Source organism: Oryx dammah, unplaced genomic scaffold (assembly GCF_014754425.2).
Source record: "Oryx dammah isolate SB20612 unplaced genomic scaffold, SCBI_Odam_1.1 HiC_scaffold_18, whole genome shotgun sequence".
In the NCBI taxonomy this organism is placed as follows: domain Eukaryota; kingdom Metazoa; phylum Chordata; class Mammalia; order Artiodactyla; family Bovidae; genus Oryx; species Oryx dammah.
This window is the reverse complement of record NW_024070202.1, coordinates 34,535,545-34,679,723: the sequence shown is the minus strand read 5'-3', so window position 1 is coordinate 34,679,723 and position 144,179 is coordinate 34,535,545.

Here is a 144,179-nt window from a genome sequence, read left to right as displayed (position 1 = left end):
TGGCAAGAATACACAGAAGAACCGTACAAAAAAGTCTTAATGACCCAGATAACCACGATGGTGTGGTCGCTCACCTAGAGCCAGACATCCTGAAGTGTGAAGTCAAGTGGGCTTAGAAACCATTACTAAGAACAAAGCTAATGGATGTGACAGAATTCAAGCTGAGCTAATTAAAATCCTAAACGATGATGCTGTGAAAGTGCTATACTCAGTATGTCAGCAAATTTGGAAAACTCAGCAGTGGCCACAGGACTGGAAAATGTCAGTTTTCGTTCCAATCTCAAAGAACGGCAGTGCCAAAGAATGTTCAAACTATGTACATTTGAACTGATTTCACTGTCTAGCAAGAGTATGCTCTAAATCCTTTAAGCTAGACTTCAGCTGCACGTGAACTGAGCTATAAGATGTGCAAGCTGGGTTTCAAGGAGGCCGAGGGACCAGATATCAAATTACCAACATCCACTGGCTCACAGAAAAGGCAAAGGAATTCCAGAAAAACATCATCTTCTGCTTCATTGACTATGCTAAATCCTTTGACTGTGTGGATCACAACAAACTATGGAAAATTCTTAAAGAGATGGGAATAAAAGACCACCTTACCTGACTCCTGAGAAATCTGTATGCAGGTCAAAAAGCAACACTTAGAACCAGACATGGAACAATGGACTGGTCAAAATTGGGAAAGGAGTTCATCAAGGCTGTATATTGTCACTCTGCTTATTTAACTTATATGCAGAGTACATCATGTGAAATGCTGGGCTGGATGAATCACAAGGTGGAATCAAGACTGCCAGGTGAAATATCAACAACCTCAGATATGCAGATAACACCCTAATGGCAGAAAGCAAAGAGGAACAAAAGAATCTCTTGATGAAGAATGAAAGAGGGGAATGAAAAAACCTGGCTTAAAACTCAACATTCAAAAAACAAAGATCATGGCATCTGGTCCCATCACTTGATGGCAAATATAAGGGGAAAAAGTGGAATCAGTGATACAGTTTCTTTACTTGGGTTCTAAAATCACTGTGGACAGTGACTGCAGTCATGAAATTGGTGCCTTGCTTTTTGGAAGGAAAATTATGACAAATCTAGACAGCATATTGAAAAGCAGACATCACTTTGCTGAGAAAGATCCATATAGTCAAAGCTGTGGTTTTTCCAGTAGTCTTGGATGTGAGAGTTGTGAGATGATGTTAGTTGTAAAATGTGAGAGTTGGAATATAAAGAAGGCTGAGCAGTGAATAATTGATGTTTCAAACTGTGGTGCTGGAGAAGATTGTTGAGAGTCCCTTGGATAGCAAGGAGATCAAACCAGTCAATCTGTGAATTCTCTAGAAGGTTTGTTGCTAAAGCTGAAATTCCAATACTTTGGCCACCTGACGGGAAGAACAGACTTACTTGAAAAGACCTTGTTGCTAGGAAAGATTAAAAGCAAAAGGAAAAGGGACTGACAGAGGATGAAATGGTTAGATACCATCACTCACTCAATGGATATGAATTTGAGCAAACTCTGGGAAATAGTAGAGGACAGAGGAGACTTTTGTGCTATAATGAGGTCACAAAAGGTTGGACATGACTTAGAGACTGACCTGCAACAATATGGTTGCTAAAAATTAGTTAGCAGAAAGAGCAAATGGACAATATATCCAGAAAGTAGAAATGAGTAACAGATGGAAAATATAAGGTAAAAGATGATAAAGGAAACAGAAAATTAGTGTAAGGTATCCAAAATATTTTTAATAGGAGTGGGTTGCCATTTCCTTCTCCAGGGAATAGGGGCTCTAGAAAGGGCAAAATGAAGAAATGTGTTTTCATTTAGATGGAGCATCCCAAAGCCCAGGAAAACTAATTGAAATGTAAATCTTCATTTTGTGTTAAACAACTGTGAAATTGAAATTTTAAAATTTAGATTTTTTTTTTCATTGTCAAGAGGAATTGGAGTGAGGGGGTATAAGAGGTTGGGAAAATAGTTACCTTGCAAAGGAGTAAAACTTGAATAAGCATTGATGTCATAATCAATAGTAGGTAGTAGGTAACAATGGAAATTCTGAGAGGCTATTTTCAACCAGGTGTTCCATACACAATTAAGAGGAAGGGGAAGCTTTCCTGGAAATAGTAATTATAGAACACTTTCTGAGTTAGCAGAGAAAACAATTTACATAGTGATATCAAGGTTAGCATTGTGTCCTGATTTAACTAAATAAGACATAATTGAAATTGGAAGGTGAATGAGAAAATTGAGAATGTTTTGAGAAATAAATCTACCATAGTAGAGAAAATCAATGAACCAAAATTAATAATATAAGCATTCAGTTTTTAAATATAGAATTAAAGCTGTCATGGAACAGGAATTTTGCTTGTTATTAAAAGTCCTACTGCTTTTTTTAAGCACTTAAGCTTTTTTTGGATAATTTTCAAACCAGTTTTTCTCATAAAGTGATCATCAATATAACCAACTTCAATTTTCTCATTCCATAACAACTTTGTTGATAGTCCTAACTACAGTGTCAAAAACAGTGGCAAATATGCATAATTATATTAACAATAAGTAAAACATATGGAATGACTCCTGGACTGCATCTTCCTTTATTCTTTTTAAAACCCAAATGACGTTGTTTTGCTAGATAAAAGTCTTCTTTTCCTGCCTGGTTGTTTGATATATAAATGCCAGCTGTTGTAATGTTTTGATTTGGTTTTTAAAGAAGCCATTATATAACATTTTCTTTCTTTCATCATTCCAACTCCAAGCTAGAAGGCACTAACAGGCCTCAAGGTACAGAGCCATAGAATTTCCTTCTGGAACTTTCAGATTTTCCTTGAAAAAGAAGGCAGTTGTTTGCCTAAAATTTTTTCAAGAAATAATGCAACAAAAAACAGTGATATCTCATTTGCATTAGCCTCACAGACTTTCTAGCATCATCGTAGAGTATGTTAATCAAACTCAGGCATCTGCTGTTATTCCGAGACCAAATTTATAAACTAAATTCTCAAAATTATAGACTGAAGTCAGTCTGAATTAGCTTCAAAGTCCACTCATAACTTAAAATATCTTGAGCAAGTACTTATTCTGTCCATTTCTGGTTTCCTTGTATGGTTAACATACAGAAGTAAGTAAGTAAGTAAGTGTTAGTCACTCAGTGCCCTACTCTTTGTGACCCCATGGACTGCAGCCCACCAGGCTCCTCTGTCCATGAGATTTTCCAGGCAAGGATACTGGAATGGGTTGCCATTTCCTTCTCCCCAGGGGATCTTCCCAACCCAGGGATCGAACCTGGGTCTCCTGTACTACAGGCAGATTCTTTACTGAATGAGCTACAAGGTTAAGAGTATTAAGCTTTTCTATCTTCTGTTGTGAAGTTATATGTAAATGGCCTTGTACTATTCCTGGCATAGTTTCAGTCTGTAAATAGTGTCAGGGCAGTGCTGTGGTTGCTGCCCCGATGGTTCTAATAAACTTTATCATCATTGCAAACCCCAGTTTTTTCAACAGAGCTTTTTGTTTTTTCGGAGTGTTAGTTGACAAATAGGATATCACTAATTCTCCCTTCAAGCTAAAAATATGCATGGCTGCAGAAATGTCAACAGTAGACAGATAGTTATGCTGAAAGAGATGACATTATGAGAAATTCAAGGTATGGCCGCAGAGGAATATAACTACATTCCTATGGCACTTATGAAATGAATTTATAGCTAATTCCAAATGAGCTGCTACTGTGAAGAGATGTCAGCACTTGAGAGCAGGTGTCAGGTAGCTGATGACTTAGACAGACAATATATATTTGATAAGTTTCAATATATCTTAGAAAATATTTATTTGTACTCATTTTACTGATACCATAGGACAAAGATATGAATTGAAGAAAAATCTATAGTTATAAAAGAAACACAAATTTACTCAAACTGCTCCTTATACATACATAAGAAATTTAGCATTTTGGTTTTCGGTAAAGATCCAGATTTACTCACAGCTTTATACCTTTATGGACTTGAAACAGAGAAATAAAATATAGCTTTATGTGATGCCACAGTCTCTACAAACATAAAAGCCTGTATTAAAGATATAGTCACTTTTCTATTAATGTTCAGCCTCTCAAATGCCGTCATTCTGTTCTGAAATTCATGACATACCAATTAACAACCTCATGACATGTCCATTTCTTCAGTGTTCTCATAGTGACAGGAGTAAGAAGGCCTTGATTCTTCCTGGGTTTTTCAGTTCCCCTTCCATCTATGCTGTGGTGTAGCTGGCTTAGGTACTTGGTTACACTGAGATGTCACATCCCAGCTGGTCTTTGGAGGGCAATAGTCTAGATGCCATGATACAACTGAGTGTCCCTAGTCATCAAATCCTTCTTTTGATCTGTGTCAGCCCATGTACAGTTCTTTTAAGCTCTCCGTTTCCGTAGTGAAATTGCTGGATCTTTCTGTGTTCTACACACAGTTTTACAGGAATTCAGGACAGAGACCCTAGGCTCACTGTGAAGCTCCACTGGCATTGCTGCACTTTTGTTTTGCTACATGTTGGATATTCAACCCAAGAAACTGTATTTCCTACAACTTAATTGAATTAAATTCCCTAGGGGAGGGTACCATGTTTATCAATCTCTATTTCTGTCTTAAATTCCTCAAATCCTAATAATCAAGTACAGTATTGATTAGCAACAATTAATAATAATTAACTGAATAAAACACCCATAAGTCAATGTGGTGGGCAAGCTAATTAACTGAGGAATGGAAAGAGAGATAATATGGGAAATCACAGTAAAGGTAAAGACTAGATTCAATAAATACATGATTTTGTTGGGTGCCAAACGTGAACTCATTGAGGTGAATCATTTCCAAATATGATGAAAGGCATAGTCAAGCTCTAGTAGAAGGCACATTAAATGATATAAAAGTGACCTTGATTCAAATGTATTCTTTTTAATGGCTGAGTAATACTCCATTGTGTATATGTACCACAGCTTTCTTATCCATTCATCTGCTGATGGACATCTAGGTTGTTTCCATGTCTTGGCTATTATAAACAGTGCTGCGATGAACATTGGGGTACATGTGTTTCTTTCAATTCTGGTTTCCTCTGTGTGTATGCCCAACAGTGGGATTGCTGGGTCATAAGGCATTTCTATTTGCAATTTTTTAAGGAATCTCCACACTGTTCTCCATAGTGGCTGTACTAGTTTGCATTCCCACCAACAGTGTAGGAGTGTTCCCTTCTCTCCACACCCTCTCCAGCATTTATTGCTTGCAGATTTTTGGAATACATTTGAATCAGTTCTGATGAGATGGATGAAACTGGAGCCGATTATACAGAGTGAAGTGAGCCAGAAAGAAAAACACCAATACAGTATACTAACACATATATATGGAATTTAGGAAGATGGCAATGATGACCCTGTATGCAGGACAGCAAAAAAGACACAGATGTGTATAGCGGACTTTTGGACTCAGAGGGAGAGGGAGAGGGTGTGATGATTTGGGAGAATGGCATTGAAACATGTATAATAACATGTAAGAATCGAAATGCCAGTCTATGTCTGATGCAGGATATGGCACGCTTGGGGCTGACGCGCGGGGATGACCCAGAGAGATGTTGTGGGGAGGGGGGTGGGAGGGGGGTTCATGTTTGGGAACGCATGTACACCTGTGGTGGATTCATGTCAATCTATGCCAAAACCAATACAGATTTGTAAAGTAAAAATTAAAAATAAATAAATTAATTAAAAAAAATTTTTTTTAAAAAAAGAAAAAAAAAAAAGTGACCTTGAAATATGTAGAAGTGATTGAGCAAGTCTGGTCTCAGGTACCAGAAGGGTCATTGCTGCTGATATTGAAGTTGTAAAAAATTTTAGTGAAGCGGCTATGGGAACTTTCAGCTTGCTGATGAAGGCATCAAGGAGAGGGGTTAAATTTTGAGTGTCCTGTCACAGACACCACTTGTGAAGCTAAAATTAAGGTTTACTGAAGATTTTCAAAAAGTGATTGCTGGTTGGTGGTGGCAGAAGTGTGATCTACAATTAGCATGGGAGTCTACCGAGTATCCTTAATGTCTGGGGAAATTAGAAAACACCACATTCTCCAGTGAAGAAAGCTGAAAGTAAAATTTCAGTGAAAACAACAAAGTTGAATTATTGTTTACAGAAATATTTAACAATACTAGAAAATATATTTTAATAGTATACTGTTATCTTGATGCTCATTGGAAAAGCCCAGTAACATCTAGGCAGATGGAAGGAGGAAGATGAGCAGTTTAATGGTATAGTGGTATAAGTAGTCCATCAAGTGGTAGGGAGATAGTTTCCTATGGTAAATAAGATGAAGGAAGCAAAAGTACAGGAAGAAATTCATAGTGGCATGAAATTGATAGTGGCTTGGAGAGGTGTACACAAAATAAATAGGAGTTGAACTGGTGAGAATATTGGAAGGTTAACAAGACCCTGAAGGCTTCAGTTTTTGTGTGACAGAATTGCTTGTAAATCTTGTGAAAAGCAGCTATCTCAAATAAGCCATGGAAAAATGTCATATATTAAAGTTTGTTTAGGAATGGTTGTGTATATTGTGATTAGTGCTTTCATGTTCATTAATGTGCTTTTGTAAATGAAGGGCTAATGCACTCAATGGAGGCAGCTGTCTATTTTTCTTAAATGTGCACTTTATTTCTTAGGCCCAAAACATAGGCTAGTATTCATTGAACAGTTTTATTTATTGCTCTTTAACTAAACCATGAACATCTGTAATAAATACAAGGAAATTCAACAAATACAAGTCAATTCAAAACTGAGTCACATGGTGACTTTTGCAACTCTTAAGAATTTAAATACTGATAAAATGGCAATACAGAGTACCTTCAAAGTCATGAAATAGAGGATGGATACCAAAGATTGTCTGGCAGATCCATTATTCTAATAATTTTTCTTTACTCTGAGACACTAAAATGAAATGTTGGTTTCCAAAAGTTTTACAACCCATTTTCCTTAAAAGTTAATTTTTAAGATTTTATAGAAAAACATTTTTTCCATCTCTTTTCTCTTAGTCTAGATGGGGCAAATTTTCTCTGCCCTGTCCTTCATTTGAGTTCTCCTAATACCTTTCAAATTTATTATCTGTATATACTTTCTATTTAGAAATTCTCTAAGAAATCCCTTTATGAGTTCCACAGGTTCCTTGGGCACTGAGTGAGAATGTCACTTCCTACCCCACCCATCTTACCCCCATTTTATAAAAGAAAAGAGCATTGTATGGTAAGTTTACATGGTGTGTTCATGTAGATTAATGGAGCCAAAGTAAGAAACTAAGCTTTCTAATCCAATTTGATACTATGTATAAAATTTTTATTACTCTCTATTTTCCTCCCTTTTATATCCAAAATCTGGCATCACCTTCAAACTGCAATTTCTTTGTACCTCAGATGTAAAAATCCCTTTTTTCTCATGCCAACTTGTCACTGATTTTCTCAGTGTGGCTTTAATTGACATCCTTTTTTCTATCTGTTCATTGTCTGTATGTAAAATAAAATTATTTCCCAGCCTTAATTGTATGCCACATCCTATAATCAGCTCATCCTAGAATTATGGAATCATATGCAAATTATAGATTATGCTCAGAAACTAAAGATTTTCCCAATTCAAGGAGTAACCATGAGCTTGCTTTGCATACTCTCCTACAATAGAATAAAATACCATCACTTAACACACAATCCCTATATAGAGTAGAATATAAAACAATTCCTCAAAGAGACTTCATTATTATTTCCTCATTTTTTTAATTTCTGCTAAATTGTATTCAATTTTTTCAGTACTTCATTGGCAAAGAGAGAATTTAAATACATCAGAATCAGTTGTTTATCTTTCTCTACAAGACAACTGAGAGAAGCCAACATGGAATACTAACTTGACTAAGTCAAGATTTACATATTTGAATTCCGATTTGGCATCAACTTCCTTGAAACCTTGTGAGATCATATGAGCCTCAGTTTCGACAACAGTGAAAGAGTGTGGTCTTCACTGCACCACCTGTCTTTGCAGGGTTAAAGTTAGTAGTGATAGATCTCTGAAAAATATAGACTTCAGAGATGCAATGTATCCACAAAATGGCAACATCTCTTCTCTTTCTATTTCACCTCTGACTATTCTACAGGAAAAAAAGAACAAACAATAAATTCTATGAAACTCCAAACAATTAATTTCAAATCTTTAAATTCTCTGCTAGTCTCTGGGCTATCTGATATGTCATGATCTTTAATCAAGAGACTTTTCCATTCAGTCTTTATGTCACCATCAGTGAAACATAACTTTCTGGAAGTCTTCCTGCCTGTCCACATTCACCCATCTCAAGTTCACGTAGTTCCCATTCTTCTATCCTCTGAAGTGTCCTCTGTATTTCTACATTCAGAGCATTTAAAACTGTGTTATGTAATTAACTTCTCTGGTGGCTGAGACGGTAAAGTGTCTTGCTTACAATGCGGGAGACCTGGGTTCAATTCCTGGGTCAGGAAGATCCTCTGGAGAAGGAAATGGCACCCCACTCCAGTACTCTTTCCTGGAAAATCTCATGGACAGAGGAGCATGGTAGGCTACAGTCCATGGTGTCACAAAGAGTCAGACATGACTGAGTGACTTCACTTCACTTATGTAATTATATATTCACTTTTCTTTATTCCTCAATATATTGAGAGTTCTGAGAGTTGGAAAAATTATGTTTTATTCTATGTCTATTAATAATCTATAATGGAAAATTATGAAAAATATGTATGTATATATAATTGAATCACTGCTGTACACAAGAAACTAAGGCAATATTATAAATCAACAATAATAATAGTAATAAAGACTATCATCCCTTTGGCATAAGTTCAGTTGGAGGTAGAATTAGTACCTTATGTGAAACATACTGATCTTTAAAACCACTTTTTCACTTTTTCTATTTTCTGAGCCACTATGGTGTTTGTCCTTGGAGAAGGAAATGGTAACCCACTCCAGTGTTCTTGCCTGGAGAATCCCAGGGACGAGGGAGCCTGGTGGGCTGCCGTCTGTGGGGTCGCACAGATTCGGACATGACTGAAGCAACTTAGCAGCAGCAGCAGCATGGTGTTTGTCCTGCTGGGTGTGATCATTTTTAATCATCTTTTGGTTGTGTTGTTTTCTTGCTGTCCTCTAAATCATCATATGTATACAACCCCTTGCTGCCTTATTCCCTTGAGTTTATTTGGGAGTACAGTCTCCTGGCCTCAGTTATTTTTTTTACTTTGTGCCAAGTGCTTCACCATCTAGACATCCTACTCTGTTATCTGCCAGTCACACCAAGGTCCCAAATTCAGCTTCTGTCCTCAGACTTGTGACGTCAAGGCACAGCATTATCATGCATTTTCCTAATTCATGTTTGTTGAAATTATAGATCATCTTCTTTTCTTGGATATTGAATTGTTCTTTCTTTACTGATGTTTTTTATAAAGGATTTGGAGTTATATATGGTATCAAGGCAGGAATAAGATTTGCCACATAATACAGCACTGCTCACTCTCTGTGTACTAGCTGTCTTCCCTCCCTAACACTTACACGTGTTATTTGGCAAGTGCATGCAAGTGAAAGACACTCATTGTTTATGTGTGTGAGTGAAGTCACTCAGTCATGTGAGACTCTTTGTGACCCCATGGACTGTAGCCCACCAGGCTCCTCTGTCCATGGGATTTTCCAGGCAAGAGTAGTGGAATGGATTGCCATTTCCTTCACCAGGGGATCTTCCCAACCCAGGTATTGAACCTGGGTCTCCCACATTGCAGGCAAATGCTTTACCGTCTGAGCCACCAGGAAAGCCTTTATGTGTATGAATCCCCATTTTTGTCAAGTTTACTTCTACACTTTTAGCCACTCACTTAGCTTTCATGATTTGATAGGCAATCAGGTGTCTTTTTCTTCTATCTTTAAAAAAATTAAGTAATAGTGATATTTTAAAATATCAAGGTAATTTGAGAATCCCAAAATGTAAAATCTCTACATAGATAAGCAAATCAGTTTTCATATACCATACATTTTTGAATGAAAATGATTGAGAAATCAAATATGTTTTCCTACTTCTTTCCAGTTTCTTCCCTGTATAATACACACACACACACACACACACACACACACACACTCACACACACACACAGTTTCTCTTTACTGCTTTTATTCAGCATCGATTGACTACATACTCCTGCTGTTTCAAATCTTTGTCTCTGCACTGAGACTGATAGCATCACTTATCCCCAAAGTGTTCAGTGAAAAATACATGGGCACAACTTTGGGTAGGAATAGATTTCAGTGCTCAGTGATATTAGGTAATCTCCTCACAAATGCTACATGTGAGGCCAAAGTATCCTGTCATCAAACTTTACATTTAGCACATGAAATTAATCAGTGTAGTTATCCATTGGCTATCATTTTTATTTTAAAAGGCAGCCCTAGGTTACACAACATGGCTTGTCTGGGATTGCTATCACTTAGCCTTTAGGAAGACCTACCTAAGGCTTCAGTGTCTCAGGTTTCCCTTGGTCCACTATACTCCACTGTGGCGAGGCAGACCTATTTTTCTGCAACATCAACAATACTTTCTATGCTATCATCACATGGAGGAGAAAAAAAAAAAAGTAAGCATGCCTATTTCTTCCTCTTACTTAATATAGGCCCTATCTCCACAAAGTCATGAAACATTAAGGTGTAAAAGGATGCCTAAGGATTAGGAAATCTCTATTCCTTACACCCATCTTATACTGGCATCTGCTTTGATAGTTTTAGCTTATTGGCCAGTTGATTCATCAATGATTTCAGCAAAGCAGGATTTAGGAAATTCATTCATTTATTTATTCATTCATTGAATATTTATTTCATCCTGTGTTCTGAAGATGTAACAGAAGTAAAAAGCGAAAATTTCAACGCTTATAAATTTTACATTCTACTGACAGGAGAAAGACACAAAACAAAAATGATTAAGTGAGAAGATATGTTGTTAGATATCAGTAAGTGTCAGAGATGAGAACAAAGCAAGAAATAAGGAAAGAAATTACCAAGAGAAAGATGAGGCTCAACTTTAAATAAGACGATTAGGAAATGTCTGATCAGAGGAAGCTTCTGGGGAATGAAGACTAAGAAGGTAAGTGCAGGCATTATTGATGGAAGAGCTTTCTAGGCAAAACCCATGAAAGCTAAACACCTACAGATATAAAAGCTCTTAGGTGCACATTGCCCAGTGTGTTTGAAGAGGAAGATCCAGGGGCACTAAAACAGGCGAATAGGGAATGATAACAATGGGACATGAAGTCAGAGAGAGAATTGGGTTGGAGGAGAAAAGCATAGATATTTTGTAAGACATTGTAGGATGCTGCAGTAATTTTTGTTTTCTCTCTGAGTGATATGGGAAGCCAGGTTTTGAAGCATAGAAGTGGCATTGTACGATTGATATTTTAAAAGATATATGTCCTCTCCCTCTAGAACCTGCACATATGTATACCTATGGCTTATTCACACTGATGTTTGGCAGAAACCAAAACCATTTTGTAAAGCAGTTATCCTTCAATTAAAAAATAAATTAATTTTTAAAAAGATAATGTGTACACCCATGGCAGATTCATGTTGACGTATGGCAAAACCAATACAATATTGTAAAGTAATTAGCCTCCAATTAAAATAAATAAAGTTAAATTTAAAAAATAAGTAAATTAAAACTGAAACTGGAAAAAATAAAAAAATAATGTCTATTGGATATGACAATATCCAATATCCATATGTCAATATGGATACAGATATGGCTAATTTCCCTTCAGAAGCTCGATGAGGAATATACACTGGGTCAAGGGGAAAAAATTAAGAGGCCATTGCAACTATCCAGACTAGAAATAATGTTGGCTTGGATCATGTCACTCTGTGGATATAGTAACCTATTAGTTGAATTTTAGATATATTTTTAAAGTAGATTTTCCAGGATTTGCTGCCAAATTTAATGTCGGTCATAAAAGAAAAATCATGAACGACAAGAGTTTTAGCCTAAACATCTGAAGAGTGGTGGTGTTGTGATCAAGATGGTGGAGATTTCAAGAGAAGCAGACTTTGAGGAAGGTGATAAATCTGTTAAGTTTGAGATGCATTTTGAACACTTAGATAGAGATACTGAGTATGTGATAGTCTGGAATTTGGAGATTTAAGAGAGAAGTCCAGGCTAAAAAATATCTATTGATATTTAGATAATATTTAAAGCCATAAATGTCAAGGAGTGGATTTAAATAAGGGAAAAATCCAAGTTATGTCCAGAAGTTCTACAATACTGAGATACTGGAAAGCTAAAACGAGTAGTCATTGATCTAAAAGGGGAACCATCATGAGAGGGAAGTGTCCTGGAATGCAATAGAAGAAGTTTTAGTAAGTGGCTACACCTGAGACTAATATACTATATGTCAGTTATACCTCAATAAAAAATAAAGTGGGAGTGATTAATGTGTAAGATATTGGTGGTAAGTAAAGGATGATAAAAAGTGAGAATTCTCATTAAATTTAGCAATGTAGAGACTGGAAATGATTTTGGTAAGAGTAGTTATGGGATGAAAGTCTCCTTGGAATATCTTCAATGAGATAACTGAAGAAGCACTGCAGATAATAAGCATACACCATTACCCTGAGATTTTCTGTTACATGGAGCAGAAAAAGAGCAATAACTAGGGAGAAACAGGGCCAGTGTGTTTGCGTGTATGTTTCTAGATAAAAAATATCACAGATGGGTCGTATTCTATGGGAAGGACACCTTATCAAAATCATCTGAAGACATCTTTGACCTGTTTTGACCTTTACATTGTACGTTAATCATATACTAGCCTTTCTAACTTCCAAACATATTATAGTCTTCTTGAATCAGGGGTCTTAATTCTGTGGTCTTTCTACCCATAGTACCAAACCATCAATGAAATCCTGGGTTCCAAACCAACTTCCATTGGAGTGTGGTGGAATCTTAATATAAATACAAATGTCTTTCTAAATAGGAAAAGAACAGAAATATAAACTTCATTTCCCTACATCCCCAAAATAAACACCAAAATTAAGACAGGATTATGTCTTTCTTTTAATTAATAATTTTGCTTCCACTGCTATTTTTTGCATATAGGTAGAAGTGTTTCAATGGAGGAAACTGCTGTTGAAATTATGAATCCATAATTATTTTAAGTAAGTAATTTATACTTTTCCTTTTAATATACCACAAAAGAAATGTTTTGAGATAATGGCTCCTCAATAAATATATTTAAATGAACTTCTAGGGGTACATTAGAGACTATATTTAAAGATTAAAATGCATCAATAGTTTTATAGAAATTTGGAAGGGACTTGGGAATGTGTACCGTATTTGTTGACAACTATCACAGACAGTGCTGCCTAACAAGCTGCATCCTAATGTATGTCACCAACATTGATGAGGTGGAGAAATAAAGTACACTGGTACTAGTCAAGGTCTGAAAAGTCACGTGGCAGACAAAAATAAGGAGGTGTGAAAAACTGTGAAAAATACTTTTCTTTCTTCTTTCTTTCAGCCTACTTTCTTTCTACTCCACTTTTGCTATTTGCTATGTTTTTCTGATTGATAGCAGTGAACATTTCAGAATATATCCTAACTAACTGACATTAAGAATTCAATAATGGTCCAAGAAGTAAACTAATATGATTTTATTAAACAGAGAACAACATTGTGATTGAGGCCAGAGTTTTAAAAAAGAGGCAGAAATGAGTTCATATGTCAAATCCTTTACTCAATTAGCCTTTTGTCCTTGAACCAATGTATTTTCTCTCTTTTGTCACTGAATTCATGGCGGCTTGGATTTTATATTTTTTTATACATTTTTTTTTGGTTTGCTACTCCTGGTAAACTAAAATCTCTGCAAAGACATAGATGATATCAGTTTTGATCATCAGTGTATAACTAGCCTTTAGCACATAATCGGAACTCAGTAAGAACAAGTTTAACATAAAAAAAGAAGGGAGGAAATAATGAATAAACAGCAGCTATACGTAAGGAAAGAGAGAAGGAGAACTCCAGGCAGAGAAAGAAACAGATAATTAGGCTCTGAGGTGAGAAGGAGTATGATAAAAAGATCTGAAATCAGACTGTCCATCCATTGGGATTGGCTGAAAGAAAAATAGCAGAAAACATGGTTTAGAAATAATCACTGTTCCAAGGGTATGAGGACAAAAACCATTTTTAATAGTTTTAAGAGATTGAGATTCTTTTGATTTATTTTAAGAACGGAGGTTATATAATCAATTTTCCCTCTAACAAATAGTCTTCTGGTTTCCACCAAAAAGGTTCTGGGATGATGGATGTGGCATTGAGCATATATGTACTTATCCAACTGCCCACATATCCCTCCATCTCCTCTCCTGAGTCAAGCAGCTCAGATAGCAGGGAAGACCTGGAGCTCTGTACACGTTTGGTTCTTCCCGGTGGTTCTCTGGAAGATGAGGTAGAGCCAGTTGCTCAGCGTGAGTCCTACTTCTTTTGCTGGGCCTGGGGGAGCCCTAGGAACTGGTTGAGTGGAGACCTTCCTCCGACCACCTCCACTGAACAGCCAGCCCTCAGGGGCAAAGTCTTTGTCTTTCTTGTGGAAAGTGATGCACACGACATCACACTAACATACATTCTGGAACTGAAAATGTTGTTTTCCAGACTAACAAGTACAAATTCATAAATAGGAAGTCAATGCTTTTTGGGCCAAAAAATCAAGTAGAGATAATATTTCAAGCAAAAATGAAATAATATAAAAAGCATGAAGAAAAATATAAGACTTAGAAAGAAGATTCAGAGTATCTAATATGATCATGGTGCTGCTGCGGCTAAGTCGCTTCAGTCGTGTCCGACTCTGTGCGACTCCATAGACGCCAGCCCACCAGGCTCCCCCGTTCCTGGGATTCTCCAGGCAAGAACACTGGAGTGGGTTGCCATTTCCTTCTCCAATGCATGAAAGTGAAAAGTGAAAGTGAAGTCGCTTAGTCGTGTCCGATCCTCATGTTAGGATTTTCCAAAAGAGAAAAGAACTGGATATGCACAATCAATCATTAGACAAAAGATAATTTCTTTGAGCTAAAGAAAACTGAATATGCAGATTGACAAGATGTAAATCTCAAGAGAAATTAGCCTGTCTCCACTAAATGCCCAGGGCAAGGAAAGTACCTGACACACAGTAGGTACTAAATGGATTTTTGATGAGTGAATTAATAGACAAAATTTGCTTCTGGCTTTTAAGGTGCTTTTAAGGTGCAGTGATAAAATGACATATAATTTACTCAAGGGAAATTAGATCAAGATGGAGAAAAAATTGCAATTGTAGTCAAATAAGAAAGAAAAATGAAACCTTGGGGCTTTCTTCAATATGCCTCAATATTTTAATTTTACTACAAAAGGTGATTAAAATTTTATTGATCACTCATATGGACCATCTATATCAACCAGTCATGGTGATGCCATAATAAATTACCAATGGCCAAAAGTATTCAAATGTATATTTAGGGTAAATAGGAATAAAGTTTAAATGGAAAGCCTTTGTAACACTGAAATACTTGGCATATAATTATATGAATAGAAGTGTATTATTTTTCAGCAAAAAAGACAATATTTAATATAGTAATATTAAAATATTTTTTGTAGTCTACAAATACTGGTTAATAAGTAATGGGCTTTACATCATCACATAGCCATTAGACACTATAAGAACAGAGAGGTTATCATGAAAAAAAAGATATGTCTCTGGGGTTTTGCCTTTAGTGGATTATCAGATGTCCCTGCTGAGTGAATAAAACAGCATGGTATAAAGAGTAGAATGTTGAATTTTATGATCTCTGAATTACTTTCTGTTTCAAAAATTTTATGATTTTCTATTGATTACTGCTATATATAAGGATAGTTGCTATTTATTAGATTCTTAGAAAATTTTACAGTGCAGTTTCTCCCTGAAAGCTACTAATTTCATTGTTTGGAATTTTTTAAATGTCCAAACTGGTCAAAATACTGTAGATCAATTTTTACATCTCCCTAAAATGAACTATCTTTAGAAAATAAATTCTCAGATACATATTGAAAATCTATAGAGAAATATTTCATTCCCCTTCTCTGTATTTGTTTGCCAATAATCCCAAATAATTTCATATGACTCTCATTCTTCTTTGGTATATAGGAAAGTATAAAAAAGAAATAACAGCAAACTTCAAAGGTCTCCCAGGCCTGTAAACATCTCCTTTATGGCTTTTATGGGATAGACTCTCTCATGTCATATTTTTAACATGGTTCTAATAGTAAATGTTTATTGACTTGTTTACTCCAGCCAATTTTCTCTATATCACCCCTCAGGCTGTTTGATGTTAATTCATTACAAATGATGAAATATCCCAGTGGAAGTATGAGTGTGCAGGACTACCAAACTCAGAAAGGCAAAAAACAAGCATTTTTACTGGTACCAAGTACACATCTGTTGGAAGATTGCTAAATTGGTCTGTAAAAAAAAAACTTGAAGACAGGTAATTTATCAGATTACTTGAAACATAGATTGATCTGTGAGGTTTCCTTTGTAAAAATACACAATGCAGTATCACTAAACAGAACGATTATATGGAGAACAAAATGAATTTTCCTTGTTTCTGATTCTTTGGAATCATATTCTGCTGTGACTAAATAGGAAGAGAAGAATTATACCTCTGAAAAAAGTGAAAATGGTTAACACAAGTACAGAAGAAACAAGCAATTAAGAGAAGATACCATGCATGTCTTTGCAAAATGCTTTTGCAGCTTATTTTCTGATTTAAATACTAATTTTCTTTTAGTAGAAAATGTTTATTTTATTGAGCAATGTGGGCTTCCCACGTGGCACTAGTGGTAAGGAACCTGGCTGCCAATGCATGAGATGTACGAGACACAGCTTTGATTCCCTGGGTTGGAAAGATTCCCTGGAGGAGGGTACGGCAACCCACCCCAATATTCTTGCCTGGAGAATCCCATGGACAGAGGTGCCTGAAGGACTACACTCTGTAGGGTAGCAAAGAGTGGGACACAACTGAAGTGACTTAGCACGTATTATTTTAACTGGCAAAATAATGTTGAGTGTTTTTCCCCTACTAAGAAATTTAACATTTCCATCTAGTTTAATTTTCTAGTTAAATGATAAAGAACTCCCCAGATATCTCCTTTTGGCACCTAACGCTCTTACAGTCTGACCTCCCGCAGAGTTGTTTAATCAAAGCAAGGTGAATGTTTAAGCCATGTAGTTACATGTGGGAAGAGCTTTTATTTACTTTTATTTATGTCCCTTTTGAAGAAACACTATACCAGTAAAAAAAGAATCCTAAGGGTTTCTGATTTTAATTCAAACCAATGAATCCTTTCCAAAAGTCAATCCCTGGACTACTTTTCTCCAAAGGTTTCTAGGGAATTTAGTTATTGCCGCTCCTTTCATATTTTCTTTTTAATTTTCCACTTCAGGTCCCTGGACAAGTGCTAGAGGCCTGGAGAAATTGAAATTACACATTAATTGTGTTTATGTCTCTTTCTTCTCTTTTCTTACAAAATTATTTTTTTAAGATAGATAAATGTGAAGATTTCTGCACTTCTCTGTCCCACCACTACCAGCCTTGACTGGATGCCCTTGTCAACATCCTTTGTGGGCAGGAGAAAAACTACTGATCACTCCATGTATATATATGTGTATGTATTTCAGTTCAAATAAGACTACTCTCTGATTACTCTAAATCAGGAAATAAGTGTTTGCATTTGAGATAAAGTGGAGTGACTAAGGTACCTCTCTGTGCCTTTCTAAAAAGGGATATTCACTTTAATAATAATCTTCTCTTATAATATAAACTTGGATAGGACTGATTGGAGCAGATATTTAGATGCAGACAGGACCTTCTGCCATAATTTAAGTTACTGTATGGATACATCCACCATCTTTGTCTCATGATGAGGGAATTTCTGAATTTTTGGTCTGCTATTCAAAAGGCTAATGAAAAGACAAGTCAATAAGAGCAGAAGAAAGTTTGGGAAGATGAAGAGTGTCGCCATCTGAGCCTTATTAAGACAGACTCTTATCTGAAACTCTAAAGGATAGTTTCTAGGGCCATAGTAAAGATCTACGATGACACTGGGTACTGCTTTTCTCAGATCACGATGTTCTCATGAATTTTTGACTAACAAGTTGTTCTCCAACCCAGAATAGTTCAGAAATATTGAAATTCATTATGGCAAAAACTCACAATGTTATCAGTGAAAGAGGGGATTTATTCAATCATGCCAAATGTTCGAGGTTCTATTTATCGATGAGTAAGACAGTAAGTCTTCTGTAAATATATATATATATATATATATATACACGCCCATGATTTAGGATGCAGACATTTTTAATAATGTGCAGTATTCCATTACTGAACACATTGTATTAATAAATATAACTTGTAATAAAATAGGTTTTATTTCTGAAATTTATTTTAGTCACATAAAAGTAATGTGTGCATCTAGTGAAACAAAAATTTTGTGTTGGAAGATTAATGAAAAAAGAGCCACCTCTCACTCTGCCCCTCCTGGTCCTCAGACACTAGCTACAAAGTCAACTTATAACTAACTTTTTGTTGTTGTTGTTGTGCTGGCCTTCGTTGCTGTGCATGCTTTTCTCTTGTTGCAGTGAGCAGGGGCTACTCTCTATCTGTGGTGTGTGGCTTCTTATTGCAGTGGCTTCTCTTGTTGTAGAGCACAGGCTCCAGGGGGCATGGATTTCAGTAGCTGTGGCTCCTGGGCTCTAGAGCACAGATTCAATAGTTATGACACACAGATTTAGCTGTTCCACGGCATGTGGGATCTTCCCAGATCAGGGGTCCAACCCATGTCTCCTACATTGGCAGGCACGTTCTCTACCACTGAGCCCTAGGGAAGCCCAATAATTAACTCTTTTCGATTAGATCACATGGTTCATTTTTTTTCTTTTCCCCCTTGGCAGTCACCATCATGTCTCAAAATAACATGCTTACTCTACTAATCTCTTTTTTATAAATAAAATGTGTATTTTTATTAAAATATTGAGGAAATGTTAATTGTATTCAGTATTTTTCCTAACAAAAGAACAACAGCAACAACAGAAAAGCAACATTAAACCCCCCCTTCTCCTATACCTGTCCTTTCAGGAACTGCCTTTTACCTTTCCTTATCAGACAGTCTAGCTTTAGGGAATATTGGTGTGCACATCAGGGTTTGTTTTTTTTTTTAATCAATTCCAAATTACTTTTTGATTCAACTAAATATAGTTACAAAATTAAGTAAACAGTTTTTAAAATCTTCAACTTAATAGAACTTTCTACTTCACGTGATATGACTTAAATCCCTTGGTATCTCTTGCTCCTTTTGAGAAGGCAGGCAGCTACCTAAGATTTTTTTTTTTTTTTTAACTTTTATTTGCTGTTGTAGTATAGCCAGTTAACAGTGTTGTGATGGCTTCAGGTGGACAGCAAAGGAACTCAGCCATACATCTATGTGTATCCTACACTACTAATTTATGACTTAATAATTGGAATTTCTCTTCTTGTTTTTTAGGTTAGGTCGACCATTTCCTAAAACCTGTGTCTTTTAGATGCCATGCCTTATTACTTCTTTTTAATTTGCTAGAGCACAGCTTCAAGCAACATCCTAAGAAACAGCTAAAAAACAGATACATTTGCAGAATCGTTTTTTGTTTGTTTGAAAGTATTTTTATTCTGCTACCTAAATGGTTAACGGATTTGACAGCATATGGAAATATATGTCAAATCATTTTTAACAGAGTTCTAAAGTAATTGATATTATTCGTTAAGAGTACTTTTATATACAAACAATCTGTACTTTTTTTTGTTTGTGTTTTTTGTCTTTTTTTACATTCTGTTTTTACATTCTTTGATTTATTCTAATACTTCTATGTGATTCTTTTTATATATACTATGTTGGATTCTCAATAAAATCCTTTAATTTCTGTTCTCAATTTTTTATGTTGACATCCTACAATATTTTTAGTTAATTTTTTAAGCCTTCTACTTGATTTAAATTTTAATTTTTTAAATAATTTTGTTAAGTTATGTTTCTAGATCCAGTGTGTTCATAAAAAAAATCTACTATAGACCTTTATTTTTGAAATTCAGAGGCAAAAACTTTTTATAGGGGACATGGAGTGTTACCCATGACCAAGATTAAAAAGTAATAGTGGTAATAATCATCATTAACATCATTATCACCCCAGTGTTACTGATTATAGAACACTGTTGGATATATTAATAGAAACTTTCTGAAGGGCATTTGTTTAGTAAATACCAAAAGCTTTTAAATATAAAAATCACCTAACCACAAATCATATATGCTTACTTCCAGAAGTTAGGAAATTACAAGAATAACATTAAAATACCAGCAAAAGCATATTTAAGAATAGGATAATTGAAGGTAAATATTGGGGAAATAGATTAATAAGTTATACTTAGGTGCAAGTAATGGATGATTCACTGCAAAGTTCCTGAATTAATAGAATGACTTAATATTTCAAGTTAAATATATTACAATAGGCTCAATAATTTTATTAAGAATTCAGATTTAATTCGGAGAAGGCAATGGCAACCCACTCCAGTACTCTTGTCTAGGAAATCCCATGGACGGAGGAGCCTAGTAGGCTACAGTCCATGGGGTCGCGAAGAGTCGGACATGACTGAGCGACTTCACTTTCACTTTTCACTTTCATGCACTGGAGAAGGACATGCCAACCCACCCCAGTGTTCTTGCCTGGAGAATCCCAGGGACGGGAGCCTGGTGGGCTGCCATCTATGGGGTCTCACAGAGTCGGACACGACTGACGTGACTTAGTGGGAGCAGCCTCAGATTTAATTCTCATTCTTGGACTATTGGCTTTTGTCTGCAAGTAATCTATTAGAAATAATTATGGTGTTTCAGTGATTGGTTAGACTAATTAAGATTTGTTTAAATCTCTGAAAATGTGGTCAATATATATTTTTATTGTCTCAGATATACAGTATCATAATTTGATATCTATACACTCTAAAAAGTGATCATCACCACAAGGATAGTTATCATCTATCACCATACAGTTGATTCCCTTCATCCATTTTGCCCACCCACCAACCCCATTTCTTTTAGGTAACCACTTATAATCACTAATCTATTCTCTGTATCTAGGAGTGTGTTTTTGTTGTATTTGTTTGCTCATTTGTTTTTATATCCACCTATGAGTGAAATCATATGATATTTGTCCTTCTCAGACTTATTTCACTTAGCACAATACCTTCAAGGTCCAGCCATATTATCACAAACGGTAGGGTTTGAGAAGTATTCCACTGTGTATGTGTGTGTGTGTCTATCTTCTTTATCCATTCATCCTATGATAGATACTTAGGTTGCTTCCATTGCTTGACTGTTGTAAACAATGCTGCAGTGAATATATGGGTGCATATATCTTTTCAAATCAGTATTTTTGTATTCTTGAGGTAAATACCTAAAAGTAGAATAGCTGAATAATATAATAGTTCTATTCTTTTTTTTTTGAGAAATCTGCAATAATTTCAAATGGAATTTCCATACTGTTTTCCACAGTGCACCAATTTATATTCCTACCAACGTGTATGAAGGTTCCCTTTTCTTTACATGCTCTCCAATATTTGTTATTTCTTGCCTTCTCATTAATGGCCATTCTAACAAATATGAGGTGGTATCTTATTGTGGTTTTAAATTGCATTTCCCTGATAATCAGTAGTGTTGAATATCTTTTCATGTTCCTGTTGATTATCTGCATGTCATCTTTGGATTAATGATCTGTTCAAATCCTCTGCCCATTTTTTAAAAGTTGTATATATTCTTTACATATTTTGAATATTTTAACAGTTTATCATATATATTGTAAATATCTTCTCCCATCCAGTAGGCTGCTTTTTGATGATGATTTTCTTCACTATGCAGAAGCTTTTTAATTTGATGTAGTCCCAATTCTCAATTTTTGCTTTCCTTTCCCTTGCCTCTGGAGTCAGATCTACAAAAATTTCACTAAGACTGATGTCAATGAGTTTTTATATCTATGTTTACTTCTAGGAATTTTATAGTTCCCAGTCTTACATTTAGGTCTTTAACCCAGTCTGAGTTTATTTTTGTGTGGGGTATTAGAGAATGTTCTAAATTTCATTCTTTGAAATGTAGCTTTCCAGTTTTCCCAGCACCAAATATTGAAGAGACTCTTTTCTCCCTTGTATATTCTTACCTCCTTTGTTATAGATTAACTGACCATAAATGTGATGGGTTCATTTCTGGGGTCTCTATTGTATCCATTGATCTATGTTTCTGTTTTTGTGCTAGTACCATTCTGTCTCAATGACTTAGCTTTGTGGTATAGTCTGCAGTCAGGGATCATGCTTCTGCCATCTGTTCTTCTTTGTCAAGATTTCTTTGGCTATTCAGGGTCTTTTATGGTTTCATTCAAACTGTAAAATTATTTGTTCTAATTCTATGAATTATGCCATTGGAAGTTTGGAGATTTCATTAAACCTTTCGATTGCTTTGGGTAGTATTAACATAATAACAGTACTTATTCCTTCAGTCAACGAATGTGGAATTCTTTTCTTTCACATCCTTGGTTACATTTACTTCTAGGTATTTTATTCTTTTTGATGCTATTGTAAGTAGGATTGATTTCTTAATTTCTCTGTTAGTTATTATAGAGTTTGTTCTTTATGGCCTTTATTATGTTGAGATATATTCTGTGTACACCCACTTCTTTGAGAGATTTTATCATAACTGAATGTTAAGTTTTTTCTTTTCCTTTATAGGTTATTACAAAATACTGAGTATGGGTCCTTGTGCTATATAGTAGGTCCTTGTTGGTTACCTATTTTATATATTGTAGTGTGTATACGTTAATCTCAAACTCCAAATTTATCCCCCTACATTTACCTTGGGAAACCATAAATTTGTTTTCTGTTTGAGTCTGTTTCTGTTTGTTAAAAAATTCATATGTATTTTTTTAAGTTTCCACATATAAGCAATATTGTGTATTTGTTTTTGTCTGATTTGTTTCACTTAGTATGATAATCGCAAGGCCCATCCATGTTGCTGCAGATGGCATTTCATTATTTATTTATGGCTGAGTAATATGGCTGGTAGATATATGGTAGATGCATTACCCATTGATCTGTTGATGGACATTTAGGTTGCTTCCTTGTCTTGGCTATTGTAAATAGTGCTTCAGTGAATATTGGGGTTGCATGTATCTTTTCAGATTATAGTTTTCTCTGGACATATGCTCAGCAGTGGGAGTGCAGAACCATAAGGTAACTATTTTTATGTTTTTAATAAACCCCCCATATTGTTCTCCACAGTGGATTCACCAATGTACCTCCTCACCAGTAGCATAGAAGGGTTCCTTTTTCTCTAAAATGTCTCCAACATTTATTATTTGTAGACTTTTTATGATGGCCATTCTGACCAGTGTGACATGATACCTTATTGCAGTTTTGATTTACATTTCTCTAATAATTATATATGTTAGTCAGATTTCCTGCCCATTTTTTGACTGGGTTGTTTGTTTTTTCAATACAGAACTGCCAAAGCTGCTTGTACATTTTGGAACTCAGTCTCTTGTTGGTTTGCAAATATTTGGTCCCATTCTGTGGGCCGAATCCTCATTTTGTTTCCTTTGCTGTGTAAAAGCTCTTAAGTTTAATTAGGTCTAATTTTTTTAATTTTTATTTTTATTTCCATTATCCTAGAAGGCAAATACAAAAAAGATACTGCTGAGGTTTTGGTTAAAGAGTGTTCTGCCTGTGTTTTCCTCTAGGAGTTTTATAATATCCAATCTTATATTTGGGTTTTTAGTACATTTTGAGTTTATTTTTACATGTGATGTTAGAGAATATTCTAATTTTATTTTTTGAAATGCAACTATCTGGTTTTCCCAACACAACTTATTCAAAAGATTGTTTTTTCCCTATTGTGTAGTCTTCCTCTTTATCATAGATTAATTTATCATAAGTGAATGGATTTATTTCTGAGATCTCTATTCTGTTCCACTGATACATGTTTCTCTTTGTGCTTGTACCATGCTCTCTTAATGACTTAGCTTCCTAGAATAGTCTGAAGTCAGAGAGTATGATTCTGACAGCTCTGTTCTTCTTTCTCGAGATCATTTTGGTTATTCAAGGTCTTCTGTGTTTCCATATAAATTTTAAAATTGTCCTAGTTTTGTGAAAAAGGTTATTGGTAATTTAATAGTGATTTCATTGAATCCTTAGATTGCTTTGGATAATACAGTTATTTTAACACTATTGATTTTTCCAATTCAAGAACCTGGTGTAACTCTCCATCTTTTTACGTCATCTTGAATTTCTTTCATCAATGTCTTACAGTTTTTAGAGTACAGGTCTTTTGCCTCTTTAGGTAGTTTTATTCCTGGGTATTTTATTCTTTTTGATGCCATAGTAAATGGGACTGTTTCCTTAATTTCTTTTTTGGGTCTTTTGTTGTTAACATATAGAAATGCAGCAGATTTGTGTGTATTAATATTGTATCCTGCAACTTTACCATTGTTGAGCTCTAGTAGTTTTCTGGTAGCACCTTTAAGATTTTCTATGTATTGTGTGTCACCTCCAAACATAATAGTTTTGCTTCTCCTCTAATTTGAATTTCTTTTATTTCTTTCTTTTTATCTAAAAAATGTATTTATATTGTAATATAGTTGGTTAATGATGTGTTAGTTTCAGTTTTACAGCAAGGTGATTCAGTTATGTGTATACATGTATCTTTCCTTTTTCAAATTATTTTCCCATTTAGGTCATTACATAATATTGAGCAAAGTTTCCTGTGCTATACAGTAGGTCCTTGTTGGTTATCCATTGTAAATACAGCAGTATGTCATGTCAGTCCCAAACTCCCTAATATCCTTCCCCCAACCCTTCCCTCCTCATAACCATAAGTTCATTCCTAAGTCAGTGAATCTGTTTCTGTTTTGTAAGTAAATTCATTTGTACTTCTTTTTAAAAAAATATTTTGCATATAAGTGATCTCATACAGTATTTCTCTTTCTCTGTCTGACTTAATTCAGTATGAATGCTTCTTTTGCTTTTACCTCTCTGATTGCTGTGGCTGCTGCTGCTACTGCTGCTGCTAAGTCGTGTCAGTTGTGTCCAACTCTGTGCGACCCTATAGACAGCAGCCAATCAGGCTCCACAGTCCCTGGGATTCTCCAGGCAAGAACACTGGAGCGGGTTGCCATTTCCTTCTCCAGTGCAGGAAAGTGAAAAGTGAAAGTGAATTTGCTCAGTTGTGTCCAACTCTTAGCAACGCCATGGACTGCAGCCTACCAGACTCCTCCATCCATGGGATTTTCCAGGCAAGAGTACTGGAGTAGGGTGTCATTGCCTTCTCCATAGCTAGGACTTCCAAAACTATTTTGAATAAAACTTGTAAGAAAGGGCATCCTTTTCTTATTCCTGATCTTAGAGGAAATTCTTTCAGCTTTTTATTGTTGACTATGATATTAGTCATGGGTTAATCATCAATGGCCTTTATTATGTGTGGTAGTTTCCCTCTAGGCTCACTTTCTGGAGAATTTTTTAAATGATTATAAATGGATATTGAATTATATCAAAAGCATTTTCTGCATCTATTGATATAATGACATGTTCTTTATTCTTCAGTTTGTTAATATGGTATATCAGACTAATTGATATGTGGATATAGAAAAATCCTTGCATCCCTGAAATAAATCCCACTTGACCATGATATGTGCCTCATTGCTCAGTCACATCTGACACTTTGCGACCCCATGGACTGTAGCCCACTAATTTCCTCTGTCCATGGGAATTCTCTAGGCAAGAATACTGGAGTGGGTTGCCATGCCCTCCTCCAGAGGATCTTTCCAACCCAGTGATCAAACCTAGGTCTCCCACATTGCAGATGGTTTCTTTACCATTTGAGCCACCAGGGAAGCCCATGAATACTGCAGTGGGTATTCATCCCTTCTCTAGGGGCTCTTCCTGACCCAGGAATCTCCTGCATTGCAGGTGGATTCTTCACTAGCTGAGCTACCAGGGAAAGTATATGATCCTTTTAATGCATTGTTGGATTTGGGTCACTAGTATTTTGTTAGGACTTTTGCATCTATATTCATTACTATATTGGACTGTAGTTTTCTCTTCTTGTGGTTTATTTGTCTGTTTTGGGTATCAGGGTGATGGTGGCCTTACAGAATGAGTTCAGTAGTGTTCCCTCCTCTAGCTTTAGAGGGATAAGTATTAACTCTTCTCTAAACATTTGGTAAAATTTGCCTGTGAAGTCATCCAGTCCTGGAATTTTGCTTATTTGCAGTTTTTAAGTCACAGATGCAACTTCAGTACTTGTAACTGGTCTCTTCATATTTTCTATTTATTACTGGTTCAGTCCGGGAAGATTGAGCCTTTTAAAGCACTTCAACATTTCTTCTGGGTTGTCCATTTTATTGGCATATAATTGCTTGCAGTAGTTTCTTGTGGTCCTTTGTATTTCTGTGGTGTCAGTTGTAACTTCTCCTATTTCATTTTTAATTTTATTGGTTTGGACCCTCTCCCTTTTTTTTTCTTGATGAATATGGCTAAAGCTTAATCAGTTTTATCTTTTTAAAGAGCCAGCTTATAATTTCACTGATCTTTTCTATGGTTTTTGGTCTTCATTTTTATTTATTTCTGTTCTAATATTTATTATTTCTTTACTTCTACTAACTTTGGATTTTGTTTATTCTCCTTTCTCTAGTTGCTCTAGGGATGATGAATTTTCTCAAATGTTTTTTCTTCATGTACTGAGATGATCATATGATTTTTATCTTTCACTTTGTTAATATGAATATAATGTATTACATGATTTATATGCAAATGCTGAATCATTTGTGTCCCTGAAATAAATTCCACTTGATCGTGGTGTATGGTCCTTTTAATGTATTGTTAGATTTGAAAAGTAATCAATACCATGTTGGCAGTTAGCATGACACTCAGGCCTATGACTGGAATTGATTAATTATTATTTTGACATTTCAAACGACAGTACAAAAATGAACCTAAGAAAGGTCTAGAGCTGGGACCCACTGAGCAGTACTTTTAGATAATTGCCTTTCACTTGTTTTGTCTCAAAGGGAATATTTCAGTATTGTTTTTGTTTGGCTTATACACAGCACCTAGTAAAACAGACAGACACATAATCCAGATCTCTAGAGTAGTTAAGACGGAGTCAGGAATTACTGAGGAATATTAAAGGCAAGTGTCTAACATTTGGCCAAGTTTTCTTCAGGTATAAGTGTAATCACTTATCTTTCACATACAAGTTACACCTCATATACCTGAAGTGAGATATTTTGGGGAACTAGAAGTTGATTTCTAGAAAAATTCGTGTTTTATATACTGGTCTAAGTAAGTTTCCATATTCCTGTGTACTTCAGCATCTTTCTGTCAATGTTTTAGTCACCCTTCTTGGTAATCAGGCAGGCAGTGCACCATGCAATGCTAGCAGTTGTTGTAAGAAAACTGGAAAATACTTAGAATAAGCTTTTTAGGATAGAGATTTCTGTCTTTATTAAGGGATTTTTTTTAAATAAAATGACGAGTGCTATCTTCTAAATTAATTGGGAAGAGATGTGAAAGTAAGAATAGTACTGTTACTTTTGTTTGCATAAAAATTACAGCATTTTAAACTCTAGAGATGGCTAATGGAAAACTTTCTGTCAGGATGGTTCTTTAAATTTAACTTAATTTGTGGTGTGCTAAAATCAGACTATTTATCTGGCTTAGAACTTCTGAAGAATAGCAATCAGTGAGTAAATCAGAGCCACGCATGTTTAGGTCAATGTAGCTTCAGTTGGTGTCTCGGAAATGTATGTGATTTTGAGAAGCTCTTTGGAAAATTCTACAGAATAAAAGAGAAATACTATAGAGGCAGTATCATACTGAACAAAGTTAATTTGAAATTTGTATTTTTATATAAGGATGTTATAAAAAGTAATAACAGTAAACATTAACATGTACTACTTAACCTTATTCATTGAGGAATAGACCCTTTGCTGTTAAAAGAATAAGCTCATGAGGGCTTTAAGATTCATTTTTTTAAATGCAAGAGACAGAAGTGGTACTGAGACAGCAGACTGAGTTAAGAAGAAAATAAATTGCAAAGGTTATATAACTCAGGATTAATAGGTAAATCACAATCAGAATCAAGGACTAACCATGGATAACTTCAAATAGTCTTATTTTAGCACACCACAAATTAAGTTAAATTTAAAGAATTTTCATGATAGAAATTTCTCCATAGCCATCTCTGGAGTTTAAAATGCTATGATTTTTAAGCAAACAAAAAGACATATGTTTGATCCACCTGCCAATATCTAACATTATAGCATTTTTCTTCTTTCTTTTTACTTTGTCTCCAAACCCAATAACTTTATCAGGTTATGTAAGATACTTAAATTGCTTGGAACATAGGATATACTCAGACTCAGCTGTAAGGTATAGGTCATATAATTGCAGTCCTTTCTCTTTTTTGAAAAAAAAAACAATCTGTAAGCTGTCCAAATATCCTGTTTCTTGAAGCTATTACTATATAGATTAATGGCTAAATGCAAAATCAAGAGAGGCCATTGACTTGGATTTGAATCCTAGTTAAAATGTTTACTAAGTATTTGGTTCTGGTCATGTCATTGAAAATGGCTATACCTCAGTTGTTTTCTCTATTAACTTATATTTATTAAATCATTGTAGGAATATATTAAATATGATATATAAAAGGTTACATAAAGTTTTCTGACCAACTGAACACATGGTTCTAATATAGATCACTCTCCATAGCAGAAATTCATAAGAACTCTGCATAAAATATGACCAAAAATCCATTATATATCTAACTTTTTTAAATGGCCAAGGATAGCTCTGTCTCAAATTAAAGAAAAAAAAATTGGATCTCAGATTAGAGAGCTCAAATTGATGCTGGTGACCTTTGTTAAGCAACAGACAGAGATACTAATCAAACTCAGAGGTTGGTTTTTGTCTGGAATAAACAGAAAAGTGATCAGGCCTTGAGTACAGGCAAGCTGGAAGGTATATATATGGCTGCTCATAAAGCCAGGGTGCTTGACATGATGTATAGTCTTTGAAAAGGAAGGAGAAAAACTATACAGTGAAATTTTTCTTTATACTATGGATGAGGAAAATAAAAAGATCTGTGAAAACTTTAAACCTGAGTCTTTGACCAAAAATGAGAAGAAATTCTGTAAGAGAGAAAAAAAAAAAAAGTTGTAAAACTTTATTTAAAGAACAAAATGGATATCTAGAAATAAAAAGTATAGACAGTGATTTTAAATAAATATTATGAGAAGATTAAAAACAACTGAAGAAAAATAGAGAATAGTTGACATAAGGATATATGCATTAATAAGTCATAAAAAGATAAACATACAGAAAATAGGAAGGAGAAAGACACACAAAGAATTACAACACATCTATAATGATATTTTTCAGATGGGAGAATAGACAGAGTATGGAACAGATAATAGCAAAAAAGAATGAACTAGAACTTTATTGACTTGACGAACCAAAATAAAGACCCAAATGCACAACTGAAGAATCATAAGACATAAGCAGATAAAACATCAAGAAATATAATGATGAAAACCCAAAGGAACAAAACTTAAATGCAGTAGAGCAATAAATCAAAGCTCAAGAGTCTATGTAAATAAATCTTTGATTTTCTTAGAGTAAAAAAGTTATCAATCTTGTTGTCTGTATTTAGCTCAGAAACACATTAAGCACAAGAGCAAAATGAAAGCTTTTTTCAGTACTAAGAGAAAATATTACTTGAAATCTGACATCAACAAAATGAATAATGGCTTTGATGAAAAAAAATACAAGAGGTATCAATAAGAAACAAAATAAAATCATAAATAAAGAAATCCTGCTCTGGCTGAGATGGGTTAAGAGGAATAAGATTTAAGCTCCCAACTGAAACTATTTAAAAAAAAAGATTTTAGGACAGTGGACATTGCAAAATAAAGGGAAAGCATCCCTTAGGAATAAAAAAAAAAAAAAATGATGTGCCCTAAGACGACCCAAGCTTCTCGCACTAATACAGTTTTCAGGCTGGGGCATAAGGAGGACAAACCCAGGTACAGTCCTGCACATCCCTACACTAGTAACACAAGTGGAGACTCTCCAGGATGAAAGCAGTGTGAGTGCACAGCACAGAGGAAAGAGTTCCACGGAGAGACCATTCTGGAGAGGTAGAAGTTTCCCTAGAATATTCAGCTGCGTACTTACCAATTTGTGTATGAGGAAACTGATCAAGGCCAGAAGAATGCTAAAAACACCTGAAGGAATAGAAGGAATAGTGGTTGATGTTTATACAGAGCTGGGAATAGTGTCACTTTTCGTCAGCAATACTAGAAAACCTCAGGATTCCTAGAAGGTCGGGTACAGTGTTTTTGAGTACATATTCTGAAGTTATAATTAGCAGCTTAATGTCCTCTCTGATAACTTATGTCTCCATTCGTTAGAGGTCATTTTTGATTGATATATCCCCTCACCAAAGCTTACATTTCCGGCTTCCTTTCATGCTTGGTTCTCAGTACATTCTATGAGGCTAGTATTGCGTGCATGCGTGTGTGCTCTTTGTAACCCCATGGACTGCATCATGCCAGGCTCCTCTGCCCACGGGATATTTCAGAATACTAGAGTGGATTGCCATTTCCTCCTGCAGAGGATCTTCCCAACCCGGGGATCGAACTCGGGTCTCCTGCATCTCCTGTGTCGGCAGGCGCATTCTTTTACCACTGATCACCTACCTTTGTATACAAGATACACTGTCTTAAATATAGCATAAAATTATTTTACAGCCTGCTTGTGGCATATTATAGATGGAAGTATTTATTCAGTTAGCCCTTCCTACACTTGGAAAAACCATTAGGATACATTAATGGCATTCATCTAAATTCTGATAAGCAGAATAAATCTGTAGTTTTCTTTGACTACTAATCTGTAGCCAAAGGAATTATCTCGGTTTGTCTCTAATGAGTTTGCTTTGTTTACTGTGCTGCACAGATGCATTGCTAACAGCAGTCTTTTAAAACACTTCAACAGTTCTATTGATTTTGAAGGGTCAAAACACTTTGCCTAGATATGTATGGAAGGAGGGTTCCTGGACATTTACATGCAGTAATACATACACACACAAAAATAGGCTGTTAGCAATTTTGACCTACCCAAAGGATATATTAGAGTTTGAGGATGCATTCCTGTTTTTCTCACTACACAGTTTTGGTTGTTTTTTTTTCTTTAATCATAAATAGCTCTCAATGTTAAATGACAAGATCAAAAAGTAAACTCTATTTCAGAGAAAATACTCTTTTTAATACTGAAAGAATGCTGATTAGCATACATAGTAGTTTGAAGACTGAAATTATTTCCTCATTCGAGGAAATTCAGAGAAAGAAAAATTGTTATGTAGGCTCTGTCAATAACAGTTTCATATATTTATGCACTAAAAACAACAAAACCATAACTTGATAACCTGAGGTGCTGGGTATACCCAGGCAGCATCTCCATTTTGAACCAAATTACACTTAGACTGTGCACAGAAATAATGGATAAAGTTTCTCCCTTCTCTCTTGACTCTCATTTTTGCAAAGTGAAAGTTATTCATTAGATTTTCTTATGAGATCCCTTACCTTGATAGAGTGGAAGTACTTGTATGGAACGACTTGGTGAAAGCTATGGAGCAGCAGGGGATAGGAAGCTTTGGAGGCCACTGGGGTGGCTAAGAACAGAAGCAGAAGTTACAGTACCATGCTCATGCCTGCTCCACAAAGCAGCCTCGAGATGCATTCCTATGTCTAAGATGAAGCCTTGCACCAAAGCATACATTTTCAAACCCACAGATGTTTGGGGCATTAGTGGAAATACCTCTAATGATGTGATTCAGAGTGAGGAGCACAATGGGGGAAAGATGAGAGCGGTGGGATCCCTATTTTAATAGAACAGCTTTGCTTTCAGCTGTTTTCTATTTGGACTTTAATATAATGGAGAGTTTTTAGAGTGTGCGCCCCTGACACCAGCTGGTAAAAATCCGCCTGTAATGCAGGGGACCCCCATTCGATTCCTTGATCAGGAAGATCCTCTGGAGAAGGGATAGGCTAACCACTGCAGTATTCTTGGGCTTCCCTGGTGGCTCAGATGGTAAAGAATCTGCCTGCAATGCAGGAGACCTGGGTTCAATCCCTGGACTGGAAAGATGCCCTGGATAAAGTAATGGTTACCCACTCCAGTATTCTGGCCTGGAGAATTCCATGGACAGAAGAGCCTGGCAGGCTACAGTTCATGGGGTCACAAAGAGCTGGACTCAACTGAGTGACTTTCACTTTCAAAGTTTCTAGAAAGGTTTTAAGAACTACTAATCCAAGAGATGGCCAAGGTCTTTTATATCTATAGTGTCGTAAGGTTGTATTCCATTTCTGCCTAAGTAAATAGTCAAACTAGAAGAATTAGATGCTTTTTTTTTCTTACTAAACTCTTTGACACCAATTCTAATATTTTTGCCACATCATACACGCAACTCACCTAATCACAGGTTTCTGACAAAGTATAAATATTTTTCTAGCCTTGAAAAAAATCATTTAATTCTGGATTTTTATGATCCTCTGTGCCCTTATAAGCATTGCATCAGTATATTTTCTCTATTGAAGATGTGGAGTATTACCAATTGACCTTTTCAGAAACTTTGTAGTATTGGAACGATTCAGGCTACAGCAGTATCATTTACTGTCATCCTATTCTTTACTCAAGGAAATAAAACACAATTAAGATTTAGTTGAGTTTTATCCTAGTTCTCTCCTCCTGACTCTTGTGATTCATCTTCAAACAAATAGCAATTTATTAATAATTGATCTGGAACATGTATCTCATCTTCCGCCAACACACGAGTCGGCATAGCTGTTCTCCACTTAAGATTGCTACCCGGCTTGTCATATGGAAAAGGTTACTCTCCTCCCTAGGTCGCTAGCGTAGGACTAAGATTAGATGGTGGTCTTTAACAGGATTCCCTCAAAGGTTGATAGGTGAGGAGAACTGTTCTTTCTGGCCACACAGCCTGTTCTGCCTAACTCAGTATCTGACAGAACATCTACCAAATCTGGCTCTTTCACTTGTGCAGAATTTTGTGAAACAGATCAGTCTAGTCTAAGGTATAATTTGAAGAATTTTATGCAAATAAATTCAAAAACCTAGATGAAATACATAATGACTAATTTTTAAATTTTTTCTCAGTAAGTTAACACATATATAGTATTTCCCCCTGCCCCCCCAAAATAGTCCTCATCAAAATCCATCCCAATAGAGGCAGAAAGTTCCAACAAAACAATGCTAAAGAAAAACCAAGAGAAAAAGATAAAAGAGAATTCCACAGAAGACACCATAGGGTTTCACAGGGAACTAAGCCAATTCTTTAAGAAATGGATCATCCCAAACTATATGAATTATGATAGAGCATAAAAAAGGTTTTGAAATTTATTTGACATCAATGCAGCATAGATACCACAACCTGACCCCAAAAATTGCACCCAAAACTGCAAACCACACCACTTACTTATGAGTAGTCATAAAAAAATAATTGGAATATATTGAAAGAATATCCTATCATGACCAAGTTAATTATTTCCAAGAGATCAAGGTAGTTTAATACCGTTGCTGTCATTTAGTCCTAAGGTGTGTCCAACTGTTTGCAACCTGATGCAGAATAGCCTGCCAGGCTCCTCTGTCCATGAAATTTCCCAGGCAAGAACACTGGAGTGGGTTGCCATTTCCTTCTTCAGGGAATCTTCCTGACTCAGGAATCGAACCAGACCCAGGGATCTACTGTATTGGCAGGTGGATTCTTTACCACTGAACCACCTGGGAAGCCCAGTTTGGTATTAGGGAATCAATTATTAAAATCCTGCATACAGGTTTATTCAAACAAATTGATCATATGAACATCTGCATTGAGAATAAATGGCATTTGAAAGAAAATAACTATTCACGATTACACCCTAAACTTGAGGGGTTGTTGAATATTTCATTAACATGATTAAAATTCAGCTTAAATAATTTTATATCAGGAAAACAGAAAAGTATCAATGGGAAAAGTAATACAAATGTTAAGAGAACTTAGTAAAATGGCAGAAAATAAAACACTTTAAAAATCTAAAACTTTCCTAAGAACAAACAAACATCAGGCAAAAAATACATAATGGATGAGAACATATATTTATCTCAGCAATAAAAGATGAAACTTCATACTAGTGAAATTAGCAGGAAACATCCAACTCTTAAATGAGGAAAACTCTAGAGTCCTGAAAGATTTAGAAGTAGATTTGGAAAAAAATGAAAATCATATCATGGTCTTAAATAGGAAGTCTAAACATCCTAAAGATGTTATATATTAGTTCTTAAAATGTAATGCAATCCCAGTACAAATACTTTTCCAGAGCTAGTCAAATTGATTATAAAATTTATTTGTGAGAACAAAAATCAAAATACTCCATAATCTCTGATAAAGAAGTATGTGTGTGTTGGGCAGAAATGAGTAGCTGATGGTATTCTAGCATACAGATATTAAAACAAACTATAAGTTTATCATTAAATTGTTTGATTCTGGCAAGTTAAATGGCACACAGAAAAATGGAATGAATAATAAAACTTGAAGGCCAACAAATAGCAAATAAAAGTTTACCATATGACAGTGTTCAATTTGAAATTATTGGAAGAAATGGATATTTGTAACAAGTATTGTAGGAGATCTGAAATTATTTTTTAAAAAAGATAAAATGGATTTATTTTCCATACTTCATGAGGGTATCTGAGATTCTAGATAGAAGGCCTGGGCAGAAGTGAAGAAACTTGCAAAACTGCTGGCAATTCCATTCTTTGTCCCTGACCCAATTCAGTGTGTTCATTTACTCACTAAAATCAATGTATAAGGTGTTTATTGCTGCACTAATATAGAGAAAATGGAGATAAGCCAAATGTTCATTAATTATAAAATGGATAATTCTATTCTGATATGTTTATACAAAGGCATTATATAATGATATAATAAAGGTACTACGTGCAATAGAATGAGTACATTTTACAAACATAATGTTTAGAAAATGAAGGACAGTGATTATGTTTAAAGTTGAAAAACAAGCATAAATAGAAGTTACCATCATGGTCACTTTTTGGGAGACATTTGACACTTTCTAGTATATTGGCAAGGTTCTGTTTCTGAATCTAGAAGCTCATAAATGGAATGTTCACTTTGTAAAACTTGATTGTATTGCTGGTGATTGGTTCACTTATCTGTATCTCTGCTATCTGTTAGTAATTTTAAAAAGCTGACTGATTTTCAACCTGCATTAATAAAAATTTTTGGATTTCTTAATGAAAAATCCTATATGTTTACAACTGTAATAAATTAGTAACATTAAATATTCCATAGGTAAAATTATTGCAGGAAATATGGGAAGGCCCCACATTTTTCCTTCCTCCCTAGGGACAAAGAAATAGAATGATTCATAAAATACCTCACATTAAGTTTGAGATATACAGAATCTGGACATCTATCTACCACATATTTAGTGGTAGTGTTTGATTTCAGGGAAACTATCTAAAAGGAAAATGTCTCTTGAGTGCAGAATTAGCATATAAGTTTATATATATCAATAAATATTGCAAAATGTGTTCTAAGAATTAAAAGTAGAATAATGGCTCACATATGAGTAGTTAAATTAGTTTCATCATTGTGAAAAATACCTATCATTCTATTTAGATGAGATTTTGGAATCCATTGATGTTGTAATACATTGAGACTTTTAGAGATGTTGCAATTGGGTGAACATATTTTGCATAAGAGATGGATATGAATCTTTGAGCACCAGAAGTAGATTGAAGTAGCCTGAACAGTGGCTTCCAAAGTTTTTCTAGTCTCAATCCCCAGATTATGTGAATATATACCTTATATGGCAGAAGGGATTTTGCAGCTATGAATAAGTTAAGAATTAAAAAAAAAACCTATCATTCAAATGTTGTAATTATATAAGAGATCTTTGATATACAATAGTTTTATAAGAAGGTACCTAGATCCTTAGGCCTTTAGTGTTTGCTTCTTTTAACTCACAAAAAGCTTCAGTTCTAGTATTACCTATTTTCCAATACTATAAATACTAAAAAAAAAAAAAATTTAAAGAAATCTGCTGAGTGTTTTGCTTGAGCATTGGCAACATATTCAATCCTAGGAAATTTAACCTCTGTCTGCCTCTATTCACTATATGCCTGTAAAAGTGACTTGGAGGTATTTGGCTCAGTTTCATAGTATTTTATTGACACAAATTTCATCTTAACAGTCATACATCTTCACCAAATAAGGCTATGCTAAAACTCAAGCCTTCAAGATAAATAGATTTGTATAGGGGAAAATATAGCAAGAGGTTGAAAAAGTTCAAGGAATCAAATGAATAGAGCATGACACTTGGTCAGCATCTAAAATGGGAACATCAAATATGATATCAGTTATGCAGGAATAACATGGATTTCTAGGGCAAATATGATTTATTCATTGCACGCTGAAATATTGTGTGAAAGGAAACATCCATCACTGTAAGAAAGTGCTATTTGCAAGCTACCTAATAGCCATGAAATCATATTCTCAGCCCAATCAAAGAGCAGATAAAGACTTTAAAAACTGACAGCTTACCTTTTATCCCTATTTAATAAATAAAACTTCTAAATTTATATGTTGTAGCTAGGACCACAGTCCAGTCCTCTGCTTTCTCAGAACTCTGAAAGAAAAACCAGCACCACAATCAAAAGGTTTTCTTTCCCTATGGCTTGTTAACTCATTTGCAGTATTTTTAAGAGTGTGGTGTCTTTGAAAACATTTCTTTTTGGCTAAAGGGAAAAAAAAAAAATCTAAACTGATTTTTAGCCCCAAGCAAAATAAGATTATCCCAATTTGCATTCTTATTCAAAATTGAATATTCAAATCAAACAGCTACTGGCAATGACAGTGATGATCAAAGGCAATGATTATGAAAACCAAGGATTTATTTAAGAGTAAAAAGGAAATTACTTTGCCTTGTCATAAAAATGAAAATGATACCAACATATCAATCTCCATATGGACTAATCGATGTGGCAGAGACCAAATGCTCTGGCTGGCAAATGCTTAGCAGATATCAGAGAACACTGTACAAGGAGATAAGTAAAGGACAGTGAATATAAGTAAGATGCTCTGTTGGAAAATGTACTCTTCTTTCTATTCATATGTAAATCCTATTGACAAAATTTGTATATGGGGTTGCAACTGGGATTAAGTTGTGCATACTTCCAGTTGTAAAATACGTAAGTTATGTAATAATAAATAAGCACAACATTGAGAATATAATCAACAATATTGCAATAACTTTATAAGGTGACGGATGGCTACTAGATTTATGGTAGTCAATTCTCCACAGTAAAAAAAACCATCAACAAAGTGAAAACAAAACCTACAGAATGGGAGCAAAATATTTGCAAACCAAATATCTGATAAACAGTTAACAATTATAATATAGAAGAATTCATATATTGGGAGGGAAGTTCAAGACGGAGGGGACATATGTATACTTACAGCTGAGCCATGTTGGTATATGGCAGAAACCAACACAATATCATAATTACCCTTCAATTAAAAATAAATAAATTAAGAAAAAAAGAACCCAATAAAAAAAATGAGTAAAGGACTTCAATAGACATTTTTCCAAAGAAGATATAGGAAAGGCTAACGGATACATGAAGAGATGGTCAACATCACTAGTCAATAGGGAATTGCAAATTAAAACCATAATGAGATACCATCTCATGCTTGTAGAATGGCCATCATCAAAGACAAAAGGTAACAAATGCTGGTGTGGATGTGGAAAAAAGGGAACTCTTGTGCACTTATAAATTGGTGCAACCACTATGGAAAATAGTGAGGAGATTCCTCAAACAATTAAAATTAAAACTGACATATGATCTAGCAGTTTAACTTCTGGGAATATCCAAAGGAAATGAAAACACTAATTCAAAAAGATATATGCACCCCCATGCTCATAGCAGCATTATTGATAGTAGCCAAGACATGAAAACAGCCTGAATATTTGTTGATGGGTGAGTGGATAAAGAAGTTGTGATACACACACACACATCCAATGAATATAATTAGTTATAAAAAATAAACATATCCTATCATTTGCAGCAAGCTGGGTGGACCTTGATGGCACTGCACCAAGTAAAATAAGTCAGAGAAAGAGAAAGACAAATACTGTATGAACTCACTTATATGTGGAACCTGGAGGGGGAAAAAAAGACTCATAGAAAAAAGGTCAGACTTGTGGGTACCAAAGACAAAAGATAGCAGGAAGGGGAATTAGAGAAAGATGGTCTACAAACTCCCAGGTATAAGATAAATAAGTACTAGCAATATACCATGCAACATGATGAGTATAGCTAACACTGCTATATGGTAGAGAGATATGATGTTATGTAATAGTTATCTATATATGATATATGTATATATGATAGATATCTATCATATAACACTGCTATCTAAAGTCTCCTCACAAGGAGTTCCCCCCACCCCACCCCAACTTTTCTTCTTCTCTTTTTTTAATTGAGTATATATAAGAGGATGGTTTATCAGCTGAATCTATTGTGGTAATCTTTTCACTATACATGTCATCATGCTGTAAGCCTCAAACTTATGAGTGATATATGATGTCAATTATTTTTAAATATACCTGGAAAATAAAATTTTCATAACATCTTCGACATCATTTATCTTTAAGATAGACATAGGAACAAGAATTAGTTTGGAAAGTATGTAAGTGAGGGCTGGGAAAAATAGCTTTAAGATTTAGTACATATGTTATTTATCTAGTTACTGTTAATTTATAATACGAAAAACATTGTTCTAGTTCCTGGGGAAAAACAGGAAGAGGAGCAAAAAAAAAAAAAAAAAAAGAACCTGCCTATATGGAGCTTACAGTCTAAAAAAAAAGTTTTAAAAGGAATAAATTATAAACTCATGACCTGTCAATGGTTTTAAATGCCACAAAAACAGTAATACTGATTTTAAAAGGACAAGTAGTATGTATTCATTATAGATGGGTTTGTTTCATAAAAAGTGGTCAGGAAGGCTTGACTTATTGATTAGGTGATGTTTAATCAAAGACATAAATAAAATAAGGAAATCCATTGAATTTTTGTTTTACTACAAGCATGAATTTTATTGAAAATTTTTATGTAAATTTTTACTATAAACTTTACTGTAAGTACAGTAAAAATAAAAGATAATAGAATAAGTGAGGATTGGGTCAAAAGTATGCTGGACAGCTTGAACAACAGGTGCTAGTTAGCCCAAATGTAGTATACCTGGATAGGACTGAGTAAGGGAAAGTTAGTAGAGATGAAGATAAAAAAGTCATAGGGAGTTAGATCATGCAAAGTCATCTAAGCAATTGGAGGACTTTTGACTTTAGAGCTGCCTAGAAAGACATGAAAAGTTTGAACAAAGGGATTATATTATTTGACTTCTGTTTTAAAGGATTCATACTAGTTACTAAGTTGTGGGTAGACCAAAGAGAAGAACAATATCAGAAGATAATTGGGTAACTAATTAGATTAGATAAATAATTGAACCGCAGTGATGATGTTTTGGACCTAACATTGATACTGGAAATAGCAAGAAAGGTTGGTTATGGATATACATTAAAGGTGGAGTTGACAGGATTATCTGGGGTGGGGTGGTGGACATGGGGTAAGTGAGAATGAGGAGAATCAAAGTTGATTTCGAAGTTTTTCACTTAAGCAACTTGAAGGATAAGATTGTTTTTGCCTATAATTTGGAATGAAGAGGTACAGTAAGTTTGAGGAGAAAGATGAGGCTTTTTACAGTTTTGAATGTATTTATTCAAATCATCTATTGAACCGTTAAGAGATGCTAAGTCCAAGTCAAATAGGCAAATCTATGAATCAGTTCAGACCAAAAAGAGGTAACATGATGTAGCTTCTTGGCGGTAATGGCACTGTTTCTTTATTGTAATGGTTATATGGATCTGTACCTGTGATACAATCTTAACGGCATTATGCAACCCCCCCAAAATGATTGCATATAAAAACTGACAAAACCCAAGTAAGATCTATGGTTAAGTTAATGGCTTTGTTCTAATGGGATTCCAGACTTTGATCATTGTACTGTTTAGATAGATACTATTATGAAGGAATCCGGTTAAAAAGTACTGGAGAACTCCCTCTGCTATTTTTGTAACTTTTACCTGAGTGTACAGTAATTTCAAAACAGAAAGTCTAAAAATGTAAAATCCCTATATGCAAGACAGCAGAAGAGACACAGATGTATAGAACAGTCTTTTGGACTCTGTGGGAGAGGGAGGAGGTGGGATGATTTGGGAGAATGGCATTGAAACATGTGTAATATCATATAAGAAATGAATCACCAGTCCAGGTTTGATGCAGGATACAGGATGCTTGAGGCTGGTGCACTGGGATGACCCACAGGGATGGTACAGGGAGGGAGTTGGGGGGAGGGGTTCAGAATGGGGAAGAAGTGTATACCTGTGGCAGATTCGTGTTGATGTATGGCAAAACCAATACAATATAAAGTAAAGTAAAGTAAAGTAAAGTAAATAGCCTCCAATTAAAATAAAATTAAAATAAATAAATTTAAATTTAAAAAAAAAGTATTAGTTTTAGCCTCATTGCACATGTACAAGTGCTCTTTTGAAGGAAAGGCTGGCTTGAACCACTTTAAGTGAAACTTTGAAGAGGGAGATTGGAGACAAATAAGTATACTGAGGAAATTTCAGGGATTTTGCAGAGAAATTGAATGTTAGCTGGATAAGAATTAAGGATTAAGAGAATATTTTTTAGGTTGGAAAAATTTTACAACTTTAAATTCTCACTGGAAAGATCCAGTAGAGGGTTTAGGAGGTTAAACTTGGATTTAGGACAGAGAGCACAATTACTGGAACTGCATTTTTAAGGAGGAGAGAAGAGATGGAATCTGATGCATAGGCACTGGCTTAGGCTTCAGATCCAGTCACAGGCAGACATATCCATTTCTACTTGTCTGCCTATCTATCTATCTTTTTCTAGGCAAGTGAGAGACTTTAAAAAGTTGACAATATGTTGTAATATTGAAAGAGATTATTAAATTCCCACTTAACTAGTGGGAACCTGAAGAAGGAAATGGCAACCCATTCCAGTATTCTTGCCTGGAGAATCCCACGGACGGAGGAGCCTGGTAGGCTGCAGTCCACAGGGTCGCAAAGAGTCGGACATGACTGAGCAACTTCATTTTTTTAACCAGTGGGAAACTGGTGATCCTGAGTTTTATATAGTGTATGTTGTCATAGCTGAGACTTCCTTTAGTCACATTTAGTGGTGAGGATTTATTACAGCTGAAATTTTGCTCCAATATCTAAGAAAGTAGGAAGAGTGATCAGGTAGTTTGAGATATTTTCCAGAAAATGAATCAAAGAATAATTGCTGGAGTCTAAGCTAAATAAGAAGTGAATTAAAGACTTCTGCATGATTTTGCACAGTACAGCTTTGTCTCACTCAGTTCTGTTCAGTTCAGTCACTTAATCATGTCTGACTCTTTGCGACCCCATGGACTGCAGGACACCAGATCTCCCTGTCCATCACCAACTCCCAGAGTTTACTCAAACTCATGCCCATTGAGTCGGTGATGCCATGCAATCATCTCATCCTCTGTCGTCCCCTCCTCCTCCCGCCTTCAGTCTTTCCCAGCATCATGCTCTTTTCAAATGAGTCAGCTCTTCACATCAGGTGGCCAAAGTATTGGACTTTCAGCTTCAGCATCAGTCCTTCCAATGAATATTCAGGACTAATTTCCTTTAGTATGGACTGATTGGATCTCCTTGCAGTCCAAGGGACTCTCAAGAGTCTGATCCAACACCACAGTTCAAAAGCATCAATTCTTCTGCACTCAGCTTTCTTTATAGTCCAACTCTCACATCTATACATGACTACTGAAAAAACCATGTCCTTGACTAGATGGACCTTTGTTGGCAAGGTAATGTCTCTGCTTTTCAATATGCTGTCTAGGTTGGTCATAATTTTCCTTCCAAGGAGTAAGCATCTTTTAGTTTCATGGCTGCAGTCACCATGTGCAATAATTTTGGAGCCCAAACAAATAAAGTCTGAAACTGTTTCCTCTGTTTCCCCATCTATTTGCCATGAAGTGATGGGACCGGATGTCATGATCTTCATTATCTGAATGTTGAGCTTTAACCCAGCTACTCCAGTTTCCTCTTTCACTTTCATTAAGAGGCTCTTTAGTTCCTCTTCACTTTCTGCTGTAAGGGTGGTGTCATCTGCATATCTGAGGTTACTGATATTTCTCCCGGCAATCTTGATTTCAGCTTGTGCTTCTTCCAGCCCAGCATTTCTCATGATGTACTCTGCATATAAGTTAAATAAGCAGGGTGACAATATACAGCCTTGATGTACTCCTTTCCCGATTTGGACCAGTGTGTTGTTCCATGTCCAGTTCTAACTGTTGCTTCCTGACCTGCATATAGGTTTGCCAAGAGGCAGGTCAGGTGGTCTGGTATTCCCATCTCTTTCAGAATTCTACACAGTTTATTGTGGTCCACAGAGTCAGAGGCTTTGGCCTAGTCAATAAAGCAGAAATAGATGTTTTTCTGGAACTCTCTTGCCTTTTCGATGATCCAGCGATGTTCACAATTTGATGTCTGGTTCCTCTTCCTCTTCTAAAACTAGCTTGAACATCTGGAAGTTCACAGTTCACATGTTGTTGAAGCCTGGCTTGGAGAATTTGAGCATTTATCACACTGTTTGCACTTAAATTATCGCTGATACTGTTTAGTATATTCTTTGTAAATCCATTGGGAATCAGATTAGGATCCAGCCTATAAAATCCACATGGTTTTCATTTGTTATACATGTCATTTTGCCTCTGAAGCCAAGTAATTGTAAAGCACCATTCATAAGAGAGAAATTCATAGACAAAAATTTTAAATTCCCCAATGTGTAATATCCAGAGAAGGGTAAAATGGTACATTTACTACTAAAAGATAATTGTCACTTGCATTCAGATCTTCTTTGAAAAATATAAAATACTTTATATGTATGCATACAGACTTTTAAATGACACCTTTTCTTTACTAATAATATAAGAATAAAATTGCACATTGGGGGGATTTCCTGGTGGTCCTGGGGTTAGGGCTTAGCACTTTCACTGTGGTGGTGTGGGTTTAGTTCCTACATTGAAGAACTAAGATCCTGCAGGCCAAGTGTTGTGGCCAAAACACAAAATTAAAATTGCACTTTGGTATCAATGTATATCTTGCCAAAAGGAAGAAAAACACTAATTTTTAAACTCATATGAGCAATATTAAATATATATATATTTTTTTTTACTACTTTCTATAAATATTTTTTCTTAATGGAAGTATGTTGTCAGCCTTTTTTTTTTTTACTAAATCATAAGTTTTTATTTCATACATTTTAAGCAATTAAAAAGAAACTTAAAAATCAGTCAATGGAATTATTGTGGCTACTATGTGGTCCAACACCCTGTTTATCAACTAAAAAGAAAGAAGAGTTAATTGCAGATAGCAGTTATTTATTGAACAGTTACAAGTTCAATAGTATACTTTTAATCTACCATTGGAAAAGACTCTGATGCTGGGAGGGATTGAGGGCAGGAAGAGACGGGGACGACAGAGGATGAGATGGCTGGATGGCATCACCGACTCGATGGACATGGGTTTGAGTAGACTCCGGGAGTTGGTGATGTACAGGGAGGCCTGGCGTGCTGCGATTCATGGGGTCCCAAAGGGACACCACTGAGCAACTGAACTGAACTGACTGAATCTACCATTGAAGAAAATAATTAGATCACGTACATAATGTCTTATTTTTTAGTTAGAGTTTATTTTATAGGGCTAAAGATATTTATCTCCCTATTGACCAACTAATGGAACAGGGTAAAAAAAATCATGTTTGCAGTTTCTTTGTGCGGTGGGTCTGTGTTGTATCTTTACTTGCCACTGGATAAATGCTGCCTTAGAATTTGCTACTTGGTTATAAAGAATCTAAATCCAGGCATAAAATTGTGCAAGTATGTATATTCTCATCCTTGCAAATTCCATATGTAAGCTGTTTAATTTTGGATATGATGTGGTCATTGCTACCTCATCAAAGACTAAAGAGAAACCCTTATCTGAAAAGTACAGTAAACCATATTTTGATATAAGTAGCTCTTAGTACAGCAGGTCTCTAATTTCTGCCAGCCAGTATGCCTACCTGCAGAGAAAACTTTTATCTAGGTCAGTTTGAATTATTATTAGTAGGAGATTAAAACTCCAGCTCAACAACTACCACCATAGAACAGCAACAACAAACAGAAAAGAAACCAAAAATAAAAAGAAGAAATAAGAAAAACAGCTTATATCTCCAAATTAAAGCTTAGAGGAACTCAGATTTTTTTTTTTAAGAAAATCTCCCTAACTTGGGTGCACCAAGAAATGCAGAACAATTAAAAATATGTGCTTTGACTAATTGCTTTCAGTAAAAAAGATTCATGCAAATAGATGTTGCTCTTGTAAACGGTGTTTAACATTAAGTTGTGTGTGACTCTTGTGCAACCCCATGGACTGTAGCCTACCAGGCTCCTCTGTCCATGAAATTTATCCTGAATTCAAAACCAAGCACTTTATATTGTGCTACATTCCTGGGAAAACTGACCATGAATTCTGAAAATGCTGAAAAAATAATTCAGCATCTGCACAAAAAATATCTCCTGTTTCTTCACATCACTTCCAAATGATCAGGCCCAAGGCTGAGACTCAGACTTGCTCCTCATAGAGAGCTATGTGATCTTGGCTGGTCACTTTATTTTCTCTGAACCTGATTTTATCAAGTTACAGGGCATAGTAATAAATAATGAAATGTGCTAATTAACTCCTTCAGAAGATTACAGAGTTGGATCAGTGAACAGTATCCATAATCATAATAGCTTGTTCACTCTAGTATTCTTGCCTGGAGAATCCCAGGGATGGGGGAGCCTGGTGGGCTGCCGTCTATGGGGTCGCACAGAGTCAGACACGACTGAAGCAACTTAGCAGCAGCAGCAACATACTGCTTCTGATGTGTTAACTTATTTAATCCTCACAACAACCTTAAGAAGCAGGTCATGTTATGAGGGTCTGTTTTCAGATGAGAAAACTGAGTTCTGGAAAGGTAAAGTAACTTGCCTAAGATATTCAAATATTAAGTAGTAGAGTTGAGTTTAGACCTATGGTCATCTGGCTTCAGACTTGTAGAAATCTATAAATCATGAAGATCTATACAATGTCCGATTATTTTCTTATTGAATAAGGTCATAGCAAGTGTGATGTTGATCAGAATGGTATCAACCACCAAAAACTCATTCCTTCCATTATTAAAAATTCACTAGAGATGTATGAGAGGATTACAGTAGATACAGCAGCTGTCCTTCAGTAGTCTAACGGCACAATCAAATGACAGGAAAAAGAAAAATCTGTGTTCCAGGTCATCTGATGCCTCCAATGATTTGCAAACACTGAAATTTTGACAAACTCAAATTGCCCCAGAAATTTTTATCCATTTATTCTTTTAAGTATCTGTATTTCTAGGGAGCTAAAGTCTCCACTTGTCTAATTCACCTTGTCAGAATGTTTCTAAGGGCTATGTGCTGTTGTAGAATATTTATGATGTTTCTTTGAGAAAATAAAAGTGTGTCGACTATAAGAAATAAACCTAAATGAGTTGCTTTATGTGCCCTTTTACAGATAGTCTGTATGTTTGCAACTTGATCTCACATATCAAATTAGTTACATTAGTTTTATTCCTTAGACATTTACTAAGTAATAATTATGCTATTAACAATGATCATTATTTATTAAATGTTAATCATGTGCTGGGACCGATATTAAGAATAACTAATATTCTCAGTTTTCTGGCCTGGATTATTCTCTGGTTTTCAAGCCCTGCAGATGACCTTTACTTGCTTCATTAGCTAAGAATCTTTCAGCTTTATGTGTGAAGGATCTAATGAAAATTGGTGTTAGCTGAATAGAAAGTTTAATGGTTCCTGCAAATGAAAAGGCCAGCAGTATATCAAATCGGGTCAGCTGGCTTGTAGGACCAAGCATTTTTGTGACCTAATCTTACCTTTCTCCCTCTCATCTCTTAGCTCTGCTGTGTTCTGTGTTGTTTTGTTCATTATCTGCATATCTCTCTTTTGATAGCTTCTGGGTTATATTCTCTGAGAAGGCAATGGCAACCCACTCCAGTACTCTTGCCTGGAAAATCCCATGGACAGAGGAGCCTGGTAGGCTGCAGTTCTGGAAAGGTAAAGTAACTTGCCTAAGATATTCAAATATTAAGTAGTAGAGTTGAGTTTAGACCTATGGTCATCTGGCTTCAGACTTGTAGAAATCTATAAATCATGAAGATCTATACAATGTCCGATTATTTTCGGACATTGAGGGGTTGCTGAGTCCGGCATGACTGAGCGACTTCACTTTCACTTTTCACTTTCATACATTAGAGAAGGAAATGGCAACCCACTCCAGTGTTCTTGCCTGGAGAATCCCAGGGACGGGGGAGCCTGGTGGGCTGCCTTCTATGGGGTCACACAGAGTTTGACACGACTGAAGCGACTTAGCAGCAGCAGCAGGGTTACATTCTAACAGATTTTCCACCTTCAGAAGCAAGATTGGTTCTGTTTTAAGTAATTTTAGCAGGGGTCCATAGTTTCTCTTCTTGACCTGGTTGGAGATATCACTTTTTACCTCATTTTGTAACTTGCATGTGAGACTGACCATAGGATGACTCGATCGTGGACAAAAGTAAAGCAACAAAAAACAAGTGCTTCATGTCCCTAGTCATAGTAACTGACTCACTTACAAGATCATCTCCTAAGCTAGGTCAATGAGAAACAATCTGGGTCTTTTCTGAAACTACAGGAATACATACTTACTGGCAGGTTGAAAGTTGTTTGAAAATTGCTTGGTATGCATTAACTACTTGGGCTATACTTAAAAGAAAGTCATTATTTATCTGAAATTCAAATGTAACTGCATGTTTTGTATTTTTATTTGTTAAATATGGCCATTTACTCAGATTATTTGCTAATGTGATAAATTAATACTTTCAGAAAGGGATACACATAAATAAAATGATAATAAACTAATAAGCCAAACAATATGGCAGGAATGGTATTTTCTATGTGCCAGGAATTACCCAAAAATCATGAAAATGCAATAACATGTAATTGTGTAAAAACTCTATAAAGTAAATGATTTTATCCTCCTTATTTTAACACATAAATTTGGGCACAGAGAAGTTAAATATCTTGTTGAAGGTGAAACAGCCAACAAGAATGGAGCTAGTATTCAGCCAAGGTATGTGACTCCAGAGACTTCTTACAGGCAATCCTTTTTTTTTTTCTTTCATTTATTTATTTATTTGTAAATTAATTTATTTATTTTAATTGGAGGCTAATTACTTTATAATATTGTAGTGGTTTTTGCCATACTTTCAGGTGGATCAGCCATGGGTATACATGTGTTCCCCATCCTGAACCCCCCTCCCACCTCCCTCCCCATCCCATCCCTCCGGGTCATCCCAGTGCACCAGCCCCAAGCACCCTGTCTCAGGCATCGAACCTGGACTGGTGATCTATTTCACATACGGTAGTATACATGTTTCAATGCTATTCTCTCAAATCATCCCACCCTCACCTTCTCCCACAGAGTCCTGTTCTTTACATCAGGCAAGCCTTTTGAAAGTATCATCTCTTTTACATCCTGGGGCCATTAACAAAACTCCCCTGGTCAAGACCAGAATTTTAAGTATAGTTGCCTGTGCTATGCAGTAGGTCCTTGTTGGCAATCTTATATATGCTAATGTGTATATGTTAATCCTAAACTCCTGATTTATCCCCCCTGACCCCATGTTTCCACTTTTATAACCATAAATTTGTTTTCTATATCTTTAAGCCTGTTTCTATTTTGTAAATAAGTTCATTTTTTATCATTTAAAAAAATTAGATTCTAATATGCGTGATATCATATGATAAGTGTCTTCTAACGTATTTCACTTAGTATGATGATCTCTAGGTACATCCATGTTGCTGCAGATGGTATTATTTCATTCTTTATTATGGCTGAGTAACATTCCATTCTGCATATGTACCATACCTTCTTTATCCATTCTAATTCTGGGATTTCAGAGGAACATAGTTAACAAAAGCTGCTGCTACAGCTCAATGGTCAACAGAATTACAGTTAGAAGTTTTAAACTTGATTTATTTTAAAATTTTCTAAAGAGAGGTTGACAGTTTTTGACTGCTTAAATACTGTTAAAATATGTCTAACTTCCTGGCTAATTTCCTACAATAAAAGGTAAGTCATTTTATTATTAAAATTATCTGACTAAAATATGTAGAGTTTAGGTGGTGTTTTATGATCAATTTAGATGCCTAAATCCATATATGTATCTATATCAATGTCTACATTTATGTCTATATAAAACCTGTTACATTTTTAATCTGTTATAAAAAAATACAGTACTGCTTACAAAAAGAATTTGAATAAATATTAACTGCAACTTGTCATATATCTTCATTTTCCCAAGTCTCTTCTAAATACCAATGTTACTTCCCAACACAGAGAATCACCATAATTTTACAAAAAATACATTTTTAAATGAAAGTGTTTATGTGGTAAATGGAGGGTATTAATGCTTGCCAAGATAAGTAGAGTGTTCAAATACATTTGCAACCAGCCACTCGTCCTGCCAGACCACAAATGAGACAGACACAGTGCTTGTCTCATTGTCAGTGACTGTCTTCCTTCTTTAACACCTCAGCTGACTCTTAAATAAGGTAGACTTGTCTCCAGATGGAGCAACTTGATTTTTTTCTTTACAACAAAAGCCAGGGTGGGGAGCTGAGTTGATACAGAAATAAGTGGATGAAAAACCTATAAGGACATAGTTTCTTAAAGTGAATCCTAACCTCTGTTAGGTGCACTGTGATATCACCAGTCTTCTTTGTCAGAAAGTTTTCTAAAGAAAGGTTGATGGTTTTTGACTGTTTGACTACTGCTAAAATATGCATAACTTCCAGGCTGATTTCCTACATGTCTACTGAAAGGTAAGTCATTTCATTATGAAAAGTGTTGGATTAAAACATGTATAATCTAGGGAGTCTTTTACTGTCAATTTACATGTCTAGATCCATATCTGTATCAATGTCTACATTTATGTCTGTATAAAACCAGAGTTACCTTTTTTTAATCCATTCTGGAAAAAAATATCAATGCTACTTAGGAAAAGAATTTGAATAAAAAGTAACTTACTACAATGTGTCTTATATCCTCAATTTCCCATCTTTCATCTAAATACCAATGTTACCTTCCCAACACAGAGTCACCATAATTTTATGAAAAATACATTTTTAAACAAACATGTTTACATGGTAAATGGGAGCATTTATACTTGCCAAAATAGGCAGAGTGGTCAAATATATCTGCAACCAGTCACTAGCCATTCGTCCTGCCAGAGGACAAGTGAGACAGACACAGTGCTTGCCTCATTGTCATTAACCATCAGCTGGCTCCTGGGTGAGGTGAGACTTGTCTGAGGATGGAGCAGCTTGGCTTTTTCTTTATAACAGAAGCCAGAGTAGGGAGCTGAATTGATACAGAAATAAATGGGAGAAAAACCTATAACAACATAGATTCTTCTGACTCCTCACCCCTTGCACTGTGATATCGCCAGTCTTCTTTGATAGAAATATTCATCCTTTGGGACCACATTTGATCAGTTTTTCTAGATCTCTCTGAATGGATTAGAGGCACTGATAAACTTTTAAAGCAATCCTCTAAAAATATTTGTGTACCATTATTATGAAACTGATCTAGAGGGTGTTGAAAACCACAGTATAAACTTGGCACCTTATTTTGAAGGATAATGTTTACAAGTATATGTAGTCAGATGGGGTGGGTTCCGATCTTGACCATATGACTGAGAACTGTCCATTACTTAACGTTTTTGAAGATCAGTTCCCTGAATTGAGAGAACTGAATGAGAACACATGTGGAAAGCACTGAACACTGTGCCTGGCACATACTGAGTACTCAATAAATATAAACCATTATTTTATGAAAAATATCAAATGAGAATATTGCTAAGTTTAATTCATAATAAGCATGGATTTTTGTTACAAAATAAGAAATTTTAAAGAAATTGAGCTGGTCTTTTCTTTCTGTGCTTCAGTCTATTCTGCTCATATTCACTGTACCTTAGAAGGTTTAGGAAGGTCTGGTCTGTGGGAATAATGGCTTTTTCTGTTTTTCTTTAAAGCATTGCTATTAACTAGTCCTTTCTTTTTTGAAGTTGTGCTATTATTAGTGCTTGCTATTATTATCTAGTCCTTTCTTTGAAGATGTGCTATTGTAAAGGTCCGGGACTGACCATGGCTTAGAGAATATCTAATGCTAACTAAAACACACTTCAGTCAAAGTTAGATACTGGAATGCCAAATCATTAATTTTTTTATATTTATTTTTTATTGAAGGATAATGGCTTTACAAAATTTTGTTGTTTTCTGTCAAACCTCAACATGAATCAGCTATAGGTATGCATATATCCCGTCCCTTCAAATAATTAATTTTAAACAGAGAAAATAAATGTCAAAAGGATTGTGAATATAATCATATTGACATAATCAGCATATTCTTTCTCTTAGTCAAGTTGTAGAGAATCCAAATATATTAAAGGCAATATTTTTATTTAAAATTATATTCACAATAAATAAATAAAGTACCAGAAGCAAAGTCTGTCCTATAATCAGAATATGTAGGGATCAGGAGGACATTATCCTAAAATGGACATTAACTCAGAATAAAAGGACTTATATAAACCAAATATTAATGGTAATAGGTCATGGTATGATTTTGTTGCAGGTTCTGGAATTCTAAAATTTTCTATAGCCATTTCCACTCGGGATTTAGCTTTGTCATCGACATTCAGTTCAGTTCAGTTCACTCACTCAGTCGTATCCGACTTTTTGCAACCCCCATGAATCGCAGCACGCCAGGCCTCCCAGTCCATCACCAATTCCCAGAGTTTACCCAAACTCATGTCCATCGAGTCGGTGATGCCATCCAGCCATCTCATCCTCTGCCGTCCCCTTCTCCTCCTGCCCCCAATCCCTCCCAGCATCAGAGTCTTTTCCAATGAGTCAACTCTTTGCATGAGGTGGCCAAAGTATTGGAGTTTCAGCTTCAACATCAGTCCCTCCAGTGAACACCCAGGACTAGTCTCCTTTAGAATGGACTGGTTGGATCTCCTTGCAGTCCAAGGGACTCTCAAGAGTCTTCTCCAACACCACAGTTCAAAAGCATCAATTCTTCAGTGCTCAGCTTTCTTCACAGTCCAACTCTCACATCCATACATGACCACTGGAAAAACCATAGCTTTGACTAGACGGACCTTTGTTGGCAAAGTAATATCTCTGCTTTTTAATATGCTATCTAGGTTGGCCATAACTTTCCTTCCAAGGAGTAAGTGTCTTTTAATTTCATGACTGCAGTCACCATCTACAGTGATTTTGGAGCCCCCAAAAATAAAGTCTGACACTGTTTCCACTGTTTCCCCATCTATTTCCCATGAAAGTGATGGCAAGTTTGAAATCCATTAGATAAGATGTTGTTTCCTGTGAACAACAGACACAAGATCAGCTGAAAGGTGTCCTTTATTTGTGTTTTATTTTTCTGTGAAAACTACAATATATATTTTAAATAACTTTAACAAAGTTATTTTCTAGTTAGGTTACTTGATTAAGCTGTGAAGACTGTGTGACCTTTTTATGAGTCTTGCTTTGTCTTTAAAAATGCTGTTTATTTGTCTATCAAGCCAACCTTCCTTCCTAGTTTGGTTCACTAAAAAAAAACTAGAAGTAACAATAACCCAGTAGGAGTAGGCACCTCTGTCCTCAAAACTATGAAGTCTAAAATGTTATAGCCACTAGTTGTCTTAAATTATTGGCTGACTCCAGGACTGTTACAGGAAATGTTCAAGGTGAGTCTGTGGTACTGTATCACAGCAAAAAAAAATAAATGTATAATAATGTTATATCAAAAGGATTTTGGGACTAAAATGAAGGAACTCCAACAAAGGTGGGAAATTTTGACAACAAATGTAAAATCAGGTTTTGTTGATTAATGTATATGAAATATATATTTTAAAACATTGAGTTAATAAGGATACTAAAAAAGATATAGTGTCAATTTAAAAATTAATAAATAACACAAACAAAAACCTTTATTGGTCACCACCTAGGTATGTAGAGCATCACTTCTTTACCTTTAAATTGGTAATTGATGGAAGATTTAATATCTTCTCTACTGATCTCATATTAATAGCATTTTGCTATAACTCAGTAGTCCTAGCTATTGATGAAAACATTTTTATTATAGAAAAATTTAGTTAATAAATGAGGAAGAAATAGCCAAATGAGAACATTTCCACTTTGTAATCTGTAATTAAATAATTGTTTCAGACATAGAAAGTGAAGTAGCTCAGTCGTGTCCGACTCTTTGCGACCCCATGGACTGTAGCCTACCAGGCTCCTCCGTCCATGGGATTTTCCAGGCAAGAGTGCTGGAGTGGATTGCCATTTCCTCCTCCAGGGGATCTTCCCGACCCAGGAATTGAACCCAGGTCTCCCGCATTGCAGGCAGACACTTTACCATCTGAGCCACCAGGGAAGCCTTCAGACATAGGAGTAAACAATTAGATCTAAGATTGATGGGGAGCTTTACAAAGGATGAGCTTTACAAAGGATGCTATTGCCACCAGAATCCTGCTTAGCAGTCCTACTGCTATTAAAATTGAGACAGCCAGGTAGCCAAATACTGTGTACCTCCTAGAAGCATTATTCCCAAAGTTGAACCTGAGTCTTCTAGATAATGCTTCCAATTTATAAGAAAAAAAAATTGTTTCTCCATCAATTTAAATTTGGCACGCTTGGGGCTGGTACGCGGGGATCACCCAGAGAGATGTTGTGGGGAGGGGGGTGGGAAGGGGGTTCATGTTTGGGAACGCATGTACACCCGTAGTGGATTCATGTCAATGTATGCCAAAACCAATATAGAATTGTAAAGTAAAAAAAATAAATTATATAATTTAAAAAAAAAAATGGCATCCAAAGGAACGAGACAGAAAAATCACCAATGCAATCCATAACACTTGACAATTTACTTGGTTTTTGCATTGTATCAAGGTTGCAAAATAAGAATCAGGAGGACTTGGAGAGAGGAGATCACGGTATAGAGTAACAGACCTCAGAAACATACCAACCAAGTCAATGGACTTAATTTGAGTAACAATTTGAACAAACTGATTTTAAGCAGATGTTATAAGACAGTTGAGAAACTATCAATAAGAAATGGTACTATATGTAAAGAAATTATTGCTAAATTTCTTAGATAGGTGTGATAGTATAATTGTGCCAAAGAGAGATATTCATCATTTTATAGTGCCCTCAACATTCCTGATAACATCCCTTCCCCTGAAGTCAGCTTCATCTGAAATTATTACAGATTTTGATTAGTGCTAGCATGATATTTATTTCCTTAAAGAGATCTAAATTTCTGATGTATATAATTTTCCCTTTACCTGAAAAAAAAAACTTTTAATATTTTTCATAAATAAGGACTGGTTGCAATGAATTCCTTCAGATTTAGTTTGTCTGACAATGTTTGTATTCTGCTTAACTTTAGAATGGTAATTGTACTAGATACAGAATTTTAGGTTGGTAGGTTTTTTTCCCCCCAACACTTTAAATGTTCTAATCTGCTGTCTTCTTTTTTGCATAATTTCTGAAAGCATCTGTATCTTAGCTTCTGATCTTTCTTCAGTTTGGGCTAAGGTACTCTGCCTCAACCCTCACCCTCTACCCCCAAGAAAAAGGCTTTTTTCAAACTTTTCTCTTTGTTTTGGGTTTTCTACTGTGTAAGGGTGATAGTATATTGGTCTGCTTGAACTACCCATAACAAAATAGCGTAGACAGAGTTCCTTAAAAATCAGGCTTCTTCTCCTCATAATTCTGGAGGCTAGTGGTCCAAGATTAAGGTGACAGCAAAGTAGGTTTCATTGTAAAACTTCTTCTCTTGGCTTGTAGGCAGCGACCTTCTAGTTGTGTCATCTTAGTGGAGAGGGATGAAGACCAAACTCCTTGCTGTGTCTTCTTACATAGCTGCTAATCCCTCACTTAACCATAACTAGGTCCTAAAGGCTCAAACACCATCACACTGAGGATGAGGGTTTCATCATACAAATTTTGAGGAACACATTCAATCCATAGCAATTTAGTGTGATTAGGTTTTGGTTATTCTTTTTTTGTTATCTGAGCTTCTCATACCTATGAGTTGGTACCTGTCTTTAATTTTAAAAAGTTCTCAGCCATTACTGCTTCAGATATTCATATCCTCCATACTCTTTTTTTCTCATCTGGTATTCCAGCTATATACAATTACAACTTTTACAACTGTCCAACAACTCTTGGATGTTCCAGTCTGCATTTTTTTTCTCCTTTAGTTTCAGTTTTAGTTTTTATTGACATATCTTCAAGCTCATTGTTTATTCTCTTGGAAATTTCCTCTGAGAATTGTCAGATGCATCATTTATTATTTTAAGTTATTCGCTTGAATTCTTCTTTCTTTTTAATATAAATATTTATTGCTATAAATTTTCTCTGACCACTGCTTTACCTGTATCCTATAAATTTGGGAATGATGGATTTTATTTTCCAGTAACCTCAAAGAAATGTGTAATTTAGTTTTTCTTTGTCCTATTGGTTATTTAGGAGTGTGTTACTTAATATGCACATATTGTGAATATTCTAAATTTCCTTTTATTATAGATTTCTAATTTAATTCCTTTATGATTAGAAAACATACTTTGTATACTTTCACTTTAAGTTAGTTTTGAATAGTTTGTGGTCCTTGAGAATGTCTCATACTTATTTAAGAAGAATGCATGTTCTTCTCCAGTTGGATGGTGTATTCTGTAGATGTCTGTTAGATCTAGTTGATTTTCTTAAGTTTTCTGTTTCCTTATTATCTTCTACCTTATTGTTATATATGTCCACTATTGCAAATAAGATATTGAAGTCCCAAATATTATTTTTATCTGTTTTTCCTTTAATTCTGACAGTTTTTATGTATTTAGGAACTGTGATTCTGTGCAGATGCTTGTTTATAATTGTCCTATTTGCCTAGTGGACCAATAATTTAAACATTAAAAATATTTCTATTCATCCTGTGAGTTGAATTTTTGAAGTTCAAAAATCTATTCTCTAGTAATATTTTTTGTCTTAGTCTTTTGATTTATTTTTCCATCCTTTACTTTCATTCTATTTGTGTCTTTGAATCTGAATTGTGTCTTCTGTAGAACACATACAGTAGAATATTGGTTTTTTTGAAATGCAGTCTGAAATCTGTGACTTTGTTGCACTTTAATCTATTTACATTTGTTATGGTTATTAGTATGTTTGCATTTATATCTCTCTGTTTTTTGTTTTCTGTGTGCACGATGGTTTTTGTTTGTTTGTTTCTCCATTGCTCCTCTTTTGTCTTCCTTTGAACTAAGTGGTTATTTTTAGCATAACACTTTTTTTTTTTTTACTTTACAATATTGTATTGGTTCTGCCACACATCAACACTTTAAATCTTCTAATAAATCCTAATTTTATTTTTTGAAGTTCAAAAATCTATGTCACTGGTTCTCATAATGTAAGAGAGGAAAGTAACAGTAACCCTCAATGAAGGTAAATTGCTATCCCTTGGATTTGTAGTATTTCCTTCTGGTGAACAGTGAGTTTCAATCCCTAATGAATGAGCATTATTTTCAAGAAATGTTACTGATGAGAATGTGCTCTGTAACCCAATAAGGGAGAAATGGAGTGGAGAATCATTATTCTGTATTAAGTAGAAGAAGGGGAGGTGAAGGCACTCAGTCGTGTCTGACTCTTTGCGACCCCGTGGACTGTAACCTACTAGGCTCCTCCGTCCATGGGATTCTCCAGGCAAGAATACTGGAGTGGATTGCCATTTCCTTCTCCAGGGGATCTTCCCGACCCAGGGATCGAACCTGGGTCTCCCGCATTGGAGGTAGATGCTTTAACCTCTGAGCCACCAGGGAAGCCCGTATTAAGTAGAAGAAGGTTACACTTTATCAGTCACTAGAAAAAATAAAGAACCACAACATAATGTAGGGCTTCATCTGGATGAAAATGTTACAAAACTGAAAATGGTATCAACAGCAATTCAGCCCAGTGTATAAGGAGTATATGTGTGATGGGCTTCCCTGGTGACTCAGACAGTAAAGAATCAGCCTGCAATGCAGGAGACCCAGGTTTGATCCCTGGGTCAGGAAGATCCCCTGGAGAAGGGAATGGCTACCCACTTCAGTATTCTTTCCTGGAGAATTCCATAGACAGAGGATCCTGGCAGGTTACAGTTCGTGGGGTTGCAAAGAGTCAGACATGACTGAGCAACTAACACTTGGGCTTCCTGCATGGCACTAGTAGTAAAGAACCTGCCTGCCAAAGCAGGAGACATAAGAGATTTGGGTTCAGTCCTTGGGCCAGGAAGATCCCCTGGAGGAGGACATGAAAACCCACTCCAGTATTCTTGCCTGGAGAATCACATGGACAGAAGAGCCTCGTGGGCTACAGCCCATAGGGTCATAAGATTTGGACACAAATGAAGTGATATAGTATGCATGCATACATACATGTGATATAGACATATGTTTATACACATACACATGCATTAGTATATACTGTTTATATTGATATGTACAGGTAATGCTTGAACAACACAAGTTTGAACTGCAAGGGTCCACTTATATGTGCATTTTTAAATATGTATTACAGTACTACATGATCCATGGTTGGTTGAATCCTAGAATGCAGAACCAGGGATGTGCAGGGCCAAGTTATGGGTGGATTTTCAACTCTGTGAGCACCCCTAACCTTCATGTTGTTCAAGGGCCCACTTATATACATATGTACATATATTTATGTATGTATACATGTATGTATACATATAAACATTGATGTAATTATTCTATAATAAGTAATGTTAGAATGCTTAATCCAATTAGTTGCAAAGAACCTTATGGTTTTATCTTTATCAGTATCCACTTAGGTGGATCTTGAATATAGCATGATAAATCCGCTTTTCAGGAAAAGCTACATAGTTTATCTGTCCAACTAGTTGTTACTGAGGACTGGATAAAATGGAGAAGTTCTAACTAAGAATTAACTCTGTTGAAGAAAATATCCAAGGCACCTGATTTGGGATATTTCCATATTTGCTCTGAAATTTTTCCACAGCTTTTTAAATTTTAAAGTTTATTGAGGCACTTGCTTGAGAAACCAAGGTAACTCTTTTTGTGCATCTGACTTCTTTAATGATTACCTGGATCATCTCAGACCACAGTGGGAGTGGATGGTTGTACTCAGGCCAGGAGAATCCCTCTTCCTGACCCCTTGTCCTACTGAACAAATCCACCCTCCCAAGTTCAGATATGTGGAAATTTGATTAAATAACATTCTTTACCAAAGTTATCTTGCATGGTTTTTATTCATTTTGGAGCAGTTTTAAGTCTAGGAACTGATCATGTGTATAGGCAATCCTTGAATTTCTGGTTCTCAGATATTCATACACTTTTTGAAAGCAAAGGCATTATTTCCCATTACCATCAATGGAATACTCCCTTTTAATCTTGCCACAGTGCCTTTCTGAAGGGCAGACTGATTCCCCACTGAATTTTAAGCTTTGAATTCTGTAAACATATAATGCAATTGTCCATTTGCACCCAAAGTATGTTCAAAGTGACTATAAGATTAGACATTTACTTGTGGTATAAACATTTCCCATTTCTAAATTAATAGACATCTGTTATAATGTTAAAATGTTAGTTTTTAATGTTTAAATGGAAATAACACTAAATATTAGAAAGAAATATTTATGTTTTATACAGATAAGTTCATTCTATAAAAAATGTGTTACTAATGGAAATAAACTTATGAACTATGTTTTTAAATAAACAGACTCACTGTTTCTAGGCAGTGTTTTGCTAGAACAGTAAGCTTTTCCATAGGACAAAGAATAAGCTTTATTTAACTCAAAAATTGTCAGGTCATAACCTGAAAATGCCAAAAAACAATTTTGGTGCCATCACTAAGAAAAATAATCTTACTTGGTAACTGGCTTTAGTCAATATGTCTCAAAATATCATAATAACAGATCAAGAGTTTCTTAAGTTTATCGGTTTTAGTACATGTAGCTCAATTGCTGACTTGACAATTTTTTGAAAGGCTCTAGTGAAAAATTTAGATGGAAGAGAAGTTACAGTAAAACATTTTTAAGACAAAGCAGTTAAAGCTGTTTTAACTCTGAATATGTTCTGCTCAGAGTGAAGCATGATACAAAGCAGTGGTAGGTGATAAAGAAATAGCAATATTGTACTCTTTAGTCAGTTGTGTCTGACTCTGTGACCCCATCAACTGTAGCCCACTGGGCTCCTCTGTCTATAGAATTCTCAAGGCAAGTATACTGGAGTGGGCTGCCATTTCCTTCTCCAGGAGATCTTGCTGACCCAGAGATCTAACCTAGGTCTCCTGAATTGCAGGCAGATTCTTTACCATCTGAGCTACCAGGGAAGTCCAGCAAAGATAACCACACAGTGGGGGGGGCGGGGAGCTTATTATCTGAAGATAAAAACAGCTGAGATCAGATTCTTTTCTTTTTAAAATATCTACCATTTAATTCTCACAAAGGGGTCGATTTATAGGACATATATACAAGAATGAACTTTTTTTTTTAGTAATTATCCCTTCTTTATTAGAAGATTTAAAGTGGTATATTCTGTTAAACAAAACAAATTACAAGGTTATCATGTTATAAGGGATAGGAAAGTAAAGTATTACTAATGCAATAAGTTGCAATAAGTTGCAAAGATATATCACAAGGGCATGAATGCACAGAGAGCTAAGTAATTAGGGCTAAATATCATTGTAAGGAATGAAGACTAAAATCATAATTTAAATTTATAAATCTGGTTATGCATATATATATAACATTATTAATAATATTTAACATTATTAATAATAATATAATGTAGTTAGTATAGTGTATTCATTAGTAAATACCTGACATCTCAGTTATGTAGTTTAGTGATTGCTGAAGTTTATTTATGATTTACTAATAAGCTCTTCTAGGGTTAGTGCACTATTCTGCTCATTAAATGAAAGTCTATATATCCTTTCAGCCTTTCCCAGCTAGGGTCACAGGAGCAAATTAAGCCCTAAGGTCTTAAGGCAGCTATTTAGTGTAATAAATTAATATTCTTCATATGTATCTAGAATGGTACTAGGTTAAGTACCATGCTTCAGAAACTTGAGAATAAAATATAATAGATAAAGTTTATTAAAATTATATGCTTCATTTGTTGTATAATTAATTTGATTTTACCAAGTAAATTTTAATAATGAAAACTATTTAGACTTCTAGCTTTTATTGACCATCTAATCATCAAAATAATGAATCAGTATCTTGCTTTATTCATGTTACAAATGGACCTACAGTATACACTGTTTGGGGCTTCCCAGATATCTCAGTGGTGAAGAATTCTCCTGCCAATGCGGGAGACATGAGTTCAGTCCCTGGATCAGGAAGATCCCCTGGAGAAGGCAGTGACAACTGATTCCAGTTGCCTGAGAAACACCATGGACAGAGGAGCCCGGCAAGCTACGGTCCATGGGGTCGCAAGACTTGGATATGACTTAGCCACTAAACAACAACAAATAGACCATTTAATACAGCCAAATATTCCCCAGCTGTCATGAGCATATGTAAATTCTGCACTGAATCATGAGACTTCTAGAACTGTAAATTCAAACAAGGGGAAAAATAAAATGGATGTTTGGCACTACTCAGTAATGACAGCATTGGTGTCTATTGCATTTTTGCTGTATGAAAAGATTTTGTACATTAAAAGCAAGAATGTATTTGTCTATTTTCATGTAGGCACTTTCTGTTTAAATGTTCTCTGTACCCCAAAGCAACATCTGTCTTCCAGTGCCAGCAGTGACCTCACCCAGAGTTCACAGCCCTTTGGTGTCATCACGTTTCCTGTTAAGGACACCTGCAGAGAGGTTCATTAGTCTTAGAATACCAGATTTAGAAAATTCAGGTTTTGGTTACTCAATCAAATTTAAGTTTCAGATAAATAACATACTTTCATATGGGTATGTGGGTCTTCCCATGTGTCACTAGTGGTAAAGGACCTGCCTACCAGGGCAGGAGATATAAGAGATGAAGGTTTAATCCTTGGATTCAGAGGATCCTCTGGAGAAGAGGGCATGGCAACCCATCTCCAGTATTCTTACCTGGAGATCCCCTGGACACAAAAGCTTGGTGGGCTACAGTTCATAGCGTCAAAAAGAGTCAGACATGACTGAAGCAACTTAGCACGCATGCACGCATATGGGTATGTCCCCAGTATCACAAGGAATGTCATTGTATATATGGAATTCAAACTTATATGTGGGTCCTGTATTTTATTGGCAGTTCTACATTAACCATGAAAGGTAATGTTTAATGTTACGGGTTAAAAACTGTGTACCTATTGATCCTAAAATCCTATTGAACAATTCACCAGTCGGTTTTTTTGTTGGTGCTTATGTTTTTTAACAAGTGTTTTCAGTTGGTCTGTGATGATTCAGTTCCTCAGAGTTGCCAGATTCCAGGGCCCAAAGCAATGCACTTCTGCTCTGGTCAAATGCTAGTGCTTTGCCTGAGTACTGTTTTTCTACTCTGCCATTTTTGAACTTTTGGCTAGTTCCTTTTTCATTATTTAACCCATCACTAACTAGAGACAGAAAAGGACCATTTTTAATCAATGCTCATTTTTCTTTAAAAGCAAAGACACATTGCTTTTTGAAGAATCCCTCTTGCATTTCATTGGCCTGGAACTGGGATGCTTTCCTATGCCAAAACCAGTCATTAACAAGAGGAATCAATGTATGGCAAAACCAATACAGAATTGTAAAGTAAAATAAAAAATAAATTTAAAAAAAAAGAAATATCCAAAAAAAAAAACCCCACAAGAGGAATCTAAAGGAGTGAACAGGTGAAAACTGGGTGTGCAGTTTGTTACACAATCCTGTCATATACCCCTTGTAAGCCAACTCTTCTGCTCTCCAGGGTAACAGTTTCCTCTCTCTCTCTTTCCATTCATTCCTTCAGCATAGAATTGTGGGGATTTCTATGTGCCAGGTATTCTTGGTCCTTCCGGTATTCCAGCATAGAAGCTCTACTAGCCTTTCATAGCCCTCTCTTCCTTTTCCTGAATCAGCTGATGATGCCACTTGATAACTAACTAAGAAAATTTGCTGTTGTTTAGTCACTAAGTCACGTCCAACTCTTTCGTGACTCTATGGACTATAGCCAATCAGGCTCCTCTGCCCATGGGATTTCCCAGGCAAGAATACTGGAGTGGGTTCCCATGCCCTCCTCCAGGGGATATTCCAAACCTAGGGATCAAAACCGCATCTCTTGCATTGCAGGATTCTGCACCGCTGAGGCACCAAGGAAGCCCAAATAAGAAAACAGATGATCAAAAGGAAAAGATTCACCTTCTCAAAACAGAATCCACCCATGTAGATTTTGCTTAGATTCTGTGGCTTCTCTTCTGTTATGGTAGAGAAAATACTACTTTTTTAAAAGGACAACTTTCCTGCATAGATTTCAGATCCAGGACAATTTCACTCTTGCCTCCTCCGTGTCTTACTCTTTTAGGTCTTCCTTCTTTTCCTGCATTATCAATCTCTCCCTCCCAGTTTGTTCTATCAGTACATTTTATTTCTTAACAGATGCCTAATTTTCCAGAAACCACTCAGTTTCCATATTCCCCTTCTAAGCAAAACCTCTCGGTGATGTATGTACACTCTTCCAGTGCTTCATTTACCATTCACTCTTTTACCTGTTTCACTCAACCTTGTGAAAGTCTATATTCCATTTAAATGTCACTTGTCAATATGACTAAGGACCTTCCTTTGGACAATTCCAGTGGACATTTGTCTGTCTTCGCCTTAGACAACCTCTCAACATGTGCTACACTCGAGCACTGAATTCTTCCTAAAATATCCCCTCCTTTGGTTTCCATGATGCCTCACTTTTCTTGAATTTTTTTCCCCTATTTTATTCTCCATCCTTTCTCAGTCTGTATATGCTATCTCCTTCTCAAAGGGATCCTTTAGGATTTCCTGTTGGCCTCTATTTTCTTCTCTACTATACTCTCTCCTAGTGATCTTAAAAATGTACATGGCTTTATATACCACATGAAAAGTGAAAGTGAAAGTTGCTCAGTTGTGTCCAACTCTTTGTGAAACCATGGGCTATACAGTCCATGGAATTTTCCATGCCAGAATACTGGAGTGGGTAGCCATATCAGTTCAGTTCAGTCTCTCAGTCATGTCCAACTCTTTGTGACCCCAAGAACCACAGCACACCAGGCCTCCCTGTCCATCACCAAATCCCAGAGTCTGCCCAAACTCATGTCCATCGAGTCAGTGATGCCATTCAACCATCTCATCCTCTGTCGTCCCCTTCTCCTCCTGCCTTCAATCTTTCCCAACATCAGGGTCTTTTCACATGAGTTAGCTCTTCGCATCAGGTGGCCAAAATATTGGAGTTTTAGCTTCAACATCAGTCCTTCCAATGAACACCCAGCACTGATCTCCTTTAGGATGTACTGGTTGGGTCTCCTTGAAGTCCAAGGGACTCTCAAGAGTCTTCTCCAACACCACAGTTCAAAAGCATCAATTCTTCGGTGCTCAGCTTTCTTTATAGCCCAACTCTCACATCCATACATGACCACTGGAAAAACCATAGCCTTGACTAGATGGACTTTTGTTGGCAAAGTAATGTCTCTGCTTTTTAATATGCTGTCTAGGTTGGTCAAAACTTTCCTTCCAAGAAGTAAGTGTCTTTTAATTTCATGGCTGTAGTCACCATCTGCAGTGATTTTGGAGCCTCCCCCCCAAAAATAAAGTCAGCCACTGTTTCCACTGTTTCCCCATCTATTTGCCATGAAGTGATGGGACCAGATGCCATGATCTTTGTTTTCTGAATGTTGAGCTTTTAGCCAACTTTTTCACTTTCCTCTTTCACTTTCATCAAGAGGCTCTTTAGTTCTTCTTCACTTTCTGCCATAAGGGTGGTGTCGTCTGCATCTCTGAGGTTATTGATATTTCTCCTGGCAGTCTTGATTCCAGCTTGTGCTTCTTCCAGCCCAAAGTTTCTCATGATGTACTCTGCATAGAAGTTAAATAAGCAGGGTGACAATATGCCGCCTTGACATACTCCTTTTCCTATTTGGAACCAGTCTGTTGTTCCATGTCCAATTCTAACTGTTGCTTCCTGACCTGCATACAGGTTTCTCAAGAGGCAGATCAAGTAGGTACAGGTCAGGTGTGTAGGTACCCATATATGGGATGATAATTCCCAAATATCTCATTGAACATCTTATTATATTTCTAATTGATTACTTGATCATTTCTACCAAAATGTCTCATAAACATGATAAATTTCACAAAACAGTCTTTTGATTCTCCTTCCTCTTTCCTAACAAGTTCATCAGTTAATAAATCTGTTTCTCCACTAATCCTTTTCATCTCAGTAAATTCCTAGACATGCCACCCAGTTATTTTAATCTGAATTTCTCCTGATTACCACCATATTCACATAAACACATATATGTAACTTGTCAGTGCCAAATTCTTCTGCCTTAACTTAAAAATGTATCATAAATTTTTCTCTTTAACTTTACTCTTACCAGTCCAGTTATCATTGTGTTCCATTTAGAATACGGCAGTGACCTCCTAAGAGGTTTCTCTTTTCCCTCTTTTCACCTTCAATTCCCTTTACATTAGCCTCAGTTCAGTTCAGATCAGTCACTCAGTCGTGTCTGACGCTTTGCAATCCTATGAATCGCAGCATGCCAGGCTTCCCTGTCCATCACCAACTCCAGGAGTTCACCCAGACTCATGTGTATCAAGTCGGTGATGCCATCCAGACATCTTATCCTCTGTCATCACCTTCTCTTCCACTTTTCTTTGTTTAGTACATTCCTATATGCAGGACTTCTGACAGATAAAACCCATCACGTCTTAGCTTTACAGATTTTGAAGAAGTATTAAGACCTTGATTTTTATGTGGAGAGCTAATAGTTTGACATATAAAACTAAACTAACTATCCACACATTCAATAAATTTTTAATTAATGTACTGTTTCTTGGCACAGTAAAGGAGCATAGCATTTCTGTCAGTCAAGTTCCTAACCTTTGGAAGTACAACTTGCTATTCACATTAGAATCATGCTGTTAAGTATCAGCTCAGACTCAGATTGACCTCAATTTCAGTGAAGAAATTTGACCTGAAACAGAAGGATTTAACCATCTCACACTCTTGTGCTCAGCCCTATCACTGCTGCTCATTCAAACATGATTCTGTTCCATTTCTGACTATTCAGCTTAAAATTTTACTTTGACAAGTCCTTGGCACAGCACAGGCACTGAAATCTCTCTTTTTTAAGTGATAAGATACAGTTTTAACCTTTCTGGAGCTCTCATTTTCAGACTCCTTATCCCTATTCCTCAGTCCTATGCCTTTTATTCCAAGCCCCCTTCCCTGTCTGTCCACTCCATGCAACCATTCAAACCCCCAGTCTTATCACTGTTCTTCAGCTTTGAATACTATTTCACTCTTCCTTTTCTGGAATCTGGCTGATAAGTAGGTTCCCACGTGTGAGATTCTCTGTTGCTTTTATATTGTAGGTGTTGTCATTCTCTCTCCCAGAAACAAGGGCATTACTCCTAAAAGAGATCATCCAGCTTTTGACTCAGCACCAAAATTGCAATCAGTAACCTGACAAATTGCCTGATTCAGTTTATTAGTTTGGTGCCCTTTATTCCTTCAGCTTTGCCTTTGAACTTCTTCTCTTATCTTTCTGGTATTTTCCAGAGTAGTAAACAAAGGATCGGGGAAGGCATTGGCAACCCACTCCAGTACTCTTGCCTGGCAAATCCCATGGTCGGAGGAGCCTGGTGGGCTGCAGTCCATGGGGTCGCAAAGAGTCGGACATGACTGAGTGAATTTACTTTCACTTTTCACTTTCATGCATTGGAGAGGGAAATGGAAACTCACTCCAGTGTTCTTGCCTGGAGCATCCCAGGGACGGTGGAGCCTGGTGGGCTGCCGTCTATGGGGTCGCATAGAGCAGGACACTACTGAAGCGACTTAGCAGCAGCAGCAGCAGCAGCAGCAAACAAAAGATATCATTCTTTGCAACTCCTTACTTAGTCCAAAATACAACAGAGTAGTGATTATTGGTGGGATGAGTATGTCACTGAATTTAAATCCTGTATACAAAATGTTGTGTCATGAAAAATTCAAGAACAATTGACTAGGTTGGAAAGTGTGCCTATCTTACAAATTAAGGGATCTGTAACCTCTAAGTTTCTGCTAAAGAAACTCTGTGGAAATAACTAGTGTCAATAATTTGCCAAGGCTTGGTTCCATCTTTCAAAATGCTATAAATAATGGAATTTTAGGTGAAGGAGCCAACCGGATCTACCAGTTAAGACAGGGCTTTCCTGATAGCTCAGTGGTTAAAGAATCTGCTTTCAATGCAGGAGACCCCGGTTCAATTCCTGGGTCAGGAAGATTCTCTGGAGAAGGGATATGCTACCCACTCCAGTATTCTTGGGGTTTCCTTATGGCTCAGCTGGTAAGGAATCTGCCTGTAATGCAGGAGACCTGGGTTCAATCCCTGGGTTGGGAAGATACCCTGAAGAAGGGAAAGGCTTCCCACTCCAGTGTTGTGGCCTGGAGAATTCCGTGGATTGTATAGTCAATTTGGGTGACAAATAGTTGGACATGACTAAGCAACTTTCACTTCATTTCACCAGTTAAGACAGTCTCATGAAATTGTAAATTCAAATGAAGAATTTACCCATTTAGTTGCTCTCTATTTGCCATTTTAAAGTCTCTTCTAGAAAACAACATAACAAGGTGCTGTATTAGAAAGGGGGGATAGATTGGTTCTAAACTGCAATTCAACATGTTTATCTTTATGATGGTATTAGTTTCCAATGGCTGTGCTAACAAAGTATCACATTCTTGGTGGCTTAGAACAGCACACAGTCTCTTATAGATCTGAGGTTCAAAATCTGTTTCACTGGGCCAAATCCAAGGGGTTGGCAGGACTGCACTCCTCTGGAGGTTGCAGGGGTTAATCTGTTTCCTTGCAGGGATTAGGACCTAAATCTTAGACAACCCAAAGATTTTTCAGCCTTCCACAATGACCTTGTGTAACCTTTGAATCTCAGTTTCTTGTATAAAATGGGGCTAAACAGTATATTTTTAAGAACTGAAGGAAATGAAAAAAAATAAACTTGGCATCTAAGAGGCAGTTACAGCTCCTGATTTACATTTGTTACTAGCTTTATGGTTTAATGTAAAATCTCTTCTTGACACTTATCTATAAGTTTAATTTTTCAAGAGACAGTACTATTTAAAACAAGGAAATGATTTTCTGATTTTCCATGTTTGTATGTAACTGTACCATATTGCTGTTTAAAGTATGGTACTTTTTCCAGTTTGGTATTTGGAGTTGGTGGTGGTGCTCAGTCATGTCCAACTTTTTGCAGCCCCATAGACAGTAGCCCTCTAGGCTCCTCTGTCCATGGGATTTTCCAGGAAAGAATACTGGAGTGGGTTGCCATTTCCTCCTCCAGGGGATCTTCCCGACCCAGGAATTGAACCCGTGTCTCTTCTGTTTCCTGCATTGGCAGGCAGATTCTTTACCACTGAGCCACCTGAGAAGTTTTAACATCTTACAGAAAAGTAATCAAATCACTGATGCACCAGACATAACACAAACACAAATGCCAGCATATCTCTTAATGTTTCAGAATTTCATCTCGAGTGGACTGGTGAGAATTATCTGGACTTTGTCATTGGAATTGCAGATATCCTTGTTTTATCTTAACCTTATCAGCCACGTCGTCTCTCCCATTTTAGGTAGGTTTAAGAGAAGGCAATGGCAACCCACTCCAGCACTTTTGCCATGGAAAATCCCATGGACAGAGGAGCCTGGTAGTCTGCCGTCCATGGAGTTGCTAAGAGTCGGACACAACTGAGCGACTTCACATTCACTCTTCACTTTCATGCACTGGAGAAGGAAATGGCAACTCACTCCAGTGTTCTTGCCTGGAGAATCCCAGGGACGGGGGAGCCTGGTGGGCTGCCTTCTATGGGGTCGCACAGAGTCGGACACAACTGAAGCAACTTAGCAGCAGCAGCAGCAGCCTTAGTGAAAATAATACTGATAACATAAGTAAGTTAAAGGGGAATTCACTTCTTCTAAATCAGTTTAAATTATATACTTCACGGTCTCTGAAAGTTACTAAGACAGCTAAAGCTCTTTCAGAATATTTGAAGTAGCAAAAGCTGTCAAATTGGTAAAAATATTTGAGAGAAATTCTGTCTTAATAAGAGGGAGACACTGATTGAGACATATTGACTTAGTCTTATCAGAGACCCAGACCAGACTTTGGAACAATAAATTTATATCATAAGTATTGCTGCTGCTGCTGCTAAATTGCTTCAGTTGTGTCTGACTCTATGTGACCCCATAGACGGCAGCCCACCAGGCTCCTCTCTCCCTGGGATTCTCCAGGCAAGAACACTGGAGTGGGTTGCCATTTCCTTCTCCAATGCATGAAAGTGAAAAGTGAAAGTGAAGTCTCTCAGCCGTGTCCAACTCTTCACGACCCCATGGACCGCAGCCCACCAGGCTCCTCTGTCCGTGGGATTTTTCCAGGCAAGAGTACTGGAGTGGGGTGCCATTGCCTTCTCCACAAGTATTGCTAAGGCACTAATAATCTACTTTTGACTGTAAACAGCATCATCTGTCTCATACTGTTGTTAATTTAAGTCACTTTATTATAATACTGTATTTTAAAAGAACATGGAATATTATAATTTGAAGATATTTTAAAGTTTTTAAGTATTCATGTAAACAATGTTGATGCTTGAGACTATATCTTTATATTTCCAAATGCTTGGGCATGATATTTATTTATTGTGAAATATATCCAGGAATATTTAATTTTTAGATTTTACATGGTTGGCTACTATTCATTATTCAAGTCCTGACTCAAGTGTCACATGCTAGGAAAATTACTTCATAAACATCTATTCTAAATTAGTATTTTCTACTAAGTTATTCTCTAAAGCGCCATCCTATTTTACTTCCTGCATAACATCTGAGTTTCCCTAAAATCACCTCTTCACTATTGTCTGTATTCCCATAACATGTAAGCTCCATGAATTACAGACCTCTATACCTCAATTGCAGAGAAGGCAAGGGCACCCCACTCCAGTACTCTTGCCTGGCAAATCCCATGGATGGAGGAGCCTGGTGGGCTGCAGTCCATGGGGTCTCTAAGAGTTGGACAGGACTGAGTGACTTCACTTTCACTTTTCACTTTCATGCATTGGAGAAGGAAATGGCAACCCACTCCAGTGTTCTTGCCTGGAGAATCCAAGGGACAGGGGAGCCTGGTGGGCTGCCGTCGAAGGGGTTGCACAGAGTCGGACACGACTGAAGTGACTTAGCAGCAGCAGCAGCAGCAGCATACCTCAATTGACTAACAGAGAACGAGGTCCTCTAGGCACTTAATAGTTGAAGAGTAAATGAGAGACCCAAAACAATTTGATGAAGGTAATAACAGTTTTGGGATCTGGCATTTTATTATTACATACCGTCTGATGTTTTTTATGTCTCTGATGACTTTCAGTACTCAGAAGAGTCCCTGGATGTTGGCAGATTCAAAGAGCATAGAGATCATTCCTCTCACAGGACCCGGGAATGCACTTCAGATTCGGACTACAAAAGAGAGTCACGGGGTCTGTCTGACAATGCCTTTCAATGAAAACATCAACTTAAAAAAAAAAAAACTTTAAATATATCTCAAGAGCTTAGATGATTCCTAGTGAAGTAAAACCTAAGTGCAAATTTCCTTGTTTCCGGTTGAGTTAAACACAGGGTCCCTCACTCCAACAAAACGTTCAGTTCAGTTCAGTTGCTCAGTCATGTCTGATTCTTTGTGAACCCATGGACTGCAGCAGGCCAGGCCTCCCTGTCCATCACCAAATCCCAGAGTTTACTCAAACTCATGTCCTTTGAGTCAGTGATGCCATCCAACCATCTCATCCTCTGTCGTCCCCTTCTCCTCTTGCCTTCAATTTTTCCTAGCTTCAGGGTCTTTTCAAATGACTCAGCTCTTTGCATCAGGTGCCCAAAGTATTGGAGTTTCAGCTTCAACATCAGTCCTTCTGAAAACATTCATGGCTGATTTCCTTCAGGATGGACTGGTTGATTCTCCCTGCTATCAAAAGGACTCTCAAGAGTCTTCTCCAACACCACAGTTCAAAAGCATCAATTCTTCAGTGCTCAGCTTTCTTTGTAGTCCAACTCTCACATCCATACATGACCACTAGAAAAACCATAGCCTTGACTAGACAGACTTTTGTTGGCAAAGTAATCTCTCTGCTTTTTAATATGCTATCTAGGTCGGTTCTAACTTTTTTTTTTAAGTTTTTTTTTTTTTACTTTACAATATTGTATTGGTCGATGCAGGATACAGGATGCTTGGGGCTGGTGCACTGGGATGACCCAGAGGGATGGTATGGGGAGGGAAGGAGGAGGGGGTTCAGGATTGGTAAGATGTGTACACCCGTGGCGGATTCATGTTGATGTATGGCAAAACCAATACAATATTGTAAAGTAGGTTGGTCATAACTTTTCATCCAAGGAGTAAGCGTCTTTTTTAATTTCATGGCTGCAGTCAACATCTGCAGTGATTTTGGAGCCCCCCAAAATAAGTCAGCCACTGTTTCCATGATTTCTGCATCTATTTGCCATGAAGTGATGGGACCAGATGCCATGATCTTCGTTTTCTGAATGTTGAGCTTTAAGCCAACTTTTTCACTCTCCTCTTTCATCAAGAGGCTCTACAGTTCTTCTTCACTTTCTGCCATAAGGGTGGTGTCATCTGCATATCTGAGTTTATTGATATTTCTCCCAGCAATCTTGATTCCAGCTTGTGCTTCATCCAGCCCAGAGTTTCTCATGATGTACTCTGCATACAAGTTAAATAAGCACAGTGACAATATGCAGCCTTGACATACTCCTTTTCCTATTTGGAACCAGTCTGTTGTTCCATGTCCACTTCTAACTGTTGCTTCCTGACCTGCATATAGGTTTCTCAAGAGGCAGGTCAGGTGATCTGGTATTCCCATCTCTCTCAGAATTTTCCGCAGTTTCTTGTGATCCACACAGTCAAAGGCTTTGGCATCATCAATAAAGCAGAAATAGATGTTTTTCTGGAACTCTCTTGCTTTTTCCATGATCCAGCGGATGTTGGCAATTTGATCTCTGGTTCCTCTGCCTTTTCTAAAACCAGCTTCAACATCTGGAAGTTCACAGTTCACGCATTGCTAAAGCCTGGCTTGGAGAATTTTGAGCATTACTTACTAGCATGTGAGATGAGTACAGTTGTGGAGTAGTTTGAGCATTCTTTGGCATTGCCTCTCTTAGGAATTAGAATGAAAACTGACCTTTTCCAGCCTTGTGGCCACTGCTCAGTTTTCCAAATTTGCTGACATATTGAGTGCAGCACTTTCACAGCATCATCTTTTAGGATTTGAAATAGCTCAACTAGAATTCCTTCACCTCCACTAGCTTTGTTCATAATGATGCTTCCTAAGGCCCACTTGACTTCACATTCCAAGGTGTCTGGCTCTAGGTATGTGATCACACCATTGTGGCTATCTGGGTCGTGAAGATCTTTTTTGTATAATCCTTCTGTGTATTCTTGCCATCTCTTCTTAATATCTTCTGCTTCCTTTAGGTCCATACCATTTCTCTCCTTTATCAAGCCCATCTTTGCATGAAATGTTCCCTTGGTATCTCTAATTTTCTTGAAGAGATCTCTAGTCTTTCCCATTCTGTTGTTTTCCTTTATTTCTTTGCACTGATCACCAAGGAAAGCTTTCCTAACTTTCCTTGCTATTCTTTGGAACTCTGCATTCATATGCTTATATTTTTCCTTTTCTCCTTTGCTTTTTGCTTCTCTTCTTTTCACAGCTATTTGTAAGGCCTTCTCAGCCATTTGCTTTTTTGCATTTCTTTTTCTTGGAGATGATCTTGCTCCTTGTCTCCTGTACAATGTCATGAACCCCCTCCATAATTCATCAGACACTCTGTCTATCAGATCTGTTCCCTAAAATCTATTTCTCACTTCCATTGTATAATCATAAGGGATTTGATTTAGGTCATACCTGAATGGTCTAGTGGTTTTCCCTACTTTCTTCAAAGTCTGAATTTGGCAATAAGATGTTTATGATCTGAGCCACAGTTAGCTCCTAGTCCTCTTTTGGCTGACTGTATAAAGCTTCTCCATCTTTGGCTGCAAAGAATATAATCAGTCTGATTTCAGTGTTGACCATCTGGTGATGTCCATGTGTAGGGTCTTCTCTTGTGTTGTTGAAATAGGGTGTTTGCTGTGACCAATGCGTTCTCCTGGCCAAACTCTGTTAGCCTTTGCCCTGCTTCACTCTGTACTCTGAGGCCAAATTTGCCTGTTACTCCAGGTGTTTCTTGACTTTCTACTTTTGCATTCTAGTACTCTATAATGAAAAGGACATCTTTTTTGGGTGTTAGTTCTAGAAGGTCTTGTATGTCTTCATAGAACCATTCAACTTCAGCTTCTTCAGCCTTAATGGTTGGGGCATAGATTTGGATTACCGTGGTATTGTATAGTTTGCCTTGGAAACAAACAGATCATTTTGTCGTTTTTGAGACTGCATACAAGTACTGCATTTTGGACTCTTTTGTTGATTATGGTGGTTACTCCTTTTCTTCTAAAGGATTCTTGCCCACAGTAGCAGATATCACAAAAAGTTACATATACTTAAAATATCTAAATATGATAAAAATGAATGTATGTATATTAGATGTGCTGTGATTAGTCGTTCAGTCGTGTCTGATCCTTCATGACCCCATGGACTGTAGCCGGTCAGGCTCCTCTGTCCATGGGGATTCTCCAGGAGAGTACACTGGAGTGGATGCCATGCTCTCCTCCAGGGGACCTTCCCAACCCAGAGATCAAACCGAGGTCTCCCACGTGCAGGTGGATTCTTTACCATCTGACTTTCCACCAGGAAAGTCCATGTATTAGCTGGATATAGATGTAAAAGATAGGAGGAAAGGGAAAATAGTGAAAGAAATTAGCCAATTTAAAAAAAAAGCAAACTAAGAATAAGACAAAGCTGTAACAAAAACATAGCTAATAACAGATCTGATATCTTGCACATCTATATTCACAGATTTGTGTTTTATTAAAGTTTTTAAAGGTCATCTGACTGTTTGAAGAGCTATTTAGAAAGTCATGAGATAAGAACCCTCTGTATTGACTTACTAGGCTGAGGCCGATATACTTTGAGGCTAGGAAAGCCACCATGAATGAAGGGAAGGCTTGCTGATCCTTGATGGCAGCCAAGCCCAAACCAGTGGCCTGCACCTCCTGGTCCAGTCACATCTGTCTTCCCTCAATACTGCAAGCTCCTTGCAGCAGCTTCTGGTCACAGGTACCTTCGTAGCCTGAGTATCTCACTCAGTTGACCCAAAGTGGTCAGAATACAACAGTAGCCTGATTTAATGAGTATATGAATGAATGCATGAGTGAATAGATTGTTTACCTCCTACCAAATTTAAAATATTGTCAATTTGAGCTGAATTGTATCCTGAGAGTTTCAGGTCACCAAGATAAGAAATGCCCTTCAGATAGAATTTTGCAAAATTCAGAGTAAACTGCCGAGTTGCATGTTCCATTTCTTTGTAAATATTCACTCTCATCTGGAGCATGCCCATTTCTGATAATTCTGCTGTTTATACATCATCCCAGAAAAAAGATTTGAGCTGCCTATTAAAATAGCTGTATAATCTGACATTTCTGAAATGTGCTAGATAAATAAGTAATGAAAAAAAAAACCTCGCAGTTTCCCAGGAGGAATCAAAACCACCTAATCAAGGTACCAACCAAGTATCTTCAAAAATATTTAAAATATTCATTATCTTCTCATACAACTTAACTGCTGTTTTGTTTCTTTCTTTCCATTTGGAAATTATATAAACTGTGTATTTTCTAAAAGATTATGTATGTTTAGAAGCAAGTTTTTTAGTAAGAAGCTAGTCCTTTTACAACTGTCCTGTGGGAAAGAAAGAAACTTGAAAGAGAGAGTTACTGAAATATATTAAAATGTTATCCCATGATTGTGAATGCTTTAAAGACACAGGAAAAAATCTCTTTGGAATTCTGAAGGCAAGATTAAATTGAGCACAGTAGAACTCAGAATGTCCTTTGAACCCCAAGTTTTTATTCTCAGCATATAGCCAAGGTAGCCTATAAAGGTTTCAAATTTTTTCCTTAAAATGAAAAAGCAAAATCTTTCCACCTGCCTATAAACAATGCAAGACTGTGCTCTGGTGTAGATATAATTCACTTAGACTGTTTAAACAGTTCTCTTAGCCTCGACATTTGTCACATAAAATTTAAGATTAATAGAGCAATATTTCACTATTCTTAATTTTAATAAAAATGTTTATTTGTATAGCTTCTCAGGAAGAGCTTTCTTATACTTTACCTAATTTGAATTTCTAAATAGCTTCTGTGAGAGTCACAATAGTTGCCTTTGCCACTTAGAGGCATATGACTCCTTCACTCTTTCATAGTTTAAGTACAAGATTCCATGAACCTTTCAGAAAAGACTCTGCAACACAAACTACCCTCCAGGTGTGACTATGCTTATCATGAGGAATACCAACTCTTACAGTATCCACTGTCATGAGAACATGGCATTATTTATACCATTCCATAATGAGATACATCTACAGGAACAGTGGTATTGTTCAAACAAAACATGTATACCTTATCAGATATTTCTGAGAGTATTAAAATTTTATTTTATTTAAAAGGCAGACTCTGAGGAGTCTCTGCAGTAGTTTATTTAGGATACATACATAGGCACACAGAAAGGAAGAATTGACTTCAACCTGACTGATTAAGAAAACAAAGTCACTATATCTACCCATCCAGTCACATACTCAACTAGACTCTTGTGCTTAGTATAAACACATCATTAGGGTTTTATATTATTTCAAATTTTGTAAAGCATAACAAAATCTTGCTTAGACCAAAATAAAACATCCTTCATTATTTTTTAAAATTAAGCTAATTGTATTTACTTTTGTTGCTTTTAAATCAAAGAACAATAAACTGCATCTGTGTTAAGTGTACAAAATATTATATTTGGACAGATAAATAAGTATGTGGATACAAAGCTACAATAAAGTTACATAATATTTCCATCATCCTCAATGCTGTTTCCTCATTGTTCAACAATCTGTCCCCTCCCTCTGCTCCCAGATCCAAAGAGCTATTCTGCTTTTCATTACTTATAGACGTAGATTGTATTTTCTAGAATTTAGTATGAATAGAATTATGCAGTAAGATATTCTGTTTGACCTTCTTAAAGACAATGATTCTGAGATGTATCTGTGGTAATACATGTGTTAGTAGTTGATTATGTTTTAATTGCTCAGTAGTGTGTTTTGAATGTGTACCATGTGTTCAGTTGTGTCTGACTCTATGCCACCTCATGGACTGTAGTCTGCCAGGCTTCTCTGGCCATGGAATTTTCCAGCCAAGAATACTGGAATGAGTTGACTTTTCCTCCTCTGGGGGATCTTCCCGACCCAGGGATCAAACCCACGTCTCCTATATCTTCTGCTTTGCAAGTGGATTCTTTACCTGCTGATATATCTTAATTTCCTAGCTCATTTTCCTGTTGACGAAAATCTAGTTTATTTCTAGTTTGCGTCTACTATCCATAACACTTCTATAAACATTCACAAACAAATATTTTTGTGCATGAATGTGTTTATTTCTCCTCAGTGAATATAGTGGAATTGCTGAGGTATATGGTTGGTGTATATTTGACTTTATAAGAAGCTACCAAACCTGTCAATATACAGTAAATCTTAAAATCAAATTTTGTAGGTGCTCTAGCATTCCTCCGCTTTTTAGTAAGTGTTTTAGTTTTATAGATTTTCAAAAAATAGCATGGTTTTCATAGGAGCATACTAGGATATTTTTTGGTATTCTATTGAATCTATAGATCAAATTGGTGAGAACTGACTGCTTAAAATAATAATTGTTGCAATCCATGAGCATGATATTTTCAACACTATCTTATTTTCTTCAATATTCATCAGAAATAACTAGCTTTACTATAAAGATTTTAAATGTTTCATAAATTCACTCCCCAAATCGTATGTTTTATGTCATTATAAAAGAAATTTTTGCTTGTTATATGCTGGCACAATTTGCTAATTTATTTAATATTTAGGGATCTATGTTCATAAGCAATATTGACCCATAATTTTACTTTTTTGTAGTATCTTTACAGGTTTGGTATCAGACTAATTCTGATTTCATTTGAAAGAGTTTATGAGTAGTTAAGATTATTTTTTCTTTGAATTTTTCATAGACTTAATAATTTAAAATATCTGCTGGTACTTCTGGGAAAATTTTTGAGTAACATTTCAAAAATTTAAACAGACATAACACTATTTATATATTTTTTTATTTGTGTTGATTTTAAGCTATAGATTTTCAGTTATCCCTTTCATCACAGTTATTTTATTTGGACATAAAATTATTCATAGCATCATATTATTCTTTTAATGGGTACAGAATCTATAGTGAAAACCTTCTTACCTTAAATTAGTAATTGTACTATTTTTGTGTTCACTCTACTTAGCGTTTAATATGATTCATTTATCTTTTTAATAAACATGCTTTGGCTTTATTTTCTTTATTCTCTTTTTTATATTTAACAAATTCTTGCTCTTATTATTTAGTTTTTTCTACTTGAAAAACATACTTTTCACTGTTTTTCTAGCTCCTTTTGATAAGGACTTTCCCGGTGGCTCAGACGGTGAAGTGTCTGTCTACAAGTAGGAGACCCGGATTCGATCCCTGGGTTGGGAAGATCCCCTGGAGAAGGAAATGGCAATCCACTCCAGTACTATTGCCTGGAAAATCCCATGGGCAGAGGAGCCTGGTAGACTACAGTCCATGGGGTCACAAAGAGTCAGACACGACTGAGTGACTTCACTTTCACTTTGATAATTCAACGATGATGGAGAAATGATTTAATTCCTTTATTACTGTCTTATATAATCATGTAAAATTTCATACTGCTCTCTACGTATTACTTTAATTCCCATAACTTTTGATGTATGTATTTTCTAATATTCTTCACTATTCATTTAGAAATATTTTCCACTCTTGTGATTTTTCTTTGACCCATGAGTTGTTTAAATTTTCTTGTTTAATTTTGGAAATACGATATTCTTGGGTATCTTAGGGTTTTTTAATCTATAATCTGATTCTGTTATGGGCATACAACATACACAGTTAAGTTTGCTTTCAATTTCTTGATCCTTGCTTTTTGGTCCAGCATGTTGGCAAATATTCTTTGTGCGCTTGAAAATAACAGTTGTTTCAGTTCAGTTCAGTCGCGTCCAACTCTTTGCAACCCCATGAACTGCAGCACACCAGGCCTCCCTGTCCATCACCAACTCCTGGAGTTTACCCAAACTCATGTCCATCAAGTCGGTGATGCCATCCAGCCATCTCATCCTCTGTCGTCCCCTTTTCCTCCTGCCCCCAGTCCCTCCCAGCATCAGAGTCTTTTCCAATGAGTCAACTCTTCGCATGAGGTGGCCAAAGTACTGGAGTTTCAGCTTCAGCATCAGTCCTTCCAATGAACACCCAGGACTGATCTCCTTCAGAATGGACTGGGTGGATCTACTTGCAGGCCAAGGGACTCTCAAGAGTCTTCTCCAATACCACAGTTCAAAAGCATCAATTCTTTGGTGCTCAGCTTTCTTCACAGTCTGACGCTCACATCCATACATGACCACTAGAAAAACCATAGCCTTGACTAGACGGACCTTTGTTGGCAAAGTAATGTCTCTGCTTTTCAATATGCTATCTAGGTTGGTCATAACTTTTCTTCCAAGGAGTAAGCGTCTTTTAATTTCACGGCTGCAGTCACCATCTGCAGTGATTTTGGAGCCCCCCAAAAATAAAATCTGACACTGTTCCCACTGTTTCCATATCTATTTCTCATGAAGCAATGGGACCAGATGCCATGATCTTCATTTTCTGAATGTTGAGCTTTAAGCCAACTTTTTCACTCTCAACTTTCACTTTCATCAAGAGGCTTTTTTAGTTCCTCTTCACTTTCTGCCATAAGGGTGGTGTCATCTGCATATCTGAGGTTATTGATATTTCTCCCAGAAATCTTGATTCCAGCTTGTGCTTCCTCCAGCCCAGCATTTCTCATGATGTACTCTGCATAAAGTTAAATAAGCAGGGTGACAATATACAGCCTTGACGTACTCCTTTTCCTATTTGGAACCAGTCTGTCGTTCCATGTCCAGTTCTAACTGTTGGTTCCTAACCTGCATACAGGTTTCTCAAGAGGCAGTTCAGGTGGTCTGGTATTCCCATCTCTTTCAGAATTTTCCACAGTTGTATAACAGGATATAATTATTAAAAAAAAAAAAAACTTCAACAACTAGGCCATGATATCAGATAATTTTTCTAGTCACCTCTACTTGTACCAACTTATTACCATTTTATATCAGTTGACTATATAATTCTGTTAAATATATCCTACTGTACTTGCATTTCACTTTTGTGCTACTAGTTTTTGCTTTACAGATCTTGAGATTCCTTTATTATTCACATATACATACAGATTGTCATGTCCTCCTTATGAACTGACTCTTACCATTATAGTGTACAATCTTACCTCAAAAAATACTCTTTGATATTATGTATCAATGATCAAGCAGTGGAAAATTTGATTGAATTTAAAAATGAGTCATAGAGTCAATAACAACAATTATGTACTCTGTCTTGAAGACTACTTCACCTAATACTAGTAGAACATTCTAAACCACTCAAGCTACTTGTTCTATCATTGATCCTCTGTATCCCTGGTTTCCACATCCTGGGATATAGAGGGCCAGCTATGTGATGCCATTTAATTTAAGGGAGGGCCCTGGAACCATGCCCCTGAGAATGCTGAGGGATGACGGTATATTATTTCTTTTCCATCCATTTAGTTTGAACCCGCCAGTGTCTTATATTGTTTCTTCTCCATAGTATGTAACTCGGCCCTGCTTTTTTTTCATTCTTACATTCTCTGCCTTCTCTGGAGCATTTAGTCAATTAATTTTTTAAATTGAGGTATAATTAATATACAATGTAAGTTCCAGGTATACAACATGGTGAGTCACAATTTTAAAGGGTATGTTCCATTTATAGTTATAAAATATGCCTGTTTCCTTATGTTGTACTCTATGTCCTTGTAGCTTATTTATTTTATACATAGTATTTTGTACCTCTGAATCCCCTACTCCCAGTCTGTCCCTTGCCCCACTGGCAACCACTAGTTTGTTCTCTGTATTTGTGAATTTGTTCTTTTTGTTATCCCCTGCAGGAGGGCAGGTTACATTAGTCTTACACTTAAGATTCCACAAATATATGTGATATCTTACTGTATTTGCATTTCTTTGACTTCACTCATCATAATATCCTTCAAGTGCATCCATGTTAGTAAAAATGGCAACATTTCATTGTTTTTCATGACTGTAGTATTCCATTATGTATATATCTAACATCTTCTTTATCCATTCATCTGTTGATGAGCACTCAGGTTACTTCCATGTCTTGGCAATTGCAAATAATGCTGCTGAACATTGGGTGCAAATATCTTTTTGAATTAGTGGTTGGTTTGTTGTTTTGTTTTTTGGATATGTTACCTGGAGTGAAATCACTGGGTCCATATAATAGTTATTTTGGGGACATTTAAGAAGCTAGCACACTGTTTCCCACAGTTGCACCAATTCACATTCCCACCAACAGTGTAGGAGTGTTCTTTTTGATGACAGCCATTCTGATGGGTGTGAGATGATGCTGCACTGTGGTTTTGATTTGCATTTTGCAGATGATTCATGATTTTGAGCATCTCTTCAAATTTCATGATTTTTGAGCATACAGGCCACCTGTATGTCTTCTTTGGAAAAATATATATTCAGGTCATTTGCCCATTTGTTAATCAACTTGTTTTTCTTGAATTGTATGAGCTATTGATAGATGTTGGGTATTACTCTTTATCGATCATGTAATTTTCAGATATATTCGACCAGCCAGTAAGTTGTCATTTCGTTTTTTCAATGGTTCATTTGCTGGCTGTGGAAAAGTGTTTAAGCTTCATTAAGTCTAATTTGTTCATTTTTGCTCTTATTTCCTTTGCTTTAGGAAACAGATGGAAAAAGATTGGTATGATTTATGTCAAAGAATATTCCAGCTATGTTTTCATCTAGGTCTTTTATGGTTGCTGGTCTTATATTTAGGTCTTTAATCCATTTTATTTTTGTATATGATGTTAAAGAGTGTTGAAATTTCATTCTTTTACAAGTAGCTATCCAGTTTTCACAGAAACACTTATCAAAGAGACTGTCTTTTCTCCATTGTATATTCTTGCCTCCTTTGTCATAGATTAATTGACCATATGTGTGTGAGTTTATTTCTGGGCTCCCTATCCTGTTCCATTGATCTATATGTCTGTTTTTGTGCCAGTATCATACTATTCTGATCACTGTAGCTTTGTGTTATATTCTGAGGCCAGGAAGATGATTCTTTAATCTCTGTTCTTCTTTCTCAAGATTGTTTTGGCTTCAGGTTCTTTTGTGCTTCCATGCAAATTTTAAAAGTATTCTAGTCCTGTGAAAAATGTCATTGGTATTTTGATAGGGATTGCATTTAGTCTGTGAATGGCCTTGGGTAATATAGTCATTTTAACAATATTGATTCTTCCAATCCAAATACATGATATACCTTTCCATCCCTTTGTGTTGTCATCAGTTTCTTTTATCAGTGTTTTGTAGTTTTCCAAGCAAGTATTCTACCTCCTTAGATAGATTTATTCCTGGATATTATAGTCTTTTTGATGCAGGGGTAGATGGCAAATGGTGTATAAAAATGCAACACATTTCTACATATTAATTTTGTGTCCAGCAACTCTAATGAATTTATTGATTAGCTTTAGTAGTTTTCTAGTGGCATCTTTAGGATTTTTTATGTATAGTATCACACCATCTGCTAACAATGATAGTTTTATGTTTTCCTTTCCAATTTTGTTTCTTTTTATTTGCTTTCCTTGTCCGAGTGCTCTGGCTAGAACTTCCAAGACTATGTTGAATAAAATTTTGAGAGTGGGCATCTTTGTATTGTTCCTGATCTTAGAGGAAATCCTTTCATCTTTTCACTGCTGAGATGTTAGCCATGGGCTTGTCATATATGACCTTTGTTATGTTACGTATGTTCCCTCTATGCCCACTTTCTCAAGAGTTTTTATCATAAATGGATGTTGAGTTTTGTCAAAAGACTTTTTCTGTTGAGATGATAAGATTTTCATTATTCAGTTTGTTAATGTGGTATATCACATTGATTGATTTGTGAATATTGAAAAACCCTTGCATCCCAGAGATAAATTCGACTTGATCATGATGTATGATCCATGTAGTTTTGGATTTAGTTTGCTAACATCTTTTTGAAGAAATTTGCATCTATGTTCACCAGTGATATTGAAATGTAATATTCTTTTTTTGTGGTATCTGTGTCTGATTTTAGTACCAGGGTGATGCTGGTCTTATAGAAGTAGATAGGACGTATTCTTTCTGCTGAAATTTTTGGAATAGTTTCAGAAGGATAAGTGTTAACTTCATTCTAAATGTTTGCTTAAATTCACCTGTGAAGCCATCTGGTCCATTATTTTTAGTTTGCTACTCTGGATATTACAATATATATTCTTAACTTCTCAAAGTGCATGGAGTCATATGTCCCTAATTATTCTGTGTCAGTAATTTAGAATTTCCCTGCTTATTGTGAATTTTATAGAGACTCTTATATTCTAAATTGGTTAAACTCTAACTTCAAGCTCTCTCTTCAGCTGCTGGCCAAATCTCAGTTAAATTCATTTTCCTCTAAGTGCACTACTTTGAGTAGACCACACACAGAGATGATTCAGAAGGCAGTAAAAATCTTTAGTAGTCATTAAACACAGAATTTGGGGTTCCCCTCCTTGGGCTTGTTCATTTAAAGGATTCCCAGCCATTTCATTTGATAGGACTTCTCTAGTGGCTCAGATGGTAAGGAATCTGCCTGGAATGCAGGAGGCATGGCTTCAGTCCCTGGGTCGGGAAGATCTCCTGGAGAAGGAAATGGCAACCCACTCCAGTATTCTTGCCTGGAGAATCCCATGGACAGAGGAGCCTGGCGGGCTACAGTCCATGGGTCACAAAGAGTCAGACATGACTGAGTGACTATCACTTTCACTTTAAGACTACCATAAACTTTTTCTCCAGTTCCTCACACCACCCCACACCATCGAATCATGGTTTACCTGCATTTTAAATTACACACAAGTGTGTAACTCAACAAAGACTGGTCTTTTTCCAAGTTTTAACTTCTCTCCAAAATCTTCATATCTTTATTCAGCCTCTAGAATCTCGATGTTGTGAATTTTGGCATGTTATCTGGATTTTATTATTTTCTCCAAGGAAAGGCCTCCTATTAGGAGCTTATTCTTACATTATACTTTTTTGAAGTGTGCAATACTGTTTTCTTTTACAGTGTCCCATTCTCTGGATTTGATTACTTGTCCCCTCGTGGTTCTTTAGAGTGGCCAAGAACTCACCTGCTAACGCAGGAGATGTAAAAAACGTGAGTTTGATCCCTGGGCCAGGAAGATCCCCCAGAGGAGGCCCTGGAATCCCATGGACAGGGGAGCCTGGTGGGCTACAGTCCTTTGGGTCACAAAGAGTTGGGCACAAATGAAGCTACTTAGCACACAGCACTCATGGTTCTTTATTCCTCTATCTTTGGAGTTACTTAAATGGATATGTGTTTAAAAGTTTCATTACTTTTAGCTTGTTTTTTGGTAAGAATAATTTCTATGTTCTTCTTCTTGTATCATACAGAGAATAATTTCAGATGTATGTCTGTAAGGGATGCTATGATGATTAAGGTGGTCACTGCCAGATCTCTCTACTGCAAACACAAAATTTTTCCTTCATAAGACATAAGTAATCTGCTGTGTTATATTTTGGCACTCTGCCATATTGTGTTTCCCATAACGTCTCTTTGAACATTCTTCCCTGAATTGCTTAGTACAGTGGAAATGATAAAATGATGGTTTTCCTAATTATAGTTCACTAGTTGATGTGTACTGATAGATTTTTTTTTTAATTTATAATGTGAGAAGTAGAGTTTTTAATTACAGGGGAAAGGTCTACCACAGAGAGCCCAGAAGAGAGCAGGTTCAAGAGCTAGTCTCAAGACATATTTATAAGGCCACTGGCAATAAATATAAGGAGTTTTAGACCATATGCTTAGCACAGAGAACAGAATGTGAGAGCAGTGTAAGGCTGCAAAATCAGCCTAGAAATTTGAGTGAAGCCAATTGCCAGTTATTTAGATTTTAGACACTAATTTGCATTCTACATACCTAAGCCTGAAATTGTAATAAAAAGTCAGTTCTTTTAAAAGTTTGAAAATTGTGATGAAGTAATACCAAATAAAACATTGGACTGTTTTGGTAAGCATATGTCTAAACATCCTGTGTATTAAGTAAGCACAGATATTTTAGGCACTGCTAAACAAAAAGAAAAAGAAAAAAAATTGAGAGACAGAGATGAAGAAAATGTATTCTAATGGGCCTTAAAGTATGCCAGGGAAATCAAAGTAAATTGATATGATAAATTGTTTATAATTTACTCTGTGTGTATATATATATGTGTGTATTTATGTTTAGAATATCTCCATAATGGGAGACTTTTGGAGTCACCTAAATCACAATGCATTTGATATCTGATGGAGGCACTGAGTTATAACTGATTGAAAATTTCTCAAAAGACACTCTGTTCCAAGGGGGCAATCTGTCTTACCTTTAGGTAGTCTAGGTAGTCTAGCTCCTTGTATTATAGATATAAAATCCATTGCTCTATACCATTAACATAGTTATTCAGTTTCAAACAAACATATATTGAACACCTACTATATTATAGTGTGCTGATTCAAGTAATAGGTACTGTATAAGAAGACAGCCCTTTAAATATTTGATCTGTGAGGATTTCCAAGCAGACAGTAACTTGCATAGAGATGCCATGGAAAACAATGAAGGCTTATTTAGTGTTCAAGAAAATATATATGCATTTATTAATAATTATATTTATCATGATATGGGGACTTCAGTGGAGTTGCTTTTATGGTGACTCTTTATCATAACCATTTATGTTTAAATTATTTTAATTTTCATAACATAGAAATCAGTAGAAAGAATGAATTCCCTTTTATCCTTGATTCTTTGTCTACCAGTTAAAAGTGAAATTAAGGCTCTAATATAATATTTACATTATTTAAACCAAATATATACTTATATTCATTGAATATCGATAGATAAAGATACAACAGCAATGCCAAGCTTCAGTAAGGACTACAATTATTAGCACTCTTGCCTTCTGCAACAGTGCTGGGTGCTGGCTGGCTGCGTATACTTCTCCATTGTTGAATGACCTCCCACTGCATTTAATCTGAATGTTGTTCTGACAGCTTTAATCAACCATAAAACATTACCAGCAGAAAACAGACTAAAACCTTCAGATGGTTTGCCTAAGTATTCAATATTGCCATAAACATTAAGCTTTGTTTTTCATGTTCACTCTTCCCCTACATCAACCCCAGTTATACATTTCAAATAAAATTGAGCTACACAATACAAAGCTTGGTAGAACATGATTAATTAACATCCATTTCCTCTAACAATAGGATCTTCCTCTTCAAAAAGGGAAAGCGCGTGGGAACTATTCCTGCTGAACAAATTAGGTGGGGGAACCTCTCTTATTAAGTAAGAAGGTATATAAATTTAGCACTCAGTATTCAAATAGAAAATACATACCTGTGGGTATATTGACTACTCCCAATTGAAATATTATACAAAAGCAATAGGACTAAAAGATCAGGCAAGAATTCCATTATGCTTCACTTCCATTAAGTCAGACAGTTAAGTGTGCTTGACAAAGGTGCATGTGTGTGGGCTCTATCTCCACATACCAGGTAGCTAACTGTCATGAGCAGCTTAAAGAAGTCTGACACACTGAAACCACTATGCCCCAGGAGAGTGCTGGGATCCTTGTCTTTAGCCATTGAATATTAAGAAGCTCCATTCATTGGTAGCAGTGCACACCGGAGACAGTTCACACTTGCAGCTCTGCAGAGAATGGCATTCCAAACGTCTGCTTTTCCGCTGATAGCTCTGATTGTCTTTGGTGTTGGATATGCAAACAGAGGAGTGGCAGACACAGCTAGGAAGTGTTCAGAGTCAGACCCCACAGGCAGACCTGAAACAGAAGCAAGGACACTTGATGCTTCAGTGATTTGAGAGAGGGCTACAGCCACATGTCTATTTGTGTGAGACACATAAAACCCCTTCAGGTGCTTAAGCTTCAGTAAACCCAAACCTCTCCAGTTATCTTTGTGTCACAGACACTGAACACAATGCCCGGCTCAGTAATGTTTTTTTTTCACTCTTATTGAGACTTCCCATCACCATTAGTACCTTATTTAATTTAGAAACTGTTCATAATATCTGAATTACTTTCAGATATATATAGAAAATGTTTTTTTAATCTCATTTATGTTACTTAATATAGAGTATTTCACTTTATTTGGGTAAACATAACTGCAAAGTTATGAAAAAAATTCATAACAGTTGAAATAGAGATTTTACCACATCAGTGAAGGAAAGGCTGACAAAAGAATGAAGGGCTACTTTCAGTACTAGAGATTTTGGTGATGAATGTTTACTAAATCAGCTCTTTTTTTAACCCTCAACTTAGGTTATCATTATTAGTCCAGTTTATATAGGTTTCTATCTTATACTTTGTCAACTACATAAACAGGAGAGATATGTATAATTACAAGTAAAACACAGAAGTTATGAAATTCTTTTTATCCCTTTGTTTTAAACTTCCTTCCAAATATATTTTAAACCATATTTTCTAATAAGATGTACATCAGTTCTGCTTCTCACCCATTCCTAATCAATTCTCTCATTTTCAACTCTAATCTTTCTAAAATTTTTAGAAAGAAAATGACAAAAACCTAAAAGTCACCTAAAACATTCCCTAGAAAAGTGTGGGTAGATAAATTTATAGGATACATTTAATAAGGCAGTCAGTGTTAATAAGTCAATGTATGGTTAATAGTGTAGTGCACATAACGTATGCACTATAGATCTCATATAATGCTATCCTATATTTTCTGTTTGATAAGTGACATTTTTCATTACCTCATGTCACTAAATATCCTACAAAAAAAAAATCAATACCATTTACTATATTAATATACCTATACCTAATTTCACCAGTCAACTAAGTGAAAGTTAGATGGAACATTAAAGGGTTAAAAGAAGACTTTCAGGGGGGGAAAAAAAAGCACAAACCCTACCAGACTGGTGACAATCTTGTCATAAGCAGTACAAAAACTGAGAGTTGATCTAGATCCAGATTTCCATTTCCTACTTTGAATCATGAGTTTTTAGAAACTTTCTGCTTTGGTCAGGTGAGTTTGAATGACTTCTCTCAGAATTGATTACAAATTTCTAAATACCGCTCTCACCTATGGTTACCATGTCTGCTTTCCTATTAACCTAAAATAATTTAAAGAAAAAACAATTCAAGCATTGCTGTTTTGTATCACCAGAATAACTGAAGCATTTTATAGTATATAGAGTTTTACCTTAACTCTCAAATTTATCATCTTTCACTGATTATGTGAGAACATTTAAAAGAAGAATTGAACCCTGCTTAAACCATCAGCCACTTAGTAACTCATATTTTTTCATTATTTATAAAAAATTTAAGTAGATGGTAAATGTTTAAAATAGTATTCTCCATCTGATTCAAATTGCAATTTTTATTGGATAAACTTTTCCAATTATAATTTTGGTGTATTTAACTTTATTTTTTCACTATAAATCAATTTTGGGTATTAGATGTGCTCATACCTGCAACAATCATGCTTTTTTATCTTTATGTCTCATCAATGGATCTCAAGATGCATCAGCTATTTCTAACATTTGCCATCTCTACTAGACCCACATTTAAGACTGGATTTATATGTATCCCAATACTTGTGGATCTTTTATATTCTTTGGCTTTAACTCCCAGTATGCAGTCATGAGAACTGGAAGAAAAATCATGGGACAAGTGGAAATGGTCTCTAACCACTTAATCTTTCTTGGTGCAGTGAATCCATATAATCTTTCTTGGAGCAGTGAATCCATATGAGGACACTGATATACTAAGTTATCATGGCACTATTCCTGAGAGACTAATTTGTAACGGTATTCTTTTGAAAGGAATACAAAATAACTAAATTTAAATTTGAGTGCCAGCTAAAAATAAATTGAATGTCTTGTGTCTCAGCACTTAGAAGCTCCCTAATGGGCTTTAAACCACTATCCACTATTATTGAGGGATGACTTCCAATTTATAAGGCAGACACGTTTGTCATTAAAAAGAAAAAGAAAAACCTCTACTACAGAAATACTGTTAAGTTGCATCCAAACGGAAATGTTATTGTGGGAATGTAAAACTTTATTTTGCCTCCAAAGTTTTCTCGAGTTTCAATCTTGACTTTTTCTAAGACCAAATACCATTCTCTTGATCATTATAGCTGATTTTCTTCATCCTGTATCCAGACTCAGTTTGATCAGCACTACAGCGTCTAGCATCATAGGCTCTTTCTTACACAAACTATTCTTTAATATAATAAGGAATCCTAATATGCCTGGCTGTATATTAAATCTATCATCCGTTCCTTGTACAAAATGCTCCCCTCTGCTCCTATTTTACGAAGAAATTGTGGAGAAATGCAAAACTAACAAAATTTGTGATTTTTTTTTCCTTCCAGCCATAGCAGATTAATTTGAGTAAGACTAACTCTTTCCCCAAAACTGGAAAATCTGGATGATATGCAAAATAAAACATATGTCTTTAATAGTATTGAAGTAGGAAGACTTGAATGGTCATGATCCTACCAAGATGAAATGCCCCCAAATGTGAATAATGCATTCAATACTGCATTTCCTCTAAAAAGATAATTGTCTTAACCACAGCACTTCAGACATATTAAATCAGATAATTATTTGTTAAGGGGTGTTGTCCTGTGCATTACAAGAAGCTTTACAACATCCTTAGTCTCTATGAGCTGGACGCAAGTAACATCATGATAGTGTGAAAGCCAAATATGTCTGTTGACATTACCAAATGTCCTGAATGAGGGAGACCAAATTTCCCCCAGTTGGGAACTACTGCTATAGAGCATTCAGTGAATCAAGAGAAACATCTGTTAACCTGGAAAGAACATTCAGGAGCTTTTAAAAGCTGGGGCACAAACTGTGCTAATCAGGGCATTCAAAATGAGCTCTCAGGTTAAATTCCTAAAGGACAGCCACATAGCAGTATGAGTGAGCCAGAAATAGTTAAGTCCTGATTTCGGCCAACTTTGAAACAGCACAACCAATGATTGGATTAAAATTATCTACTTTGGCCCTAATTGCCTTGAAAAGGCAAAATTGATCATCTCTGAAAGAAAAGATCAGCCAAGTCCTCAAATTATGTGAACAAATTCTTATATACATATGTGACATGTAGTCTCATTAAAGTCATAAATGATTGACCAAAATCAAGAGGAAAAACAAGTCAATTGAAATAAAGTCATGGAATAGGCATTGACTTAACAGATAAAGGTTAAAATAACAGGTATAAGAAATTAAAAAATTATTAAATGGATTAATTAGGACAGAACAGATAATAAGAAAATAATAGAATGAAATTTATAGTCTAAAACTAAAAACTGAAATAAAGAATGTAATATATGGGTTTGAAAACAGATTAGACAGTGTGGAAGAAACTCCTATTAAACTGTAATATAGGTCAAAAAAATACAAACAGGCACAGAAAGAGAAAAGATTTAAAAATTCAGTAAAGAGTAAATGGTGTACAGTTATAGCAAAAGAAGCTGAATATACGCATGATTAGAGGATAAAAAGCAGAGGAGAGAGATTGTGGCAGAAATAGTACCTTAGAATTTTCTAAATTTGATAAAAACATGAACCCATACATTTTTAAAATTTTTGATGAATATACATAGGAAGAAAGATATACCTAGGTACATCATAGAGCATTGCTGGAAAAAAACAAAGACAAAAAGAAACTTTAAAAGTAACCAAGAAAATGAGACATTTTTAAAATAGAGTAATAAAACAGGCAACTAACTTTCCAACTGAAACTGGAGGCTAGAAGGTCATGGAGTACTATTTTCTGCCAACCTCAGACTCTCTATACAGTGAAAATGTCCTTCAAAAATACAGACAAAAACTTATTACACTGAAAAAAAGTAAAGAATTTATCATCAGTATAACTACATAAGAAATAGTACTTAATGAAAAGTACTCTAATGAAAAGCAAAAGAAGTGATCCTAGAAAGAAGTATAAAAACTCAGGAACAGAGTAAAAACAGCTAAATACAGATGAATATAATTACACACACAATGATAATAATCAACTTTGCAGAGTTTAAAATGTACTAGAAATTAAAATACATGGCACACATACAACAGTACAACAGTGTCAAATTCAACAGTGTTTGAAAAAGGCAGGAGGGAAGTACATATACATGTGGTGAGTTTTGCAACTTCTTTATCTAGGAAATGTAAAAGTTTTTGTTCATATTACATGCACTTATTCTATAGAGGTATCACTAAAAACAGCGGCAGAATATATTGCTAACAAATTAGTAGAGCAGGAAAATGGGAAAGTAGTAGTTCGCCAAAAAGACAAGAAGAGAAAATATAAATGTACATTGAAAAGAGAAATAAGAAAGAGTAAGATGGTAGATATAGTTAAATATATCAATATTCACAGTAAATATATGCTAACCTTTTTATTATTAAAAAAACATTATGTGAACCATTCTACTGGATAATTGCATACTGCAGATAGGTATAAATTCTTCAGATAAGCTGTGACATAGGCAATATATATACTGCAATATACTTTCTAATAATACCCTAAAGAGATCTCATTATGCACACAGATGTGTTTTCTCCCCATTCCAATCTAACACATTCTTGAAAGATATACCTAAAATGCTTTAAATATCATAAATGACAGCAGTGTTTTATATAACCTGGCATAAAATGACACCATCCTGGCCTAAAATTATGTTTTACTACCATCCCTGCCTCTTTCTCAAAATTTATTCTCTCTCAAGTTCATTCACAGGTGCTCCAGTTGTCAATACTGTTAACAAGATGTATCCAGCATATTTATTCTTTCTTTATATTTTACATTTATTAAATATCCATACATGGAAAAATAATACCAATATTAGGACCCACCTCAGATCTAATAAATCAGAATCTCCAGTGCTGGTACTAAAGCTTTGGCATTTTTATGCTTATCAGCTATTTTCAATGGGATAATGATTTTATAGGTCAACACTTCTGTAGATATTTCCTAAGGCTTATGTGAATATTCATTTTATGTACGTTATAATGCAATAAAATGTTTTAAAAAATCAAAACTTCCCCATATGATCCTAGTGCACAGCTATACTGAATAACTGCTAAAGTAAACAGGGAAAAAAGAATGTAGTCAAGAAAGATTTCAGTGGTGAATGTATGAAGTTAGATAAAGGGTTTAGTTTCCACTGAGTTTCAAGGATCTTAAAAACATACAAATAAATATGCCTGGAAGACAGTTGGAGTTAAGAATGGTTTTTGAAAGTCAGTGGTTAAGTTCCAAGATATACATTTGGAAGTTTTCAAGTTTCAATTGGATAACTTCTTCCAAATTGTTGGTGTAGCAAGAGAATAGCAGATGTTTTAGGATAAAACCCTGGAGTACTACCAATATCAATGGCCTGGAAAAGAAGATTGAACCAAAGAGAATATGAGGAACATGAAAAGAGAAGGGAATCAGAAACCTCAGATGCATCAAGAAAATGTTAAAGATCGTTTTAGAGGAAGAAACTAATTGCTTGTGTCAAAAGATGTTGAGGGATCCAAACGGAAGAAAAATTAGAAAAGATCACTGAATTTTTCTGAGAGAATATCACATAAAAGTATAAAAGTAAGTGGTTTTGCAATATGAAAATGAAAGAAACCAAAATGTAAAGGATTTTGAAAGAAGTCATCAGATAGTGAATCTGTTGTATATGAGGAAATTGATTAAAGAAATTAGATATTACATATTTTAGAAAAGAAATAAAATTAATAGAGATGCAAAATGATAATACAGTCAGGAAGAGTTTTGAAGACCAGTGAACTTTTACAGAAGTCTTAGAATTATATGCCAAATATATTTTGTGTCTAATATATAATAGAGCAAATGGTAACTGCTTGATGTATATTAATGAATAATTATTATGAATGCTGGATATGAATATAAAAATCTTATACATATGTTTCTATTATAGAGTAGATATTTGGTTTGTACAGCAGAGAACATGAAAACCCTTTAAACAGCATTATCAAGATTTTATTACTGTACACACAAATTTTTATTCAGCAAAACAAATTCAAAAAAGCACTTTTGACAAAGTTGGTAATGTTTTAGAAATAGTACTTCATTTATTTTTATAAGCTTTCATCGGTAGAAGTACATTGGTCTTTCTTCATAGTCCAATTCCTACTTCCTACTGAGTAGTCAGTTCTAAACACAGAATCATATTGCTGGGAGTTTGATGGTAGCCTTTGAAACTATACGTCATAAAGGAATTACAAGTCCCAGTGACTTAAGTAAAGATTTGAAAAGTGGTGCAATGTCACAGTTAACAGCCTTTATTTAAAAAAAAAAAAAGATTCCCCAACTTGGTGAATGATGACAAATCAACATTCAAACCCTTCCTTTTAAAAATTACTGTCTTTACTTTCATGAGATTAAGGTGTCATTAATTATTTCTCAAGAAAGTTTATATAGGTCATATCTTGTTTATCTTACATCCATTAAATTCAAATTTCCAGTGTCCAAAAATTTTTAGGTTTTTGGGTCTGTTCAACAGAAGGAAATGTGTGTGTGTTCAGGAAACTTGAGAAATTTGTTTAAGGTGTTGTCATTTCTTAAACAACTCACTAGTCTAGTTTATGTCCTCAATGATACATTGACATGAAAGAAAATTAAAACTTAAAGAGGTGATGTCAATTCCCATTTGAAACACCAAATTACATTCCAACTCAGTGTGTACTATAGTTAATCAAGATCTCCAAGAATTCTTAAAATTCTAGATGAGAAATAGAAATGAAAATTAAATTACCAAGTTTCTCACAAAAAATTAATACAGCAATGTTGTTATTGTTCATCTTCATTATTTTTTTTCTTGGATGGTTGGTTGGTTGGCTTGTTTTCACAGCTTCACTGAGATATAATTGATATATAATATTGTGTAAGTTTAAGGTATACAGTACATTCATTGGATATACTTATATAATGCAAAATGATTATTACCTCTAGCATTAGCTAACACCTCTGTCATGTCACATAGTTGGCATTGTTTGTGCTGAAAACAATTTAAGATCTACCCAACAATTTTCACATATGTGCTGTGATTAGTCGCTCAGTCATGTCCAACTCTTTGTGATCCCATGGACGGCAGCCTGCTAGGCTCCTCTGCCCATGGGGATTCTCTAGGCAAGAATACTGGAGTGGGTTGCCATGCCCTCCTCCAGGGGATCTTCCCAGCCCAGGGATTGAACCCAAGTCTCCTGCGTTGCAGGTGGATTCTTTACTGACAGCCACCAGGGAAGATCTCTTTCATATATGTAGTGCAGTATTATTTACTATAATTCCATGCTGTCATTAGAGCCCTAGAACTTATTCATTTATAACTGCAAATTTGAAACCTTTGACCAACATCTCCCTACTTCCTAGAACCCCCAGCCTTTGAAAAACAGTGTTCTTTTCTGTTTCTAGGAGCTTGGCTTTTTTATACTCCACATGTAAGTGATATAACATAATGCCCTCAAGGTCCATACGTGAATGGAAATGACAGGATTTCCTTATTTCTCATGTTGTTTGTTGTTTAGTCTCTATATACAACTTAGGACCCCATGGACTGTAGCCCACCAGGCTCCTCTGACCATGGGCTTTTTCATGCAAGAATACTGGAGTGGGTTGCCATTTACTTCTCCAGGAGATCTGCCTGACCCAGAGACTAAACTGGCATCTCCTGCATTGCAGGTGGATTCTTTACACCATCTGAGCCACTTGGGAAGCCCTGCTGCTGCTAAGTCGCTTCAGTCGTGTCCAACTCTGTGCGACCCTGTGGACGGCAGCCCAGCAGGTTCCCCCGTCCCTGGGATTCTCCAGGCAAGAACACTGGAGTGGGTTGCCATTTCCTTCTCCAATGCATGAAAGTGAAAAGTGAAAGTGAAGTCACTCAGCCGTGTCCAACTCTTAGCGACCCCATGGACTGCAGCCTCCCAGGCTCCTCTGTCCATGGGATTTTCCAGGCAAGAGTACTGGAGTGGGGTGCCATTGCCTTCTCCATGGGAGGCCCTAGAGATGGCTTATTGTTGTTAGTCACTAAGTCATGTCTGACTCTTTATGACCCAATGGACTGTTGCCTGCCGGGCTTCTCTGTCCATGGGAGTTCCCAGGCAAAAATACTGACGTGGGTTGCCATTTCCTTCTCTATGACTGGATAATATTCCATATATAAACATATATATATATATATAGAGAGAGAGAGAGAGAGAGGGAAAGACAGAGAGAAACGTCATTTTGATCCATTTATCAGTTGATGGACACTTAGGTGGTTAAATCTTGGCTATTGGGAATAATTCTGCAGATAATATGGAGGGGCAGAGATCTCTTCAAGATCCTACTTTCAATTTGTTGGATATATACCAGAAATGAGATCGCTAGATCATATGGTGGTGGTTTAGTCACTAAGTCGTATCTGACTCTTGTGACCCCATGGACTGTAGCCTCCCAGGCTCCTGTGTCCATGGGATTCTCCAGGCAAGAACGCTGGAGTGGGTTGCCACCTCCTTCTCTAGGTGATCTTCCTGACCTAGGGACTGAACCCTGGCCTCCTGCACTGCAGGCAGGCTGTGTCCTGACTGAGCCACCACGGCAGTCCATAGATGAGAGGTAGATCATCAAGTAGCTGTATTTTTAATTCTTCAAGGAAACTTCAACTGTTTTCATAGTGGCTATACCAATTTACATTCCCAAAACCAGTGTATAAGGATTCCCTTTTCTCCACAGCATCACCAACAACTATTTTGTCTTTTTGATAATAGGCCCTCTAAACAGGTTCCAGGTGTTATCTCCTTGTGGTTGATCTGCATTTCTCTGATGACTAACAATACTGAGCACATTTTGTGTACCTGTTAGCCATTTGTGTCTTTGGAAAATATCTATTCAGGCCCTCTGCTCATTTTGTAATCAGACGGCTTTGATTGAGTTGTATGGGTAATTAATATATTTTTGATATTAACCTTTTATCAGGTGTATGATTCATAAATATTATCTCCCATTCCGCAGGTTGCCTTTTTATTTTATTGATTATTTCCTTTGCTGTGCTGAAGCCTTTTAGTTAGATGTTGTCCCACTTAGTAATTTTTGCTTTTCTTGCTTGTGCCTTTGGTGGCACATCCAAAGTATCCTTGCCAAGACCCATGTCAAGGAGCATCTTTTCAATATTTCCTTCCTCGAGTTTTAAAGTTCTAGGTCTTATGTCTAAGTCTTTAATTCACTTGAGTTAATATATGGGAGTGATACAATATAGGACTCCAGCTGAATGATTCTGCGTATGATTATTCAGTTTTCCGAACACTATCTATTGATGAGACTATCCTTTTCCCTTTGAGTATTCTTGACTCATTTTCAAATGTTAGTTGAGTGTGTATTCAAGGGTTTATTGCTGGGTCCTCAGTTCCTTTTCATAGGCCATGTGTCTATTTTTTTCAGTCAGGACCATACTGCCTTGATGACAATAACTGAAATATAGTTTTAAATCAGGAAATGTGCTTCTTCCAACACATTTGTGCTTTCACAGAATTACTTTGGCTATTCAGGGTCTTTTGTGGTTCCATACCAATTATAGGATTGTTTTTTCTATTTCTGTGGGGAAAAAAGTCATTGCAATTTTGGTAGGGGCTGCACTAAATCTGTAGATGGCTGTGGACATGGTGTAACATTCTTTCAGTCCAGGAACATGGGCATTTTCCTATTTGTTTGTATTGTTCAATTTCTTTCATCAGCCTCTTAGAGTTTTCAGGTACAGATCTTTCACCTATTCAGTTAAATTTATTAATAAGTATTTTATTGTTTGGGTGCTATCATGAATAGAATTGTTTTCTTTTTTTTTAATTTTATTTTTACTTTATTTTACTTTACAATACTGTATTGGTTTTGTCATACATTGACATGGATCCACCACGGGTGGTCAGATATTTTTGTTTTTCATTTTGATTTCTTTGTTGACTCATGGTTTTCCAGTAGTGTGCAATTTAGTTTCCACATGCTTGTGAATCTTCCAGCTTTCCTACTGTTACTGATTCCTAGTTTCATTCTCCTGTGGTTAGAAAAGATACTGGATATGATTTCAGCCTGCCTAAATGTGCAGATGCTGTTTTTATGCCCTATGACATGCTCTATCCTAGAGTATATTGCTGTGTACGTCAGAAGAGCCTGCATTCTGCAACTGCTGCATGGAGTATTCTATGTCTGTTTAAACCACATGATGTCATCATGTCTTTATTAGTGTTTTTAAAAGTTACACAAGTATTTTTATGTAGGACAATTAAAAATATATAAAATATAAGTAAGAAAACCTAACACTAATCTGGTCCCCATTTTCAGATATAATTTATTTATATTTTTAAATACCCCTTAGTAATTTTTCTATGCATTGGAGTCACTTGTTATTAGATGTCTTCATTTGCTCACTCATCAAAGATGCTTCTGATGCTTATCTATTCACTGCATACATTTCTATGTTAGAATCTGCCAACATATATCTAATTCCTTCTTTTGTCAATTGTCACATTTTACTCATTAATAACTCTGAATTGTCAAAAAATAATAAATAATATTCCTAATTCATTTTCCTTAGATAATTCTCCTAAAACTAGAATTACCAGGTCAGTGAATGTACACATTATTAATTCTGATTTTATTATCACCCTTCAGACATATTGCACTATTTCCTTTTCTATCTTATTATAGAAAGGCCTATTTCAGTATATTTTTGCCAAAATAGAGTGATTTCCCTAAAATCTTTTCTACTTGTATTAGCAAAAATATAGGAATATTGAATTTTTTCCATGATTTTAAAGAAAAATATTTCCAATATGCAATAGCTCTTTTTATTTCTTTTCTCATGTTTTTCTGGACATGTATACCAACAGGTTGTCTGGTAATCTTAGTTTTCCTGGATTTTAAAGTTCTTAATTTTCTGAAGTTGATAATGAAGAAGATTACATCAGAAGAAGCTAGAAAACACTAGTTTTAAAATGTTAAGCCTAGTAAAGAAGCAGCAGAATGAACAATTTCATTGGAAATAAGGTAATATTTATGGGATAAATATTAAGTATTGGAAGCATGCGTCACCATCTCTTTTGGAGTGTTCTTAAAAATAGGAAATGGATAAGTGATTTCTGTCAAGAAGTAGAATAAGTGAATAGTCAGTGTGTCCAACTTCCCAATGTCTAACAGTCTATGCAGTCTCAAAGGCATGTGGGCATCTTTGCTGATAATGTAATCAATCTAGGGAAGAACTTAAAAATAAAGTTATCTGATATCATGTCCTTAGTACCTACACTGTAAGATATTTAAACTATTAGAGAAATTAATTCATTTAGACACTTCTGTGTGATATCAAGTGGGCCTTAGAAAGCATCACTATGAACAAAGCTAGTGGAGGTATTGGAATTCCGGGTTAGCTATTTAAATCCTGAAAGATGATGCTGTGAAAGTGCTGCATTCAATAGGCCAGCAAATGTGGAAAACTCAGCAGTGGCCACAGGACTCAAAAAGGTCAGTTTTCATTCCAATCCCAAAGAAAGGCAATGCCAAAGAATGCTCAAACTACTGCACAATTGCACTCATCTCACACACTAGAAGAGTAATGCTCAAAATTCTCCAAGCCAGGTTTCAGCAATATGTGAACCATGAACTTCAGATGTTCAATCTGGTTTTAGAAAAAGCAGAGGAACCAGAGATCAAATTGTCAACATCCGCTGGATCATTGAAAAAGCAAGAGAGTTCCAAGAAAACATCTATTTCTGCTTTATTGACTATGCCAAAGCCTTTGAATGTGTGGGTCAAAACAAACTGTGGAAAATTCTGAAAGAGATGGGAATACCAGACCACCTGACCTGCCTCTTGAGAAACCTATATGCAGGTCAGGAAGCAAGTTAGAACTGGACATGTAACAAAAGACTGGTCCCAAATAGGAAAAGGAGTACGTCAAGGCTGTATATTGTCACCCTGCTTATTTAACTTCTATTCAGAGTACATCATGAGAAACGCTGGGCTGGAAGAAGCACAAGCTGGAATCAGGATTGCAGGGAGAAATATCAATAACCTCAGATATGCAGATGACATCACTCTTATGGTAGAAAGTGAAGAGGAACTAAAAAGCCTCTTGATGAAAGTGAAAGAGGAGAGTGAAAAAGGTGGCTTAAAGCTCAACATTCAGAAAACGAAGATCATAGCATCTGGTGCCATCACTTCATGGGAAATAGATGGGGAAACAGTGGAAACAGTGGCTGACTTTATTTTGGGGGGCTCCAAAATCACTGCAGATGGTGACTGCAGCCATGAAATTAAAAGATGCTTACTCCTTGGAAGGAAAGTTATGACCAACCTAGAAAGCATATTCAAAAGCAGAGATATTACTTTGCCAACAAAGGTCCATCTAGTCAAGGCTATGGTTTTTCCTGTGGTTATGTATGGATGTGAGAGTTGGACTGTGAAGAACGCTGAGCACCAAAGAATTGATGCTTTTGAACTGTGGTATTGGAGAAGACTCTTGAGGATCCCTTGGACTGCAAAGAGATCCAACCAGTCCATTCTAAACGAGATCAGTCCTGGGTGTTCTTTGGAAGGAATGATGCTTAAGCTGAAACTCCAATACTTTGGCCACCTCATGCGAAAAGTTGACTCATTGGAAAAGACTCTGATGCTGGGAGGGATTGGGGGCAGGAGGAGAAAGGGACAACAGAGGACGAGATGGCTGGATGGCATCACTGACTCGATGGATGTGAGCTTGAATGAACTCCGGGAGTTGGTGATGGACAGGGAGGCTTGGTGTGCTGCGATTCTTGGGGTCGCAAAGAGTTGGACACGACTGAGTGACTGAACTGAACTGAGCTGATGTTCCTTTACTCCCTAGATTTATTCTTTTTAATTATAATTTCACAGATTTCTTGGGATAAAGAATCTTTGTCACAGAAATCTTGGGGCAAATATTATTTTTAAAATGATTCCTAGAACATAGTATTTTTTTTTCCCTCATGGTGTTCTATCATTAATGCTCAAGACTCAGAATGTGTTTTCAACATTCATTATATATTTCTATATTATTTTTTAAGTAAATGTATATTCTTGGGGGCTCTTTGCATATATGGAATTATTTACCTCCATATTATGTGAACTTAGATTGATGTCCATTTAGTTATTGTTTACTTTTTTAATACATTCTACTTTCTTCATGTCAGAATGTCACTATTGCCAATGGACATACATTTGTTGTCTCTAATCCCACTAATTCCTATCCTCTCCCTGCCTTTTGTCTCTAATCAACTAATGATCTTGTTGTGGGAACTTGGAGCTTCCCTGGTGGCTCAGAGGGTAAAGTGTCTGCCTACAATGCGGGAGACCCGGGTTCAACCCCTGGGTCAGGAAGATCTCTTGGAGAAGGAAATGGCAACCCACTCCAGTATTCTTGCCTGGAAAATCCCATGGATGGACGAACCTGGTAGGCTACAGTCCATGGGGTCACAAAAAGTCAGACACGACTGAGCGACTTTACTTTCTTTCTGGGAATCTGAGAATATTAAAATTATAATATCCAAATAATAAGGGATATTATTAAATGTAAATTCAAAATATGACTACTATTAACTACCAGCCCTGAAGTATATTCAGCAGAACTATTTCTCAGGACTTAATTTATCAGATGATATTACGGGGAAAATAGCTTTCATTTTAGAGTAAATTTAGTCTTCATACCCTAGGCTTTCTTAGTTTAGAATCCTCAAATTGAATTCATCGTAAATAAATATCTTGAAGGAACTGTATCAAAATGGCGATTGTTTCCATACAAACATTCCTAAAGCACTTTTCATTTATTTAAGCACCACAACCTACTTTGTAAGCAATTACCTAGCTTTTACAGTTGAACTAGTCCTTTCCACCTATGGAGAGTCAGTGCATGAAATTAATAAGCCCCACAGGCTACAGTCCATGGGGTCGCAAAGAGTTGGACATGACTGAGCAACTTCAGTTTCTTTCTATAGTTCCATTTGGAGAAGAAAATGGCAACCCACTCCAGTGTTCTTGAATGGAGAATCCCACGGACAGAGGGGCCGGGTGGGCTGTGGTCTATGGGGTTGCAAAGAGTCAGACACGACTAAGCAATGAACACACACACATACACAGAGTTGTACTGAATTACAGAAGTGTTTGGGTAACACATAATCTCTTCAGGTGCTTCTTTAAAATGGACCAGAGTACACATTACTGTTTTAAACATCCCTAAGAAAATATGCAATCACGCAACATGAATGAATAAAACAATACCATAACTCTCATACATAAACAATAATTAATATTAGTTGCATTTGTTTCCTCTCTGCCTTCACACACATACACATACTGTTTTAAGTTATGTTACACACACACACATAAGAATACATATGGTGCTAACAAATAGATGGCCAGATAAATAAATAGCTTACTACAAATTACAAAATCCTTTTTATACTTAAATTGTCCCAAAGTTGGATAGTAGAAACCTCTTTTGTCATTTCAGTCAGTTCAGTCAGTTCAGTCACTCATTCGTGTCCAACCATTTGCGACCCCATGAATCGCAGCGCACCAGGCCTCCCTGTCCATCACCAACTCCCAGAGTTCACTCACACTCACGTCCATCGAGTCAGTGATGCCATCCAGCCATCTAATCCTCGGTCGTCCCCTTCTCCTCCTGCCTCCAATCCCTCCCAGCATCAGAGTCTTTTCCAATGAGTAACTCTTTGCATGAGGTGGCCAAAGTATTGGAATTTCAGCTTTAGCATCATTCCTTCCAAAGAACACTCAGGACCGATCGCCTTCAGAATGGACTGGTTGGATCTCCTTGCAGTCCAAGGGATTCTCAGGAGTCTTCTCCAACACCACAGTTCAAAAGCATCAATTCTTCAGCGCTCAGCCTTCTTCACAGTCCAACTCTCACATCCATACATGACCACAGGAAAAACCATAGCCTTGACTAGATGGACCTTTGTTGGCAAAGTAATGTCTCTGCTTTTGAATATGCTTTCTAGGTTGGTCATAACTTTCCTTCCAAGGAGTAAGCATCTTTTAATTTCAGGGCTGCAGTCTCCATCTGAAGTGATTCTGGAGCCCAAAATATAAAGTCTGACACCGTTTCCACTGTTTCCCCATCTATTTCCCATGAAGTGATGGCACCAGATGCTATGATCTTAGTTTTCTGAATGTTGAGCTTTAAGCCACCTTTTTCACTCTCCTATTTCACTTTCATCAAGAGGCTTTTTCATTCCTCTTCACTTTCTGCCATAAGAGGGGTATCATCTGCATATCTGAGGTTATTGATATTTCTCCCTGAAATCTTGATTCCAGCTTGTGCTTCTTCCAGCCCAGCGTTTCTCATGATGTCCTCTGCATAGAAGTTAAATAAGCAGGGTGACAGCCTGCTTATACAGCCTTTTCCTATTTGGAACCAGCCTGTTGTTACATGTTCAGTTCTAACTGTTGCTTCCTGACCTGCATATAGGTTTGTCAAGAGGCAGGTCAGGTGGTCTGGTATTCCCATCTCTTTCAGAATTTTCCACAGTTTCTTGTGATCCACACAGTCAAAGGCTTTGGCATAGTCAATAAAGCAGAAATAGATGTTTTTCTGGAACTCTCTTGCTTTTTCGATGATCCAGCGGATGTTGGCAATTTGATATCTGGTTCCTCTGCCTTTCATAAAACCAGCTTGAACATCTGGAAGTTCACGGTTCACGTATTGCTGAAACCTGGCTTGGAGAATTTTGAGCATTACTTTACTAGCGTGTGAGATGAGTGCAATTGTGCGATAGTTTGAGCATTCTTTGGCATTGTCTTTCTTTGGGATTGGTATGAAAACTGACCTTTTTGAGTCCTGTGGCCACTGCTCAGTTTTCCACATTTGCTGGCATATTCACAGCATCATCTTTCAGGATTTGAAATAGCTCACCTGGAATTCCATCACCTCCACTAGCTTTGTTCATAGTGATGCTTTCTAAGGCCCACTTGACATCACATTCTAGGATGTCTGGCTCTAGGTGAATGATCACACCATCGTGATTATCTTGGTCGTGAAGATCTTTTTTGTACAGTTCTTCTGTGTATTCTTGCCACCTCTTCTTAATATCTTCTGCTTCTGTTAGGCCCATACCATTTCTGTCTTTTATCGAGCCCATCTTTGCATGAAATGTTCTCTTGGTATCTCTAATTTTCTTGAAGAGCTCTCTAGTCTTTCCCATTCTGTTGTTTTCCTCTATTTCTTTGCATTGATCGCTAAGGAAGGCTTTCTTATCTCTTCTTGCTATTCTTTGGAACTCTGCGTTCATATGCTTATATCTTTCCTTTTCTCCTTTGCTTTTCGGTTCTCTTCGTTTCACAGCTACTTGTAAGGCCTCATTACAAAATGGCCCCAGATAGCCATTTTGCTTTTTTGCATTTCTTTTCCATGGGGATGGTCTTGATCCCTGTCTCCTGTACAATGTCACGAACCTCTGTCCATAGTTCATTAGGTACTCTATCTATCAGATCTAGGCCCTTAAATCTATTTCTCACTTCCATTGTATAATCATAAGGGATTTGATTTAGGTCATACCTGAATGGTCTAGTGGTTTTCTCTACTTTCTTCAATTTAAGTCTGAATTTGGCAATAAGGAGTTCATGATCTGAGCCACAGTCAGCTCCTGGTCTTGTTCTTGCTGACTCTATAGAGCTTCTCCATCTTTGGCTGCAAAGAATATAATCAGTCTGATATCGGTGTTGACCATCTGGTGATGTCCTACGGTACAGTCTTCTCTTGTGTTGTTGGACGAGGGTGTTTGCTATGACCAGTGCATTCTCTTGGCAAAACTCTGTTAGCCTTTGCCCTGCTTCATTCCGTATTCCAAGGCCAAATTTGCCTGTTACTCCAGGTGTTTCTTGACTACCTACTTTTGCATTCCAGTCCCCTATAATGAAAAGGACATCTTTATTTGGTGTTAGTTCTAAAAGGTCTTTTAGGTCTTCATAGAACCATTCAACTTCAGCTTCTTCAGCATTACTGGTTGGGGCATAGACTTGGATTACCTTGATATTGAATGATTTGCCTTGGAAACGAATAGAGATCATTCTGTCGTTTTAGAGATTGCATCCAAGTATTGCATTTCAGGCTCTTTTGTTGACCATAATGGCTACTCCATTTCTTCTAAGGGATTCCTCCCCGCTGTAGTAGATATAATGGTCATCTGAGTTAAATTCACCCATTCCAGTCCATTTTAGTTCGCTGATTCCTAGAATGTTGACGTCCACTCTTGCCATCTCTTGTTTGACCACTTCCAATTTGCCTTGATTCATGGACCTGACATTCCAGGTTCCTATGCAATATTGCTCTTTACAGCATTGGACCTTGCTTCTATCACCAGTCACATCCACAACTGGGTATTGTTTTTGCTTTGGCTCCATCCCTTCATTCTTTCTGGAGTTATTTCTCCACCAATCTCCAGTAGCATATTGGGCACCTACCGACCTGGGGAGTTCCTCTTTCAGTATCCCATCGTTTTGCCTTTTCATACTGTTTGCCTTCTATATTTTCTGCACCATAGTCACAATGATGCATTTCTGCAAGGAGTTATTTTCCTTTTAATAGAGAATGGCATTTCAAATCTGTTATACTTTAGTATCAACTGTGTTGCTTCTGAATATCATTGCTTCTTGGCATTTTCAGTGGACAGAACCACATGCTTATGTTAAAATATTTATGTAATAAGTTTCAGTGCACAACACAGAATACTACTGCTAAAAAAATAAATGAATGACAAGATTTCTCTGCAGTTTTCTTTTGTCTTTAGAATAAGTGTCACTAAGGCAGTAGTATAAGGGATCCGTTCTTCATCTATTTAGTTTGTTGACAGTTTGACATAGAGTTTGGGGTTAGCCTTCTCACCAAGTTTCTTGAAGGTGTAAAATATTGATTTGCTTCTAAATGTGCAAAACTATGTAAGTATATACTCGGAAAAGTTTTGTTCTCAACGCCACACCTTATACTCAGTTCACTCATTCCTATACTCATTCTTATTTATAGTTAGTTTATATCAGTACATCTTTGTAAATAAACATCTGATGATATGTGTATATATGTGTGTTTAAGTATGTGCATGTATCTATATATTTTCCTAACTTCTTACACAACAAATAGAATGCCATCTATCTTACTTTTCTCTTCTAGTTTAACAATGTACATATACTTTCAAGTCCATAGAAATGTCCTTCACTGATTTTATAATACCATGGTATTTTGATGTGTACATTTTTAAAAATGTAAACTGTCTCTTAATCTGAACATTTGCCTTGTTCTATAACCAGTGCTACACTGGATAGCATCAGCATATCCCATCCCCCCATGCCCTACCCCTTATTTTCAAAGGACTATTTTTAGGTTGGATCCCTAGAAGTTAATTTGCTAATGTAAAAAATCTATCTAGCATTTTGTGTTGATAGTTTCCCCCAGTAAATTTCATGACATTTTGCCTGCAGACCAGTAGACTGACAATGCCTTTCTCCTCAGCAAACTTGTAAGGCCAACAGAATTTGTTGTTGATATTTTTGCATTTCAGATCTAAACAATGAGAACATTTTAAACTGTAGGTTTTAATTTGAAAACTTAAATCTAGGAAACATACATTCATAATTTTTAAGGGTATTTTTTCCATTTTTCTTGTTTCAACTGTTTTCTAATTTTTCTATCAGAATTTACTTTTCTGAAAGAGACGAAGGAAAGAGAGTCAGAAAGAACCTCTTTAGGCTCTTTAAGGATTAAATTTATGAGGAAAAGATGCACATGTCTTCTGGTTTTAGTTTGGGGGCTATATGTGTTTTTCCATGCCTAAGGTTTTCTTTAATAGTCAAATTTATTCATCTAATATCACTTCTGAATCTTGAGATGTATTACTTAGGCTTCTCAATTCTGACATAAGATACTTAATAAATATTTACTACTGGTATGATTTCTTTTAAAATACTTACATATCTGACCTACTTAGAGTTTATCCTAGTGAAACGTAGGACATACAGGTTCAATTTTAGCTTTTTTAAAACATTACTCTCAAATTGTTTTCAAAATATTAATCAAAAACTCATTACATCGACCCCCCCCATGACTTAATTTATGATATACAGTACTTCCATAGGTACTTGGGTCCAATTTACTTTGGTACTAGTGGCCTTTCTGATTTTTCAGATATAAACAGCACATTGCTTTCATAAGAGAGGGTTTTTTTCTTTATTTAATGTCTAGTAGGGGCAGTCTTCCTCCACCTTGCTGATCTTTAGGGTTTTCTTGTCTACCATGTTTATTTTTTCCATATGACATTCCTAATAAACTTGTTTACATATAATGAAATTCTACTGGTAAATTTTTTGGGACCATGGTAAGTTTATATTTTACCTAGTATAGATCAAGGTCTTTACAATGATTGATTTATACTAAAAGATTGTGCTTCCTTCCATCTAAGATGACATTTGTGTCTTTCTGAAGAATTTAAATACTTTCCTTTTATAGGTTTTGTACATTTAATCTTAGGTATTATCTTTTATCTTAAACAAGCCCTTCTCTGTGATTATTTTGTTTGAATGTATGAAGGTTTTTTGAATTTCTTAAGTTTTAATACTCTGATAACTTACTAAAATGTTTTCATTGGGTTTTCCTTTTCTTAAAACTTCATCTTGAGTTTTCAGTAAATACTATTATAAAACTCTCAAAATTAAGCATGTTTCTTCTTTTCCAATTCTTTTCCCTCAAATTATTTTTTCTTTTCTTATTGTTTGAGTAATAACTATAAATCAGCCTTAAATATCAGTATAGATAGATAGTGGGCCTTTTTCTTATTTTGGTCTTACTGCTCTATTCCTTTCTACTATGTCAGATGTTGATTTTGCAACTGAGGCATATAAATCTTATCAAGGTTAGGAAGTCACAATAATTTTTTTTTAAATTTTATCAGTGTGTTGTTAACAGTGGAATTTTAAAGTTTTATCTCTGTAGTATAAATTGAATCATCCTTAAATTTCTATAATAAATCCTACTTGATCATCATATTATTTTTAATGTGCTTTTAGATTCTTCTGATATTTTATTCATGATTAAGCAGGACCAGCCTGTACTTTTTAAATCCCATATCTCTTACACTATTACAACTCTAGCATCCTTATATAAGGAACGAACAATCTTGACTGGTATAGTACGTATAGTATTAATGTGTGTGTTACTAGCTCAGTCGTGTCCAACTCTTTACAATCCCACAGACTGTAACCTGCTAGGCTTTTCTGTCCATGGGATCTTCCAGGCAAGAACACTGGAGTGGATTGCCATTCCCTTCTCCAATAGTATGAATATATCCTCCTTAATCTCTTTAACATTTAAGTGGCATTAGAATTGCTTTTGTATTTTTGGTAGATTTTTCAGTGAAATCAATCTAGGTCTTTATGTGGAGGAGTGTTTTGAAACAAGTTTTTATTTTCTTTTTTTCTGTATTTTTTTTTTTGAAATCTGAAAGTTAAAAAATATATATAAATGTTTTATTGATAAATTTTTTATCACAGAGGCTGAAAATGAACATTTTGAATGGAGTTTTATCACTTCTACCTTTCTCTCAGCCAGGAAAGACCATTTTTTAAGATGGTATCTCTTCTTTATTGTGCTTTTCACCAGGTGATGATGAATAGATAAAGTATCTTGTTGATAGCTTACAGAGCTTTAGAACAGAGTGGAAAACACCCTGCAAACAGACTGCTAACTCAGATTTTAACAATTTGAGTTATTTTCCTCTGCTGCTATCTGAAAGAAAACAGTGATGATTAATTACTAATCTGACAACTATTATGTATCTACCAAATGATTTAAGAACTCAGTGACAGAACTCTCGTATTTGTATCCATGCATTTGGACGTTGACATTTTAATTTTTAAGAAAACTTTCAGTGTTAAGAACTTTCCTTCCCTACCTAGCTCAGCAGGAAAATTCTCTGTCCCACAACAAATGGAGATATGATATGCCCATGGAATTCTATTCTAACTCCATCCTTTTCCTGGAGTATTTTTTGCACAGCATCCAAAACTTTCTAGGACTATTTCCTTTACCCAGGGCATACTTCTGATTTTTGAATATCTTATGCATGGTTTAAGAATTAGAAAAATGAGTGGTCTTTGAGCCACATATTTGCTCTCTATCCTCTTTTTATATAAGTTCCATTCATTCAGCAAATATTTAATAAGCATATGATATCCTTTAGCTGGAAATAAACATATTTATACCTATGGTATTTATGATGTCTTTATATTATTGTGTACTTAATGTCCATGAAATAATCAACTCCAGTTCAATTCTAACCTGCTTATTAACAAGGTAGCATACGAAAAATGGTGACATGCTTCCAGGCTCAGTGAGTTTAACTCTTTTAACTTTGGTATTGGAAGCTTAAGTGAAAACAAAGGCCAATCTGAAAATAAGTGTCAAGATATTCAAAAGTCTATAAATTCTGATTCAATGACTCTCATCTTAGAACTCTCTCTTAAGAAAGCAGAAACTCAGATAATGATTAAAGTATAAAGAACTTCAACATTATTTAATGTAAAATTGGGAATAAATTGTTTATCCAATAATATGGGACTAAGTTAATACTATATTTCTGAGTTCCTATACTATACACAGAGAATGCACTGGTCATAGCAAACACCCACTTCCAACAACACAAGGGAAGACTCTACACATGGACATCACCAGATGGTGAATATCAAAAAATCAGATTGATTATATAATCTGCGGCCAAACTTGAAGAAGTTCTATACAGTCAGCAAAAACAAGACCAGCAGCTGACTGTGGCTCAGACCATGAACTCCTTATTGCCAAATTCAGACTTAAATTGAATAAAGTAGGGAAAACCACTAGACCATTTGGGTATGACCTAAATCAAATCCCTTACGATTATACAGTAGAAGTAACAAATATATTCAAGGGGTTAGATCTGATAGATACAGTGCCTGAAGAACTACAGATGGAGGTTCTTGACGTTACAGGAGACAGAGATTAAGGCCATCTCCAAGGAAAAGAAATGCAAAAAGATGAAATGGTTGTCTCAGGAGGCCTTACAAATAGCAGTGAACAAAAGAGAAGTGAAAGGCAAAGGAGAAAAGGAAAGATATACCCATTTGAATGCCAACTATCAAAGAATAGCAAGGAGATGTAAGAAAGCCTTCCTCAGGGATCAGTGCAAAGAAAAGAGGAAAACAATAGAATGGGAAAGACTAGAGATCTCTTCAAGAAAATTAGAGATACCAGGGGAACATTTCATAAAAAGATGGCCACAATAAAGGACAGAAATGGTATGGACCTATCAGAAGCAGAAGGTATTAAGAAGAGGTGGCAAGAATATACAAAAGAACTATACAAAAAAGATCTTCATGACCCAGATAATCATGATCACTCACCTAGAGCCAGACATCCTGTGGTGCAAAGTTGAGTGGGCCTTAGGAAGCATCAGTACAAGGCAAGATAGTGAAGGTGATGGAATTCCAGTTGAGCCATTTCAAATCCTAAAAGATGATGCTGGGAAAGTGCTGCACTCAATATGCCAGCAAATTTGAAAACCTCAGCAGTGGCAACAGGACTGGAAAAGGTCAGTTTTCATTCCAATCCCAAAGAAAGGCAATGCCAAAGAATGCTCAAACTACCACACAATTGCAGTCATCTCACACACTAGCAAAGTGATGCTCAAAATTTTCCAAGACAGGCTTCAACAGTAGGTGAACCATGAAATTCCAGATGTTCAAGCTGGATTTAGAAAAGGCAGAAGAGCCAGAGGTCAAATTGCCAATAACTATTAGATCATCAAAAAAGCAAGAAAGTTCCAGAAAAACATCTACTTCTGCTTTATTGACAAGCCATTGACTGTGTAGATCACAACAAACTCTGGAAAATTCTTCAAGTGGTGAGAATACCAGACTACCTGACCTGCCTCTTGAGAAATCTGAATGCAGGTCAGGAAGCAATGGTTAGAATTGGACATGGAACAACAGACTGGTTCTAAATCAGAAAAGGAATACATCAAGGCTGTATATTGTCACCCTGCTTATTTAACTTCTTTGCAGAGAACATCATGAGAAACGCTGGGCTGGATGAAGCACAAGCTGGAATCAAGATTGCCGGGAGAAATATCAATAACCTCACATATGCAGATGACACCACCCTTATGGCAGAAAGCAAAAAAGAACTAAAGAGCCTCTTGTAGAAAGTGAAAGAGGAGAGTGAAAAAGTTGGCTTAAAACTCAACATTCAGAAAACTAAGATCATGGCATCTGGTCCCATAACTTCATGGCAAACAGATGAGCAATCAGTGGAAATAGTGACAGACTTTATTTTGGGGGGCTCCAAAATCACTGCAGATGGTGATTGCAGCCATGAAATTAGAAGATGCTTACTCCTTAGAAGAAAAGTTATGACCAACCTAGACAGCATATTAAAAAGCAGAGACATTAGTTTGCCAACAAAGTTCTTTTTTTTTTTTGGAAATAATTAAGTTGAATTCAATTTTATTCTTTTATTTTTGGTCATTTTATTTTTTTTCAGGATGGGGACCACGTGTACATCCGTGGCAGATTCATGTTGATGTATGCCAACAAAGTTCTATCTAGTCAAAGGTATGGCTTTTCCATAGTCATATATGGATGTGAGAGTTGGACTATGAAGAAAGCTGAGCACCAAAGAATTGATGCTTTTGAACTGTGGTGTTGGAGAAGACTCTTGAGAGTCCCTTGGACAGCAAAGAGAATCAACCAGTCCATCCTAAAGGAGATCAATCCTGAATATTCACTGGAAGAACCTGATGCTGAAGCTGAAACTCCAATACTTGAGCCACTTGATGCAAAGAACTGACTCATTGGAAAAGACCCTGATGCTGGGAAAGATTGAGGGCAGGAGGAGAAGGGGACAACAGAGAACAAGATGCTTGGATGGCATCACCAACTCAATGGGCATGAGTTTGAGTAAACTCTGGGAGTTGGTGATGGACAGGGAGGCCTGGTGTGCTACAGTCCATGGGGTCACAAAGAGTCAGACACGACTGAGCAACAACCGAAGTGAACTGATACTATACATTCAATTGTGTAATCAAGACTTTAAAATCAGAAGCAAAAGCTTGCAAACTCTAAGTAATGCTTCAACTCCATGCACTGACCCAACCCTGGTAATGAAGTTCCAACTACATTGATGTTCTTTATCTTCCTTGAACGTACCATACTTACACTGCCTCAGAGCTGCTGCACTCTGGTTACTGTCACACTATCCGTTTTCATCATTTTTATTACTGTTATCACTAGTGGCAGTCATCAGATTGATTCATTTATTTATCTTTTTTATGTTGAAGTATAGTTTAGTCTCAGGTGTACAGCAAAGTTTAGTTATACATAAATATACATCATTTCTTTACATTCTTTCCCTTACAGGTTATTACAAATATGGAGTATAGTTCCCTGTGCTATACTATAGGTACTTGTTAGTTATCTATTTTATATATAGTAGTGTGTATCTGTTAATACTAAACTCCTAATTTATACCCCCTGCCCCTTGCTCTTCAGTAACTATATATTTTTTCTATGCCTGTGGGTCTATTTCTGTTTTGTATGTAAGCTCACTTATATTTTTTTTAAGATTCTATGTATAAGTAATACCATATATTTATCTTTCTCTATCTGGCTTACTTCACATAGCATAGTGGTCTCTAGGTCCATGCATGTTGTTGCAAATGACATTCTTTCATTCTGTTTTATAGCTGAGTAATATTCCACTGCACGCCACTTCTTTATCCACTTATCTGTTGATAGACACCTGAGTTGCTTCCTGTTCTTGATTATTGTAAGTAGGGGTGCATGAGTCATTTCAAATTATGGTGTTCTCTGGTGGGCTGCCATCTATGGGGTCGCACAGAGTCAGACACAACTGAAGCAACTTAGCAGCAGCAGCTGGATATATGCCCAGGAATGGGATTGCAGAATCGTGAAAGAAAGTGAAAGTGAAGTCACTCAGTCGTGTCCGATTCTTTGCAACCCCGTGGACTATAGCCTACCAGGTTCCTTCATCCAGGGGATTTTCCAGGCAAGAATACTGGAGTGGGTTGCCATTTCCTTCTCCATGCAGAATCATAGTTCTGCACAATAGTTCTATGATTAGTTTTTTAAGGAACCTCCATTCTGTTCTCTCTAGTTCAGTTTAGTTCAGTCACTCAGCTGTGTCCAACTCTTTGTGACCCCTTGGACTGCAGCACACCAGGCTTTACTGTCCATCACCAATTCCCAGAGTTTACTCAAACTCATGCCCACTGAGTTGGTGATACCATCCAACCATCTCATCCTCTGTCATCCCCTCCTGCTCCTGCCTTCAATCTTTCCCAGCATCAGGGTCTTTTCCAGTGAGTGAGTTATTCGCATCAAGTGGCCAAAGTATTAGAGCTTCAGCATCAGTCCTTCCAATGAATATTCAGGACTGATTTCCTTTAGGATGGACTGCTTGGATCTCCTTGCAGTCCAAGGAACTCTCAAGAGTCTTCCACCACGGTTCAAAAGCATAAGTACTTTGGCACTCAGCTTTCTTTATGGTCCAGTTCTCACATCCATACATGACTACTGGAAAAACCATAGCCTTGACTAGATGGACCTTTGTTGGCAAAGTAATGTCTCTGCTTTTTAATACGCTGTCTAGTATGGTCATAGCTTTTCTTCCAAGGAGCAAACGTCTTTTATTTTCATGGCTGCAGTCACCATCTGCAATGATTTTCGAGCCCAAGAAAATAAAACCTGTCACTGTCCATTATTTCCCCATCTATTTGCCATGAAGTGATGGGACCAGATGCCATGATCTTAGTTTTTTGAATGTTGCATTTTAAGCCAACTTTTTCATTTTCCCTAGTGGTTGTACAAAATGTACAGTCCCACCAACAGTGTAGGAGGGTTCCTTTTTCTCTACATCCTGTCCAGTATTTACATGTATTTATTTTTTACTATCTGTCTCTTTCAGTAGGAATATAAACTGCACAAGCATATAAGAGTGTGGCCTATTCTCTTCAGTACTCCATGTTAGCATAAACTCATTTCTTGATAAGCACAGATACAGAATCTAAAGCAAACAATAATATGAAGGTAAATTCATATGAGTGGAGACACTTCTTCCTGTTAACTTACTTAACACATACACCTTGAATATACTACTGGAACACTCAAAAATCTTAGGAGGAATAAAAATCACATATACATAAGATGGAAATAAAGATGTTCACAAATAATAAAAAGAAATATCTCTTGATAAAATCAACTACCAAATGTTTGATAATCTGTATGATTTTTAAGGTCAATATTTTGTAACCAATGTTCAAGAGAATATTGTGTAAGCATAAAAATTTTTCTTTTAATATGTATAGAGCAAAAAGTTTTTATATCCCATTATTAATGAGAAAAAAATTACAGAGAAAATACTGAAACAAACCCTTTTGGAAAGTAACAGAATATCAAGTATCATTACATATCTCTTATGTCATTGTGTCACTAATATCCTTTAAAATGAAATGACAAATGGATGTAATTTTCTTGATATGAATGGTTGTAAAATAATGTTAAGTGAGTCAGAGATCTAGGATCACAATTTTCTTTTCTTCCAGAGATCTAGCCACTTAAGTATTTTGTGTGTATTTTTCACCATATCATAATAGAATTCTGATAAATACTAAAATTTTTCAAAACAGTTTTTGCCTAAAATACACCAGTAGTATTTCTGAATGGCTTGTATAGATAATCAGTAGTTTCCCTAAATGATATCATCCACAAATGTATTCAAATTATGCAGCAATCTAACATTACATTGACCAAGCAATTATGGGCTCACTAAAAGATTAGGGCCAGTGTAATCTTCAGAAAAAAATAATAAGTACACTCTATTTCAGCTTAGAAATATAATTACAGTGTTACTGAGCTCAAATAAGTAATATAAAAGAGAATTAGAATAAGGTACATTAGCAATGACATAACTTTGCTAGCTGAAGTGTTTTTATAAAATTATTTAACACTGAAGAAAATATTCTTAGAGTTAATTAAAACCTACATATAAGGAATAATATCTGTTTAAACACCTGAGAGTTATGGGGTTGTCCTTACGGTTCTTTTGACATAAATGAAAAAATGCAAACTATATTTCATTGAGGAATCTAAAATGAATTATTAATATAATAATTCCAAAGTCTCTTTTGATGGAAATTAAACTCTCCAGAATACTTTAGAATTAAAGAGAGTAATGGTTTCAGGATGTCATTAATCGCCTTCTCTTCAGTTCAGTCTCTCACTTGTGTCTGACTCTTGGCGACCCTATGAACCGCAGCACGCCAGGCCTCCCTGTCCATCACCAACTCCCGGAGTTCACTCAGACTCACGTCCATCGAGTCAGTGATGCCATCCAGCCATCTCATCCTCTGTCATCCCCTTCTCCTCCTGCCCCCAATCCCTCCCAGCATCAGAGTCTTTTCCAATGAGTCAATTTTTCGCATGAGGTGGCCAAAGTATTGGAGTTTCAGCTTTAGCATCATTCCTTCCAAAGAAATCCCAGGGCTGATCTCCTTCAGAATGGACTGGTTGGATCTCCTTGCAGTCCAAGGGACTCTCAAGGGTCTTCTCCAACACCACAGTTCAAAAGCATCAATTCTTCAGGGCTCAGCTTTCTTCATAGTCCAACTCTCACATACATACATACATGACTACTGGAAAAACCATAGCCCTGACTAGATGGAACTTTGTTGGCAAAGTAATGTCTCTGCTTTTCAATATGCTATCTAGGTCGGTCATAACTTTTCTTCCTAGGAGTAAGCGTCTTTTAATTTCATGGCTGCAATCACCATCTGCAGTGATTTTGAGGTGAGGTGAGGTGAAGTCGTTCAGTCGTGTCCGACTCTTTGCGACCCCGTGGACTATAACCTACTAGGCTTCTCCGTCCATGGGATTCTCCAAGCAAGAATACTGGAGAGGATTGCCATTTCCTTCTCCAGGGGATCTTCCTGACCCAGGGATCGAACCCGGGTTCGATCCACAGACGCTTTAACCTCTGAGCCACCAGGGAAGCCCCCAAAAATAAAGTCTGACACTGTTTCCACTGTTTCCCCATCTATTTCCCATGAAGTGATGGCACCAGATGCCATGATCTTGGTTTTCTTAATGTTGAGTTTTAAGCCAACTTTTTCACTCTCCTCTTTCACTTTCATCAAGAGGCTTTTCAGTTCCTCTTCACTTTCTGCCATAAGAGTGGTGTCATCTGCATATCTGAGCTTATTGATATTTCTCTCTGCAATCTTGATTCCAGCTTGTGCTTCTTCCAGCCCAGCGTTTCTCATGATGTCCTCTGCATAGAAGTTAAATAAGCAGGATGACAATATTACAGCCTTGACGTACTCCTTTTCCTATTTGGAACCAGTCTGTTGTTCCATGTCCACTTCTAACTGTTGCTTCCTGACCTGCATATAGGTTTCTCAAGAGGCAGGTCAGGTGGTCTGGTATTCCCATCTCTTTCAGAATTTTCCAGTTTCTTGTGATCCACACAGTCAAAGGCTTTGGCATAGTCAATAAAGCAGAAATAGATATTTTTCTGGAACTCTCTTGCTTTTTCCATGATCCAGTGGATGTTGGCAATTTGATCTCTGGTTCCTCTGCCTTTTCTAAAACCAGCTTGAACATCTGGAAGTTCACAGTTCACATATTGCTGAAGCCTGGCTTGGAGAATTTTGAGCATTACTTTACTAGCATGTGAAATGAGTGCAATTGTGCAGTAGTTTGAGCATTCTTTGGCATTGCCTTTCTATGCAATTGGAATGAAAACTGACCTTTTTGAGTCCTGTGGCCACTGCTGAGTTTTCCACATTTGCTGGCGTATTAAGTGCAGCACTTTCACAGCATCATCTTTCAGAATTTGAAATAACTCAACGGGAACTCCATCACCTCCACTAGCTTTGTTCGTAGCGATGCTTTCTGAGACCCACTTGACTTCACATTCCAGGATGTCTGGCTCTAGGTAAGTAATCACTCCATCGTGATTATCTTGCTGTGAAGATCTTTTTTGTACAGTTCTTCTTTGTATTCTTGCCACTTCTTCTTAATATCTTCTGCTTCTGTCCTTTATTGAGCCCATCTTTGCATGAAATGTTCCCTTGGTGTCTCTAATTTTCTTGAAGAGATCACTAGTCTTTCCCATTCTGTTGTTTCCCTCTATTTCTTTGCATTGATCGCCAAGGAAGGCTTTCTTATGTCTTCTTGCTATTCTTTGGAACTCTGCATTCAGATGCTTGTAGCTTTCCTTTTCTCCTTTGCTTTTCGCTTCTTGATTCATTTTGTTCAAATCAGCTATATGTTCAAATCAAATGACTGGGACTTTCTTTGGAAAGTTGATGCTTTCATTCTCAATGATTCCTAAGAATTAAGACCTGACTAAATGACATAGCTCAGTTGGTAAAGAATCCACTTGCAATGCAGGAAACCCCAGTTTGACTCCTGGGTCAGGAAGATCTGCTGGAGAAGGGCTAGGCTACCCACTCCAGTATTCTTGGACTTCCCTTGTAGCTCAGCTGGTAAAGAATCCACCTGCAATGTGGGAGACCTGGATTCAATCCCTTGGTTGGGAAGATCACCTGGAGAAGGGAAAGGCTACCCACTCCAGTATTCTGGCCTGGAGAAATCCATGGACTGTATAGTCCATGGGGTCATAATCACTGACATTTCCATTCCCTCATATACTTAACATTGATGGTGGGGGAGGAGGTGGTGAGAACATTTTACTTTCTTAACAACATTAAAGTATATGATACAGTTTTGTTCATTATAGTTATCATAATATACATTAGATCCCTAGAATTTATTGATTTTATGGCAAGAAGTTTGTACACTCTGGCCAAATTCCCTCCATTTTCCCCACTCCCAAAAACAAACAATTGCTATTCTACTGTATCTCAGGATGACTTTTATTTTTAGATTCCTCATATAAATGAGAACATATATTTGTATTTTATACTTTATTTTGGAGGACTCCAAAATCACTGCAGATGGTGACTGCAGCCATGAAATTAAAAGACGCTTACTCCTTGGAAGGAAAGTTATGACCAACCTAGATAGCATATTGAAAAGCAGAGACATTACTTTGCCAACAAAGGTCCGTCTAGTCAAAGCTATAGTTTTTCCAGTAGTCATGTATGGGTGTGAGAATTGGACTATAAAGAAAGCTGAGTAACAAAGAACTGATGCTTTTGAACTGTGGTGTTGGAAAAGGCTCTTGAGAGTCCCTTGGACTGCAAGGAGATCCTAGCAGTCCATCCTAAAGGAGATGAGTCCTGAATATTCATTGGAAGGACTGATGCTGACGCTGAAACTCCAATACTTTAGCCACCTGATCTGAAGAATTGACTCACTGGAAAAGACACTGATGCTGGGAAAGATTGAAGGTGGGAGGGGACGGGGACAATAGTGGATGAGATGGGTGGGTGGCATCACTGACTCAGTGGACATGAGTTTGAGTAAACTCTGGGAGTTGGTGATGGACAGGGAGGCCTGGCATACTGCAGTCCATGGGATTGCAAAGAGCCAGACATGACTGAGTGACTGAACTGAAATGTTGACTTATATTCATACCCTTGTTGGTCATCTGCATTTCTTCTTTGGAAAAAATGTCTAAAAATGGGCAGAAGACCTGAATAATCAGGTTGTGTTTCAATACTATATTTTATATGCTGTTTATATAGTTTGAATTTTAACACCCTTTGGTCATATCATTTGCAAATATTTTCTCCCTTTCAGAAAGTTGTCTTTTCATTCTGCCAATGGTTTCCTTTGCTAGGCAAAAGCTTTTAAATTTAACTAGGTCTCATTTTGTTTTTCTCTTGTTTCTTTTGCCTTAGGTAACTGATGCCAAAAAAAAAAAAAAAAATCAAAGAGTGTTCTGCCTATATTATCTTCTAACAGCTTTATGTATTTTAGTCTTACATGTAGATCTTTAATCCACTTTATTTTTGTGTATGTTATGAGAAAATATTCTAAGTTCAGTATTTTTCATGTCGCTGTTCAGTTTTCCCAGCACCACTTACCGAAGAAACTCTCTTTTCTCCATTGTATATTCTTGATTAATTGACCATAAGTGTATGGGTTTATTTTGGGGGTCTTTACCCTATTCCACTGATCTGTGTGTCTATACTGTTTTCATTACTATGCTGTGAGCTTAGTCGCTCAGTCATTTCTGATTCTATGCTACTCCATGGACTGTAGCCCACCCCAGGCTCCTCTGTCCTTAGGATTCTCCAGGCAAGAATACTGGAGAGGGTTCCCATGCCCTCTGCCAAGGGATCCTCCCAACCCAGGTCTCCAACATAGCAGCTGTATTCTTTACTGTCTGAGTCACCAGGGAAGCCCTTTCATTAACATAGATGTGTAGTATTGTCTGAAGTTAGGAAGCATGACTCCTCCAGCTTTGTTGTTTTTCCTCGGATTGCTTTGGCAATTAGGGATCTTTTGCCTATATAGTGGTTCCATCTGTATTTTCAGATGATTTTTTGTAGTTATGTGAAAAGTTTCCTAAGTATTTTCATAAGTATTACATTGCTCCCTATGTTGCCTCGGGTAGTTAACAATATTAATTCTTCCAATCCATGAACACAAGATATTTTTCCATTTTTATCATCTTCAAATTCTTTCATTAGTATCAACAGTTTTGCAAGGACAAGTCTTTTGTTTTCTTAGGCAGGTTTATTCCTAGTTATTTTATTCTTTTTGTGTGTGATTGTGTATGAGATTGTTTTCTTAATTTCTCTATCTGATTGTTCATGGTTAGTGTATAGAAATGCAACAGATTTATGTGTATTAATTTTGTATCCTGCAACTTTACTGAATTAATGAGCTCTAGTACTTTTTTGGAAACTGTTTGCTATCACTGTAAGTTTCTGGAAACAGAATTAATATACAAAAATCTTTATATACTAATAAAGATCTATCAAAGAAAAATTAAGGAAACAATCCCATTAAAACAATCCCATCTAAAAGATAAAATACCTAGGAATAAACAGACCCAAGGAAACAAAAGACCTGTACTCTAAAACCAGAAGATGCTGATGAATGAAATTGAAGATGACACAGATGGAAATATTGTGTTCTTGGTTTGGAAGAATCAGTAATGTTCAAATGACCATAATACCCAAAACAATCTTGAGAAAGAAGAGTGAAGCTGGGAGAACTAAGGTCTGTGACTTAAGACTATACTACGAACTATATAGTAATGAAAGCAACATGTGGTACTTGCACCAAAAAAGACACAGAGATCAAGGAACAGGATAAAGAGACCAGAAATAAACCCACACACTTATGGTCATTAAATGAGGTAAGAATATACAATGGAGAAAAGACAATCTCTTCAATTAGTGGTACTGGGGGAAATGGGATGGTAATAACTAAAATTAAAAATATAATCTCACATCATATACAAAAATAAATTCAATGGATTAAAGACCTAAGTGTAAGTCCAGATACGATAAAAGTCCTAAAGAAAAAACATAAAAAAAAAAAAAAATACAATCAAAAAATGGGCAGAAGACCTAAATAGACATTTTTCCAAAAAAAGACATAAAGATGGCTAAGAAGCACATGAAAAGATGCTCAACACTCTTAATTACTAGAGAAATGCAATGAAGTACTTCCTCCCATCAGTCAGAAAGGCCATCATCAAGATGTCTATGAATAATAAATTCTGGAGAGGATGTGGAGAAAAGGGAACTCTTCTACACTGTTGGTGGGAATGTAAACTTGTACAACCACTATGGAGAATACCATGGAGGCTCCCTAAAGAAACTAGGGTTAGCATTCCCACACCTGGGCACAGGTCCAGAAAAAATTCTAATTCAAAAAGATAAATGCAACCCAGTGTTCACAGAAGCACTGTTTACAATAGCCAGGACATGGAAACAATCATGTCCATTAACAGATGACAATAAAGAATATAGTATATGTTGTGGTTCAGATCATGAATTCCTTATTGCCAAATTCAGACTTAAATTGAAGAAAGTAAGGAAAACCACTGGACCGTTCAAGAAGACAAGACAGAAGCAAAGGAGAAAAGGAAAGATATACCCATTTGAATGCAAAGTTCCAAAGAATACCAAGGAGAGATAGGAAAGCCTTCCTCTGTGATCAGTGCAAAGAAATAGAGGAAAATAATAGAATGGGAAAGACTAGAGATATCTTGAAGAAAATTAGAGATACCAGGGGAACATTTCATGCAAAGATGGGCACAATAAAGGACAGAAATGGTATGGATCTATCAGAAGCAGAAGATATTAAGAAGAGGTGGCAAGAATACATAGAATTATACAAAAAGATCTTCATGACCCAGATAATCACAATGGTATGATCACTCACCTAGAGCCAGACATCCTGGAGTGCAATGTCAAGTGGGCCTTAGGAAGCATCAGTACAAACAAAACTAGTGGAGGTGACAGAATTTTAGTTAAGCTATTTCAAATCTTAAAAGATGATGCTGTGAAAGTGCTGCACTCAATATGCCAGCAAATGTGGAAAACTCAGCAGTGGCCACAGGACTGGAAAAGGTCAGTTTTCATTCCAATCCCAAAGAGAGGCAATGCCAAAGAATCCCCAAACTACAGCACAATTGCACTCATCTCACACGCTAGCAAAGTGATGTTCAAAATTCTCCAAGACAGGCTTCAACATTAGGTGAACCATGAAATTCCAGATGTCAAGCTGGATTTAGAAAAGGCAGAAGAACCAGAGGTCAAATTGTCAATAACTATTAGATCATCAAAAAAGTGAGAGAGTTCTAGAAAAACATCTATTTCTGCTTTATTGACTATGCCAAAGCCTTTGACTGTGTGGATCACAATAAACTCTGGAAAATTCTTCAAGAGATGGGAATACCAGACCACCTGACCTGCCTCTTGACAAATATGAATACAGGTCAGGAAACAACAGTCAGAACTGGACATGGAACGATAGACTGGTTCCAAATAGGAAAAAGAGTATGTCAAGGCTATATATTGTCACCTTGCTTATTTAACTTCTATGCAGAGTACATCATGAGAAACGCTGGGCTGGAGGAAACACATGCTAGAATCAAGATTGCCAGGAGAAATATCAATATCATCTGCTCACATATGCAGATGACACCACCCTTATGGCAGAAAGCAAAGAAGAACTAAAGAGCCTCTTGATGAAAGTGAAAGAAGAGAGTGAAAAAGTTGGCTTAAAACTGAACATTTAGAAAGCTAAGATCATGGCATCCGGTCCCCTCACTTCATGGCAAACAGATGGGGAAGCAGTGGAAACAGTGACAGACTTTATTTTTTTGAGCTCCAAAATCACTGCAGATGGTGACTGCAGCCATGAAATTAGAAGATGTTTACTCCTTAGAAGAAAAGTTATAACCAACCTAGACAGCATATTCAAAAGCAGAGACATTACTTTGCCAACAAAGATCAGTCTAGTCAAAGCTATAGTTTTTCCAGTAGTCATGTAAGATAAGGAAAGCTGAGTACTGAAGAATTGATGCTTTTGGACTGTGGGGTTGGAGAAGACTCTTGAGAGTCCCTTGGACAGCAAGGAGATACAACCAGTTCATTCTGAAGGAAATCAGTCCTGAATATTCATTGGAAGAACCTGATGCTGAAGCTGAAACTCCAATAGTTTGGCCACCTGATGCAAAGAACTGACTCATCGGAAAAGACTCTGATGCTGAGAAAGATTGAAGGTGGGAGGAGAAGGGGACGCCAGAGGATGAGATGGTTGGATGGCATCACCAACTCAATGGACATGAGTTTGAATTGGTGTTGGACAGAGAGGCCTGGCATGCTGCAGTCCATGGGGTTGCAAAGAATCGGACGCGACTGATCAACTGAACTGAACTGAGCTGATGCTGGTAGCTCAGTTGTAAAGAATCTGCCTGCCAGTACAGGAGATGTGGGTTTGATCCCTGGGTCAAGAAGATCCCCTGGAGAAGGAAATAGCAACCCACTCCAGGAGTCTTGCATGGGAAGTCCCAGGTACGGAAAAGCCTGGTGGGTCACAGTCCATGGGGTCACAAAAGAGTCGGACACAACTTAGCCACTAAATTACAACATATATGTATCTAATGGAAGGTTACTCGGGCATTAAAAATAATGAAATAATACCATGCAGCAAGAGGGATGGACCTAGAAATTACTGTTTTTAGTGAAGTAATTAAGAAGAGAAATAGCACTTACATGTGGAATCTGATTTTAAATGAGTTATACGAATAGACTCATTTACAACACAGAAACAGGCTCACAGATTTCAAAAATAAACTTTTAGTTACCAAAGGGGAAATGTGGGCAAGGAGGGATAAATCAAGAGCTTTGGATTAATAGACACGCAATACCATATATAATACAGATAACCAACAGGGACCTACACATAGTACAGGGAACTCTACTCAGTATTCTGAAATAACCCATATGGACTAAATCAGTAAAATAATATTGAATATATATGTATAATTGAATCACTTTGTTGTACACCTGAAACTAAAACAACATTGTAAATCAATAAAATTAAAGAGGCAATATATAGCAAGCCTGGTCACTTGACTCCCTAACAGTGTCTCAATGTCAGTTGGGATAAAATTTTGTTCACTTTCCCACTCTTTTCCCAAATAAATCGTGGATACATTCTCATTAGAACAACCCAGAGACAGTAATCCTCCCCTTATTAGTACTCAATTTGAAAGAAGCAGTATTTTCCAGTTCTTTATACTGAAATTTGAGATTTATGCCAAAGAAAAAGGAAGTGTCCACTCTACTGACAATTCCCTCACTCTTAGAAGTAGCATACCTAAAAAAAATAATCTCTTCTACTTTTGACAGTGTTCAAAAGTAGAAGGGTTTGTCCATAATTATAACTATATTTTTACAAAAGTGAGAAAATAAAGCTTGATGAAATGTAAATACTTAAGCTAGGTAAAAGCTACAAAAAAAATCCATAAGTTGGTGCCGCCACTAAACCATTAAAATAAGTAATGATTTATGAAGCGCTAGACCTTCTTGCAGAGAAGGCAATGGCACCCCACTCCAGTACTCTTGCCTGGAAAATCCCATGGACAGAGGGGTATGGTAGGCTGCAGTCCATGGGGTCACAAAGAGTTGGACATGGCTGAGCAACTTCACTTGCACTTTTTACTTTCATGCCTTGGAGAAGGAAATGGCAACCCACTCCAGTGTTCTTGCCTGGAGAATCCTAGGGACGCGGGAGCCTGGTGGGCTGCCATCTCTGGGGTCACACAGAGTCGGACACGACTGAAGCGACTTAGCAGCAGCAGCAGCAGCAGCAGACCTTCTTGTCCATGAACTAATAAATTTATTTTTTGCTTAAGTTTCATAATCATGCCTCTAAATTCATGATTATGTTTTTCTCACCAGAACTATGAAAGTGAAAGTGAAGTCGCTCAGTCGTGTCCGACTCTTTGCGACCCCACGGACTGCAGTCTACCAGGCTCCTCCGTCCATGAGATTCTCCAGGCAAGAATACTGGAGTGGGTTGCAATTTCCTTCTCCAGGGAATCTTCCCGACCCAGGGATCGAACCAAGGTCTCCTGCATTGGAGACAGACACTTTAACCTCTGAGCCACCAGGGAAGCCAGAATTATACAATTCAATAAATTATGCATGTAAATGAAAGAATAAATGAATGGGCATACTTTAATTACCTGAGACTTAAGAGTAAGTGTTAATCACTCAGTCGTGTCTGACTCTTTGCGACCCCATGGACTGTAGCCCACCAGGCTCCTCTGTCCATGGGATTCTTCAGGCAAGAATACTAGAATGAATTGTCATTTCCTCCTCCAGGGGATCTTCCCCGAGACTTAATAAACACTGTTAAATTGAGTAAGATGAATCTGGAAATAAAGGCAGGTAGCAGGGCATGGAAATTTTAACACTCCTTATGAAGAAACTTAATCTCTATTATGTAAAACAATGTATCCAAAAGTTTTTATGAGAAATAGCCCCATGGATTGATAAAGGAATGGCACAAAAGAATCTTAAAGTAAATAAGCTTTAAGATTTCATTAAGGTTTATTTTCTTCAAGATTACATATATAGCCATATGAAATAGGCATTATATTCAAAAGAATATTATATAAAACATTCTCATTTTCTTATTTTAGGGCTGCTGCTGCTGCTAAGTTGCTTCAGTCGTGTCCAACTCTGTGCGACCCCATTGACGCCAGCCCACCAGGCTCCACTGTCCCTGGGATTCTCCAGGCAAGAACACTGGAGTGGGTTGCCATTTCCTTCTCCAATGCATGAAAGTGAAAAGTGAAAGTGAAGTTGCTCAGTTGTGTCTGACTCTTCGCAACCCCATGGACTGTAGCCCACCAGGCTCCTCCATCCATGGGATTTCCCAGGCAAGAGTATTGGAGTGGGGTGATTTTAGGGCTAGTGCTTTTAAAATAAACATGGAAAATACTAATCTAAACAAAGTAATCAACTGAAGAATTTTAAAACTAAAATGTACAATTTTTTTTATCATTGTGACAGTGGTATTAAAGATAGATTTTCGAAAAATATGTCAGTGGCAGATCATTGAGAAGTCTACTGCAGTAATTCACCAGAAAGATCTAAAATCTTGAACAAAGGAAGTGACACTAGATATGAAGTAGCAAGAATAGAGTTGAGACCTACTTACATATTAGGATTACTAGTAATCAGTGATTAATAAGACATGTTCAAGTCTGAACTCTTGGATGTGTTTAAGAAAAAATTAATAAATTGGGATGATATCAATGCCTTCACAGAAGCCATGGGAAAGTTATACAGGACTTTCATCTTTAAACATCAAGGCAGCTTACAATGAATATCAATGTTTCTATCTGAGGATTTTTTTCCAGCTGCAGGATCCAGATAGTTAATGTCCCAGAAGAAGCTCGCAGTCAGTAAAGGACATTCAGCTACTTTATAATATACACGATATTCCTTTTTTCTCAGATAGGACCATTCTGGCATAGATTGTATGCTGGATCCTGATGGCCCCAGCATAATATAACTACAGTTGTTCATAAGGTCAACCCCTCACTAATGCATCTACTGTACTGGAAATCCTAGCCAATTCAGTAAGGCAAGAAAATAGTTTAAAGGTATATAGATTTTAAAGTAAGAATTAAGAATAACTCTAGATGTCCATCAGCAGATTAATAGATAAGGAAGTTGTGGTACATATACACAATGAAATATTACTCAGCTATAAAAAGGAATGCATTTGAGTCCATTCTAATGAGGTAGATTATACAGAGTGAAGTAAGTCAGAAGGACAGTGAAGTATATTAATGCATAAATATGGAATTTAGAAAGATGGTACCGACAGTCCTATATGTAAAGCAGCAAAGAAGACAGACATGAAGAACAGACTGTTTTATTCAGTGGGAGAAGGCGAGGTTGGCATGATTTGAGAGAATAGCATTGAAACATATACATTACCATATGTAAAACAGATGACCAGTGAAAGTTCAATGCATGAAGCAGGGCACCCAAAGTCCGTGCTCTGGGACAGCCCTGGGATAGGGTGGGAAGGGAGGTGGGTGGGGGGTTCAGGATGTGGGAGACACATGTATACTTGTGGCCAATTCATACTGATGTATGGCAAAAACCATCACAATACTGTAAAGTAATTACCCTTCAATTAGTAACCAAAAAAAAAAAAAAAAACCCTCAGGTTACCTGGAAAAAATAAAAAGCTCTATAGGCCTATAGCAAATTCTATAGATAAAAAAGGCTACAGAATCTATAAAAATTATAAGTTGAAAACAAAATGATGAGTGGATAAACAAACTTTGGTATCTATATAGTGGAATTCTACTCAGCAATGAAGAGGGACAAAATATTTATATATGGCCATTATGCTAAGTAAAAGAAGTCAACACAAAAGACTTAATAGTGTTTGAGTCCCTTTATATTAAATTCTAGAAAAGGCAAAACTAGAGTGACAGGAGTTAAATCAGTGGTGACTGGGACCAGGGTCAGGCAAGTGCACAGAATGCAGAAGGGGCAGAAATGTCAGAGGGCAATGGGATTTTTACCTTCGTAGTCATAATGGTTAAGAACATATAATTACTAAACATCAAGTTATACGTCTAAAATGAGTGAAAATTATCTATAAAAAGTATATATATAATTAAAATTAAAACAAGGAATTAGAAAGGTAAATAAGATAGGAATGAAAACAAAAAGAGGCCACTGATGACCTTACCAAGAGAAGTTTGAATAAAATAGTTGGGTCAAAAGTCAGATTTTATTGGGCTTTACATCAATGGGTAGTAAGGAAATATGCACTAAATATATATTATAGTTTGGAGAGTCTGAATTGAATGATGGAGAGAGACTACATGACAAGAGGAACGAGCACAGAGGGTAAAGGGAGAGTGTTCCAAAATAAAAGAGATGAGACTTAAGATGCAGATAAGAAAGACAGATGGAAAAGGATAGATTGAAATCTTCATTGAGATGGTTGCCCTTGGTTAAGACCCTCATCCAGACTAGGAAGAAGAGAAATTTAGATATGGCTGTATATATTACACATTCATAGGTAGGGCAGGAAGGTCAGAGAGATGTTGGTTTTCTCAACTTTCTCAGTAAACTAGGAAGCAAGGAAGTTTGGTTAGAGTGAAGTTCAAGAATGGTGACCTTGAGAATTAAAATTTTGTAGCCAGAAGGGAGAAAATCAGTATGGTCAGTAGCTAATGAAGGTCAAGAAAAGGATTGAGCAGTGCTAATAGTGTTGATGAAATTTCAGACGATGAACTGAGAGTGGTTTATATTTATAATGTTGAATGATACATTTAGAAAGTATAGCCTTGGATAACTAAAAATATTGTAAAAATCCACAGTATATAAAAATATCAAGTCATTGTGCTGTACACTTGAAAATAATGTTATATGTCAATTAGACTTTTTTTGAAGTTGAGGTATAGTCCTACAAATTGTACTAAAAGCCAGAAAGTTTAATTTTAGCATTGGTCTCAGAGCTTTGCTTGGAACGTGTGGCTAGAGGAGAGAGATACAAAGGTATCAAGAATTTTAGGCAGAGTATTGTTTCACATGATCGCTTGTGGGATCCAGTAGGAAAAGAGAGTTCAGAAAAGAACTATTTGTTAGGGTTACTTATCTCTTAGTAATACAATCCCTGCTTCCATAAAGCATATATATATACACACATCTTTATGACAAGACATCAAAGTAACACCTTTTTAAGCATATGCTGAAGGAGGAAAATCCATAAAGACAGAAAACAGACAAAATTGTTTTCAAAGGATGTCTATCATTGGTAGTTTGGGTATTTTTTTAACTTAAATTATCTATTATTTATATCAAAATTAGAAATGTTTAAAAGTTTATATCTAATCTTTAGCCTGATTTCAACAAAAGATGTAAGTAAGAATTTGAAAATAATAGATCCCTTAGATAGTCTGATTCATGACTAATCCAACATCTTATCTCTGTGACATAATGGTGAATACAATTCATTTAGTTTCATAATTATGCATAGTTCTTTCATGTTTGACATGGAGAATATGAGAATGGGAAAATATTTTTATATTTTTCAGTGTTATTTGTACATATTAACAATTAAAAAAAACACATTCTGTCCAACCATGTCTTTACTGTTTCATGTTTATACAAAATAAAATGGTATACCTCAGTTATTTTTTAATTATATAATGTGCTTTTATATTGTGGCTTTCAATATCTGTATCTCTTTTATATATAAGATGCTTAATCTTTAGGATAATCTTTTAAATTTAAGATACTTAAAATATAAAAATACTGATGATAAAGTTATAATTTTGAAGTTCTCACATAATAGACCAATAAAAGCCTCAGGACATATTTCTCATGTTTCAATCTTTAGCCATTTCCACAGGCAATTCAAGCAACTCACAATTTACTTTGCACTTGACGCCTGTGAGTGTGTTTATCTGGTCTCTGCATATACGTGTGCCTGCCTCACACAAAGGAGCCACATGTAACGATTCACCTTGCACACCTTAGAAGCTCAGGCAGAGATTTATGGGAGTATGACAGCCTTTTTGTATGATGTATTTGTGATCCATGATACTGAAACTTTCCAAATAAAGCTGAAGGTCATTTACAAGAAAGTTTAGAAAATAAGTAGCTAGGAAAAGTCCTACATCTATACAAGCTAGGTTAAGCACCACTTTTGAAGGCAAGAGGAATTGCATTTGTCTGGACTGTAAAACCCAAGTTTAGATAAAGAATCTGGCAATAAAGCTGAAAGGCAGACAGGATAAAAGAACAGGGTATTAATGCTTATCACTCCTTAAGTCCATGCAGTTCAATGACAGATTCAAAGGGATGTGCTGATAAAGGATTTGCCTATAGTTTGACACAGTGTGCAGTGGTTCCAATAAGCCTCTTGTGGAACAAAGAAAGCTAAGACACTTCTGAAGTTTGAATAGATGAATGACAGCTCTGAACCCAAGTGGCAGATAGTGTTTCCCTCAGGCTTCTGTTACACATATATGATATATAACAATTTATATATATATATATATAAACATCTCTAAGAGACTATATCAACTTGCTGTGTTAATAACAAAGTAGTAACTGCAATTCCTGCTTTAGTTTCAGGAATTTTTATGAAAGCATCAAACAGAACCCTAAATGTTCAAGGAAATATCATTGTTTTCACTTTACTGCAGATCTTAAATAATCTGGATCTTTCTAAACTTTTTAAAACATATCACTGAAAATGCCACCACATTACCAGCAATGAGAAAAATATGCCAGAAAATACGGACTGTAAGAATTTATTCTACCAAATCAAACACCTTAAAATTTTAAGGCAGTGAAGTCCAGATAAATATTAGATTTTGACGATATATTTCCTAGTAGTTTTCTAGTAGACAAAACATGCAAATAGTTTAAAATTGATCAATATTTTACTCATGTGATTATCAGCTAATTTTACTTAGAGAATACTAAATGTCATGTACACAGGCCTTAGCCTATATATGCCTGAATAAATGTTCTGAAAATAAGTCAAAAGTTCTATTTCTTTTATCTTTGTATAAACTGAGTACTTTTTTATAAAATATAAAAATTACACTGGTTTGCTTTATATAAAATGGACAACATTTAAATGATAAATCTTCCATAGTTAAAAATATCTCAACATTCAGTTCAGTTCAGTAGCTCAGTCGTGTCCGACTCTTTGCAACCCCATGAACCGCAGCACGCCAGGCCTCCCTTCCATCAGCAACTCCCGGAGTTCACTCAGACTCACGTCCATCGAGTCAGTGATGCCATTCAGCCATCTCATCCTCGGTCGTCCCCTTCTCCTCCTGCCCCTAATCCCTCCCAGCATCAGAGTCTTTTCTAATGAGTCAACTCTTCACATGAGGTGGCCAAAGTACTGGAGTTTCAGTTTTAGCATCATTCCTTCCAGAGAACACCCAGGACTGATCTCCTTTAGAATGGACTGGTTGGAGCTCCTTGCAGGCCAAGGGACTCTCAAGAGTCTTCTCCAACACCACAGTTCAAAAGCATCAATTCTTCGGTGTTCAGCTTTCTTCACAGTCCCACTCTCACATCCATACATGACCACAGGAAAAACCATAGCCTTGACTATGTTGTCAAAGTAATGTCTCTGCTTTTTATATGCTATCTAGGTTGGTCATAACTTTTCTTCCAAGGAGTAAGTGTCTTTTAATTTCATGGCTGCAATCACCATTGGCAGTGATTTTGGAGCCCCAAAAAATAAAGTCTGACACTGTTTCCACCGTTTCCCCATCTATTTCCCATGAAGCGATGGGATCAATCTCAACATTAATGGTCGTTATATTTTTTATTCTTTTGTCCTAAAGAATTATAGTTGAAATTATTCATAATATATATTCTGAGACTTTGTTTTTCATTTATATTTTTACAAGCATGAGTCAAGTACTTTTAAGAAATATGGTCAACTGCAAATATGTACTTTATCACAGAAAATTTGTCTTAAGTTATCTCAAAGCCATGGAGAATTGGGGAGCTAGAGCACTTTTGAAATTCATTTTTCAATTAAAAACAGTAAAATTAAGCAGATAGATGACTCACATGTGTTGAATATAAATGATAAAAATTAAAATGAGTTTTCTTCCTCTCCACAAATCTATAGTAAGTCCACCTAAGAGGCTGCTATTTTTTTGGGGGGTGTACCATTTTGGATATTTTATGTATTTAGAGAAAAGACCTCTTTCCATGCCCACCCCCTTCTCCCTTCTACTCCTTCTCACTGACTCCTCCCCACTTCCACCTCTACTACTTTCTCTCTCTCTTCCTCCTCCTCTGTGTGCATTGTCTCCAAGATACACATATATGTTTGGTAACCCTTCCATATTTGTACATAATTATCTCAATTCATTATGCTAATAGTCTCAAAGGGATGTAGGATATTTAACCAAAATATATTAATTGTCCCTCACTGTGGGATCTGCCTAGATGCTCTCTCTTGGTCTTACTGTACGTCCTTGTGTCAGTGTATGCACACTGTTTACGTACCGTGTGTGTATGTGTGTCTCTCATGTCAGTATATCTGTACGTCCGTCGTGTCTGACTCTTTGTAACCCTCTGGACTGTAGCCCACCAGGCTCCTCTTTCCATGGAATTTTCCAGGCAAGGATACTGGAGTGGGTAACCATTCCCTTCTCCAGGGGATCTTCCTGAACCAGGGATCATACCCAGGTCTCCTGCACTGCAGGCAGATTCTTTACCATCTGAGTCAAAAAGACTATACCACCTTAATAATTCTTGATACCTGTTAGAATAAGTCCATTTTGTTCTTCAGTATTGTATTTTCTCCATTTGCCTCTTAAACATCTTTCACTTCTTGATTATATAGAATTATATTGCTTAATTTTCAAATATAAAGAGACATTTTAGTTAACTTTAGTTTCTGACTTCTACCTTAATTTCCATTAGACTAGAAATATAATGTTTGTTTATTTATAAAAATTTTTGAAATTAGTTGGGAATTTTCTTTTTTGCCTAGTTTGTTATATAAATACACTATAAAATTCAAAAGAATTAATTTTTTTTCAGACTTTGCAGGAGCAGCTAGAGTTAAGAGCATATTTGTCATATATGACATATATATATATAAGTATGGATATATATATAAAATATGCTAAATTTATACATCTTTTTCAAAGTTCCTATCTCCTTGCTTACTTTTGGTTTCTTATTCTAACATTTATTTAAAGAGTTATGATAACTGGAGAAGAAGAAGAAAAACTCACTGTTCACAGATGACATAATACTATACATAGAAAATCCTAAATATGCTACTGGAAAACTACTAGAGCTCATCAATTAATTCAGTAAAGTTTCTGGATACAAAATAAATATACATAAATCTATTGACATTTCTATATACTAACAATGAAATATCAGAAAGAGAATTTAAGGAAATAGCTCATGCAGCTTAGTATCCAACAACAACAACAACAAAAAAAACTCATTCAAAAAATGAGCAAAAGACCTAAACAGACATTTCATCAAAGAAGATATACAGATGGCAAGAGGCAAAGAAAAGATGTTCAACATGCTAATTATTAGAGAAATGCAAATCAAAACTACAATGAGTTATCACCTCACACTGGTCAGAATGACCATCGTCAAAAAATCTACAGACAAGAAATGTTGGAGGAGGTGTGCAGAAAAGGAAACCCTCCTACTCTGCTGGGGGAATATAATTTGATATAGCTGCTATGAAGAACAGTATGGAGGTCCCTTAAGAAACTAAAAATAGAACTACCATATGAAACAGCAGCCTTACTCCTGGGCATATATCTGGAGAAAACCAAAATTCAAAAGGATACATGAACCCCAGTGTTCACTGCAGCAGTGTTTACAACAGCCAAGCCGTAGCAGCAACCTAAATGTCAATCCACAGGGGAATAAAGAAGATGTAGCACATATATACAAGGGAATATTACACAAAAAAAGGAATGAAATCATTTGCAGCAACATGGGTAGACCTAGAGATTATCATACGAAGTTAAGTAAGTCAGAGAAAGACAAATATCATCTGATATCACTTACAGGCAGGATCTCAAAAAATGATATAAATGAACTTACTTCTAAAACAGAAACAGACTCACATACTTAGAAAATTAACTTATGGTTACCAAGGTAGAAGAGAAGGGGTGAGGGATAGACAGGGATTTAGGATTGACACGTACAAACTTCTATATTTATAATAGATAAACAAAAAGGATCTAGTGAACTCTGCACAGTGAACTCTGCAATAACCTTCAAATGGGAAAAGAATTTGAAAAAGAGTACATAGGTGTATATGTATAACTGAATCACTCTGATGAAACTAATAACATTGTTAATCAACTATATTCTAAGAGAAAATAAAAATTAAAGTCCCTGATTTTGGATTTGTTGTTATTTCCTTTTAATTCTATTAAAATCTTATCTTTTGAGGGCATATTATTTGGGTATATATGCACATTTTAAACTTTTATCATCCTGGGAATTAACCCATTTAATTACTATGAAAGAGTTACATTCATTTTTCTGTTTAATATACTATTCTAATCCTTTACTTTTATATTCCCTGAATTTTATATTTAAGTTGTAATTCCTGGAAGCTGCATATGTTTGTTTGTTTTTGTTTTTGTTTTTTTTTTTTTGAGTCTGAAACTCTTTCCTTTTTCAATTGAATGTAAGGCATTATTTTAAGGGTCTTGTGGTACCAAATGTATTTTGCCCATTTTCAAATGGAACAAAAGTATTTTTTAAGAAAACGGTTTCTTATACCTATACTCCAAAATACAGAGGAGTTATTTTATATGGTGCTATTTCTTAATAGTTGCTTTTATATATCTTTACTTCCTTCCCCCTTCATTGATCCTTGCCTTGTTGTGGCAAAGAGGCTTGCACAATTCAATGAAACCATGCCATGTAGGACCACCAAGACATACGGGTCAAAGAGGAGAGTTCTGACAACACGTGACCTATTGGAGGACAGAATGGCAAACCACTCCAGTATGCTAATCATGAGAACCCCATGAACTGTATAAAAAGGCAAAAAGATGTGACAGTAAAAAATAAGCCCCCCAGGTTGGAAGGTGTCCGATATGTTACTGCAGAAGAGCGGAGGACAAATACTAACAACTCCAGAAAGATGGGAAGCAGCTAAGCCAAAGCAGACATGACTTTCAGTTGTGGATGTGTCTGGTGATGAAAGCAAAATCCACCACTATAAAAAACAGTATTGCATAGGAACCTGAAATGTTAAGTACATGAATCAAGGTAAATTGGTCCCCTAATGTGAATAGCTGACTCATTGGGGGAAAATTCTGTGTACTGGGAAAGACTGAAAGCAGAGGGAGAAGAGGGTGACAGAGGATGAGATGGTTGGATGGCATTACCTAGTCAATGGATATGAGCTTGAGCAAACTCCAAGAAATGGTGAGGGACAGGGAAGCCTGGCATGCTGCAGTCTGTGGGGTCACAAAGAATCAGACACGAGTTGCAACTGAACAACAATTTCTTTCTTCTGAACACTAGTCATTCATTCAAATTTGAAATGAGTGAAAGAGTTGCATATGCCCAATTTAAGTCATTTGTTTTATTTAATATAAAGTTCCAAACTATTTTAACACCATTTTTAACACAATCTTTGCCAAAAGGATTTAATTATTTTATGTTGATTTTTTTCTTATTAAATATTAGTAATAGTACTTAATGTTGAAAAGGTCTCTCTACCTCATTGTAGGCTCTTTTAAACCACTTTTATTAGTGATCTTTCTTGACCAAAGAGAATGCATGATTAAATTTAATAAGCTGGATTTAAAAGTTGAAACAAATAGATAAAAGAGCTTTAACATAGAAAAATTAAAGCAAGACTGATGAGAGTGAGATGAAATAAAATGCAAAAAGGATCTGAAGGGAGTCTTTGAATGTGATATTAAAGCAATTGTTATGTAGTTCAAAGGCTGAAAGCTGATACCTATTGATGATTCTTTAATAGACCCATCCAAAATAAGAGAAGTTCACAAGTTCAACTGAAAACAGATACATGACTTATTCTAGGCCCCCCAAAAAACTTCTATCACTTTGCAGAAAGAGACATAAAGATACAGATATAAATACAGATATAGGTATCTTACTATCAAATGCCTCTTGTGAGTAAATCATATGTCAAAAATAAAGAGGTGTATTTCTTTTTCTAATTTTCTCCAGCTGGTGGTTATAGCTTACTATAGAGTAGTTAGGCTGATTTCCATAAACTGCAGTCACAAATCAGTCTCATTGCTTTTCTGTAATTATGTCTTGTATAATGCAGAAATTAGAGGTTTACATAAACATGCAATCAAAAGACATTTCAGGAATCGACAAAAAAAAAAGGCTCCTTTTCTTATGTTTTGAAATACTTAGAAATTATCTCTCCTCTCGGTCTCAATTCCTTTATGTGTAAAATCAGATGCTATTAATACCTACCTACCTACCTGATGACTATAAAGATAATTTAAAATAGATTACGTGGAGTACTTAATTCAATGGCAGTCTCTTTGTTATTGCTCAGTATTATTTGAAACTGTATATAAAATTGATCTAAATGTCCAGCCAAGTTACGTTTTATTTTTTCTACCAGATAACATTTGAAGTAAAATGTCAAGTAGTACCACATATCTAAAATTGATTTTTAAAAATTTCAAAAGTATAAACTTGAGTATACATCAGATTGTTCTCATTGACCAGATAAACCGGAAGTAAAACTGGCAGCAAATGACATATCATAAAAGTAATAAACAATGCCCAAAGAAGATGTCCAAGATGATCCACTAGACTGTGGGAAAAAATGCTACAAATTCTATTGACAATTGTAATTAATATGTTGAGGTTTTCATTATGATGTAGATTAAAAGAACCCAAACTCAAATATTAGGGGTCCAACCACAATCCAGATACACACTGCCACTGCTCATGTCTGAGTTTTCACCAAGGAACCTCACTGCTTGGCTAATTGCCATCATTTACACAAAACATACAGGGACTCAGACATCACAACAAATGCAGGTGGGGAGGGGGGTGGATCCAAATATTCAAATGAAAAGTAAATGTAAATAAATTATGTAATGCAGAGCATTTTTGTATTTTGGGTTTGTTTTTTGAAAACACAGTACAGCCTAGTTTCCCAATCCTTTGAACTTTCCAACTTAAAAATCTGCAGGGCAAGAATGGAGACACAGATGTAGAGACTGGACTTGTGGAGACAATAGGGGAAGTAGAGGGTGGGAAGAACTGAAAAAGTAGCATTGACATATATAAACTACCATGTGTAAAACACATAGTTAGTGGGAAGCTGCTGTACAGCACAGGAAGCTAAAGATGACCTGGAGAGGTGGGGTAGGCTCACTGGTGGCTCAGACTTTTGAGTCTGCCTGCAATGCAGGAGACCCGGGTTCAGTCCCTGGGTTGGGAAGATTCCCTGGAGAAGGGAATGGCTACCCACCCCAGTATTCTTGCCTGGAAAATCCAATGGCCAGAGGAGCCTGGCGGGCTACAGTCCATGGAGTCACAAAGAGTCAGATACAACCAAGTAACTTCAATTTCACTTTCAGAGGGGTGGGATGAGGGGTAGGAAGGAGGCTCAAGAGGGAAGGGATATACATATACATATATCTGACTCACTTTGTTGCACAGCAAAAACTGACACAACATTGTAAAGCAATTTATACACCACTTTAAAAAGATAAGTAAATTTAAATATAACAAAAGCCACCAAAGGAGATCACAAGTAATTAAATTTATATCATTAAAAGACTTATCAAAAAGCTTGAACACTGTTATTTGGAAAATCATATTTAATTTTTAAATGAATCTGGGTTTTCCATAATTCAAGGGTTTTTGAGTGTATTTTACCAATATAGACCTCATATATCTTTTGTTTAATATAGAAAATTTCACAAAGAACCTATAATATGCATTGAGACATATTTGTTTTTGTTCTTTAGAACAAAATGTTGAACATTTAAAACATTTTTTCATTTACAGCCCCATTCTCTCTTTTAATTAACCACAGGTACCAGTTTTGTTAATTAAGAAAGAAAAACATTTTAACTCCTATTTTTTCTTTCATTATCATTTAGTGTCTAAAAATTCTTTGTAATCTCTATTTCCAAATATACCTGGCAAGATGCTTATTTAGTTAAAACTCTTCTGGAAAACAAGAATTAGACAGTGAGCTTGTTTTTGTTTTTGTTTTGTTTTTTAAAAACTAAAATGTATTATTAGTACAAAAATTGGAATATATTTATTTTTATAATTTTGAAATACTTTAGAGTATAGGAAGTTGGAAAGTTATCACAGAAAGTTTCTATATACTCTTCTTCCAGAATCCCTATTGGTTACCTTATTATATAAATAGAATCAAAGGGTCACATATTGTATGACTATTTGTATAATATTCTCAAAATGATGAAAGTATAGAGATGGAGAACATAGTAATGATTGTAAGAGATAGGGATGGTAGGTATAATGATTGCTGGGACCTAAACATATGATAGGCTATATGTAGCCCCAGTGGTAAAGAACCTGCCTGCTAATGCAGGAGACATAAGAGATGTGGGTGCGATCCTTTGGTCAGGAAGAGTCCCTGGAGGAGGGCATGGCAACCCACTCCAGTATTCTTGCCAGAAGAATCCCATAGACGAAGGAGCCTGGTGGGCTACAGTGCATAGGGTCGCAAAGACTCAGACATGACTGAAGTGACTTGACACGCACGTGTACATATGATGAAGTTGCTTGAAACCACACAGACGCCTTATACCAAAGTCAGGTCCTTGACTTTGACGTTATACTACAGACATCTAAGATGTAGCCAATAAAAGATAGCACTGCTCCTGCCTGCCTTGGCTGCTCTAGCTATTGCTACTGATAAAAGTTCAACTTGGCAGGTACAGAGCTCCCAAAGGGTGATACTGTCCTTCCAGGGTGATGTTTGATTATGACATGTATCTTGTGTTTTAGTGGAAGGAGCCGTGATTCTTCTTGAATCAAATATTCTGGGTATGGGTCTATGGGCAACATTCCTGAACCAAGAGCCTCTTAACCAGTGCTTCTATCTAACACAGTGTTTTTTGTCCATGAACCTAGCATACTGCATAAAACAAATATAAAGCACCCAATTTGGAGTGTAGCAGATCATGGGATACATTGGTCCTATCACATATCATACCACCAGCGACTGCTGGTTTGAGAGAGAGATGGGACTGCCTTTTGAAGGTGCAGTTAAAAGAACAAGTTAGACATATTACCAATTATCTTTGCCATCCTTCTTGATACACCATCCTCCAGCATGCAATCTATACTCTAAGATAAAAATCATCATTCTATATATATGGTTGTCATAATAAATAGAATGTATGATTCTGGGAACCAAAGTTTGGAAAAAGGACTGTCCTGCTTCTAATAATTTCCTATGACTCATGAAGAATCTGTGATTTCTGTCTCTTTTTCCCACAAGGGAAATCACTTTTACCAGAATTTTTATAAACGTTACATCAAATTTTAAGTTTTGCCTGCTGCTCAGTCACTTTGATTTATGCAGAGAAAAAATCAAGGAAAAGGGTTACTATTTGGACAAGAATAATTGACCCTGAATATTAGGAGACAGAGCTCCTCTAACAGTTTTGGGCAACCAGGATCAACTAGGCCCTCCTCTGTCTCTTAAATCTTCCCTAACAAATTTTTTGCTTTGGAGAAGATGGAAGATAGTGTTGCTGGGTTCTTTTATTCTTTTTTTTAACTTGTAAAGGAAAATATAATTTTTCCCCCTAGAATATTCATGACCTCATTCCTTGTTCTTGATGTTTAGAAAATTCAGGATATATTCCAATATGGGTCATTCTCTAGTGATGGTAGGTACTGACAGTCTGATAGGTGCTGGCAGCTTGTTCTAGTTTGCCTGCAGAGAGAATCCAACATCCCAAGTGATACTGAATAGAAGAAGAGTGATAAATGTGGACATGCAATTACATGGTGTTTATTACTAAAATCAACTCAAACAGAAGCAGCAGAAAGAAGCCCTCCCCAACAGGCAAGCTCTCAATACTTAACTCATAATTATAAACTTGTCCTGGTGGGAGTCTCAGCACCCCTGTAGGCCTCCACTGATACAACCCTTCACCCTGTCGTTTCTTGGGCCGTGATATTCCTAGCTTGTCAGACATCTTCTTCTCACTTTTCAGTCTTTTTAATGTTCATTTTACATAGACTGTCCAGGGTTTAAACTGTATTAGCTGAAAGAATAAGGGAACATCTCATCTTCCCAGAAGCAAAATACCATATTGATTTTTAATTGTTTTAACTACTATACAAGGCTCACTCCTCTAAGGGGAGGCATATTTAGTCTTTGGAGTCTTTGTGTGCCTTCACAATTAAACCCATTTGCTTCCCACGTGGCACTAATGGTAAAGAATCTGCCACAAGTTCAGGAGATGCAAGAGACGTGGGTTTGGTCCCTGGGTAGAGAAGATCCCCTGGAGAGGGAAATGGCAACACATTCCAGTACTCTGGCCTGGAAAATTCCGGGGCAGATGAGCCTGGTGGGCTGAAATCCATGGGGTCGGAGAGTTGAACAGGACTGAGCAGGCACGTACACAAACACACACCTAACGCAAGATGAGTTTGAAACCAAACAGGACCCTGTGGGCATCCTGAGCAAGGAAGCCCTTCTGTGTCCCCCATTTTTTTATTTTCAGGAAATAGACTCTGGCCTCTATGACCTTCCCTGAGTTCTAAAGGGCAGAATTGAATAGCTGTTAATCAAGGAAGGGAGGGGATGCAGAGACCGGGGAGGAACCGTGAAGGAGCAAGAGTGGAGTCTTGGATGAAGGGCCTGCCCCTCCACCCCCGGCAAGGCATACACTTAACAGTACCTCTGAGCAACCCCCAACAAAGGGAAGATGTTAGCATTCTTCATTCCAGAGAAGACCTCCTAAGGCCAGATCAAAGTAACCCAAGAAGCTTATCAAGAGATTCTGAGACCAGATTAAAGGACTGCAGGCCCTTCACACACCCTGGGTTATCAGCGGCCCCATCCTTGAACCATTGGTAGGAAACTCTTCACCCCATCCTCCCGGGTTGAGAACCCCAAACCTGCTGTGTCCCCTTTTACCTCACAAAGCAATAAAGATACTCTTCTACTTCAGACAAAACCCTGTCTCTGAGATTTGATGCAGCACCAGCACACAGAGGCCAAGTTTTCTGCATCAAGCCCACTGCCCCTGCTCTCTCAAGTCTCCATTTCTCTCAGGAATATCAGTTCTATGACTCTCTTCATTTTATGGAACTCATCTACATTCTCAAGGAAGTAGTATTGAGTTGGAGTGAGAGTTACAAAATTTAGGAATCTCTTCTACAACATAGACACCAGGCTACTGGAAAAATTCACATACGTCTTGGTGATACAGTTTTGTACCATCGGTTCAGCTACTTAGCCTCTTTCTGTATCTAGAGAAGCAGCAGAGACCTTAGGCATTCATGGGAAAGGAATATTGTTTCTATACACATTTGCTTTTACTCCTTAAATCCATTTCTCAAATGCTATATTTCCATATCTGGTTGTGTATTATCTGTTCTGCACCTAGATGGCACAGATCCTTCTAGACTTTCCTCTGTTGTTACTGCTTAATGCTTAGTTGTATCTGACTCTCTGCAGCCCCAAGGACTGTAGTCCACCAGGCTCCTATGTTCATGGGATTCCCCAGGCAAGAATACTGGAATGGGTTGCCATTTCCTTCTCCAGGGGGTCTTCCTGAGCCAGGGAGCGAACCTGCGTCTTCTGTGTCTCCTGCATTGTCAGGCAGATTCTTTATTGATGTGCCACCTGGGATATTCAAGGTAATAAATGGCCAAGATGAACGTGAGGTAAAAGGGAGTAAGGGGTCACCCTTGTTCCACTATTACATCCTAATGAGAGAGTTGTGTGATTCTTCAAATCAAGAAACTAGTTTGCTGGGTTTTTGTTAAAATAAGCTATCACAGGCCATAGGCCTTGTCCCATCTACATTAGACAATGTACTGTCTTTGACCATTCCCTTAAATCCTTTTTTTTGCTTTACACATTTAAGTCCTAACCCCATACACTCATAGGCATGAGGAAAAGCCAGCTATTCAAGTTCTTTGTTTGTTCTTTAAACCATAAATAAACACACATAACAAACCTTTCTCTTGCTAAAAAAAAAAAAAAAAATGTATCCAGGAAACTAATGGAGAAAGATGAGGTGACAAAGCAAAAGGTATGTCATTTTATAAATGGCCTCTACTTTCTATTGAATCAATATTTTCATAGAAAGTTATCTAGAAAAAGGGCCTCTGATTCTAAAAATTCAAATATCATGCTGTTTTATCTGCAGTTTTTTTTTTTTTTTTTTTTTTCAGTGCATCTAGAGAAATCTTCTAATGTGAAACTGTAGACTAAAAGTGTTTCTTAGCAGTGGACTCTTTTCCTGTGACCTGCTCTTACTCCCTTATTCCCAACCCCCACCGCACACTGGAAATCAGGTCACACAGTGTTATCATAGCCCTGTACTTGTTTTTTTATATCCTTGCTGCTACATCTTTGAACTTTCTGCTCATACGTATTTAGTCACTCAGTCATGTCTGACTCTTAGCAACCCTTTTGGACTGTATCCCACCAGGCTCCTGTGTCCATGGGATTTCTTAGGCAAGAATGTTGGAGTGGGTCGCCATTTCCTCCTTCAGGGGATATTCCCTACTCATGGTTCAAACTTGTGTCTCCTATGTCTCCTGCATTGCAGGCAGATTCTTTACCCACTGAGCCACTGGGGAAGGCCTTGAACTTTCTACTCAGGAGCAATGAAACAGGTTCCCTCTGTGACGATCATCTTTCCCACTTCATCTTCACCTCTGGCCCTCAGGCTTTCACATCTGGACTACCAGCATGGTCTTCTGGGATTTTAGTCTATTTTCTATTTCACTTTGCTTCTTTATAACTGCCCTTATGTCAATTTCAGTATCCTGCACATATCTTCAATCAAAGCTACAGTATTCATGACCCATATGATAAGGTTCTCTTAACTAATTTCTATTTACTAGAATTATAGTCCTTCACTGAGAAGCCAAAAGTTGCCCCCACCTTTTTGGATTATATTTGAGATTAGGTTTTTCTTAAATTGTTTTCATACCAGTCTTCCTAGAAATCTCTTAATAAGTTATATTGACATATGTAAAATGAAAAAATATATATTTTAAAGTGTAAGTTTATATTTGCCCTCACAAAGCACATGATTGTGTATTTATAACTTGAGTTTAGACTTTTTTTTAAATTCCACATTACAAGAGAACTAATACTGTGCTGGAAGTAATTCTACCACGATGAAGATCAATGTTTTACCTACTTTAAGAAAATGTGGGAACAAATGAAACGAAGAATAGCAAATCTGGCTGAAACCCTGATAAGCCAAGTAACCAGTCAATTTTTCTTTAATGTATTTTTTTGACTATTCATAATTCAGCAGAATTCTGCTTAAACCACTTACTGCTGGACAATCTTTAAGTCAGAGAACAGACTGCAGGATGCCTGTTGCAAAAATATAATGCCTTCCTGAGCAGCACTTACAATTTTCATTTTGGATTTTCAAATCTCAAATGAAGCATCTGCTTAAAGAAGTTCATCATATGTGTGTGATGAAGAGTCTTAGTCACAAAGAATACCAGGAAATGTAGTTAGAAGAATCTAGCAAAAGGGCAAAAGATATGCAGAAGACATTTTTGTCACTTAAAGTGCCATTTTTTTACTCTATTGTTTCCTACTGTCTGATAAGCTTAAACTTTTCCAGAGAAGTTTGTACAGAGATTTAAAAAATTGATTTCTGTGAGATTCTTATGAGAAAATGCTTAAATATAATATCATTTAATCAGGCAAGCCATGAGTGGTAAAAAACTGAAGTGACCTTTCTCAGTTACTAGTAGGAAGGCACTTAGTTTGGAGACAAAGTGGCCTCCTGTATCTGACTGAATCTGTAGAGTATTCAGATCATGATCTTTCTTGTTCTGCAACAACAGAAAGCAATTGCACAGCTCTGAACATTTTAATTTGACCACCATAAAATTTGTGTAAGGTATTCAGCTTGTGTAGAGGTCTGTATTTAGAGAAACTATTACAATCTGATGAAAATGTACCATGAGATCAACCCAATCTCTATTAGGCATCTGCTTTAAGAGATTTTGTTTTTAATTTATTTTTTACAGTGTCGTTGTTTCCTGCCATACATCAGTGGAAATCAGTCATAATTATACATATGTCCCCTCCCTATTTGGCCTGCCTCCCCTCATTCCACCCCTCTAGGTCATCCCAAAATGCCATGCTGGGTTCCCTGTGTTACACACCAACTTCCTACCAGCTATCTGTTCTCCACTTGGTAGTGTATATGTGTTAATGCTGCTTTCTCCATTTGTCCCACTCTCTTTCCCCAACTGTGTCCACAAGTCCATTCTCTACAGCTCTATTCCTTCCCTGCAAATAGGTTCATCATGACATTTTTCTAGATTCCATGTATATGTGTTAATATACATGTATGCTGCTGCTGCTGCTAAGTCGCTTCAGTCGTGTCCGACTCTGTGCAACCCCATAGACAGCAGCCCACTAGGCTCCTCTGTCCCTGGGATTCTCCAGGCAAGAACACTGGAGTGGGTTGCCATTTCCTTCTCCAGTGCATGAAAGTGAAAAGTGAAAGTGAAGTCGCTCAGTCGTGCCTGACTCTTAGCGCCCCCATGGACTGCAGCCTACCAGGCTCCTCCATCCATGGGATTGTCCAGGCAAGAATATACATCTATAGCAGGCATGAAATCAAAGTGAAATAAAGAAAAAATACACTGAACAAGTTTCAAGTTTATCTCCTATTCATCAGAGAAGGAATGAAAAATATTTAATAGATCAGCCTGCTTAAAATAAGGACACAAATAGGAAACCTTCACTATGAGAATTAGCTATGGAAGTAGAATTTAAAGTCAAATCTGATAAAGACAGACCAATTATCCTTTAAATTAAATTAGGATTTCAGCTCTAATGAACAACAGGCAGACACTAATTTAGATGTTTTTAAATCTCAAATTTTTAAGGAGATATAGAAGAATGCTGGAAACCTTCAAATCAATAGAATCAATTCCCCTGCCATATTCTTCAGTATCAGTGATAGAGGTATAGAGAACAAGATAATCCCAATTTTATTAGTTTCTACAGACACTATAAAAATAATATGAATATAGAGTGTATTTTTCTCAAAAACCACTCACACATTTTTATAAAATTGTTCCCATGCTTGCCCGGTCAGTTGCATTCATATCTTTAGGGTGAGGTTTGGCACATGTGTTGCACTGTAATACTTTGTCATGGTTTATAACTTCTGCCACAACTGACCACATACCTGAAGTACATTTTCCCAGTGCTGAGTCAATGGACTTATTATTTGGAAAATTAACTATGATTAACTATAGTCAACAAAAGAGTCCTAAATGCAGTATTTGTGTGCAATCTCAAAACACAACACAACAGAATTACGTGTTCATTCAACATCACAGTAATCCAAATCTATGCCCCAACCCCTAATGCTGAAGAAGATGAAGGTGACTGGTTCCAAGAAGACCTACAACACCTTCTAGAACTAACACCAAATATATATATATATATATATATATCCTTTTCTTCATAGGAGATTGAAATGCAAAAGTAGGAAGTCAAGAGAGACTTGGAGTAACAGGCAAGTTTGGCCTTAGAGTACAAAATGAAGCAGGGCAAAGGCTAACAGAGTTTTGCTAAGAGAACACCCTGGTCATAGCAAACACCTACTTCCAGCAACACAAGACAAGATTCTACACATGGACATCACCAGGTGGTCAATACCAAAATCAGATTGATTATACACTTTGCAGCCTAAGATGGAGAAGATCTGAACAGTAAGCAAAAAAAAAAAAAAAGACCCGGAGCTGACTATGGCTCAGATCATCAGCTCCTTATTGTCAAATTCAGGCTTAAGTTTAAGAAAGTAGGGAAAACCACAGGCGACTCAGGTATGACCTAAATCAAATCCCTTACGATTATACAGTGGAGGTGACGAACAGAGTCAAAGGACTAGATCTGGTAGACAGAGTGCCTGAAGAACTATGGAAGGAAGTCTTAACACTGTATAAGAGGTGGTGACCAAACCATCCCCAAGGAAAAGAAATGCAAGAAAACAAAGTGGTTGTCTGAGGAGGCCTTATAAATAGCTGAGAAAAGAAGAGATGCAAAAGGCAAAGGAGAAATGGAAAGATATGCCCATCTGAATGCAGAGTTCCACAGAACAGAAAAGAGAGATAAGAAAGCCTTCTTAAGTGAACAATGCAAAGAAATAGAGGAAAATAATAGAATGGGAAAGACTAGAGATCTCTTCAAGAAAACTAGAGATACCAAGGGAACAGTTCATGTAAACATGAGCACAGTAATGGACAGATATGGCAAGGACATAACAGAAGCAGAAGAGATTAAGAAGAGGTGGCAAGAATACATAGAAGAACTATACAAAAAGATCTTAGTGATCCGGATAACCATGATGGTGTAGACACTCACCTAGAGCCAGACATCCCGGAGTGTGGAGTCAAGTAAGCCTTAGGAAGTATTAGTACAAATAAAGTTAGTGGAGATGATGGAATTCCAGTTGAGCTATTTCAAATCCTAAAAGATGAGGCTGTGAAAGTGCTACACTCAATATGCCAGGAAATTTGGAAAATTCAGCAGTGGCCACAAGACTGGAAAAGGTCAGTTTTCATTCTAATCTCAAAGAAAGGTAATGCCAAAGAATGTTTAAACTACCACACAATTGCTCTCCTTTCACATGCTAGCAAAGTAATGCTCAAAATTCTCCAAGCTAGGCTCAGCAGTACATGAACCGAGAACTTCCAGATGTTCAAGCTGGATTTAGAAAAGGTGGAGAAACCAGAGATCAAATTGCCAACATCCACTGGACCACAGAAAAAACAAGGGAATTCCAGAAAAACATTTACCTCTGTTTCATTGATTACACTAATATACAGAGCACATCATGAGAAATGCCAGGCTGGATGAGTTACAAGCTGGAATGAAGATTGCCAGGAGAAATAGCAACAACCTCAGATATGCAGATGATACCATTCTAATGGCAGAAAGTGAAGAGGAACTAAAAAGCCTCTTGATGAGAGTAAAGGAGGAGAGTGAAAAAAAGTCAGCTTAAAACTGAATATTAGAAAAAAATTAAGATCATGGCATCTGGTCCCAACACTTCATGGCAAATAGAAGGGGAAAAGGTGGAAGCAGTGACAGACTTTCTTTTCTTGGGCTCTAAATTCACTGCAGATGGTGACTGCAGCCATGAAATCAGAAGATGATTGCCTCTTGGCAGAAAAGCTATGACAAGCCTAGATAAATGAGTTTAAAAGCAAAGACATCACTTTGCCAACAAAGGTCCGTATAGTCAAGGCTATGGTCTTTCCAGTAGTCATGTATGGTTGTGAGAGCTGGGACATAAAGAAAGCAGCGTGCCGAAGTATTTATCCCTTTTAACTGTGGTGCTGGCGAAGACTCTCAAGAGTCCCGTGGACAGCAAGGTGATCAAATCAGTCAGTCTTAAAGGAAATCAACCCTGAAAATTCATTGGAAGAACAGATGCTGAAGCTGAAGCTCCAGACCTTTGGCCACCTGATGTGAACAGCTGACAATATTTCCCTGATGCTGGGAAAGACTGAAGGCAGACGGAAATGAGGGCAGGACAGAGGATGATGTTTGGATGGCATCACCGATGCAATGGACGTGAACTTGGGCATACTCTGGGAGATGGTGGTAGACAGGGAGACCTGGCGTGCTGTAGTCCATGAGGTCACAAAGAGCCGGACACAACTTGGCAACTGAACGACAAAGAAATTATAGAACATAATCCATCCTCTCTGCTATACAGTTTTCTTATTCCCTTTTAACAACTGTTACATGAGTTGTTTTTTGTTTGTTTTATGT